Genomic DNA, 108551 nt, shown 5'->3' with positions numbered 1-108551 from the left:
GTGAGGGGCGCGCGGCGGGCGGGGGAGCGGCGGGCAACGGCCGCCAACGGCCCTTAACGGCCGCCGGGGGCTCGGGCGGCAGCCCCTTGTGCAGGGAGGGGCTCGCCGCCTTGCCCCTCTCCTCCAGAGCGCTGGGAAGGGGGTGGGAGAAGCAGAGGAGTCCGCGTGGGAGAAGCAGAGGAGTCCGGATGGGAAGCAGAGGAGTCCGTTGCGGCGCCTTGCAGCGTCGGCGGCCAGCACGGGGGCGTTGGGTGGTAGGGATGCAGCCCCGTTACCAGGTTGAGTATCGGGCTGCTCCGTCCCGGTCTCGGAAGCGGCTGCTGCCCTCGCTTTTTTCCCCAGCACGTCCTTCCAGCGCTTGGTGCTCATCTAGCTGCAAGCTGTTTGTGTTATCTGCAGTTCACTGATAGTTGAGATGTCACAGAAATGGCCTTGCAGTTGCCCTGGACAATGTTTTTACTGTTTGGGTTATGTTCTGAAACTGAGGGATGCTCGGCCTCGCTGTATTAGCTGCAGGCACTGCTCTTCGTGCATAAACCAGCGTGTTGCTAGTCCAACCCCCTTTCACTCTCTCCAGTTGCCAGTTTTCCCAGTATTCTTTCCTTATGTCACTTAGGGTTTGTCTGTACTGCAGAGTCGGTTTCAAGATGAGTGATGTGCTTGAGTTACTCTAGATAAAACCTCTGCCTTGAGTTGCTGTCCTGTAAAGAGTCGACTGTGACGAGAGGCAGCGCCTATAGCGCTGAGCCCACAGGCACCGTGCTCAGCTCCACACATCTCTCCCTGGGCGCTATGTTCCCTCTAGCCGTGCTACTTCGAAAAGTCTCCCAAGGATAGGTCATGATACAGCTAATTTGAGACCTGGCTTTACTTTCAAGTAGCTATGTTCTCTTTAAAACATGCCCTTTAACAGCTGCTTTATCACTGACCCAGCTTGGAACCCAACCAAGCTCTAAATCCAGCGTAGTGCCTGACCGTGTTGTGGGAAACGGGCTCCCTGGTGACTCTGGACGTCCAAGCCAGGCCACTGTCTGCACAGGACTCAAGATGACCAGTTCTGCCCCCAGCATCTCCTGCCTTCTTTTTCCTCCCATCCTTGAGACTGTTTCCTCTTAAACTGAGACTTCCATACTATTATCTTGTGCATAAGGACCCTCCCCTTGCTTTAGTCGGGTATCTTTGCTGGTCAATATTCATTCTGTGGTTCAGTATTTGACAAACTCACAGATGATTTTTCTCCTATTTCTGTTAGCTGGGTATCCTATCATTTCTGTAGGCTTCCTTTTTTAATGCCTGCCTTTTTCCAGACACTTCTGGACAAGGGAAACGGATAGTGATTTCTTCTCTTTCCTTTTAGGAATTCCTTTTAGCAGTGAGAGATACCAAGCTTTCATTTCAGTCTAGGGAAGGAAAAGGAGAAATGTAACAGACAAGCGTTTACCTATATTTTGTGAAATTAAGTTCCCAGTCTAGGAAGAGCATTAGAAGGTTTTCACCTTGCCCAGTCTCATCCTTTTCAGTGGAACATCTTTTGATGGATATTTGGATTTTTTTTTTAAGCAAAATGGGAGAAGCTCTGAAGCTCCACTCCCAATATCTTCCTATTTCAAGACTTTTAGTTAGGTTTAGTTAGTCCCAGATCTGCAAAAATTCTAGTCTTACCAGAACTTAAGTTGTCTAAGAACTGGTCTTAAGTTATTACCTTCTTATATGTGTAGCTTTGCAGAACAACCTGGGCTTGGGACGGTGTTTGACTTTTTTATTTTTCCTATAGGTGTCAGATATTCACATCAGTAGATTTCAGGATCCCAAGCGAGCTCCTGACTTTGAAAAATTCTGTACGGAAACAATCAATACAATTCAGCCAACGCTTGTATTAGCGACAGGTGAGCAATACAGAAGTATGAATTTCTTGCTGAATGCATTGTCAAAGGAAAAGCAAAAAAGCAAAATTCTTGGATCTCAAAGTATAATGTTAAAGATTTAATGTGTTTTAAGCAATGAAAATAGAATTACAGACAAAGATAGACTGCTATTTGACAGCATCCCCCTTCTTTCTGGTCTTTGTGGTGGTGATTCTAAGTCTGTGTCTGGAATGGGAGAAGTGAGCCTTTGCTCACCCATCAGTCATTAAGAGCCAGGTCCTCTCCAGGGATTTTGTCTCAGAACAAGCCATACTCATCTGAATAAAATCCAGCTATGAACTAATGTAAGATTCTTATGGCTGGTTTTCATTTAAATATATACCAAGACAAGTGAAATAAGCTTTGCTATTTTTTTCAACAGCTTATTTCTGCTTTTGAAATGGATTCAATTTGGTAAGCAATGTGAGAATACTTTTAGCCATTACTATAGGCAATAGTTTAGAATCTCAGACTACCCCGGGCTTTTGTTTCTACAGGTAGTTACTTCTTCTGCTTGTGTTTTTTTTTTTTTTTTAAAGTCAAGAATTGTAGTTAGTACACATCTTTTAACTAGCTATGCAAAGAGGTGTTAGATAGTATTTGGATCAAAAAAAATGAATAGATCAAATTTTAATTTAAACCTAAAAGATAGGAATGCAGAAGGTACAGAGTTTAAGAAAGCCTCTGTGACAAGAATTTTTAGGCATACCACATATGCAGTAACTTCTTTTACTTTGACCTTAGTAAAAGTGTTGCAATATCTTCATACTGCACTGATAGCTGGTTGTGCTTGTAGTAACCTCTTGTACCAGATGACTGGAATGTCTGTACTTCACACAGGAGACTTGCAGCCGCTCGCACTTAGAGGCTTGGATTGCATGCTTGCCTTGTTACAGTGTCGGTGTGAAATGTGTGGGCCTCTGGCTCTATCTCACCTATGTGCATTTGCAGGTGACTTGACAGATGCTAAGACAAGAGATAAACTGGGGTCTGAGCAGATAGAAGTAGAGTGGCAAACTTACCAGTCAATCCTGAAGAGATCCCGGGTCATGGAAAAAACCAAGTGGATAGACATCAAAGGGAATCACGGTAAGCAGGAAATGAAGCAGCCTTTCCCTTCCTTTCCTGAGATTACAGAACAGATTTAGGTTAAGTGAGAATTTTGAGGTAAAGTGTTAGTACTTATTAGAGTGTTAGCAGTGGTTATGAGTCATTAGAAGGGCTTGCCATCCAGGTGTCTGTCTTACTAAAGACACACTTTGCTTACAGGCACTGCCTAGAGAAGGAGTTTTCATTCTTTGCTGTTACCTGACAAGTCAGGGAGCAGAATGTGTCTTCATGTGCAACTCTGGAAGCTTTCTCATTTCCTTTTTCTTTCCCTTACAGATTCGTTCAACATTCCACACCTGGATAGCATTCGGAATTACTACAGGTACTTTCATAAGCCACACACACAACTGTAATATTCAAGGTCAAAATCGCCAAACAATGTTCTGTTTTTACTTGTCACATATACACTTTTCACTGACTTTTTTTATTGCCCAGGGCAATATTTACTTTTACTTTTACTTTTTTTATCTTTCCCAGTGACAGTTAGTAGAGGAGAATAGACTGAGAGAACAGAAAATTCTTTCCTCATTCTTCTGATCTCACTATCTTTTTTATAATTGCATTTAATTATAAATCTTGGTCCAGTAGACTTGGTGTAGTATAATGTCTCCGTTTTGGATCTTTTGAAATATATTGAAAAGATTTGGTATTTCTTTAGTTCAAAATCATTTTCCATCAGCCAGCAGCTTGAGTATTTCTTTCTACATCAGTGTAACTTCACTGATTGTCTTCAGATACCAGCAGTGAACACAAGGCACAATCAACTTTTTTTTCCCGGTGAAATTCTACTGTCTTGTCACCCTTCTGATTTCATCTCATGTTCTTTTCATGCTGATGGCCTGTCTTACATCTTTTTATCTCACAGATGCGCTATATATTTATCCTACACTGCTCATTATTTTATCGCTGTGGTAGGCTTTCCTAACAGCAATATTTCCATTTTATTTTGGCAGGAAATACTCTGCCTGGCGTAAGGATGGCTCTTTCCATTACATCCACACCACATCTTTTGGGAATTACTCCTTCATATGCATGGATGCTACCCTTAGCCCCGGCCCTAAGAGGCCCTACAATTTCTTTGGGATTTTGAACTCGGTATTTATAATCCTTGACATTATTTTTGCTGTCCTTTGTACTTCTGTAGTATATGGGTCTCTTTCTTTGAAGCTTTTTTTAAAATTGTTTTTATAAAGAAGTGTCTGAAAGTTTTGTGTTCCTCTAGAACTGTCTCTACATTAAGTTGTTATGCATAGTGGTGTCTGTTTAGATAAATGAATGTGTCACTTCTTAACATGTGTTATATCCAATACAAAACATCAGTTTTTGTTAAGAGCTCTGTGAAGATTTAGTTAGTTTTAGCAGTGATTTTGTGATTACATAAGTTGCTTATATCCTTCAAGTGCAATTGAAAAAATCCATTCCAATTTAATTCCTTTTTGCTTTGCTAGATGATTTATTTAGATGATTTATTGCAGATGGGAGGATTACTGTGTTACCGATACTATGTTGCAAATACTAAGGGAATAACACAAAAGATAATAGTATAAAGAAAAGCATACTTTTCTTTAGAAAAAGAGAGTTTCTGATCTTTTGAGACCATGAAATATTGTGTTTTGTTGTTGTTGTCATTGTTTCTTGTTAAGAAAACATTGATGCTGATGTTCAACTCAGATGTCATCTCTGATAATAGTAGTTTGCTTCCCTGTAATTTTCTCTGTAGTTTTTTGATCCATATTGTTTCTTCTGAAGTGCTACCCAGAGCTACTGTGTTCTGGTAAACAGATGCTCCATTCTGCCTAAGATAACAGCCTCAATGATACATAAAATGTTCTCCCTCTGATCTTCTCTAAAGGGGTACTTGGTGTTTCATTACTTGTTTGTAAAGCACTTGAAGATACTTAGATGAAGGGTGATCTTTGAGTGGCAAGTACAGTACTGTTGTTCTCACTGTTCATCATAAGCCAGACTGGGTGCAGTAGCTTTGCAGACCAATTCTCAGTGAGTTAAGAATGCACTCAGACCCAGAGCACCTCTCCTTGGCTGTGCAAATTAAGCCTTTATTTGTATATTGGTAAGGAAGCTTTACTTGCTTAGCAGCCAGTAACAAGAATCCAGACAGCATCATTTGCACTATTTTTTTTTTAACAAAAAGAATGGTAAAGAAAGGAGGTAGGCAGTAGGTATCTATAGCTTTGTTATGGATTAAAACTCTTATCAGGAGTTGCTCTTTTGTTCTCTTGTCCTGGGAGCTTCTTTGGACACTAAATAGTTGATTTTTAAAAGACTGGAAAATCAGCCACCCAAATGAAAGAAGCTTTAAATGCTGTGAAAGTGTTACTTTTGCTTAACATGTACAGCAGTGGCTGAGGAATGTTTTCAATATTCAGCAGCATAGTTCTTTCAGCTAAGTCCCTGAAGGATACAGTGCCCAGCTTCTGAGATCTGTCATGCCTACAGAAAGCCTTCTAGCAGTCCAAAAGATAAATGAGGCTAGTAATTGTTAAAATAAATGTATTTATAAAGTAGATGCAAGCATGTTTTTGAATAGGCAGTAGGAAGGACAGGAACATCATTTATAAAAATTGCTCTTTACACTACACTTACCTCTGATCAACTGAATGTGTTGAATGCAGTTTCCTTTTATTTTTCCCTAGTGTCTGTGTTTTGGGATATGGTTGCCTGTTTGGTTTGCCCGTGCACAGGCTCCTGAAGCAGTCAACAGGGCATTCTCTGTACACATACGAATAAATTTGCATTGTTAATTGTTTTCCTTTTCCTTTCTTTTTGCTATTTGTTCCACATAGCTGGAATGCTAAACAATTTTTCAAATGCCCATTTCAGAATCAAATGGAAGAGCTGTCTTTGATGGCAAAAGAAAGTCTCCACAGCAATCATACTGTCTGGTTTGGCCATTATCCCACTTCAACAATCATCTCTCCTGCGCCAGGAGTAAGAACATTAATGAGGTAAAATCTTAATTTATTTACTGCATCCTTTCAATATAAAATACATTTCTTGCTTCACTCCATAGACTTGTATGTCCTTTTTTTTTTCCTTTTTTCCTTTTTTTTTTTTTTTCCTTTTTTTTTCCCCCCAGTGGTATTTCCTTACCCAAAATGATTGTGATTCTTCTGCTCTTTTATTAGTTCTGCCACAGCCTATTTCTGTGGGCATCTCCATACACTGGGTGGGCTGATGCCCGTCTTGCACAGTCAGCACCATCATGGCACCCTGGAACTGGAGCTGGGAGACTGGATGGAAAACAGGAGGTGAGCTAAACCCTGTGTGGAAAAATTAAAATATGGAGCTCTCCAGCTTATTCTGAAATTCCCTTGTATATGCTGAAATTCCCTTTTATCCTTTTCAGAGATATTGAGAGCAGTATTAGAGCAGTCTGACTGGTTATTACTACTCATGTTTTTGCAAGCTATCTTTGAGTGTAAGTTGGGAATTCTTCCCCATGCTAGTTTTGTGCTAATAAATAACACAAAGTAATTTTTATTCATTCTAGATATTTAGATATTAAAAAAGGACATATAATAGTCCAGTTAATATGTTTAATATTCAAAATAGGTGACCTGATTGTTCAGCTAATACAGAATCAAGTACAGAACAGAGTAAATGGAAAATAAATCAGTTCTGCTTAGAAAGCCACTGTGTGTGCAGGACTTGATATCAATAAAACTATCTTGCTTTCATCTCAGGTACCGGATCTTTGCATTTGATCACGACCTCCTTAGCTTTGTAGATCTTCGCTTTGAAGAATGGCCTGCAATTCTCATCACCAATCCCAAATCCTTCCTTTATAGCAGCTCTGCTCATGAACCACTAGAAAAAATTCGTTACTCCACCCATATCAGGTACGCCGTAAAGTCTTCATTTCACCATATTTAAGTAGCTTTTCTTTTCTTTTTTTTTTTTAACCAATCAATGTACACAGGTATTCATGTGTGTGTGTTGTGTATATCTATAATATATATTTATTTTATTCATATACTTGTGTGTGTGTATATGTACTTTTGTGTGTGTGTGTGTATATATATATATATATATATATATATATAAATGTGTGTGTTGCTATTAGAATTCATTTTTCTCTTTAAAATCTTCCCGAGAGTTCACTTTATAATATCTATGATAAAAGCAGCTTATATAGCACTAAGTCATATCTGGTTTTGTCTTTTTCATTTGACCAAAGCTGGTAGAGTGTGGTCAACACCTTATCACTCTTATTAATATCACGTTTTTGCATTGCCTCCACAGATTTCTGTGTTTGTCTCTGTTTTGGGGGTATTTTCTCTTTTTGCTTCTGACTTTTCAGCAATTTGTGTTGTTCCAGTTTCTCATCCCTTGTATTATTAAAGCATCTATCCATTTCTCTATTTCCACCTTTCCTATTTATTTTTTCCCTTGGGAATTTATTTTTTTTTAAAATTATTATTTATTTAAAATAGAAGATAATATACATCCCTTCCCACTTAGCCTTTTCTTTTTTCCCTGGACATGTCCTTTCCAATATCTTGTACTTGCTATGAGACAACATGGGTAAAACAGATGCGTGTATTGAATACACAGAATTAGAAGAAGCTTGTCATAGTCCTTATTAGGAAGCAGTGCCCCTTGAGGCTACCTATTTTCCAACTTCATGTTTGTAATCTTATCTTAAACGTTCTCATGATATGTGAACTGGTAGTATAATTATATGAGACTTTTTCATAGAAGTGAAAAAACAAGTATTGCCAAAAGTGAAAGAGGTTGGCTATGTGTTATACTTAGTCCGTACTATTATCACGGTTTCTGTGAATATAAGTGCTACTAAGGGATATCACTTTTTTTTTTGTAACTCAGATCTGTAATATCAAGCTTGCATTCAATTCCATTTCTCATTAATTCAGTTACAAGGATTGAGGGGTTACACCCTGTCTAGGAAAAAGTCAAATGAAAAGAACTTTGGAAACAGACTGGCAGTTTTTAAAGAAAATGTCTATGAATGTCTATTTGATTTTTTGTGTCTGCATGTGTGCATGAAGATGCATTCTGCATGTGTTACCAAATGTTTTGACAACAAGAGTTCTCTTTGTTTTGTTTTGGAAGGGCTAAGATTATTTCTGCCAGGACCTGAGGATTCCTGCCACATATTTGCCTGTCCCACAGCCCAGTTTTCTACTCTATTCTTCTGCATATTATCATATGGAACTTCTTTTCTTAACTGTAAGAAAGAGCTACTGTGTTATCATTTGTCTACAGATATCTCAGCATTTTCGTTTCTAACCCTTTTGAATTCTTAACTAGAAGATAACATAATCTTTAGGGACTTCTCTTCAAAAATGGTGGTAGATCTGCAAGTCTATAAACAAATATGTTTATTTTCACTCCCTAGAATTCTGGCCTTCTCTCCTTCCATCATTACCTCTGTCAAAGTCCAGATAGATGGAGTTCACTTGGGGAATGCTCAGCAGGCATCCGGCCCTCTCTATGTGATGAAGTGGAGCCCACAAAACTACAGTGAAGGTTTTCATCACATAGATGTGACTGTCCAGGTGAGGTCACCGTTGCAGCTCTTTGTAGTGAGTCTTTATATTGTTGTGTCTGCTATATCAACCTGCTGCATCACATAAAGAGGGACAGAATATACATTAGCCGGCTTCATTTCATACTTGTCTGATTACAGAAATCAATGGATTTATTATATGAAAGGAGACAGACTGCCTATCAATGAGATCTTTAATAAGTATGTGGGCAAATGAAAGATTCTTGTTTTTCATGAAAAATATAGGACAGGACAGAAGAGCAAGTAATTGGTCCAAACTTAATTATCTAAAAGGTAACAATAAGCTTTACAATTTGTCTTGAAGTGCTAGTCAGGCTTGGTCAGGGAAAATAAAAAGGAACATCATGCATAATAGTTTAGAAGGCAAAGGAACCAGACCAGGTTGATTTTAGAGATGAGACCATTTCGTTAGATTGTTTGAACTACTTCTCTTGATCCCTGATAGGCGGATGGTGAACACAGTTTATGTTTTCCAGAACATTAACACTAGATTTATTGATAATAGGTTGCTTGGGTGAGAAAAGCATTTTGAACACCTCTGGTCTTGGAGCTATATTTTATTTTACTCAAATATTAGCTTATTATGTCCTGAGAGATAGGGTACATTCGTTGCACAAAAAAAAAAAAAAAAAAAAAAAAAAAACCCTAAAAGTATTCTGTTTAATAAATACGTAGAAATAGGGGTGAAAATGCACTACTTTATTCCAATTTGAAAGGACATTGTGTCAATTGTAATGTATCTAACAAATATGCCAAAAATGAGACCCTACAGAGCTTCAAAATGGTATTGTCTAGAATTGAGCTTCCAGGAAAAGTGTTGACTGTGGCCAGTAAATAGTCACTGTGTTCCACAAGTTACTGAATCTCTGAACGGGTCTCCTTCCTATGCAGCACTTTCAGATCATGCAGCGATTGCAGGTTATAGTCTAACAATCACAAAGTTACTTAAACTACAAAATTGTCATATAGTAACGCTCCATAAGCAGATGTATTTAATATAGCAGCATGCCAGCCATGAATGTACCAATCAGATCTTCTACAGAAATTGTTAGCTAGCTACTTGAAAATGACACAGAAATGTATTAATTTAGCATAACGGGAACTAATTTTGTTTTATTTATTCATTTTATTTCCATCTAGGATGCTTCAGGAAGAATTCGCACACAGAGCCATATATTTGCTATGGAAGAAAAACTCTCTCTTAGATTTGGCTTTTTGCAATCTTTTATCCTCCTTTCTGACCACTATGTTCTGGTAAGTACTGTCAGCAAAACAGCTTTCCCCAGAGACTGCAGGAGGCCTTTCCCTGATTCACAGCAGATTTGAATGCACTTTGGCTTGTTCAGGTGTTATTCCAGTGGAACTTCACAAATATTTCAAGGTTATTTTTTGCAAGCTGCTCTCCTCAAACATGAATGTTCATGCAAACAGCTGACCTGGACTTAGTCATGGCTGTCCATTTTTGGGCATAGGCAGATACATGTTTTGGCCAGGTAAGAAATGCAAAAAAGACAGCAGAAAAAAAAATAAAGAAAAATCACAGCATTTTTTTTTTTTTTTTTTTTTTTTGTAATGCATACTGGCAAATATAAGGAAAAGTTTTGCATCAGCTGCTGACCTTGTGGCTTACTCTAGCAAAGAGGAAGCAAAATTGCCATTGACCTTGCTAAGTTCCAGGCTGTCACCAAGTGTTACAGCTCCGCAGATGGGAAGAAGGCAGGTCATAATTGCAAAGTGCCTTGATGGGACATTGTGCGAGAGGCTGCAGTGGGGTAATTGACTTTAAATTGCTGCTGGTTTCCTTAATCAGTAATCAGTATTCCACACAGTGTAACTGTTAAATTATAGATCCATACAGCACTCAGTTTTGCAAGTTATTGTATATTTCCAGAATAAAGATACTTCCACTACAAAATTATTTCTGACTGAAATCAGAATTAGCATGAATTATTGTTAGTTGTATTGTCATGTACCAAGGCTTCCTGTTGCTGAAGTTGTATGCTTGTCTCTTCAGTAGGATATCACTCTGAAACTTTGAATGAATGTTTTAATTAGAAACCTTTGCAATTAGCATTCTGCCAATGTCCATAAGGCACAGAGGCAGTTGCTGCTGTTGGGCTGGCTTAGAGTTAAAAGTGTCTTTTCAGGCTCGCATGCTCTTTGGGCTGATCGTGTCCACTCAGATCGCCTTGCTCGCTGCCTTCCGATACCTCCAAAAACCAGCACTCAGAGGTATGAACCTGTGCTTCTCTAGAGGATCTGATTTCTTGCTTTTCTAGAGGATCTTATCATCTCAAGCCTATTTGTATTTATCTGCGTGTCAAAAATACAAATGTTCGCACTGTTGTTCACATTTATGCACTGTATCTAGTAAGTGTCATGGGAATGGATTTGGTTCTCAGAAATCTGAGGGCTATTTTATATTTAAGAGAGTCCATAAAACATCCAATACATCAGATAAAGTCCATTAAAAACTTAGGACTTCATTGCATATCTTTGCTTAAACAAGTACCCAATTAACTGAAGAATCATCTGATTCATTTTGATTTTTCTCACTGAAAAATCCAGCGTTTAGGGAAAGGAATATTTTATTTTGTATTAGTTCCATTTAAGTCTGCCTGTTTCATTACTGCGAGTGCAGATTTATTTTCCTTACTTTCAGCTGAGTGAGGAAACAGATTTCCTGCTACAAAAATAATTTTGTTGTTCTTTGCAAATGATACAGCAGGTTCCCAGAAATATTATTCATAGAAATAACACTTAGATCACTTCTCTCATAACTTGGTATTGTTTTCATGATAAATCTTTTAAGTGAAAATTAATTCCATTTATGCTTTAAACACCTGTTTGAACCACACCTTGCAGAAGAGATTATTCTGGAAACCACCTCCCTTCCTATTCGTGTCAGTGTAGGTGCCTTGACACCCATAGTCCCGTAGCATCCGCAGGTAATTATGACAGCTGCTTGCACGGAAGAGTCATGGATTTGCACTTGCCTTTATGGAACCCAGGAGCTGACAAATGAAAAGAACTAGACCTCCATGTTCTGCTAGGTCCCTGCAGGCCTCATCAAGCCTTTCCCAAATTAGTGAAGACGTTTGGTAGAGCTGCTGATTTCCAAATGTCCAGCTTGTGCTCTGGAACTTGATGAGAAGAGCTGCTGTGTAATAGGTCAAGTTCCAAAGGGGAGGGATATAGGAAGGCTCTCTCCTTCTCAGTCTATGAGGTGGCTCTTTTTGATTGAGAGTGGCTATCACTTGTTTTGCTGACATGACCAGCTTCTTGGCTGCTGCTGACTTAGTTGCCCAGCCTTCTTTTTATTTGAGCTTCCCTCATCAAGTACCAATCAAAGAAAAGCCATGCAATCTAGACCATGCTGACCTGAATGTTTTAGGTTTATGCATTTATTGTTCTGAATCTTATGCTTTTCATGCATTATTAACATTCTCCATATTTTTCATTCTAGCTAACTTATTTTTCTGGGTATAGAAAGATCATTGAGGTTTATTTGCATACAGTAAGTGTATTCATTTAAAATAGCAGCTTTTTCTTACTCCTCTTTTCAGCAGAGATTTGTTATATTTATCAGCTCCCTACTTTGTTATCACAGTAATAAGCAGAAATGTATTCACTTGCATTTGGGCTGTAGACACACTATATATTACTGATGAATTTCTTATTTAATAGACTAAATATTATGTAGATTTGTTTTAAAAGACCAATATTTTATATATAGCTGCTGCAACCTGAATTAAGTGCATTTTTCTTAATGTTGCCTCTATTTAGAACGGCCTGGATTACTGAGTCTGACCTCATATTCCCTTCATGTCTTCAGTAAAACAAACACCTTCTATTACTCAATTTTAATTCTGAATTTATACACCATTCTAGGTAAGTAACTTGGAATACTTGAGGACATAAATTACCTAATTTATCTGAAGCATAAATTATACTGCAGAGTCTAATTAAGAAGAAACTTGTAAAATACTGGATAAAGGAAAAAATGAAATTATAAAAATGATTTGAAAAATAAATAAGGTGACTGTTTGTTTGTAAGAGAATCTGACTTAGAATCCCTAAAATGAGTTTGATTTGAGATTCTCTTCTTATGCTTTGAACAGGATCTGGTTCTACCTTTGTATGACATCAGTGTGCAGAAGAGGCATTTCATATGACAAGTTTCTAAAACATCTTAGCCTTAATGTTACAAACTTTATTTTATTTTTCTCTGAAAATATGTAACTAGAGTCTTTCTTGGAAGTCAGGAAAACATGCATAACAGAGAGTGCATCCTGACCATTTTCACTTGCAATCTGAGCTAAGCTGAGATTGTTTATGACCTAGTCTTTCGTATGTTTTATTTTGAGGGAAAGGCCACCATTTGAAAGGTTCTTTTCACTTCTCTCACCAGGAGAACATTGTCTGTGGTATCAAATTGTCAGAGACAAAATTAGCTTAAAGCTATTCTCATTGCACAGCACACATCACTGATGGGCCGGGCCATTTGTTCATCAGGAGTGTTAATCAAATTAGTATTTGCTCAGGATCTAAACATTAGGTTTATTTACTAGACAAGTAATAGATAAGCACTTCCCCCAGTTAAGCAGCCTGTGCTCAGCCAAAGAGGATCATCTCTATATCATATTTTCTGATGGTCTCGTGTGTTTTCTTCTCTTCCAGGTCCGTGGTTTGTAGGCGAACTGGTAGATGGCCAGATGGGAGCCTGTTTTTCCTTTGGGGTGTTTGTAGGTGGTCACTTCTTACAGGGCAGTCTGACATTTGTTGTTGGGATTTTGCAGGTAAGTATTTAAATATGAACACTGACAGCTGCTTTGTTCTGGAAAACTTTTTTGAACTTTTTATAGTTTTAAAAAGAAGAGAATTGTGGAAGGTTAGAGATCGTGACAGGCCTTGCTCTTTCTCACCTTCCTTCAGATGTAGAGAGCAGGAGGGAAAGAGACTGTGCATATATTTCCAATACTTTTGTTTGACACTCTTTGCCTTGAACTGTCAGGACATCTGGATTTGAGACTGTCTCTTTCTCCCTAAATGTTTCTGCCCTTGACTTACACATAGGCTGCAGTGAATAATACAGCCTATTGCGCACTCAAAAAACCCTCAGATCACATCAGTAGGTGTCACTATTTAAGCAGCTGTGAGTCTAGCTTTTCCACCAGTCTGACCTGGCTGCCCTCTGTTCTTCCCCAACTGTCATTAGTCTGGAGGAGAGGGTGTAGTTCCCTGGTGTATAACCCAGACTAGACCCGCACTGCCCCTGTTACACTCGGGCCAGTCTAGTACTTGTCTGACACCACAGGGGGCTGGCTCAGGAAGCTAAACTGACGACAAAAAAAAAAAAAAAAAAAAAAGCCCTGTTTTTTGTGAGATAGATTTTTTTCTCAAGTTTAGTTCCCTGAACCAGTTCCACAAAGTATGAGGGTGTTACTCGCTGCAAAGGAGTAGGCAGGAGTGGTTGGACAGGGCTGGGGACAGCCCCCTTCCCCCAGCCCCCAGAATGGAACAGTGGCCCTTGCTCTCATCTGCCTGTGCTCTGGCATACATTACTCAAACGTCTGGCTTGCTTATTTTACTTATTTTACTTATTTTACCCTTGTTTTACTCTGCTCTTCTCTTTCAGCTGCTGTTCTTCAATGCGCCCTTGACGGCCTACCTGTGCTGGAGCCTGCTGCTGCGCTGCCAGGGCTGCAGCTTCCGCTCGCACGTGCAGCACGCGCGGCGTCCCGGGGCCCTGCTGGGCCACGCGGCCATGGCGCTGCTGCTGCTCTGGCACCTCTACTCCTGCTACTTCCTGCAGCGCACCTACGGCACCCTGGCTTTCGTGCTCTCCCCCATGAGGACGTGGCTGCTGCCCCTGACCTCCGCTCTCATTTATAAGACCTGGGCGCTGAACTCTTCCCAGCTCAGAACTTACATTGTGGAAATGAAAAACTGCCAGCGCTCCTGAAACAGCCCGAGTGCGCAGAGCTCTTCAAAACTGGGAAGCCACAACCTGTAGGGCTGTGTTGCTGAAATCCCGGGCACTAGCTGGCAAGATGTGAAGCTCTGCATTGATATAGAGCTGGGTAACAATATGTATTATACATTTATATTGTATTATACATATAAAGGGTGTTATACAGTAAACCACAAAAAATAATAAACCCCTATTGACTAAGCGGGGGTTTATTACGGAAAGCGGATAGTCTAGTCTGTATGGATCACAAATACAAATGTTTGATTCTTATCACTGTGAATGGAAAATGATCTTTTTAATTAATTAAATTATTGATTTTTATAATGCTGGGAAAAAATGTAGATCTTGTTAGTGAGTCCCTGGATCTGCGTCTCTTATTGAGATTTACATATATTTCTAGAAGACTAGCTATTTTTTAGGAGATGGATATCTACTCTTTATGCAGGTCTTTATAAATTAATGGTTGCTGCAAAGGTCCTGTCGTGGCTTTCACAGTTAGCACCCCGTGCTTACACTCTTTTTTTTCAGTCCCTCTTTCTATAGGCTGCCAGCTGTGCACATAGGCAGATGTACTCTGCCCCTTTTCTTTGCTTCTCTGGGAAATGAAAGGATATACTGGTGTACCACTGTAAAACTTAAAAGGCTCCAAATCTAATACCACTTTTTTTGCTGTGGTCTTACTTACATTGAGCATGAGAGTCAGATGTGCGAGTTCTACGTAGCTGATGATGTAGGGTGCTGCACGGCTGTGCAGGGTAAGCATGAAAATATAGGGGGCTTCTGAAGGCAAAAGCCTCCTTTCCCAGTCAATCATTAACAGGATAAAGAACAGAGGCACGTGGTGTGAGCAGACACAGGAGCAGATCCTGGCCATGCTGCTAACGTGCTCTACACAGTGCCAGCAGACATCAGTACCCTGTGTGCTTCTATTACAATATTCTGCAGGATACTTTGGCTTTTTTTGGTTGATTGGTTGGGGTTTTTTAATTTGCATGGAGAACTCTCCTTAAATATATTTATTTTCCATTCAAAACTACCTTAAAGTGCCATTTCAAATGATTTATTTGGAAAGAAAAAAAATTGGAGAATACTTTTCAAATTAATCATCTTCTAGAACAAGCACGTGAAACAGCTTCTCGTGCTGCTTGTTCATGGGAAAGGATTTTCCTGTTCACCAGCAAACTGCATCCTGGGGCTGGGACACATGCAGCAGAGAGAGATTCTTTCCCCTGAGTTGCCCCTGGAGCCCCGAGGGCTGACAGAGCTGGCAAAGGGGATGCCCAGGAGAGTGCCACAGCTGGACACACTTTCCAGCAATTGTCACCAGAGAAGGCCTCTGCGTGACAAAATCTTGGCATTTACTGCAGTGGAGAGTGCAGGGGAGGGAGAAAGAAGCTTTTTTTCATTCACTTTTCCCGCTATCTCTACAGCATAAATAAATAGAAAACTTCTAAGTGAGAGGGACAGCCCTCCCTGCTGGGGCTGGCACGAGAGCAGCGGCTGCGGCAGGGCACGCAGCAGAGCCGCCAAGGAAGGAGCAGCCTGATCCGGACAGGATGATCCAGGCCCCATGAAACTTCGGCACCTTCTCCCAGCCTTTTCCCCTCACAAGTTTCTCCTATCTAAAGAAATGACACCTCCCCATTCTTACATAAACACTACTGCTGTACCTTGTACTTTTAGCTTTCTTTGACTACTACTGACCTTCTCAGCCACCCTCACACCCACCCGTTCTGCTGCCACAGCAAAATTGGGATTTGCTGTCCTGAGTGTCCTTCTGGTTGCAAAACCCCAAGTTCCCATGGTGAAGCAGCCTTGACTCATTCCTGCTTCTTCCTGTGTTTTTCCAAACGAGTTCCCTGTTGCGTGTCACAGAGTGTTTCCTGGGTTTGCAGTTCATTCCAGCTGCTGTTATCCTTTCTCCTTACAGGATAATGTCATCTGGCTGTGGTTTTGTTCATCGCCTAGTGGTCTATTTATGCATTATAAACATTCCCACTTTAAAGTGAAGCCAGTGAAGGGAAAAGGCAGGGTGGCAATAGGAAACAGCCATAATAGAAGCAACAGGACTAAATCCTGCATTTGTTTCTCTACCTCTGCACTAAAACATAGACTAAAAGGATGTAGCTCTCTGCAAGGCAGCTGAGTTCCCTCTCCCCTCTTGTTACAACTGCTGTTATAAACAGCACCAGGAAACACTTTGGGAGCTGTAAACTGTTTTCTTGGTATTGCTGATTTTTTCTGTGAAATCCTGACCTTTAGCTACATGTCCTAGCTAAAAGACAGCAAGTTCTTCTGATGAGCAGGAAGGAACTAACAAGAAAAGAATCACAAGGAACTAGGAAAGAAAATAAGGAAAAGGAACCAAAAAAGAGAAGAAAGCAAAAGGGAAATGATCTCTTTGTCCAATGCCGTTTAACCATTCCTAGCATTTGCAACAAGAAATGCTTTCTGATAAAGGCTGCACAGGACAACTTTTATTACCCTATCACAGTCACCTACCTTCCGCTCTGCATTTGGAATTGCTCTCTTTCAGTTCATATCCTACACCAACCACCTCTGCAAGGTGACGCTCCAGGGTCTAATGCTCCTCACTGCTCTCCGTGGCCATCAGGGGTTTGCCATATGTCATTGTCACTTGCTGTTACGAGAGCTCCCCTCGTGTCTTAGGTGCTTGCTGTAGAGTCACAGTGTTACAATGCTAAGATAGGAAGGCAAGCTGAAAAATCTGAAAAATGATCTATGTATTAATGTACATATATACATATGTTAGTTGAAACTATTTTCTCCCTTTGGCTTTTGTTTACGATGAAGAAGTAACACGAGCTGGGATTCACCATTACAAAGGCTTTGGTGAGAGTCCCAGATGTCCCGGGTGCCAGGCTGGGGTTACTTCGGCACCAGCTTTTTTCCCACAGCCGCCTGGCTGGCGCTGGCAGAGCCTGCGCCCCACGCAGCTTAGCCAAGCGCGGCAGCTCCTGGGCTGCCCGGCTGGCAGGAAGGGTCAATACCCCAGCGTGAGCTCAGCCCGGCTGGTGCCTCACCTGTCACCTGTTCACAGGCCCATGCCCCACAGGCGCTACCGGCTGCTCTGCCAAGGTTCCTGTGGGGAAAGACAGTCCCCATTGTTCCTGGACGGCATCAGCTGCTGGGCCAGGCTGGAGCTCACCCTGGAGAGGGCTCTTAAGCAAGCCCAGCTCAGAAGCACAAAACCTGCACTTTGGACAAGCTAAAGCCACGCCAGGATATCTATGCGCCATGAGCTCACTGCAGTGTAATTACGCCTTCAGCGGGGCATCTAAAGGGATAGCAACATTTTCACCCCTTTTCAGTGGTGATTATTGCTGTAATGCCTGTCCAGCTCCCAAACCCTATTTCCACACTAGCGGCTTCTCAAGTACATCTCTCTTACCCTGACTGGTTAATAACTTACATACAATTATAATATTGCTTACTCCTCATGTCCACAATTAGGTATGCTCGGGGAAGGGTCTTCATCTGGTCGAGGGTCTTTTTGACCTATCGACATGAATTGAATTTTGGTATTAGAATGAAGACAGATCACTTAAGGAGACGTGGACCTTGGGTTTTCCTGCCAACTTTGCAATGTGTACTAAACATCTTGGTTTTAATGAGCAGTTCCATGTTGTCCTTGGTTAAAGAAGGCTGTCTGTTCTCCTGATAAGCTTCTTCCCATCCTACAGGGGATGGGAAGCTGATCTGCTTCTTCCCATCCTGCAGGATACAGGGGACATCTGTTCAATTTAGTTTAAATCATCCTTCAACAATGCTGCTGTCCTCATTTGTAAAAATACTCTTGCACTCATCAAATCTTCAGGAGCAGTAAAACTTGAGCCTTAAGTAAGATGAGATTCACTGCAGGGGCATGAAAGTTTTCCTTTATTATTCATCATATACATGAACTGGACCATTTTCTTTAGCATTCAGATATTTGCTTTAGGAATGAACTTTAAGGATCACAAGGTTTGTTTGAAAAGATTTAAGGCCAGGTTGCCTCCTGATAAATTCCCTGATAGAAAAGGAAGAGGGACAATTAAAGCACATGATGGGAGCCCAATCACTAGCAGTGAGCAGCTGATTCTGTCTGGAAATGCTGTTATTCCCATTAACTCCCTCCTCTGAGATCCTCAGCGGCTGTGAAGGGAATGCAAGTCTCAGCAGTGTTGGTGCTCAGGCCAGCGTATTCCCCCATCTACAGCTTGCCCAGTTTTCAGCCTGTTACTTTCCATGCCTTCATTTGGCTGCTGAGTTCTCATTGTTTTTATTACACAGAGCCAAACCACAGGCTTTTATCACAGTGTGACATTGTTATTTAATAGCATTTGAGTTACACTGAGGCTGGATTCACAGCCCAGCTGAAACTGAACCAGTCACTGCTTGCATAAACGGAGACTGCAAAGCTGAACATTTTATATCATCCAAAGCCATACTACACATGTCCTTTTCTTCCGCAAAAATCCGTATCAGTCACTGAAAACTGCCCTTTTTTAGACCATTAGAAAATGAAAGGAATGCTTTCTATACTGTCATAACAGTATTCAGTTAAAACAGTACAGTTACTGTTAAAACAGTATAACTGTATACAGCAAATTTGATATATCTTGTCTTACTTTCCACACTACCCAGATTCACAATGCCAAATTTCTTTCTGCCCTAGTTATTGGATTCCTGGGCCTAAGCACATTTAGAGGAGGGGTCCTCTGGACAGTTCAGCTGACCTTACCTTTGGAAATACTCCTCTTAAAAGCAAACAAATGAAAACAAAATCAATCTCTTGTAAATCAGAATGTGTCGTGAATGATCCAATTGTCTAAATTAAAATGTGTTAATGTCTCTAAAATTACATAACACTAGAATTCTCATGTCTTTAAGATAATAATCTATTTTCTTTATGTACTTAATCTTATCATTCCCTTTAGGCTGGGAATGTGCTCATCAAACACTTCATCAGTCCCGTTCCTGAGCTCAGAAATGGTGACTCATTTCTTCACGGTTCCCTGTTAGGATGGTAAGAGAGCACTGGTACACAGACAACCCTGAGCAGAAGTTAGAGAGAGACTGCAGCAAAGTCAGTTAACAGCAAAGTTACTATCTGGCCTCGGGGAGTTCTTTTGAGTCTCTCTCTCAGTCGCCCTGGGAAGGTGTAAAAAAATGGAGCAAACTAATGAAATGAAGGAGATTATCACAGAAATAAGATTCAGTAGATTTTTAAACAGAAAATATTTCTTTTTAAAGAGGTAAATCTGGAGAGTAAAGAGTCAGAAAAGAAAATGAATAAACATTTAAGCAGCAGGCTAGCCCTGAAGCCTAATCTACAGATGACAGTTCCATGCAGAGAGGAAATGGAAATGAGATTGGTTTTGAATGCTCTGAAAATAAGGTATACAATACAATGTAGAGAACTGGACAAGCTAAATGCGCTTGTTCATTGCAATGATCTGTAAAATGAGAACTTTTAGAATTCTAAGATAATTAGCCAGCTGACTTGATTGGCAGGGTAAACTTACAGTAGCCAATTAAACATTCCTAGAAAAGTTTCTGGGCCCTGAGAGAAACCAGAAACTTTTCCTGGTTCTTTTGAGTTTGCCATGGTAAGCACTGCTGTAACATCCCAGTATCATTACATTTAGAATACACAGAACAACTTCCTTGTTATGAGAGATAGGATCAAGTTCATTTTTTCCTGGAGCAATGATTTTTACTTAGAAACTGAGACAATCTGTTTTCCAATATTGCCTCCATTCATCATGGACTGGAAAGCAGCTTCAAAAGAAATAAAGAAATAAATTAGTGCCAAGTAAATGTGCCAAGTAACTTCCTTTTTAAAAAAGAATTGTAGCAGCAAAAATATTAAATGGTTTCTGATAAAGGAGATATCATGTTTTGGACTTAAACATATTTATCTTTCATGACATACTAAAAACGTTAGCCAGTGAGAAACTGCTAAGGGCAGTTTTATATAAGATTTTAAAATTTGATTTGTAAGCACCAGTTCAGCCTTGTACAGGCAATGATTACATTCGCTGCTACTGTGATTTACTACACAAATGTGAAACACAAAGGCAAGGCATGACTTGAGAGCCCCAAAACGCTGTGGATTCCACAAGTCTGTGTGAAAGGAAAAGGTTTCTATAAATATTCTGTTTTGTGCAATAAACACGGAAAGCTGATGCAAAAGATTAATCTCTGAATAAAGAAAATATGAAATATAACTACTGTATTTGATCAAATTTCTTCAAAATGCAGATGTATACCAGTAGGTAGCAACACCTTTCCAGACATAAATCCGTAAAAACTTAGCTTTTTAAATTTTTTTTTCCTTTTTTTTTTTTTTTTTTTTCTGTAATCTATGATACTAAAGGCTAAGGGGGCTAAATCATACCCTTGCCTGTATGTGAAAGGGAGGCATTTCTCTAGCATATCACAAAGCATTTCAAAGCCTGGTGAAATACAATCCCCTATTTTTTATTTTATTAAAATATTGAAAGCATGTTTTAGGCACAAGAGGAAGTTGGCCTCCTCTGTCTGATGCAGCATTTAATCAAAATCTTAGGAAATGGTGTAAAATCTTACCACCAATGTTCTCCAAGCCATCTACCACAGTCTCCCTGACCTGTCAATACAAGCAAATCCTCTTACTTGTCTTCAAACAAGATCAACATTTCTCAAAAAGGCATCTCTTTGTTACAGAAGTTACCGAAAACTAAAAAATTCTCTTGCCTCAGTACACAGTGATCTGTTGGGCCAGTTCCTTCATCAAGAGTAATTTTTTTTTTCCTTATAAACCCATAGGCAATTTAATCCTTCTGTCATAACTGAAATATCCTAACTACCAAATTTCTTATCTTGGGATGCAAACAAGAAGATGAAGTCCCAGGAGAACTAACCAAACACCTGAAGAACCATAAACATTCCTTACAGGGCACTGATGGATATAACGTATTAAATGGTGATTTATCTACCCAAAGTATTAAATGGTGATTATAAAGCTTGAAGCAAAATTTCAGACAAGATCCCCAAAAGCATTCAGGATGCTACCTAATCAGGTATTGAAAGTCCCTTAAAGCTCCCAATCCCTCGCATCCTATGTTGAAAGAAATAATTCAGCTATTAGCAAAATGTAGCTTTAAAAGCCTGTCATACTATAGCCACACGATCCTCAGCAGGTATTTTCTGAAATAGTCCCACTGTAATAAGCTTTCAAGTGCACCTTGACATTCCTAAGCAACTCTGTTCAATTCAGAGGCATGGGAAGAGAGACAGGGGGACAAAATTGAAGCTCCTGTAGTCAGGCCACCATCTGAGTAGGTAACTCAGATGTAACCAAAGGTAATCAAAGCCCATGGATTAAATGTAAAAGTTCCTACCTTCAGTTTACCTTCTCTGATCCACTGACAGAGCTGTATAACAGAAGCTTCGTGTTTGTCCATATAGTTCAACACCAAGAACCTCTCCCTGTGAAAGAAAAGAGTGAGCACTGCTTTAAAAAAAGTTGGTAAAGCATTTTGAAAGAAATTTTTTCATTAAGAACATGACATTCCTGAAACTGAAGGATTTTTAGTACTAATTACAATGAGACAGAGTGTGGAGTTTTGCAACCTTGTTGAGACAGCTCAGAGCAGCAGGAGTTTGAGATTAAATAACAAGGATCTTCGTAAAGGACTTCTGCCTGTTTCAAGAGAAGAGAGTAATAAAAATCTGTTCTGACAGAGGAATGAGCAAAGTGCCAGGGACAAAAAGGGATTTTGATTAGAGGCGGTCAATCTTGTGCAGAAGACCAGAAGTGTCCCCAGCTTCCTGAAATACCCTGACTGGCAAATCCCCTAAAACCTGGTTTCTAATCACTGCCCTAACTTCACCAGAATTAAAGATGGGAGATTCAGCAACTCCCAGAGTCATGACAAAAATCTTTTACCCGTATATATTTGTCAATACCCATTATCTAATAAAACCCAAATATTACAAAAAGAATCATGTAAAGAATATATCTGGAACCTAGTGGCAACTGTTGTAGGAGAAAAAATACCTTGTGATATTCCTTTCTTTCTGTACTTTTTCCACCTCAGGAGGCAGTGGTGGAGGATAAGGTACATCTTTGTTATACTGAGAGATCTGTCCACACAGGATTATATGGCTGTTCTGATTCATCTGTTTGAGACAGCACAAGTGAGAAAAATAACTTTCCTTGGTGTTAGGAATCACATTATCCAGAGATGTGTTAGAATATATTGTAAAACTTCCACACAGGCATCTTTATTCAAAGCCATTTTTCCCAGAAAAGTAGGAGAAAAAGTATGAGAATTGTGCGCAATCCCGATTAACCTATAAGAAAATTAAATAGATACTGTGGATCTATTTAATCCATAATCCACAATCCTCTGTGGATGTAATTGTCAAGCACTACAGAGCAGAAAAGAATGGTCACGATTAGGGGCTCCCACTGATGGCAATGCCACCAAAGCCACCCTATGAGGAGACAGACACTGAAGTTTCATATTAACAGTGAAGGGGGCTGGTAAAGGGCTTTTATGGAGGGCCAGCAGGGCCGCTCTTTCCTGAAGCCAGGAAAACAAAATTGACAAACTACAAGATTACAGACAAGATTTTTACAGTACTACCAGGTCTGCTGCCCAAAGAATCAAGAGATTAGAAGTAGAAACTGTGTTTCTATTTCCAGGCTGCCAGACTAGCCTAGCTGACAGACACTAATTTCAAAAACTTGAAGTAATTCTTCTTGGGACCTGGATCAGCACCAAGATGAGATCCACAGAAATGGAAAGTCGATTCTGCCATAGCGCAGGCTGGTCTCAGTCTGAACCAGCTCCAAGATGGGCACGAACACTTGGGAGAATGATGAAAATAAATCTGGCAGCTGGTATAATCACCTGATTTATAACTGCATCGCTGATGTCTCCACCAACATTGTCAAAGTAAACATCCACACCACCTGGGCAGAGTTCACGTAGCTGCTCTGCCACGTTCCCTTTCTTGTAATTGATAGCAGCATCAAAGCCCATTTCTGAGACCAAAATGGAGCATTTCTCATCTGTGCCTGCAATCCCCACGACTCTAGTGCAGCCCTCCAGGCGGCCAATCTACAGAAGCACAGTTAAAAAATAATGAAACAAAATACAAGAATTTAGATCATTCATCTGCCCAGGCACAAAAGGGCAATATTAATGGCTCCTGAAGATACTCTCCATTCTACTAAGTAAACCCCCCAACAATTAAGTACACTGCAAGCTTCCACCTTATGTGACGTTTCCATTAAATATCATTTTGTTATTCCCTCCCCACACACAGGGAAAAGGCAGATACCATCCAGTCTGCTCTCTTTCCAAATAACATGTAACATGAGATAACATGAGTAACATGTAACATGAGATAATGTCACCATCTGCCAAGTACCGTAACTCAGTGAATAAAGGTCAAAAAGACTGGAAAATAATTGATTTTAATGCATTCTTTATAGATTTGCTTGTACAATGTTGCTTCCTAACTCATCTTAAGATCTAAAGCTTCCTCACTACTTGTTCTATTTATATATATATATAAAATATATATGTAAATACATATAAACACACATAAACTTACCTGTACCTTTTCTGCAAAGCTGAGGAGGATAAACAAAAATACAATTTACTAAAAGATTTTAACTCTCAAAATACAAAGAATGTAGCGGGAAAAAAACACAAAGAAGAGTTTTCTACAATTTTCACTACATTCTAACACAGAAATAAAAGTTGCCATTCAATTCAAAGATTGCATCAAACAGCAGACTAATAAATAGTTAAACACTCCATACATGTATTTACACCATCTACTTATGCTAGTTACAAGTAGTCATCTCCTTGGACAGTTTTGCTCTCATGCAGTTGCAGGAAACTGAAGTTTCACACCTAAAAACTCTCTCATGAAGTTCTATCTGCTTATGTCCATAATGCTTTTACCTGTTTGTCTACTAAGGAAAATTGTCTTGACAGTGAGGGTGACAGAGCCCTGGAACAGGCCACCTAGAGAGGCTGTGGAGTCTTCTTCTCTGGCAATCTTCCAAACTCACTTGGACACAATCCTGTGCCACGTGGTCTAGGTGACCCTGCATGTGCAGAGTAGTTGGACTGGATGATCTCTAAAGGTCCCTTCCACCTTAATGATTCTATGAGAACCAGCACGTTTCAGAGGTGCCCTTTGCCCAAAGTGCCCTTTGTAGGTCGCAAGCCTACTTACCTGGCCAGCCAAAGAACCACAAGCTCCAGCTGCGCCGCTCACCACCATGGTCTGGTTGGCGCCGGCGCTCACGTGCCCCTTCTCTTTGATGCCCAGCAGGGCAGTCAGGCCTGTAAGCCCAGCGGGGCCGAGAAAGAAGGAAAGGTGCCCGTCTACAAGCTGGGGAACAAGCTGCAAGGCAGAAACATGGGGTGCTGTTCACTTCTTTTAAAGGTGGAGTTTTGCTGCTTGTTATTTGGTTAGCTGGCAATATATGGCTCTGACTCAGGGTATTCACAAGATAAAGTGCAAGCTAGTAAGGACAGGCTAGCTTTAAGCTAGCTCTACCTTAAGAACAAGTTTTTGCAAAATGAAACAAAGATGCTATTTCTATATTCTTGAAAACATTTCTAAACGAGGTCACTCTCAAGAACTAAAATTATGAACATGTCAAAAAGTGGTTGAAAGAGAATTCATTTCCAACAGAGCTGAACTACTCCTATGCCAATATAAAGGACAAAATAGAACCACTACCAAACACTGGTATTGTGGATCAGTTATACAGAGAGCCCTAAAGCAAATTTCTTGAGAACCATATATCCTCAAACTCCAGTAATTTTCTGTGTCACATGAGGATGACAAATACATATACCTAATGATGAGAAATGTACCTAATGTACTGTTGGGTCTCTCTGGAAATACTTGATGTTGATTACCCTTTCTTTTATGATTGGAAAATGTCAAGTACCAACTTTCACTAGCATGTCCTTTCTGAATTACATATATCTAAAGCACTTTATGTCTTAGGCCTACACTCCCATGGATTGATACTTCTATCTAGAATTGAGATAATAGATACTAACAGAAGCAGCTAGAGGGAAATTTATCAACAGTTTTACAAGTGAAATAACACTGACACGTCTGATCACTATCAAAGGCATCTTAATTTCTCTTCCTTAAAAATAAATAGAGAGAAATTGATACGTATTTTGCCACATGTGAGTTGACCTGCCTTTTGAGAACTGTTTGCTTCAATAAAACACAGAGCTAGGACAATCTGAGGCTCGGGGGTTTGCATGCACATTACCTTTTGAAGCAAGCTTCCATCTAGAACAGCCACTGTCTGCCAGGGCCATTTGAAGGAAGTTACAAAATCTCCTTTAGCAAAGTTGTTGTGCTTGCTCTCCTCCACCACGCCAATGCCCCCACCATCAGCAGCCTCAGACAGCTGCCAGGGCAGCAGGTAGTCTGAGCCTGTATCTTCATTCATTCGGCAGCGCTGAAAGATAAAGCCTTAGTGAGAAAGTTCTTGTGGAACACACTGTTTTTAAGGTCAAGTAAATCTTGAGATGAGATCAGTTCAAAACATGAAACACAGAGGGCTACACAAAAACCTGGCCAGTGAGCACCAAATATTCATTTTCTTAGATCGCTTTTTCCCCACTCACTCATTCAATAGAAAGTGAGAATAATTTTAATCCCCTTCAGCAGAGTTACCAAAGCCAATGCATCCAACAGACACTGCTTCAAAAGCACACTAACTGAAGAAGATTGGCTTGAGTCTGAAGAGAATCCTATCAATGCCATTCTTTAATCAGGCAAATCATGGAAACATGGGGTTGAAACCAACAGCTAGAAGTCATCTAGTCCTTCCACATACAATGAAGAAGAGTCAAAGATACTTAGATTATTCCTAAGAGATGTCTGTCTAATTAAACATTTTGAATTTTTTTTTATCTTCCCATGTAGCCTGAATTAGTATTCCAATATTCTTATACTTTGCATTAATGTTCAAGATAAATCTACTTTCCTGGAAGTAAGACTATTCCTTTTCTTTCTTTTCTTTCATCTATATCAATATGCAGAACAAATGATTATCATTTTCTTTATAGCAAACTTTTGTATACTAGCAGACTGGTCTGTCTGTTCTCCTTTGCTCTTTACAATCTTTAGTTCCTTTTCAATCCACGGCTTCCACAGTTTTCATAGGATCAGTGCTGGTGATACATATACATATACATATATATAAAAAATAAAACACACACATGTATACATACATATGTATATACATATATGCCATATATTAATGCCAAATTCCTTCCCAATATAATTTCATCAGAAGGAACTGATATACTGATTTATACCAGAGAGACATTTGTCTCTACACCTGATAATGTTAATATTAAACACGGTGGCAGGTACAAAGGTAGAAACATTTTTTTAAAAAGGATTCTCCTAGCTTAACTATTATATCCATCACCTACCATGTAGGGATCCACAGAGAGATAAAGGGTTCTAACACGGACTTGTCCCTCTTGAACTGTATCTGGTATTGTACTTTGCTCTAGTCGGAAGTTTTCAGCCACCGGCACTCCATTTTTACCTAGAATTATTTTAAAATTAAACAAATAAATCAGGATAGAGCTTCCTTAAAAACAAATGAACAAATGTCTTTTCCTTTTGATTAAGGATAGCCCTTTCTTTTCAATAAGTAAGCTTTTTATTTTAACCAGTTTATATCTACTCAGTAACTTTCAAATTTTGTATCACAAAGTAAACTTAGACAGGAGCAGCACCAAACTGAAGACCTCCAACACAAACTAACCAGGAGCTCTTGGGGAGCTTCTTTATGCTTTGAACGTGATGCTGCCTGCTGCTGGGAAGAGTTCTGGGCCATGGGGATCTCACCGGACACCAGGACTCTGCCGGCTCGGCACGGGCTGCCCAGGCCTGCTGGGGAGATGTGGGCGCAGCTTGCTTGCTGCGAGGGGCACTGGCCCAGCAGCCAGCGACCCTGCCCTTCAGTTCTGCTCTCCTCTCCTCAGCAGCACAAAGCACCCTGACTTCTTGTTGGTCAAACAAAAACTGCAGGGATTAGTGACTCGTTACCTAGAAATCTGAAGTGGACTAATGACATGTAAATATCTCCTTGGGTTCATAACATATTACCAAATTACTTACAAGTCATATTGCATATTCTGTACCCACAGATGTATACTCAAATGCAGCTGTGCTCTGAAACACATATCCTTGCCGTAACTAGAACTATTCAGATTTGCAAGAGACCTTTTGATCTAGTTCTAGTGCACTTTATTGATGAATGTATTTTAACATCTACAAACCTATCTTGATCCACTTAAAAACAACCCGTTGCTTTTGCTGATCAGTCAAAATTGGGGTCAGACCTGTATAAAGCACCTGTGCTGGCTGACAGCTTCCCTGCTGAACTCACTATTCCAAAAACTGGGCTGGTATCCAGCACACAACAAGTGTGCGAGTGAGGAAGTTAACAAAATCCTCAACAGCATAAATTTCAAAAGCACTTTGAAACATGTGAGGAAAAAAGGATTCAACATTTACTAAAAGGAAACAATAAAAAAGAGCAGTAAAAAATTCTTTTGGTCTTTTCTCAAAAGTGAATACAAAAAAAAAACAGAACTACAAGGAAATGTTTGATATTGCTGCTTCACTTAAGAGCCTCTAACCTTAGGGATACTATAAATTAATCTTCTTTGTCCTCACCCATGTGTTTAGAAGTCTGCATATGCAGAATGATTCTTTGTTTTGATACAACTTTGTTTATTGCTGCACACAAAAACTAAATAAATTAATTTCTGTCTTCAACCTTATCATTTTGGATTATCATGCAACCATAACAAGCACATTGTTCCTTTATCCCAGAAAAATACATACCAGGGCGCGAGTTCAGCACTACTCTTTGTATAATCATTCCTGTTCTTGCAGCAATTTTACCCTGGGCCCCTAAAAAGGAAACATGGTTTGAAGAACCAAGACACACACAATTTCTTGAGAGAGAGCACAGGCCAAAGTACTTGGTAATTTAGAAATGGGGAAGAGGGCAGAACAGGGAATTGGGACATTTCAACACCACTAACAAATCCAGTGGGAAAGATAATATCCAAGTGTCTCCTAAACACTGATAACAGGCAGTGGCAACATCATTCTCCAAAAGGTAAGTGCTGCCTGGTGCCCGGGCTGCTCTCCAGCTACACTGCTGGCAAGTGCTGCAACAACAAGTTGCTTGCAAACCCCAACGTGACAGGATAAGAAACATCTGACAAATGTAGGCAAACACAAATAGGTCATCCAAGAGGAGCTACAACTGTTTTTAAGGTGAACTGCAGACCTTGTCCCCTTTCATTGGTGATGCAAGTGAAATCCTGTCCTTAATAATAAGCAGATACACTTCCACAGAGCCAGAATTTCACTTGTTCTTTGAGGCTTCTGTAGAAGTCCATGTTTCACAGATATCTGTCTCTGCCACAAGGCACAGGGGATTTTGAATATTTTAGATGATTTGATATGTATTGATATCCTCTGAAAACCACTGGTAAGCTGAATCCATAGGCTGACATCACTGACGATTTAAAAAGAGTGGGCCTCACCTACTTCAGTACTCATTCCAGGAATCATATGAAACAACATCAAATGAAAATAAACAAGCAACCATGAATAAAGCATTTCCTGCTTACCTTGTGAAAGGTGTTTCTTTATATAACGTCACAGTAGCGTCTTCTGGAAAGATTGAAAAACAAAATTAATGCTGCGAACATCATGTCTGCAAATATATTACATCTCTAATCCCATCAAGCTTCTTTTCAAATACTGAGAATCAAAAGATAAAGAAGAAATAGAAGTTTAATATTAAAGTATACTATTTTTAGTCTTCAAAGTTTTGCTTTACATTTAAGTATTTCTTTACAGTATTGACAACCCAAATTCAAGTAGAAATGTACTGATGCATGGAAACAAAATATAAAATGGATTGGTTTACTTTCAGTAGTAGAGACTAATTAGGAAAAGAAGAAAGGAAAAAAAGAGGAAAGGAAGATAATGCTTCAGTTTAGAAACATATGCTACAATTCACTTCATGGGTAACACATGTTACTGGACAGTAAAATACAGAAGTTAATAATTAGAGAGATAAATAAAAATCCATTAACATATCCACATAGATGATAGAATATCCAGAATAAATACATTCATGAGACTGCCTAAGAGGAACATAAACTTTGGGAAATATTAGGTTCAGCATCCTGTTCTGCTACAGATTTCCTCTGTGACCCTGGGCATGTCACTTTGTGCACTTTTTGTAAAATATTTTTCAAAACAAAATTACAGACTTCCATGAGGCCAGGTCTATGCTCACAAGGGCCCCTTCTGACTTCATAAATGTCAACTTGCACATTTTAATTTTATATTCCATGTCATTCCCAAATGAACTAGAGTGTAAACAGCTCAATTTTGAATTGCTGAGTACCTGAATCTTCCTGAAATAGCTAGACGGACAATATTAATGCAAACATTGCATCCAAGTAGTATGGTTGTCATCCACAGAGCAACTATCTTAGCACCTGGAAAATTGTGCTAATCTATACATTGTCAGATGTACCTAGTGCAGTTTAAAAGAATAACCATACTGGAGTAAGTTGCTTACGTATAGGACTTGGGTTAAGTGCACAGCCATTAATGAAATGGCTTTACGGAGAAAGAAGGAGCTAAGGATGCAGTGAATATAAACCAATCTGATTATTTACAATCAGCACATCATTCCTTTAGAAAGTATTAACACTCAGTAAAAATCACTCATGGTACTGAGATTGGTGACTAAAGTGTCACTCATTCTATGGCAGGTGTCACAGTAAAATACAATGCTAGAGATGGACTTTTACTTCTAAATATAACTGTCACTGCTCTGCAGCAAAAGATGACATTACATGAGCAAATGTACACACAATGTCATAATATAAAATGAAACAACCAAACTTTCCTCACGTTAAAAACAATAAATAAGGAAAATAATTAGATGTTCTATCCTTTAGTACTGTTTACACAGGAAAGCTTTTGAAGCAAACATTTTTCAAAGTGAAATAAATTGGATCGTATACATGATCCTTTTAATACACGTTTAATGCCTGCGTGAAGGACACTTTTGAAAGTTAAAATACCAGCAGCAAGCAACATACATTACCATTTACATTTTTTCTAACCAAAAATAGTTTCACTTTATTTTTCTCTTAAAATTAAATGGACTAGATAGTAATTGCAAGTTTAAAAACTGGCATTTACGCAAGTACCCTCCGACCTACTCTACGAGTGCAGCAGCAGTGTCTCCAGCTGAGCCTCAGGTATGTTTTATAGCCTAGTTTTATGCATTTCACCTTTCCCCTTCTTTCCTCATTTTTGCAAGCAGACACATGACAACTCCTTTTAAAAGATTTACGTAAGCTCCTCAGCACTAAAATGCTGCAGTTTATTTGTCCTGGGTTTGCTTCCTAAAAATGCCTGTTGCTGATATTGCCTGTAAGGCCCTTTTCTCAGTTGCTTATATTTTTGCCAAAATGATTCAGCTGCTTCCAAGCTGTTACAGGCCAGGCCAGGTCCAATCTTGCAAAGAAGGCAAGAGCAGGCAGTTTATCCCTCCTGCACCAGGCCCAGGCAGTGTGGGGGGTGACTGTAATTAATCCAAACACCAAACAGAAAAATAAGTCTGAAGATTGGACTTGCAGATTCTCAGAGGAAACAAAAATGATCAGAGAAGAATGATTTGAAAGCAGATAGGAAAGAGAAGGCCTGGCATTAAGGAAGAGAAAATTGGCAGAAATACCAACTTAAAGGCTAGCAGAGCAGGAGGAAAGAAGTAGAGAAGTGGAGAAACTGAGAATGATGGTGGAGATGGTAATACAGAAGATGGGAATAACTGGTCAAGAGCCTAGGATTGGGTAAAATATTGGTAACTACCTGGCAATGTGAGGAGAATGGAAATCAAAAAAGTAACCTGACATTATTAGCTGTAATAATAATGTCAAGTTAGCCCTATCTAGGGAATTAGATGAATGTTAATTAAGGGGCAAATTCAAACCTTCAAAAAAATGAGGAAAAGCCAGATTTAATATTGTCTGTGTCAACAAGGAATTTAAATGAACAGCCTAAGAAAAAGCAGTGTTTTCATGAACTGAACTAATGGATTCAGTTTTCCTAGCATTTTACATTTCATCACTGGGTTCTCTGGGGCTATTGAAGTTCCTCCTGTACCATTTTCTCCAACGTGTTTTCTCTGACACCCAATATGAAGTGAGGTCAGGTTACACTATATCCCTTCAAGAAAGGAGTAGGTGAGGGAGGGGGACCAGTAGCAGTTTAATCTTGATCCAGCCTTTTTTTTTTTTTCTTCTCTCTTTTCCCCCTTCTCTCTCTTGATACCCCTAGAAACCTAGATCAGGACTTCTAGCAGTGATAGATGTTTGTATCTACATGTCAGAGGATCGTATGAACTTTGCTTTTTGGGATCTGGTGCCAAACTCCAAAAGCTCTCTGCAATCTCTTTACAAATGTATATTTTCAAACTGCATTGTGTTGAAATTGCTTAAAACTTATTTAAAAACACCAACTCACATGACTGATTTCATGCGAGCAGCGTTCCAAGCCAGGAACGCACACAGGGGTGCAGACTGCTCCCAGGGCGCAAAAATATCTCCGTTTTTTCCTGAAAGGAAGCCAGGGGCACCGCGCACTGCCTCCCAACCGAGCGCAATCCCAGCAGCGCCGCCATCCAACTTCCTAAGGGCGACCGAAGGTCAGGCCAGGAATCGCCACTGTCAGGTGTCACTGGCCACCCGCAGATGACTCAAAAATCAAGAGTTTCGGGAAGCGAAGATGGAACAACGTAGAGGAAGCGACCCGCGGCGAGAGGCAACCCGGGGTGTTCAGCAGGTAGGCGCAAAGCAGCAGCCCTTGCCAGGTGCCCAGGACGAATCCCAGGAGAAGGGGACCACCCACGCAGCCCCGGCCACGCGTGCTCAGGAAGATCGATCGCACACTCCGATTTTGGGGGGGATGAGTTTATCTAATCCTGACGTTCTCTAAACCGCCCCGCTCCGTTACGGGCAGCGCAGCCGCGGGGCGCCCCCACTCACCCCAACCGCCGTTGCGCCGCCGGCCCCGCCCCACTCACCCCAACCGCCGTTGCGCCGCCGGCCCCGCCCCAACCGCCGCCTCCCTCCTGCGCACGCGCACGTGCCCGCCCCACGCGAGGAAATGGCGGAGGCCGCCGTTTGTGGGGATTTATTGTTTGTTTTTTTCCTTCTCTTTTTGGAGCGTTTTGTTCTTTGCTCTTACCTTGGAGGCACCTCAACGAGCAGGCAGGCTGATGGTTCCCTCCTGGGACGGCCTCGGACAGGAGGAAGGAAAAAAGTTAGTGACGGGACTTGCTCTCTCCCCCCTCCCCCCCCCAACCCCAGACACACATTTGCCTTTTTACTATATTTCATTTATTTTTAGGACTACAGGAAATAGCTACAAACTGAAGCATCAAAAGTTCCACAGGAACTTAAGGAAAAATTTCTTGACAGGGTGACAGCCCTGGAACAGGCTGCCAAGAATGGTTATGGAGTCTCCTGCTCCGGAGATCTTCAAAACCTGCCTAGATACAACCCTGTGCCACGTGCTCTAGGTGACCCAGCGTGTGCAGGCAGGTTGGACTGGATGGTCCCTAAAGGTCCCTGTAAGATCCCTTCCAACCTTAACCATTCTGTGTATTTTCCCCAACAAATTTGGTTGTTGTAATGTAGAATCTTGCTGTGATGCCCATGAATGAAGCTTCTTGGGCTGAGGTGTCTCTAGGTTTGACCAGGTGTATCTGTTGGGTGGAAAGCTTGTGTTCAAGTGGGTAAATGCTGACTTGCCTCGTGCTTATGCAACAAAAGAGCAGCACAATTATTACGGATATAATTATTTCGGAAATCAATTTTATGTGTCACTACATGAGCAAACAGGAAAAGATGGCTGAGTCTATTAATAGGGTACTCCCTGTTAATTGGGAAGTGGTGTATCTTAATGGCTAGTAGTAATTGAAGTGAAAATGGGGAAAAGGTGCACTATGCATGGACAAATTTGAAGTCATGCATAAAAAAAAATACCAAATACCACCTTAGATTTATATATATATGTGTGTGCGTGCATACAATTACAAAGCAAAAGGCTTGGTAAAGGCTGCCAAGGTCTCTGTGCATCCCCACTCTCTCTTGCCTGGCATGCATTGGCTCTTCATCTTCCACAAACAAGGTCATCCTGAAGCATGGTTACAGCAGTCATGTACCATATACTGCTTTTTTGGCCCTCATGCTCTCCTTCAGGCACTATTTTCTCTTTTGTTAAGTCCTGCCTACTTGGAAGTGAAGCTATTGTGAAATAAATGTTGTGAAATTTGAAGGTGTGAATTAAAAAGGCAGTAGCCATTCTGCACTGCCTTGCCTCATGGATGCACGTGCAACACCAGCGGTGCCTTTCTGTGATGTAGTGCAACCAAGCTAAACGAAACCACAGAGATCAATCCCTCAATGTGGAATAATGCAGTCCATGCAAGCAAGCCATTGTGGAGCGATTATTACGTAACATATTGTGGGTTATTACGATATATAAACAAGGCTACGTCAAGCTGGATGTCATCGCTTTGAATTCAATCAGCGAAGGGGCAGAGCTGAAATGGGGCAAGTGATGATGCTGGAAGGTGTCTGTGGTCACCGTCGAGCTGTTGCTGTGCACCCAAACAGGGAATGCCATTCGGTTGAGTGCAGGCCCTTGCTGGGCTCAACCGATACTTCCCTAGATGAGGGTTTTCTCTGAGATATCTAAGTCTGGAGACTTACTATAATTTTAGAAAGATTGACTTACTGTTTCCCTGTCAACAAATCTTCTTTTGTCCCTTGTTATTCAAATAATGAACCTTACATATAGCACATATACTGTAAGGCTTAAATGCTTTAAAAAAAAAAAAAAAAAAGTAATTCTGTTCCTTTTCCAAACTTTTCTGGGTTTATGGATCATATTAGAGTATAATACCAGTTTACTTTTTTACACATTTCCTTCTTTATATGTATCTCATAATCTTAACAGATGTGTTCCTTTTATTATTTTTACTTAATATATCTGGCAAATAAGTCTTTCTAAATCTGTAAAGATTAACAGTACAGGTGTTGGTTATATAATTAAAGTGCAGCAATGTTTGGCCATCAAAGAAAGGGAAAGGTTGCTGCACCCTTGGGTATGAAGGGCCCGTAGAGGCCAGGAAGAGGTGGGCTCCCTGTAGAGCACTTAGGCACAGTTTACTAGCCCTGTTATTTTTGTGGCTCTTTACTTGTAAAATACAGTTACCTGAAGCACTGTTGGATAAAATCCCCCAAAACTGACTGAGGACATTTTGCTTCATCACTGAATTCTTGTTTTCAAGCTTTCTGTTCCAGGATTTTCCTGGGCTTATGGAGACTCTGCAAAGTCCCTTTGGGAAGTCAGTACTTAACCTCACTGGAAAGATTTGTGCTTCTAGATTCTCATGCAAGACATCAGAGCTTTAAATCTTGAGGAGAAAACAAACAAATAAATTACTAGTGAGAGCATAGAGTTTTTTTTTTTTTTTTTTTTTTTTTTTTGAGTGCTTTTGGGGCTTCACACATTGCTTGCTTCAGAGCTGCTGGTTAAGACTTTCATCTCTTGCCTCCTAGAGCCTTCCAGCACATAGGGGTGAGCAGCAGCCAGCTATGAACCACTCTGATTCAAGCAGATCAGCTGTTGGGCTCTGCAGGAGTGGAAATGCAGAGAGACAAAGACTTTCACCTGTTTATCCTAAGGAGAAGAAGAGTGATCGGTAAGCACAGCTGGTCTGACTTTGTTCTAGGAAATTCTGCTTGTTTTCTATTATTGTGGGTGGTAAAAGGCTTTATTGGGCATATGAAACTTGGAAAATGACTGCTCTGCCTCTTAGGGAGCAGCTGCAGGGAAGGGGCAGGTTTGGGGAATGACTGGCAGTGGGTACCTGGCAGGTGGGAGGCACTGAGGCAGGACCTGCTCCAGGTGGTAGCTGTGGCCCCTGCACTGCTTGGCGGCTCCTGCCTGGTGTTCCCGCAAAGAGGTCACTTCAGGGATGCCCTTCTCTATGTGTGTATGTATATATGTATGCATATACACACACATGGATATATGTGTGTGTGTATGCATAAAAGAAATAATGAATATGGCTCCAAATCCTCCAGATACTTTTATACCATGTAACTTTATTATTTTATTAGTATTTATATCAATAAGACTAATAATCTACTTGCTTTTTTGGCACATAGAATTGTTATATTTAGCTGGTGGCATTAGAAATTCATCATCTATACTTGAGCTTCATTTTTTTTTTCTGTGCAATAAATAATTTAAATATTTTTTAAAAAAGCGCTGCTATTTATAATGATGCTGATAACAGAAATGACTTTTTTATAACATAATGTAGTCCGATACGTAGGTTACTTTTTTCAGTAGAAGACAGTGGAAATTCTAAATGTGCAATTTGCAAATGCATTTTAAATTTTATAATTTGCAGCAGGATTGCATTTTCGATGATGTATTTGGAAGAACAGAAATACCATGGACTCTTAAAGCAGAGCTGCATTTCCGTTTACACTAGGCCATCGGAAAGCAGTTCTTGCAGAGATACTCTTAACAGAAAACTTCAGGATTGTTGTTCTATATCGGTTGCTGTTAGTGCTAGTTCTAGACAATTGTTATGACATAAATCTTAAAACATTCTTCCTCTGATATGACAGTTTCTGTTAATGGGCTGGGTAGTATAGACGGCCCTTTTCCTGCAATAGTGATGATCAGTCTTGAATGTTGATTTCATTTTCCATATGAAAGAAAGGAGATACAAAGAGCTCTGCCTTAATATTGGTGTGTGTGTGAGGAGTGTAATGTACGTGAAGGAGAAAAGCAAGTTAAACCAAAGCACAACAGGGTATTAAAAGATACTAATCATAACTATTACATGTTTCAATAATAAATTTGTCTACTCAGACTGTTAAAGAAACAAGATAGATTATCGTCCCTAAAAATCCCTGCTGTCATGGAAGGTGCATGTTATATATAAAGAAAGAAAAACTATTCCAGCTAATTAAATTCCTGTATTTATACCTTAGCTACTACACTGAATTCAGTTGAGCTGTGACTATTGCTGTGTACTGGCTGCTCTCACTGTTTCTTGTTGTGGGTTTGTTGTTGTTGGGGGCCTAAGCTCATCCTTCCTGCCTCGGAGAGTTGTGTTCCCTGGGTTCAGGGCCATATTAAACATGGTACAGCTGGTGGCCTTGGGAATAAAGGGGAGGAGATGCCTCAGTGGAATCTACCTCCAAAACCGACCTTCTGAGAGCATCTGCTGCGTTTGTCTGGGAGCCTCTTTGAGCTGTGACTCTTGTTCCGGGCCTGGCACCGAGGTGCAGCCGCATTGCCTGGCCCTGGGCCCTGCTGCCTCTGACCCTCAGCGTTCACTGAGAAACCAACATCAAGCTGGAGACTGTAGCTACGTAAGGGGTTTTGAAAGCACTTCAACAAATTTCAAATCCCCAAGGTTTGAGCAATTATATATAGAATTTATACATATATGTATACATATATATGTATAAAACAAATCCAACTGCATGCAAGATGCAGTTGTTGCTATCTTGAATTCTGCTCTCCAGTTCTTGATTTTCTTTCACAGTTTTTTCCTCCTTTTTTTTTTTTTTTTCCTCTAATATTAATTCTACTGTTTGGAGTTTTCCTGATCTGGTGGAGAGCTTCTAATCCACATACTTTTTCCAAGGTATGCCTATATAATAATAGTTCACAGAGTTAATAAATGTCTAGTGCTTTATATTTTCAGAATGCTGGGTATACTCATTATTTCCTGTCCTGACATTTGCTCTCATATAGTAAGAAATATCATCTATGCTATATCCATGTAAGTAACAATGAAAGGGTTTTTTTTTTTTTTTTTTTTTTTTTAAGTTATTTCAGATGTCTTCATTTTATAAATCATCCTGCTTAAGGCAACTTGGACCTAATTTTTAGAAGGATCCATGCTGATGTTCAGTCAGGTTGAGCAAAAGGAAATATTTGGTGTCCTGTAGCTACCCACATAGATTAGTGGCCCTCGGGTGAGAGGACATACTGTGTTCTAGTAGAATTTGTAGGCTGAGCTCCTGGAATACAGTAAAAGCCAAACTTGACAGATGAATTTACATATGGACTTGAGTGTTCGGACCTAATCCAAGCTCAGCTATTTGACCCCCTGTGTGGCCTTCAGCAAATTACTTGATTTCTCCAAATGTTGGTTTTTTTTCCTCAATTGTAAATAGTGAATAATATTATCACAAATTATTATTTGCAAAACAAACAAATAAAAAACAGGATTCTGGGAAAAGTGATAGGAAATGTAGAAAGAACCGCAAAGTGTGTTCAAGGCTACACAAGCTCTCAAAATTAGAAAGAAATCCCCCATGGTTCTGATTTCCAGTATGCTACATAATTGTGTACCGCCTAAGGTCTTAAAGTATCTTTTTCCTGATGGGTTCTGATTTTTTCAGTAGTGTTTAAACACTGTGATTTTTTAAAAAATGTGGTTTCTTCTCTAAACCACTGTGTCCCTCCCTTTCTGTTATGTAACAAGGTCTCAAGGTCTCATCATGGTTCTGAAAGGAGCCAGTTCATGACATTTCTAATGTATGTGTATATATTCTCTATAAATAAACACGTATTTCCATAAACTGATCGAAGAAGTTGATTCCAGTTCAAGTTAGCAAAGCAAGCTTAATGTTTTAATTTTAAACTCTGAGATATGAAGAGTAAAATGCAAGACTTTTTTTTTGCCAATGCTTTTAAAAAAATCAAAACATCTAAACATGTGGTCTATCTGACTACATCAAGTTTCCAAAGAAAGGTTGTACTGTAGACAATTTCAAATGTAACCTCTTGAGTGGTTGGTTTTATTTCTGACAAAGATAGGAGAAAGGTATTTATACTGGGGAAATTCAGCTTTCTCTATAATAAGGATTAATTCATCTTGTTTGAAACCACTATTTTATGAGCATTTTCTCTGGTAAATGGTAGCTGAATAATGCTGACCAAGATATTTGTTTTCGTGTCTATGCTGAGACTCTTTTAAACTCACACCCTCAAAACTAAGAACCAGCCTACCTGAGCTAGAGGGCAATCACTCGTATTTTGTATTTTTTTCCAAGCATTTTACTATCCTTTCATTAAACCTCTTCTTGTTTGAGTTTAGTGATTTAAAGGGAATGCTTCTTGATCATTCATGCTAGAAGGGACTTGCCTCTGCTTGGATTTGCTGGAAAGAGTGCCACCTATTGAAAGCAGGTCCCAGGTTTGCAAAGCACAAGTACAAGTCTTTAACCCAAATTGTGACTCAGCTCAATCTAGTTTATTAGTGATAAGAGGTGATGTTGTTACAGTACAAGGTGTGTCTATATAAGCCAGGGAAGTTTAAAGATTTTATATGATCATATCCAGGAAATCTTATTAGCTTGAATGTAGTAACAGGGTGTATATGCATATCGGATTGTGTTTGGAAGCACAGCTTGAATGGAGGCTCCATATATCTTGAAGAAAAAGAAAGAAAGGCATAAGCAAAATTAAGCAAAATAAAGCAAAAGCTGTTATGGTAAGGAAGAAAACTATTAGAGCTAGTCTGGAGAAGATGTTACAAGGGTTGTGTAATATGAGGATTAGAGAAATAATAGAAAAATGCGTAACAGCAAAATCTTTACAAAGTGTTTCATAAGGCAGTTCTGGCTAAGACAAACATCAATATATATAGTTGTACAAATATTCCTCATGTTGTGAGGTCTTTGAAGTAAGCTTCTTCTATTTCAGATCTTTAAACTGACTTGTGTGCCTGCAGTTTTTTTTCCTATGTCTAGTTCCTATGTCTAGGAAGAAGCATCATCTTTTCCTAAAGATTTTGCATCCTATGGTGTTTTTCAGCTTTGAGCTTGAAAGTTTACTGTGTTGTCTTTGGAAGAGGAAAGAATGGATTCCTAGCAGCCTTCCTCTTGCATTATGCAGGACACAAAGTATCGTCAAAATTTGCCAATGGTCACGTTTTCCCACGACATGGGTAGGAAATGCGCTTCCTGGTCCCCACAGGGTGAGCATCTGTAGCCCGATTTCACTCCTTGTCTGCTACAGGTACATGTTGTGAAACACGGGGCTCTGCTCATCATTTCACCTTGCAAGTTTTAGACAGATGAAGTACAACACACATTTGGTCAGGCTACACCTTACTGCTGCTACAACATGATTTACAGGCATAGCATACTGATGGGTGTATATATATATATATTTTCCCCCAGTAGAAGTTGAGATAAGCAGTTTGAACCTTAGCAACAGCTAATGTGCTTCATGGAAAACACCACTTGCCTTACATCTTGTAATGGAGAAGGAAAAAGTCCAGATTAAAGAATTTGTCTTTTTTTTTCCAATTATTAAATAGGACAAATTAAACAAAATGCATCGTATCCCTTGAATGTCTGTCTTAGTCATCCTATTTTCAATTACTTATATTTGTTTACATATTAGGTAACTTGTGAGCAGCTGTGAGTGTTCCTTCCCACCTACTGTTTCCATCTGTTCAGGTAAAGCCTGTAGAGATATTAATGGTAGTATCAAAGAGCCTTCTTTGGCTCAATAGGATATTTGATGTTGCATCAAATGTTGCATTTGGTTGTGAAAGACACAAAAAAACAGCTGCAGCAAAACAAAAGCAAAAGGCTGCTTTATTTTCGGAGAGGAAATGCAGTAATGCGGTGCTGACTCAAGAAATTACAGCTGCTGCCCTGGCTTCCCTGAAGGGAATCCGACTCTTCCCTTGCCATGTCACGAAGTTCAGGGTTTTAGCCTTTGCTTTGGCGCAGGAAACAGCTTCTTGTTAAGAAATGTTATCAGAGGTACCTGTGGCTGCTGTTTTACTCGTCACCTCTGTCTGTCCCTGTCCCTCTCTGCACCGTGGCAGGAAGAGGCCAGTGCACTAACTGGGACTGCTTGTCCTGAACCCCTGCCAGGGGTGCTTTGGAGGCCCGGCCAGGCCCTTCCTTGGGCTCCTGCTTCCACGTGTTCTGGCTGCCAGAACTCTGGGAAAAAGTGCCGGACAGAGGACACAGCGTGGGAGCCGCCGCAGGCAGCGCTCTGCCGGGAGCCACGTTGCTTCCTGCTCCGAAGGGCACTGAGCCGCACAGCCCTCGCGTGGAGCCGCCTGGCTTGCAGTCCTGGGTGAGGGTGCCGGGCCGTGACAGCCCCTAAGCGCCGTGTTCCAGCAGGAAGTTTTGCTGGGAAGGGCTGGGAAGGGCCTCAGTGTCCGCCCGCTCTGCCCTTTCCCGTCTCAGCCCCAGCGAGAGGAGTCCGCATTGCAGCACGTTCGGAAACCTCAGCAGTATTCCTTCAGCTTTGAAAGAAGGGGTTTTCCTCCGGAAAAGAAAAATAAATAAAGTCAATCAAATTCAGGCGTTTGGTGGAACAGCCACCAGATGCCGTCTGAGGGCTTGCACTAGGTACGAAAGGCTCCCCTGGTTTCCCGCTCTCACCCTAAAGGATCTGTGGTGAAGGGGGAAAAAGAAAAAAAAAAATAGGATAAAGAGGAGGGGACGGAAAGCGTGCTTCCCTGTGCCACAAGTGGCTGCTTTAAAAAACAAAACAAAACAAAAAAATCCCGGGAGCGGGGGAGCCCGCGCGAGGGGCCGGGAGCGGCGGCGGGGGGCGGAGGAGGAAGGCGGAGGAGGAGGAGCAGCCGAGGAGCCCGCGCCCGGGAGCCTCCCCGCTTACCGCACTAGGAAGTGACGCTTTCCCTGAGTCCCGGAGAGAAAGAAACAAAGTTTTTTTCTTTTTCTTTTCTTTTTTTTTTCCTCCCCCCGGATTTTTTTTCTTCCTGTTTCCCTCCTGCTCTGCTCGCTGCCGCGTCGCCTCCGCACCTCCAGGTGAGCAACCCTCCGCGCCCCCCCCCATTTGCTTCCCGCAGTTTAAATATTTTTTTCGCTCGATTTGCTTCCGTTTTCCTGCCATTTTGGCGGTGTGTGTGTGGGGGGGAGGAATCCTGGGGGGAAAAGGCGTTGGGGGACTGTGAGCGCTTTGTTTGGGGGTGCAGGGGAGGCTCGGCGGGCGCCTTGAGGCTGGCGCGGGGGCGCGCTGCCCGTCGCGGGCTCTATGCGTGCGCGAGGTTTGCTCGTCTTCCTCTTCTCTTTTTTAAAATGTATTTTTTATTTTATTTTATTTTATTTTTTATTTTATTTTTTATTTTTTTTAATTTATTTTTTAATTCCCATCCCTCGGCCGTGTTTCTGCGGAGCCGGGGCTCGCGGAGCAAGGCGGGAGCCGCAGCCTGTGCGAGGGTTTGCGCGGCGTTTGCTGCAGCGCGGCGCGATCCCCCGGCGCTTCCCGCCGCGGGCCCCGCGCTCGTGACACCCCCGTGGGAGCGGCCGCCAGCAGGGCACGCTGGCAACGCACCCACGCGCGGCTCGCTGCCCCTTATATAATATCTGGGGCTTTAATGGGCACTGCGAGGTGCCTTTCGGCTCGTAAAGCCTCGCGCGGTCGCGGCGTGCAGGACCGCAGCGCTCGGCATTGAGATCCGCCCGGCGCTCTCCTCAAACAGCGTGGGTTTTGTTTGCTGCTGCCTAAAATAATCGGATTCCCTCCTGCCCTCATGCTTGGGGCGCCGTGGAAGGGCCCGTCTTGGAGCAAACTGCACAGCCAAGGGAGGGGAAGAGAGTGAGAGAAGTGTCCTAATGCAGAGACTGATATTAGGTTGTTTGGAGGGCGAGACTGCAGTTCCAAGCAGCAACAGCAGCAGCTTTATGACTGTGTGTAATTACAGCGTGATTGCATAGGGCAGCGTTGTTGGGACGGATACGTATATGCGGGCTGTTGTGCAAGAGCCCGCTGCTGAACAAAACGCAGATTTGCATTGCAAATGCTAAAAAGGGAATGTGTTCTGCATTGGACTGCCCAGTTCCTTTTTGGCTTCACACGAAAATTACAAAAGGGGTGAGGAGAAGTGAAGCTGGTGGTAGAAGCTCTAGGTTTGCAACGTGCAGCTGAAACCACCTGCGTTACCTGAAATCACAGAAGATTTTGAAGGCCTGAGAAGTCTGCGGATTTGTGTTCCAATGTACTTATGCAGAGAGTGGAAAGCAGTCGCGTTTGCTCAGAGTCCTGCAGGTTTCTCTCAATTCCCGCTCCGGTCTAATTTCTTGCATGGTGGTGCAGAGAAAATCGACTCCGTTAAACTGAGCAACTGCGGTTCAGCAGCGTTGTTTGGAAACAGGAAAGCAACAGGGAGAATTTCTGTGTTAGACCACCAAAAATAACAGGTTGAAAGGGAGGTTAGTCGAGATATGAGTTTTGAACCCCCTGTGTTCAGCTTTACAGATTTTTTTCTCCTTTTTTAGTAAGATCACTGAGCAGGGAATATGTAACTCACAGGCAGTGCTGGCTGATGGATAGGGCACGGCATTGGGAGTGTGCCACTGGCATGCTTTGTGAGCAACTCCTCCAGTTAAGGCATTGGAAAGACCATCAAAAATAAGTTCTTATGGATGCAAAGTAAGGTACCAAAGATTTTTTTTTTTTTTTGAGGTGCTTATTACCTCTAATTTTCACCAATTTCCTTTTGTTTTGGAAATACCTGGAATTCATTAAACAACAGATCCAAAAGATTTCAGATCTGGTGTTCAGCAACTGGCCTTTCCAAGGCTAGAGGCAACTTTCTAAAAATGCTGTCTTTGACCGTTGTTGCTGATTTCCTAATTAACGAAGCTGTGAGGCTTGTTTTGAGAACCATCTGGTGAAAGGTACTGTAATAATGAGATATTCTATCATTTTAGCACTGTACTTTCCTTTGGTTGCTAACCAGACACTTTATGTAAATTATAGGTGTCTTGATGAAGAACATAGAGATTTGCAGGTTTTCTTCTAAGCCCATTAGCTGCAACACTCGGCCTATCACTTGACCAGCTAACCTTCACAGAGCCTTCTGTAAGCTTGTGGCATCATTTGATTTTAACACAAAATAAGTGAGGATATTTTAAGCTGTGTATTACTATGTTGCTACATACCTATGCATTTTTCTTTGTCCTGTTCTTCCTGACTGACTGACCTATGTCATGCTCTTTTTTTTCTTTTTTAATATATATATCAAAATTACTTTCTGGGGAAAGACAGAAATAATGCTTAGAAAGAGCTTTTCAAGTGCTTACGTCCTTGACTTATTGCAGGTAGTAATGCAGTATATTCATTCCTTATGTTAAATCTTCATGACCTACCTGGCAGGAGAGAAAAAAAATACCAACAAGTTTCAGGTCAGGGTTCCTAGGACTTGCACACAAAGGAGCGGATGACTTTGATGCGTGTGAGTAAAGCTGTGGCCCACGGAGGAGCTGGGCTGGCCGTGCCGTGCATGCAAGGGGCCCAGGACAGGACCCCCACACCATCGGGGCACATGGGAGCAGCGGTGAGGGCCGCGGCGCGGGCACGAGCGGCCTCCCCAGAGCTCCCACGCTCCTTCCAGGCATCACTTTGTGCTCTTTGCTCTTACTGTCAGCTGCACGCGGCGGCTCCAGAGCCCCAGAAGGTCTTTTTTTTTTTTCCTGTTCTGCTGCCTTTCCTCCCTCCGGTGACATTATCCTTGCGAGCTGCCAGGCACTCCTCTAAGCTGACACTGGGAATAAGAGTATAAAACCAGGACGCGCTTACATTATGCTTCCAAATTTCTCATCATGTTCAGCTTGGGGATTTTCTGAGCTGCGTGAGGTTTCTCTATATGTTTAGCAACTCTTGATGAGTTTCTCCTCAAAAGGCCTGTATAGTCTTCCCTTGAGCTGTGGCCAGTGTTCAGCTGCTGCTTTTTTGACTTACCAATCATAGCATGAAATGAGGATACAAAAAGCGCTTATAGTAGCGATAAAAGCTGATAAACTTTTTGCTGTTTGCCTGATTTAAAAAAAAAAGTTTTTTTTCTTCTTGCCTTTTTAAGGCATTGCATGGATCATATTCAATTGCAATTAATGCTAAAATGAAAGACAAGAAATGTGCATATTGTCTCCGGTGCAGTCAGTTCTGTTCTAGGTGATGAAAGGAGAGGAAAAAACCCTTCTCTGAGCACTCATTCCAGCAAGCCTGCGGGAACCAGGCAAGCAGTGGCTGGAGTTTTGCAACGCGTGTCCGCAAAGTTAGCAAATTCTGGCACTGGCAAGCCACGGCTAGTGAGTCAGCTCCAAATGGAAGACTCGTCACCGAGCAATTTGTAAATAGGAGGGATGCGCGGCTAATTCAAGGAAACATGGTCCGTAGCACCTCCCCTGGTAATCGGCGCAGCGCGGCACGGAGCCGACTGTCACAGGGGAGTTGTTCCTGCTTTGAATCACAGCTCCCTCACGCACGCGTTGCAACCCAGAGCTCCTTTGGCTGTGCTGTGTGGTGCATATGGGCCCTACAGGAGGCCGTGGTCTCCATCGGGATGTTTGGAGTGCGTGGCCAGCAGCCGGTGTGGGGATGGCAGCGCTCCTGCATGAGGCCGCTCGCGATGAGTTGCACAAAGTCCAGACGGGCCCCACTGCAGCCCTGCTACGCTGCTTCACATGAAAAGCATGTGAATTCCTGTGGGGGAAACTATGTTCTTCACACTAGGGTAAAATATATGTGTGTGTGTGTGTGTGTATATATATATATTTTTTTTCCTTGAGTTTTCAGGAGCATGTGATCACATGGGGAGACTGAGATAAATCTTGCGAAAACTGCCGGCTTTTTTTGGTAATGGTTGTGCTTTTTGTTGTTCTTGGTTTAAGTCCTGGCTACTTTGTCACCAGGCCTAGATCCGTGTAATCCCTTAGTTATTCTCTGTGTAGTCTGGAAATTGGATGGATGTGCTTCGAAGTTTCCATTTCTTGAACATGGAGGCAGCTGGAGTTTTTACATGCTGCTGAATTGCATCAGTGCCAATGGTTGCTTTGACAGCTGCAAAGTGATTAGTGCTTAAAAATACACATATCCATATGAAGCCCTTTTGCAGGATCTCGGGCAAAACATAGAATAGCACTTTATCTTGTAGTGTTCAGTTCTTGAAAGTTAATTTCAAAGCTGTCCTGTATTAAGTTTGACCTAACTATTGCTGAAGATTGGAACAAACTTAAATACTCCCAATGGCTGAGGCAACAAACTGAGAAGTGGTTCTGAGAAGGATCCTGACATATGTATGTTTTACCAAATTTATCCCTGATATTCAGTGTTGGGACATACAGAGATAGCAAGTGGAATCATGGCAGTATTCCGGTTTCATTCCTTCTTTGCTGTATATTATCTTCCCCCATGAAAACCAGTTCCTGAGCTCTGAGGAGCTCTCCAGGCTGCCTTGTTAGGGAATAGCTGATGGGGTCTGTTTGGTTGCCAGGTAGCTGAGTAGATATGTGGTTTGAAATGCAACTTAGGGCTGCATGGATGTGCACACGAGTATCTGCTGACCCTGTGCACGTCTCTATCTCCTTGAGCTTCCCCTTCAGGGTGCCTGAACCTATTATGTCCTATTTGTAATCTGTCCTAAATTGCGTGGTTATTCAGACTTGTATGGCAGTGCAAGGCAGCTATCCCATGCCGTTTCCCAGTGCATTTAATGGTCCAGGTTCTTGACTGTGAATTAGCACCTTTAGACCATTGGAAAATAAGTTAAAATGAAGTGCCATATGTTAAAAATGCTTATGGACCGTTTCCAGAGTCTTACCTCATCGTTTGCCATTAGACTATCTTTATTTTCAGGCTTTACTCCTTCCTCCACAGCATATTGTTCCTCCTTTCAAGCACTTCCTGAAAGGAGAGTTTGCTGTGTTTGTGGGAAATTACTGCACTAGGGGAGGGAAGAATTTCATAAAGTATTTTCCTGTTTCAAACTTTTTTTTAACCATTTCAGAACACAATCCCAGCCCTGCCAAATTCCTGGTGCAAAGAGAAAAGTCTGAGTCCAGGAGCATTCTGACCCCTCTAGGCAATTCTGCCCCTAGGGTAGAGCTCAGTTTTGTGATTTAGCAAATCCCTAGTTAAATTAATGTCTTAGGATTTTTATTTTTTTTTTGACTATGTCTATATGTTACCCTTTATGAGATATGGTAGATACTTAGATTTACATTGAATTCAAAGTATACATTTACTTGGAAACTATTTTACCATAGCACGAATGAGTTGTGCAGCCTGTCTGTGGGAGTAGCAAGGGGATTATTGGATTTTGAGAGGAAATACAGAGGAAGTATTGAGGTATTAAAACCTAGGAAGCTTGGAAAACCTGATAATGTGCTTAGGTTGTACACCTGTAAACAGTGAATAATGGGGTGCCTCACAACAGGTTTAATTTAAATCAGTGCTGATATTTATTCTTTTAAAATGAGCAAAGCCTTTTCCAATAAGGTTTTTCATTTCCAGTACAAATAAGCCTGGTTATCTTACCTTGACCTGCAGAGGAAATTAAGATGTGATGGCCTCTATGGATAAGAGAAATAAGATACAGATTGAATCCTCGATCTGTGAAGTTTTCTCCCATGACTAAATTAACTTTTTTTATACATATATATTTATTAAATAATAATTATTGTTAATAAACTGCTGATTGGAAAGTCCTTTTTCTACATTCAGGTGATCTCTCCTGGCATTTTCAAGTGCAAGTCTGCCCACGTCCATGTGTGTTATGGGAGGCAGTTTTTCCAATTGGAGTGACCTAAGCACGTATTGGTGCAGTCGCTGGAACGGGAAGCAGGGAGAGGCGGGAGACTGTCGGGCAGCAGGGCCTTCCCTGCACTTCAGCTTGTGCTGCCGCTTTCTAAAGAGCTCCTGGACTGCTCCACAAGGCCCTTTGGCAGGGCTGTCATTAGGCAAGTATGAGACCAAAGGCAGTGGCCCAAATACTTGACCACCACAATTACTGACCGGGTGTACGAGGCTATTTGCTTAAAGGGACAATGCGTTTAATATATGAAGTTTGCTCTGAAAACAGAGCCGTGCCCACAAGATCCTGTCTGCCTGGCACTTGCGTGGTAACGATGCAGCTGGGTTTGTGTCACGAAGATTTGGAGTTCAGGGTTTTTGTTCGTTTGTTTTTAAACAGAGGTGGTGTTTTCAGCGGTGACAGATCTAAACCAATAGTCTGTTCCATTCTTGTAGAACAATATTTGATATTATAGAATTATGGAGTTATTGTTGGGGTTTGTGGAAGGCTGAGTGCCGGACTGCAAAGCAACCCCAAAACAAACACATGTGCTTATGCAAGCACAAAATGCAAGGACTTCAGATATTTAATATTTTTTATGTCTCCCTGATGGAAGATAGCAATATTGAAGCTATCCCTAGAGCAGAGGCCCTAACTGTAAGCTAACTTTGGTCCATCTACTGTGCCAAGAGGAAACAAGAAAACCCGGTAGGCCAGCTGGTTTGGTCTGCCATGGAGCTGAGATGGCTGTGGTTTGCAGCAGCACATGGGTGTCAGGCACAGAAAAAGCGATTTCTTCAGAAAGTAAAGTTCAGGTTTGCTTCATTTGGAAGACAGAAAACACGATGAATTTAGAGGGGAAATGTTTACTTTAAATATAAGTTGGGCTAAGCCACTTGTTTCTGTAGTGGCTCATCAGAAATCTAGGCAGAAATCTACTAAAGAGGATACTGAAGTGTGAGAGTTGACCTGGTCTGCATTAGCTTGGAAATGCTCTGCACAAGGTAGCTATTCATATAATGAGAGCTACTGGAAAGCGATGAAGCTGCTCTATAGCATGGTGTAGCTAAGCCTGCGTTAAATCATTTCTTCCCTAATTCCGGGTTTTGAGCTAGTACGGTTTTATTGAGGCTGTTTAGAGTTTCGTTTTGAGTAATATGGAGCTAAGGTTTGGACTCCATACAGACCTTTGAGGACTTATAGGTGTCCCTTTTGTCAAAGGCAGATTGTGGGATCTGATCGGATAGGGAAGGGTGCAATGCTGTACCGGGGCTATACGAGCACTTCTTAAGGAGGTCTGTCTGCAGGAAATTGAAGGGAGGGGTGTTTCCTAATGTGTTTATTGGGTTAAAATACCCAAAATATTGTTTTGCCTTTAAAAATCTTAAGTAAATCTTATTCTTGAGCTCCTATTTAACTGGTGAAAGGTGCTGAAATGTTTTATGAGCCCTTTCATAGGGGATTTACCCTTCATTTCAAACTTCTGATGCAAAATGGTTCTTTCATGGTTTTCCGTTCTTCTAATATAGGTTTTACAGTTTCAGACTTGGACATTAGTCCCATGTTAATATTTCTGTGGCGGGAGAAAAAGTTTGCTTTTTATCCGTTTGTAGCTGCAACAAGCTGCTCATACTGAAATTAAAGCAATCCTTGACAACAAATAGCATGTACCTAGAATTTAAAGGTAGTTGTGCCCTTTGTCCTGAGCCAGAGGGCCACTAGGCTGCTCTGGTTTGCAGTGATGGGATTTGTTGGCTCTAGCAGGAGATTATACTTCTATTTGCAAATATTAGACGACTCTGGGAAAAGAAAAACAGCCTTAAAAGAGAAGTCAAAAGAAAGAAAAACCAAACCCACAGGGCAGGAAGGAAGCGTTGTCTGCTGCGGACGACCAGGAGGCCAGATTGGTTCCAGCTTTTCCCCTTCCTTGCAGTGCCACTGCTGACAAGCAATTTATATTCTCTGCGCCTATCTCGCAGGTCTCCCAGCGGGGAGACCAGACCAGTGCTGTGACCTAACCTGCCGGGCAGAGCGTGAGAGGAGGTGGGGGGCTGCCCCCCTGAAGGCAGCCCACAGCCCAGTGACACGGTCCCTGCAGGGCAAGGCAGGACCCACAGCTCTAAATTCCCATCTCCTGTGTCTGGAGTCTGGTCCTCTGACGAGGTGGGTCTGAGTTCACATCTCCCATGTCTGCCGTTCTGTCTGGAGGTCACAGCTGTGTTTGAGGAGGGGGAGTCAGTTTTGTTGTTCAGAACTGGGTCCTGGTCCCTTCCTGCAAAGGAAGAGTGCGTGCTGGGAGTCTCCACCAGGTAGAGGCACCTGAGACAGAGCAAGAACGTTTCTCTTTGAGATGCCTGTGATGTGCATCCTCACCGAGTCCCTCGGACTGGCTATTTCCTGACCTCCTGTCCCACAGGCCTTCAGGATTCCCTGAGGGATGTTTAATCTCTCTGTGTTAGTTGCAGGAATCTGAGATGTGGAACTGAGGCTTCTGGATCCTGCTGTAGACACTGGGCACCAAATTTCTGTGTGGAGCAGGAGGATAGAGCATCCCTAGCCAGGCTGCTTATTCAGCCTTGAATTGGGTTAACGGAGAACAAAATATCGATTCCTGGTGCTGTGCACTTAGGTGATTTGGTCTAGTTTAGCACCAATGCAAAAGCATGGAATACCTCCACTGTGGAATTTTGGCCGCCTTCCCAGGAAGGCCAGGGATGAAGTAAACCAGAGAGTTCAACTTCCTCCCTTGGAGCGTGGCTGGGACCCCTTTCCCAGGTTATCACACGCCTGTCAGCTGCCGTGCTGCTTTTCCTTGCTCTGAAAATGATGGGAATTTTAACTTCTCCCTGTCACTTCTGCCCTGTGCTGAAAGGTATTTCACAAAAACAGTTCCTTCTAAGTGGCTTGATTTACAAGAGCAACGCGCGGGTTGGAGGTGGAGGGAAATTCTGTGCGAAGTGACAGCTGAAGTGGAGCTACTGTAAATGCCAGAATTTGCCAGGGAAAGTGCTCTGGAGTCAGTGCAGACTGCCTCGCTGTTGGTAAGGAGCCCTCCAAGGCCTGCGGTTGGGATGTGTGGAGGGAATGTGAAAAGCTATTGACATCTTCAGTTACTCAACTGGTTTATTTTTGGGAGCTGATGAATTGGCAGGACATGTTGAGCCCGTGCAAAGGGGAGAAGTCAGACTTCGAATGCAGAAAACTTAGTGAATGTTTTGCTGTTTCTTTGTGACGACTGTAATAGAGATTCTTAAACCTTTGCTTTCCTGACAAACCTATTTGCCTATTTTTGATACGTTCAGTGAGCTATCCAGTCAAAAGAAATTGCTTAATGCATAATAAAACAGATTTAAAGGATTCGAGATTTCCCTGTTAAAAATGGAGATAAAAAACAGCTATTTTGGTTGTGCACGGCTAGTTGGTATCTCCGGATAAGGCTACACCTTCCCCTGGGAATAGCTCAGCAGGCGTTGGGAGTTTTCCCAGGGCATAAACTGCTGCTGCGATGGGTGCTGCATTGCCTGTGACTAAAGCTGGATGGCAAACAAGCGAGGAAAGAGCTAGTGGGGCCGGAGCTCGGCGTCCCTGCAGAATCACCGCTGTGTTTGGCAGGAGGCCGGTGCTGCTTCTGCGTCCCGCCGCCGGGCAGGCCGGGGCGAACGGCACCCAGAACTGACAGCAGCAACTGCAACGTCCTGCAGCAGCGCTGCCTTTCCTGTTGTGAATTCTCTGCGTGGCACCAGCCTGCACAACACTGAACCGCTTCGCCGAGTGGGTGAGAAAGGGTAAGAACACGGGTTTCTCCCTGTAGCTTCTGCCACGGTGCTGGTATGGAGATCTGATATGAGGTTGCACTGGGAAGCTGGGAATTCGCTCTGGAAGAAAGTTGGATCTCTTCAGTGTCTAATCCTCTGCGCTCGCACGCTGGCAGTTCTCAACAATATCATCCGTTTAGGCAGAAGCTGCTTTAGGGTTGAACTAAGTTACTCTGTGAAGTGTTTTACTTAGTGTTATTTATAGGAGTCTTTCTGAAAGGTTTGAGCTGGTTTAATCACTCCTAATCACTCCGTATTCCTTTATTTGTATAATTCACCTGTATTCTCTCACCTGTAGATGCAGAATTTCATCTAAATCTGAATTCTGAAGCACAGATGACTTAGGTGTCACTTTGGGGGAAGAGTCATTGATTTGAGATTGTGTATATCCTACAGGCAAATTTAAAAAAAAAACCAAAAAATCTCGACAGATGTAGAAATAACCCCCAAATTAATACTTGGCATTCAGACTGGACTCCTGCAGTATATCTTGCTTTAAAGATGATTTTTAAAAAGTGGGGGAAGAGGGAATAGGACTCTCTCTTTTCTAATAAAGAGAATCTGTGAAGTTCCCGCTGTGTGTGCGTGGGATGATGTCATGTGTCAGCTTAGCTGTTCTGCGGCAGCCCCGTGCTATTATTAAATACAGTTGCTGGAAAACTGTCTTGGGCCTCGCATCTTAAGCGAAGGCAGGGGAATTAGCTTTTCATAACCAGAGCTTCTCTGATGTGTGTATTGAATAGTAGTTTCAAGCGATGTAGTGATAGGCGCTTTCTTCATTTTACTAACCTCAACTGCTAATTTTCAACTTAATTGGGATAAATCTATCATGTCTGCTGTTTTAGATTAGCTGTTTCTACTATTAAGAATAAAAGCTTCCGCTGTTACAGTTACTTCTTTAAATTACAATATTTCCATTTGAAACCTTTTAAAAAACAGGTTTCTCATCCTTTTAGATGTCCTTAAAATAGTGTTTACAGTGTATACAGTTTAGCCTCACAAGTAGCTAGCTACTGAAACGCACACACAAAAAAGTTACACACATAGTTGCTTAATAGCAAACATTTAATTTTTAGAGATGAAAAACATCAAGTCCTTGATGATCTTACAAGAGCTTCTTGAAAGCAAAATCACTGTTTTCATTTGAGAACTTAAACAGAGGAGGGTTATTTACAGTTGCGTCATGACTGCAAAGACATTATGAATAATCTGTAGCCTTCGTAATTTAATCTGTTTGTGGGGTGGTGCTTTGTTTGGTGAAAGTGATGGAGCATCTTTGTAGAAGTACATTCAAGTAAACTACTTGTTGTGAGAGTCTTCTGGTATTTAAAATGGTTCTTACCTGTGGTGTATGTAGTCGTGTAAGTGTATATACACATACGGTACAGGTGTAGTATATAGTTGGGATAAACTACAGCTGCTTGGTGATCACAAGTGTTGCCTGCGGCTGTGGCTTCAAAGAAAATGTGCTCTGCCAAGAGCATCTCCCTCTCCTTTCTAAACAAAAAGAGACAATTAGTGCAAGAAATACTTGTGTAGAGGGGAGCACACCAGCTTTGCTGTGGCTGAAAGCGTGTGATGGCCTTAATTTCACTGAAAGCACTGGAATATGAAGATGAAAGCAGTTGGGAGAGGTGCTTACAGTTTTAGGGTTTGTGGAGGGCCGTGGGGAGCACTCATTTGTTTTCTTTAAAAACAAGAAAAGTCTCTGTATTGTGATGGAAATAGGCTCCTCTAACCAATTCATGCTTCTAGGGACTAGCTTCCCTTCTAGGAAAGGGGGAAGAAGTTGAAGAGAAGCTGCACTCTCCACAGAACAAGTGGCAGGAATAAGGAAGGGGCTGCATGTCAGGGGCTGCAGCTGCCCGGCGTGGAGCGGGGGCCACACTTTGTGGGAGCCCCGAGCCCAGCTGCAAGGGGGACACGGACCCTTTGAGGGATCGGGTTTCCCCAGGGTTGCTGCAGAGCAGCTGATGCTCTTCCCTATGAAGAGGGGGCTGCTGACTCCAACTGGCTTGGGAGCAGCTGCACTGCACCTAGGTACATGGAGCCCTCTGCAAGGGGAAGCAGCTTCTCCACCATATGTACGTGCACAGGTGGATTGTAATCGTACCAGGGCTAGTGTTTGCCAGACAAGAGAAGTACCCCTCCTAACAGAGAGCTACAAATGGAAATCTGTGCTTACGCTAACTTCTCGCAGCAGCAGTTTGTGAATGCTGCTCCTTAAGATGCCAGGAGGTTGGCAAAGGCATCTTCAGGCATCTGAAAAACTGCAGAGGTGAAGTGACAAATTCTTCATCCCGAGGCTCCTGAAACCGCTTTTGGAGGGAGATCCCTCTCCTTGCCTGGTTGCTGGTGTGGGGCTTTGTGCAAACTCCGGGATCAGCCCGTTTACATCCTCCAGGATGTGGGCTCGAAGGTGCCCACGAGAGCGTGGAAACCTTGTTGGCTTAGGAAAAAAAAAAAAAAAAAAAAAAAATCTTTCCCCCCACTTTGGCAGTCTCAACAATTTTGAAAAAAAAAAAAAAAAAAAAAAAAGCTCAGAAATGATTTCAGTATTACAAGCTTAACCTGCCATATGCAGGAACTGTGTAAATGTAGGTGCTCTTCTTTTGTCTGCAGCTTTTCCTGATGCTCTTACCTGTAGGTAGCTACGATTGAGAGTGGGTGTGAATTTTCTTCTGCTGTTTTCTTTGTTCTGTCACTGATAGTGCTTTGGTGGCTCTGACTCGGCAGATTTCATGAGTAAGGCAATCCTTCATGTTGACTGTTTGGATTGTAAGCAAGGAAGAAAATGTAACATCTAAATCATAAACTGAGGAGCAGAAGATTTAGAACAGCACTGACATAATCTGCTGTCATAGATGAATTTCATCACAGTTCTTGCTGTGATTGTTGCTTTTCTTTTTAAGTTACGCTGTGACTTAGCATTCCTCACACACAGCTCTCAAGGCTTACTTTTCTCTAAGAGGCTGCTATAAATACCCATCTTTTTATGGAAAGGAGAAAAACAAAATGTGCAAGACTTTCCTTTGTAGCCTTTATGCTTATATTGTTGCCCCTTTTTCCATGATGCTTCCGGAGCTTTCCCAAGAGCAGTGTGTGGAAGCCGTGGGTCTGCTCACTTGTCTTACGTGCCCTGAGTGGTGGCCTCCACCCGAGTGGGATTTTTGGGAGCTGCAGCACCTGTGGAGAGAGGATGAGATGGAACATGTGGTTAGTCCAGCAGGAGGATGTTTCGCACCAAAAGGCTTATTTGGAAACCGCACAACTCAAACCCATCGGTTTCTTCTGCGTCTGGAAGCTGCTGCTGCTGCCGCTTTTCTGGTGCTGCAGTTGGGGAAAAGAAAATTTCCTTTTCGCAAGGGGCAGTGGTTGGGAAGGATGTTGTGAAGACTGAAGGAATATACATATATGTCATATGTCACGATCATATATCATGAGGATGGCCAGAAGCGCTGTCTTGCAGTATTTAAGAGCTCCCCTTCCCTTTTTGTTTCTCTGATTTCAAAGGGTTCTTCCCTAGATGAAAATGCCTATCAAAACTAACTAGTTATAGCTCTACGTAGATTCCTTTTCTTCTTTGTTCATTTTAACTTGTAATTGTGCGTCAGTAGGGATTTGATGAGGTTCTTTAGCACAGTTACCTAGTCCCTAGGCAAAATTAAGAGCACGGCCTCGTTTGCTGGCTCTACCTCATGTTCCTGATTTGCTGTGTCTGTGTCTGGGCCCGACGACAACCCAAGCTCCCCTTTCAGTTACGCCTCATGGGTGACAACCCTGCTAAGAGCCAGAAAAAGATTTTCAGATCTGTAACAAGCCTTTGTCCCCATCAGGGATATAGGGCTAAGAGTAATTTCTGTCCTTGTGCAAGCACACTCTGTACAATCTATGTGCATGAAATGGATGCAACGGGGCGTTAGCTACCTGTTGCAAACCAAGTCACTTTGTCCATTTTTAATTTACCTATTAAAAATAGCGAATACTGCTCATTACATGTGGTGTATGAGTGCTAATATATTAGGTTAAACTTTATAAAGTGTTACTTAAGTGATAGGTAATGCAGTAAGATGAAGTTTGCTGTCAAGCAAGTTCTTTCTGTAGCTTTCTGCAAACTGGATTTGTCTTTGGCGTTGCAGCTAGCAATGTGCTTTCCTGCCTGGCTTGGTTTGGAGACCTCAAATGTTTTTACAAAGGAGTGTGTACTGAATGTCAGCCTGGTGGCAGCAGGCTGGCCTTTCTCCGTTGTTGGTTGGACTTCCCTTAAAAATAGTGCATAAGACATCAGGAGCTGTGAGGTATAAGGGGAACTAATAAATAGTGCAAAATAGAGGTTTTTTTTTTTTTTTTTTTCCGGTGAGTGGAGAAATGAGGTATGGTAAATGTAACTGTAAAGGAGCATTAGTCTGCTGAACTTCTTCAGGATGAGGGGATCAGGTTGAGGGAAGACTGCACCTTAGTGGGTGATTCCTTCATTAGCCTTTTGTTCTGAGAGTGAAAATGATGCTATGTAAAGGTTTCTTTCATTTTCGTTTTTTGTGCTTAGCAATTTCTTTTGGAAGTTGTTTAGTGTTTATCATTGATCCTCTTATCAGTTCTTCCAGTAAGTTGCTGTGTGACTTTCCAGTCATTTCTGCCCTGTTTTTTTCAGAAGGGCTTACTGCTCCTGGTATTTTTAATAATAATTATGTTGTTTGCATCTTCAACAAATACAGCAATTCAAAGTGCAGTGTGGGTTTAGTGACCTAAAGTGTTACGACTTTAATAAGAATATGTTTATATTCCTCCAGGATGCTTAATGAACTAGTGCAAAAGTGTAGAAGGAAATGTCATAGCACGTTGCGCTTAGGGTTTGCTTAACTCTTGCAGAATCCCAGGGGGATAAATGTGGAGGCTTCAGCTTTTCGGGTAGAATTGAATTGACTGCTGTAGCCTTGATTCGTACATCTTTAGGAAGGGAGTCTTTTGCCCAGTTTAAAGCAGCTTTGCAAGGGTTCCCGGTAGAGTATATTTTGCCTCATGCTGTTGTGGAAAGGCTTTTTCCTTATTTGCTGCAAAGCGCGGGAGAGGCTTTGTTGGCTTCGGGTACAATGGGCAGGCCGAACCTTTCAGGAAGCTTCTGACTTGGCCGTGCACGAGTTTGAGGCTGATGTCATTCGTGCCCAACTGCGGGAGTGTTTCACAATGCCGTTTGGTAAGGATACGAACGAGCCTCCACAGGAATGGAAGCCGCCGCCTCTGCATTTGCTCCTGAACTGGTGCCAGCCACCTGCTCTTTCCTTTCTCCTGTGAAATCCTGCCCTGCAGAAGGAGCCCTCTGGCTTTGGCGGGAGCTCCCATCCTTTCAGCTTCCGTGGCTTCCACCATGTGATGGTCATGCTCACTCCACGGCTTCCCCTCTTCCTCCCACCGGGATCAACTTGCACGTGCTTACTTAGCTGCATTGCCCTGATGCTGCTGAGCCCTGTCACGGGTGAGGAGTTGACTCTGTCATGCAGCAGCTCAACAAAAAGACCCTTTCATGTTCAGCAGTTCTAAACACAGGTTTTGTAAAGACAGAAGGTGTATTTTGAATACCCTTTTTAAGAGTTCCTGCTATAGTCCTGCCTGCACTGTTGAAGGCTCACTGCCTGCTTCAGGAGTTTCATAACACGTTCCTTGAGTCAACACTGACATCTGTCTGGCTGCAAGTGTAGATGTGGGCAGTGCTTCAGCTTAAAAACTGCTGGAAAGGACAAAGGTGTTTCTGGGCAGGGAAGGACAGGGATGAGCATGTGGAAGAAGAGCTCCTGCATGGGGTAACTCGTGCAACCTTTCCTGCATGGCTTTGGCCCTTGCCCTCTCCTTTGTTTTTTGCTGCCCTGTTGCATTGAGTCTCAAACCAGGCTTTCAGTTCTTCAGGGAAGAATCCCTGTCAGACGTGTACACTGTTGAAGATAATACCACTTCCGTAACCTCTGAGTACTTCAGAAATACCTCTGCTTGGGGTTTCAGGTATTATGCTCAGTTTACAAACTGATTCAAAGTGGCTCACTGAGGATGCATGCTGGTAGCACAGCTGGGAATGGATCCCCGCTGAAAGCTAAAGTCAAGGCATTATGTGCGCTGGTGTCCCTCATAAAGAAACCTCAGGCACTGGAAAGCATCGTGTCTGTGACCTTCCCTCTCCTTCCCCCCCCCTCCTTTGTAGCCATCTGCCTCTTACAAAGCCTTGAATGACTCTGCAAAGCATCCAAGCTGTGGGGCTGCACATGCTGGGCTCCCACGCACGCCTCACTCCGTGCTGGGAGTGCTGTGTAGCTCAGGATGCCAGCGACTGGACGTGCAGCAGCCTTCCCTTCCTCCCTCCATCCTTCCTTCCCTGCTGCAGTGCAGCACGCGTGGAGAGGCTTCCTTCCTTCCTGCCCCGGACCGGCACGTGGGGACTCGCTCGATGCCCGCGACATCCCCGTGCAGCCAGTGCGTGCGTGCCTGGTGGCTGTGCCAGCTGTGCGAGCAGTAGCCAGGGAGACACTTGGGCTGCTCTCGGCCGTTGGGGTTTTGGAACCTTCTGCAGCTCCTGCGTGTCGGAGCGCGCTCGCCCCGCTGTTGCTAGCAACCGCCTTCCCTGACAGCTCCCAACAACAAAGCTCGAAATAGCTATCTAACCACTTGCAATTAGAAGGACTGTTTATCTAGTTCCAGAGGGAAAGAATAGCGCGCACACATGTAACTTTCCAAAGCTTGGAAACAGTGTTTTGTATTCTTTAATTGCTGTACTCTTCCTGAACTGTGAGGCTGCTCAAGTTTTTTCAGCTCATGGTATCTATCATGATGACAGATCATAATAATTCCTATTCTTAACTTTGCCACAGTTTATAAGAACTAACCAATTTAAGAAATATACCGTGTACCTATTTTGTTAAAGTGTAATCCTGCACCATGTTGTAGAGCCATTTATACACATGGGCTTTCCCCTAGATTTGCTTGCAGTCTGCTTTACATAGCTGTCTTTTTCTCAAAGTTCAGACTAAGACCACAAGAGTGAGACAAAAATAAGAGTCTGGTCCAAATCATGATTAGGTTATGAGACCTAGGCAAAATTTCAGTTATTTTGGAAGCATCGTTCAAAGTTTTACTTGAGGATAAATTAAACCGAGGATCTGGCTTGCATTCACTGCAATAACTTTTCAGCAGTTGCTAGATACAACATTGTCAGACCATTACAAAATAAATAAATTATTAAGTTTAAAGTTCCAATCTGTTTCTTTAACAGCTTGTTTACTTCATCTATGCTGATTTTGTTCGGGAGCTGTTTGGGCAGGGAAGGCTTTGCCCTGCTGCTGTCTGTAGGAAAAGCTCAATGATCAGCACTTTACGGATATTTTCTTTGTAATCACTTTTGTGGCTTTCCCATCCTTTGAAAACAAAGCAAAAGGGGAAATCCCAGGCACATTCTGGAAGAAAAGCCTCCAGTATTTGTCCTGAGTTTACTTGAATTGGAGGGTGGCGAGGAAGCCCTAGGAGTTATTTTTGGTGTGTTCCTTGAGCGTACAGAGCTCCTTCTCCGTAGGCCTGTTACCTGAAAATTTCCTTTGAGGGCTGCTTCAGATCTCGGCTGCTTTCAGATCATTCAAAAAAAAGTCTCTTTATAATCCAGCCCTTACTAGAGGACCTCTGTGTGTTTAGCTGCAGTGTGGACAGTTGTGATGATGATAAGGGACAAATAAAAAAATATCCGTGAATATAAATAGTAAGCACTTGGAAGGCAGGCGTGGGTGACTATTTTAAGACTGTGCAAACAGAAAAGCAAGCCGAACAGGTTGATAACATCTGTGGGAGCTAATTTGCACGGCTACCCCCCCCCCCAACCCCCCCAAATCTGCACCATCCTTTATGGTAGTAGATCCAAATATTTTACCAAAGTAGGAAGGATTTCTTTTTTTCTCGGGTTTGGCTCAGTTCATGAGGTGAAGGTGACATGTTCTTCTTGGGTGTGTATATTTTTCCCCAGTGATAATTCCACATTCAGTATTGCCTTGCTTACTTGAGGTGGTTGCCTGCACGCCAGGAATGGGCTAGACAGCGGTGGCCGTTTGTCGCGTTGGGCGGTGCCGTACGAGACCCTGCTGGCACTTAATGCTCAGTGTGGCAATTCCTCTGCCCTGCTCCCCTCCCAGAGCTCCTGAGTTTTGGAGTTTCTGGTTAGCATGGTGGTTTATCGGGGTGCTCTCAAGGCACAGCCTCTCAGGACAGGGATGAGGGTGGTAGGAAGGTCACCTCCCCTGGGCCGCGGGGCTCTCCCGATCCCCGGGGGGCTGTGGCTTCCGTCCCGGCCTGCACAGGAAGGGACTGCCCGCATGGAGAGCGGCGTAGCCCTGCGAGCTCCCAACGAATGCTACTTATTCAACGAATGCCATTTATTTAGGTATGTGCTCGCTGTCCCAGGGAGCAGGCATCTTCAGGCAGCGGCAGGAGATGCCAGCCTTGCCAGATGTCACTTTTTCCCTTTTGTTGCTGTCTGTCTGTCCGCAAATGGTTCCCTGCGGTTCCGCTCCTCAACCATGGACATGCCCCAGAGAGGTCCTTTGGTTCAAACAATACTTCTCTGTTTCCTAGGCCTTTAAAACATCTCTATTAATTTCTCGGCCTCTCATGGGACACAGTTCCCTAGCTTAGTCTCCCACCCATGGATGGCTGATAGGTGTCTATAGTCTTTTCCAATGGGCTTCCTTTGGACTGGAGCCTGCTCAGTTTGTTCTGCTTGTTCACTGGGGTTCTAGGTGCCATTCTCTGTGGTGCCCTGGAGCTTCCCCCTTCCTCACGTCCTTTGCTTTGCCGTGTGTGACCCATGAGCACAGCGCATTTTGTGCTTTCCCCGGTGGCTCTCGGTGCAGGCGGGCTCTGCTGCTCCCCCTTCCTCTCCAAGGCGGCCAAGGGTGGCGTGTGGGACATTTGCCAACAGTCCACAGGAGCCACAGCGGTGCCGACTATCTGCAGGAAAACGTGACAGGTCCCGTGCGTGGGAGAGGCTCTGCACAGGGAGGGGGAAGCTGCTTCCCTAAGCAGGACCGTCGGGAGATGCAGAAGCTGTGCAGAAAGCTTGGCAAATCCTGGACCAGACCCTAAAGCTGTCCCACGTGTGTGTTGCTTTGCTGGCTCTTACCAGCATCTGTTGCAGTAGGTGAGGGTTTCACAGGGGCACGTTTCTGTTAGCTGTTTCCTTATTTGTGAGGCACTGCAAATCTCCAGGGAGATAATTAAAAATATATATTGAACTAACTCCATCCTGCTATTGCCCTGGAGGCATTAAATTTAATCTATCCTTTCTGTATTAAAGGAAATAGCATATACTCCTTGTGCAGTCTTCCTTGCAGCTAGTAGAACAGAATTGTTTGAGTAAGAATCTCAATTTTTTCACCCTCTTTCACCGCAACTTCAATATTTACATTTTGCATGTAGATTTAAACAGTATTTTCTTGTAGATTGGGGTGGGACTTGTAGCTAGCATCCTACGTGCTGTTCTTGGTGCTGCCCCAGGTTGTTATGCAATCTGAGACATTATCTGAGTTCTGTTTTGTTCTTCGTCTAATAAAATGTGGATCACGATTTTTTCCATGCTTCGTAAATGCTAGGGGACCTAAATTAGCAAGTTGGAGAAGGAGTTAGAGAGCTCTAGCTAAGACAGACAGGCACTCGCTAGCCTGCTCCATTTGACTTAAATGTAAAAATTGTTTCTGGAATCTCCACTGTAGCTGACAGGGACTGAAGTGAAAGGAGAGAGCAGCAATTTGAGTTGCTGGCTGCAGCATTTAGTGGGAAGCGGTTCCCATTGCTCTGATTTCATGGAGCTCCTGCAAGGACCTGACCGTGCTGCTGTGGGTAAGGCTGAGAAGGTACCTTAGCTAGGACCCCTCGACACTGCTTATTTAGCACATGGAAGAACTTGTAAAATGATTTAAAAATAATTACAAAATGCAAAACTAATTATAAGCTAGTATTGAAGTGGTAGAATGGAGAATTTACTGCTGTTTATTATAATTTTCTGTGTGGCTCAACTTTGCCAAGGTCTGAGGAGAAGTCAGGGTCTTTCTGGAATAATTTCTGTCGCTTATGTCAGAGGGAAATGCACACAGCCGGTCCCAAAGGAGATGGGGAATGTGCAGAATTTAAACTCATCTTGCTAAATATAGGTGGTGCAGCAGATGAGCTAAGGAAAGCACAGGACTGCAGGAGGCTCTCGACAGATGGGCCCAAGAGTAGAGTTTAATGTTACTACAGAATGCGAGGGCATGAACTTGGCATGTGAAATAGTATAAATATGTGCATACTTGATGGAAAACAGTATTTAAAGAAACAGAGTAATGATGAGTTAGTAAATATCAAGGCAAAATATCTTAAAAGGAATGGAGATGAGGAAGGTCTTTTAATGTGTGAAAGAATGATTGGAATAATTTAAATTTTTCTTCTTTAAATCAAGTAAGCTTTGAACCAGATGTACTGGAGAAATCACAGCTGAAAATGTAAACTCTAAGTTCATTTAGAGAGTTCCTTAATGTTATTTCATCCCGGAAAATACTGCATTCTGTATATGCCTATCACATTTGATGCCCTTTTAAAGCCTGGAATTAAAAGTCTTGCAACAAGAAAAAGATCATAGAAATCTGAGAATATTTCTGATATTAAAGGAGGTGGCAATGCATTCTGTATGCCTCTGAGGAAAGGCTGAAGTGTTTTTATGTGGTCAGAGCCCCTGCAAATGAGAGTAGCTGGTGCTGGTGCCAGCCAGATCTTGGAGCCGTTAGAGCAAGACACGCTGCTGTTGGGTTCAGCTTTTCCCTGCGCCTGTGGAAGCAGCGCCCAGCACCTCCGTGCGTGTGGGGACGAGGCGCGGGGTCTGCCGGCAGTGGGGGCACGAGCTGCCTCCGTGCTCCGCTCGGAGCCGGCGAGAAGCGGCCCACGCAGGCGAGCGAGCTGCAGCCGGGGCGGACACTGCTGTTCTGCCGGGCTGCTTCCGGCTGAGTGTATTCCTGCTGAAATTAAAGCAGGAAACCCCAGAGCTGGTAGGTGATGGTCAAAGGTAGCGATGCGGGGAGGGGAGGCTGGCCGGGGCGGCCGCTAGCGCCGTGCCCTGCGGGGCTGTTGCTGCAGTGCTGCTTTCGCCACCGCGCTGAACGCCCTGGACCTTAGTTTCCAAGAGTTCTCTTACTTACAGTTTCTTATTTTCACATGTAATTGGGTGTTCAGTGAGTGTGTTTTGTTCAAAGTATCTTGAAATCTTTCTCCCCTAATATTGCCATTTTCAGTACCTTGTTTCTTGTGCCATTGTAACTAGTTGTTCTTCAGTCACTATGCTCTTCTGAAGTGAGACGTAGCTTCCATCATAGGCGCAGAATATATTTAAGGCCTCTTTATGCAACAGACAAACCCCCATTCTTTTCCCTCTTTGTGGGTTATCTCTGCGCTTTTGTAAACCTTAATCACTTCTTTCCCAGATAGGTGCACCTGTAACCAGGCTGAGCCGAGCCCTGTGTGCTTGAGGTTTCTTATCTAGTAATGGAAAGAGTGGAGCCAAATCCACCCAAGGGGGAGCTTGGAGCGCTGCGCTAATGCAACGCTTTCCAGCTAATCTGGGAGCCCTCTTTTTCAAAGGCTATGGGTGGTAGTTGCAAACCTCAGCTGCCTTTAGCAAGAACAGCAGCTGCTTTGTTTTGGAGGGTAAAAATAGAAGAAAAAGAAGAAAAAGGAAAAAAAAAAAAAGCTCTATTCCAGCGTTTGAGCTTGTGTGCTTCTTTTCTTTGTGTTCTTCAACATGTAGAAAATCTGCTTCTAAAGGCTGTCTTGCTGGTTAAAATTGGTCTAGTAGTAATGTCTTATGACTTGCAGGAGAACTTGGTTCTTTTTACTGGAATTAGTTGAGGGACTGATACGAAAGCAGACAGGAGCATCAGTGGAGAAGCGTTAAGAGGTTGCCTGTTTTGTGGCGAAAAATAGCTCACAGTGATTTCAGAAAGTAAAGGTATTAGAAAGCCACTGTGAGTAGTGTTACCTGGGGTGAAGCTGTTAGCTTTGTTGAACTGGTAGCAGTGCTGCAAAAAGCAGAGAGGGAGGATGGTATCAGCCCTCTCGAGAGGCTCCATAAGCTCCCTTTGCTTCACTTTTGCGGTGTCTGCATGTGGGATCTTTTTCCCCTCTCCTGGTGAGGTTTTGCAATAGGATTTCAGCAGAAAAGTTCTGCTTGTTTGTGTCCTAGCTGCAGTTCAAGAGCTTTTTCCACCTCACGTGTCCCTGGTTTCTCCTGGAGTTATTTTAAAGCCATTGAAGCAGGCCTGGAAAGGCAGTGTGCGCTCGGAGGAGGCAGGCAGGCCCTGGCGCTGCCGCGGGACGGGGCGGTCGCTGCCAGTGGAGGAGGAGGGAGCCGGGAGCAGCTCTGTACCCAGCGGAGGAAGTGAGTGAGTCACCCCCTCCGCTCCCGGAGACTCCCCCGGCGCCGGCCCCGCTTGGCCGCCCAGCTGCGAGTTGCATAAGTTTGAACTCGCTGCCTTTGCTTCCTACTCCTCCTGGTGCTTCCAGCCCGGGATTGAAGTCCGCACTGCACCACGTCCGGCTGCGGGAACGCTGGGAAGCAGGACCCTGCTGCGCTTTAATAGCTCTTCATCATATAAAGAGCTAGAAGGTTTTGCAGGAATATGTGTGCTGGCCTTGAAGGCTTACCTGATTGCACAGACTCGTGCAATCCTATACGAAACAGCCTCGTTGATGCTTGGGAATTCCCTGTTGCACCTATAGTGCAAAGGGGAAAGCTGCTGTCTTTCTCTAAAAGGAGGAGAGATTTCTTTTGATTCCTCAGCTGAATGTTTGTTTCTGAAACACTTTGTGACTCTGGGATGAAAGTTCTGTTTTAGTAATAGATGTTAGTGAGGCTGCAAATCCGCCTTCACTTCATCAGAGAGGAAACACGGGTCCCTTGTTTTCAAGTCTTGCTGGAGCCTGAGATTCTACCACCTTTGGGCCTGTACCTACAACTCGTCACCTATCTGGAGGTCCTGCCATAGGTCCTGTAGCTCTAGTTCCCCAGAGTTTGGGGGGTCAGTTATGCCCAATTCCTGACGGGGCACATGGTGGGAAGTGTTGCTCCAAAGCCACAGAGGTGACCTGCACCCTTCGAGAGAGGCTTCACTTTAAGGAAAAGATAAGAAATAATAAGCAGATTTTTAACAATCTATCTCACGTCTTTCTGGAATACCTTGGCACAACGTGACTCAGGGTAGAGCAGGATGCGGGTTGAAGGCGGGTAGCGATAGAGGCTTGTGCCTTATCCTGCAGTTTGGAAAGTTTATGAGGTTGCCCGTGGATGCACAGCCGTAACAGTGGGGCGGAAGGAGGAGGAAAAGCTGCCGCCCCCACTGCCCTCCGGAGTGTTGGAAGGAATGTTGCAGGAAGGGGAGCCTCTTCCTGCACGCTGGTCTGCAGCCTTGGCGGGCAGCTGTGTGTGCTTTAAATGTCCCTGGGAGACGAGGCGCGGCACGATTTGTCTTCTCAGCAAGCTGTGAGGGGGGTTTGTTGTTGTTTTGTGTTTGGATAAAAAAGAGATTATTCTGGTTACAGCAAGATGCAGAAATAATCAGCCAGATGAGAGAGGTTAGCAGGAAAGCCTTGAGAATGCGCCCAGGTGCTTAGTCAGAACTTTGTGTGCAATTGTGGTTCACATTGTGCAAATAGTCTGATATCTGTTCTGTAAAAGCAAGACATTTTACGCTCTCCTAGCAGGTCAAACCTATGTTATTGGTTATCTGTGTAATTCTGGTGCCCATTTCCATGGGAAATGGGGGAGCCCTGCTTGCTAGTTGCAGCTTACTCAGCGGAGGTGTTTGTGCCAGAGATGCCTGCTGCTGACTCATAGCAATTGCTTCTCTATTTCAGGCCCTGTAGCCGAGCGGACCCTACTGACCTCTGAACCACAAAGGATAAGAGTGAAAACAAGTAGGAGAAGCACACGAAGAAAAAGGAAGTGGGTGCACTTTCATCCGACTGTCTTTCCTGCCCTTTCTTACTGACTCTGAATGGAAAAGAGAGACGTCTGTGCCTTTCCTCCCCCAACCTCGGGGATGGGTGGACTGTGAGTACGATTTGTGTAGCTGGGAGAAGAGCCTGAATCATGAACCTTCAGGCACAGCAAAAGTCCTCGAGCAAAAGGGCTGGGAAACGAGTTGCCTATTTTAATGAGCAGGAAATAGCTGTGTCATCAAAAGAACCACAGCAGCAACTTAAGGAAGGACAGTATTATGGGCATGGAGGGAATATACCGGTCTCCCAAACTATGGAGATTTCCCATGCAGGAGGATTAACAAGTGGCCCCAACAACGTTGCTTTGATGAACTCTGTTTACAGTCAAGAGCGAGGAGAGTCGATGATGATGCCCCAGCAAGTGGCAGCGGTCAAGTGGCAGAATCCACTCATGGGAAACCGGCTACCTGAGCGGGGTGACTCCCACTGGCAGTCTCCTCCTAGCATGTGGAACCACGGAATGGTTTTTGGGGGCAACCCAAAAGGGGTCCATTCCAACGCTGGTGCTCCTGGCTTCTATGGCCACCCAGAAGCCCTTAAAAGAAACCAAGAGAAAGGAGTGTTTGTGTCACAGCTGGACCTGTATGAAGATGCTGTGCAACAGATGATGTCTCAGAAGGCTCAGCTCGAACAGCAAGCCCTCGTTAGACAGCAGGCCCAGATGAATTCTTTCCACCAGATGCAGAAGCAGCAGCAGCAGAATCAAAGTCTACCACTACAGCCTTTCCAGCTTGCATTTGGTCACCAAGGCCAGAAGCAAGGTCTTCCTGAATTGTTACATGTCTTTCAAGAAGCCCCAGCTTCTTCCAATCCAGCGTTTACTGCTCCACAGAAACAACAAGCTCTTCCCCAGCTGCAGCTGTTTGAAAATTTCTATCCCCAGCAGCAGCAGCAGCAGCAGCAGCAACAGGCTGCCACCCAAGCCTACAGCCTCCAGCAGGCCGCGTCCATCGCGCAGCCCCACGTGGCGGCCGCAGCTCCCCAGCACCACATGATGGCACACCAGTTCCAGCAAGCCGAGAGGAACCAGGAACTGCTCAAGGCTCTAACGGAGCAGAACCAACAGACTGTGCTACCTCAGACCCAGATTCCCTTTCCAAGGAGGTCACGGAGACGCTCCAAAGAAGGTGTCCTGCTTGCCTCTGTGGGAGAAGGGTTGCCTTCCAAGCAGGCAGAAGAACAATCCAGCAATTTGTTTTTGCACCACTGGCAAGCGCATCAGCAAGAGGTGCCGCTGCAGCAGCCCCCTGAGGCGCTGGCCCCCCACAAGAGCAGCTACTCGCACACCAAGAGGGTGGACGTGGGGCAGAAGGACACGGTGGGGAGCAGCGAGCTGCAGCTGCGCCAGGCGGACGCGGACAGGCAAGGCACAGCCCAGAACGGCAGGGACGGGGAGAAGACCGCGGTGGCGGGCGAGGAGAACCCGCAGAGAGGCAGTGACTTCGTGGGGGTGCGAGGGGGCGTCATCCAGAGCACGCGGAGGAGACGCCGCGTATCGCAAGAAGCCAACCTGCTGACCCTGGCCCAGAAAGCCGTTGAGCTGGCTTCCCTGCAGAATGTCAAGGTAAGATGTCCATCCGAACCAGAATAGCACGAGGAACAACTCTCCCCTACCCATCAGGGCTGCAATGCAGTGGATTTATGTGTGTGTGCATGCAGGTAAGGAGGGGGCCTGATGGAAAGGGTGCTGTGCTACAATGGGGGCAGATCTGGAGCAGTGAGAGACTCAACTGCTGAAATGTCAGAGAACAGAGATCTCTTAGTGCAGTGAAACTGCCCAAGGGCAGTGGCTTTTAGTTCACTAACACAGGATGAGATTTAGCCTGGGACTTCCAAATATGGGTATTTCCTCCTCAGGCCTCAAGCTGCTCATAAATTTAGAGTGACAAGTAAAATCTGTTCACTTGATTTCTTTTGGCCTATTTAATGTTCTCCTCCTTTTATGTTAAAGACTGCTTATGTGCTGCTTTTTCGGTTTTAGAGGTTGAAGTATTTCAAGATTGTGCTCTCTTAGACACTTGATGTAATGGACTTCAGCTCCGTTACCCGGGCTCAGAGCCCGAGGAAGCCCAACCATGCAGCTCCTGCAGAACCCGACACAGCAGTTCAGCCCTGGCTGGGCTGGCGTGCGTTACCTTCTCATCTTCGTTGTGCCCCATCACTATGAACCTATCATTAGAGCAGGGTATATGCTATAGATCCTGCTTTTTGGTGTCCCATCAGTAAGGCAGAATGTATGCTATATGGCAGGATGAGAAAATAAAAGATTCAAATTACTCAGCATAGGGGAGACCTGTGATTTGTTTTTTTGGGTTGTGGTTTGGCTCGTCTTTGAGTGCCTCCCATGAGAAGCGCCGAGATGCTTTTCTTCGGAAGCTTTGTTGCTAGAGGGTGATAAAATACAGTTGTTAGAACATGAGCTGTTTTTACCTGCAGCATTTGGCCTCTTGAGGGAGAAAATGAGAGTCAGAAAATGAGAGGAAAGGGGGTTTTTTTTCTTCTTTTTTGACTCCTCAGTCTTTTTTTTGCCCCAGTCCGCCTGCATGCTTTTCTGATCTCTTCCTTAGACGATTGTGCTTCTTGTCTAAAAGACCTGAACTAACAAAGCGTAGGACACGCGTTCACAGTCCACTCCATCCTTTGCACTGAAAGCAGCAGCAGCGACCAGGGATACTGTCTTCAGCCCTTTTTGCTCTGACTCTGATTAAGCAAGCTGACTACCAGTGGATTTGATAGCAAACTGAGAAGTAATTAGCAGTGTGAACCATTTCCTCCCAATCACCAACAATGACAAGAGGAAACTGAAAAATCATCTAGGAAAAGAGCCTGACAGTTGAAACGATAAATTGCTCATGTGAAGGCATTTCTGCTTGTACCTTGTTTCATAATATGAGGACAAAACAGAGAAATGTTTTTGACATTGCTCATTTGTTCTTTGCAATTACGTGAACAGCTGGCTTGCTTCCATGATGGCACCAGCAGCAGAAGTCTTTATAGATCTCTTCAGGCCCTCAGGATGAGGTTTTCCTAGAGAGGTTAAAATTCTTATGCAGGGTGCATCTTTGTTGCACTGTATCCAGCTCGGCGTACTTGTAATTGCTGGGATATTGCTCCCTAGCTACACACTCCTCCTGCAGATTTTTCACTCCTCTCTCATTCTCCCCTCCTCCCACCCTCCTCCTACTGTTTCCACAGTGATAGGAAGACAAAGATGCTGAAAACTGCCAAGCAAATAGATGAGGCTGACCAGAGATTAAAGACATATGAGAATTTAAGAGCAAAAGTGTAGGCTTTGTCTTGCTGCATTGTCCAAAATGGAAAAATAACAACAACAAAAACAAACAAACAAAAGCCCACAAACAAACACGCTCTAGGATAACCGGGCGTTAGAAATACTTTAAAGGAGTATAAGGGACTTTCCCTGTGCCTAGAGGTCCTTCACTGGTGCTTTGCTGGTGAAGCAAAAAAGAAAAGAACTCCTTTTTCTCAAAGACTGTAGCCATATGTGTCCCTTGCCTGCATGTCCATGGGCAATTTCAGGTCGAAAAGGTTGTTACTCAGTTCACAAAACCAGCACATTTTGCTTCAGGGCAGGCGTGTTTTCCTCTTTAAGAAATCATGTCTTGCACAAGACCCCACTGTCGGGTGACCGTGGTAGGATTTCAGATGCTGGAATGTGGAGACATTTGACCCTTGCGCATTGCTGAAAGATGGACCTTAGGGTCCCCCACACCCAACCTCTGCAGCAGTGAGACTCTGCAGTACTGAAGCCTGACAAACTGGGCTAGCAATTTCAGCCATGGAAAGGTCCTATTTTTGCACCTGAAAGTTAAGTGGACAAGATATATCATCCTTCTTAGCAACTGTTAAGAGAGCCCTTGGAACAAAAAGCTTGCAGTATTCTGTTGTGTGTGTGGCAGACCTTTGGAGTTGCATTTCTGGACTCCCTTCTTTCCTAGAGGAGCTTCAGCTTGATTTCAGAGAGAAGTTGCCTTTCTAGAAGGGATCAGATTGAGAAAACTGTTTATGGATCTGAAACAAACTGCTTGATTCCCAAATTGATCGTGTTACCTCTCAACAGACCTTGCAAGGAGCTGTAGATCTGTGTGATCTTTCATTGCTCTCAACCACAGCATCTTTGAGGCTGTCTCGACTTTCTGTGCTACGTTTCCCTTGGTGTCCTTTCTCAGCGTTCCCCACTCTTCCCTCGAGAAGTCCTAGTCTCTTCCTCATAGAGATTGAGAGTCCTTGGCAGGTTGTTTGTCAGCCTTGGAAGTAAAAAGAATGTGGTTAATCCACTGTACAGCAAAGAAATGGGACTGCTTTTGTGTAACTAGCTCCTGCAGTTTCCTACTTGCAATCAGGAAATTAGTTCATGTCTCTGAGTGACCGCTGGAGAACTGTGCTTGCACACAGGAAGTGTCTGAGATTTGTAGATAGGTCAGAATTGACCTATCCCAGCTAGTCCCAGCTTTGACTTTGTTCCCTGGTGGATATTTTTGGGTGCTTAGCAGGTCTTGCAATAGTATTAGCCACGTCAGGGGGAAAAATCACCTGAGAAAAGCAAGACTTTTACTCTGCACTTGCTATATCTGTTCTAGGATGTGGTCTGAATGCCGACACACGGAGACCTCTGTGAACACCGGTGCAGAAGTATCTCCCTCAAACTTTATTGTCACACGCTGCTCCATAGGAGGACGCCAGATGCTTATTACTACTTCAGTAATAGGGTGGTGTGATGGCAAGGAGAGGTCTCCCTGATGAATGGAGGCAGTGTAGTATAGCATAGTAGAGCAGCATGGAGCAGTATGCAAGGCGATGCCCAGGTGCAGGGTGCAGGCAGGACTAGTGGGAGAACCTGTTTCATGTAGGCGACCCATTTCTGGGTCTGAAACGGCATCTTTGTGACTTTTCCTTTTCTGAAGTGGTGGACCATCTGCTAAAAGCATTTGCAAGGGCTGCTTGCTATCCAGAGAGGTGTTCCCCAGTGACCTCTTTGTCAGCCTGATGGACAGTGTCCAGATCTAAAGTTAGAGATCTCGTGGGAAAGCAGAGGCACGTAGCAGCATCCTGGGCTGAAGGCAGGTCCTCCGAGCCCGTGAGTTCCTCCCGAGCGCCGTCTGGGGTGCAGCTGGTGGCCCCTGTGGCGGTTCAGCTCTGCGTGTCTTTGCTGCATACGGGGGGAGTGGCATCTCCAGCTTCAAACTCCTAAATTACATATGGGAAAACGTTTCAGTGCATGCTTAGCCTAACTCTAATGAAAGATTTTGAAAGAAGGGAGTCTGAGGCCTTCTTGCTACGATCAACTTTGCTTCGCACTTACGTGTTTGGAAGGCTTTAGTGTCTCAGAGTGGACCTGTTTGCCCTAAAAGAAAAAAAATAATAATAAAAAAAAAAGCCCCCCCGCCAAAATCTCATGTTTGTAGAGAAAACAGAGCCCTAACTCTAAGCTCTGACTGACGCATCTTGTGACAAAGAAGTCATACTTGTCTCAGCTGAAGTATAGTATCAAAGTGGGATTTCAGTATTTATGTGATGTGTGCTCGTATTTGTCAGTGGAGCTGGCTCTCTTGATCTTTGTAAAATACCAGGAATGTCTGAATCCCCAAAGCAGAACCCATGTGGGTTCATTTTCTGTCAGGTCTGGATGTCCTTAAGGAAACCCAGTAAATTATTTCAGAAGACTTTGAAGTAAATTTTTGTGAAATTTGGGGATTCCAGGTTGGCAATCTCTTCCCATCCCTGAGAGATGATGCCTCTTGGCTTTCACTTTGCAAAGCACAGAGCTGCTTAGGTGGCATCCTCAGTGATTTGTGACTCCGGCTGGGCTTGCATACCCAAGTCCATCCAAAGGCTTTTGAAACAAAGCTCTTATATGAGGCTTCCAAAATAGTGAGAGTTTTCTACAGCTTCTAGATTATACTTCACAAGAGCTCCAAGAGCGCTTTTTATATGCCTAAAATGAGGTGTTTTCAGAAGTTGTCCTTTGATAACTGACCTGGAGGTGAGCTGGCAACTGCTTTGAAGTTGATCTTAGAGTGAGATGAACATGTGGATGATCTTTTAACTGAGGAAACTGTGACTGTTTATCTCACAATACTTGCAGTTATTTTGTATAACAGCATCCATGTGTTTATTGAGTAACTCACGCTTCACTCCTGTCTCTTAAGAGAACCATGTACCATGAGTGGAAGAAACCAGAGACATGGAAGATATGCTGTAACATTTGCACAAAGATGCTATATTGAGCAAAAGTTATTTCAATAAGAAGTTAGTGAACCTCCAAGATTCCAGTTACAATAAGGAAAGCAGGTTCTGTCATCTGAATTGGGGAAAAATGCAGGAAAAAAAACTTAACTTTTTTTTGTGTGTGCGAGAGATTTCATTAACTTTATCATGGTTCAACTCTTCTTGGAAAAGAAATTTGATCTTTGATATTTAAAATAACTTTAAGCTATGAGTAACGTTACTGGAACTGAAGACCTTCTGTAGAAGTTATAAGCAAGGTGTAGATTGCTCTCAAAAGTAAAATGTCAAACCATAGGTGGTGAAATGAAGCTAAGGGTGGTTTATATAAGTTTTCTAGCAAACTTTAGACAGTCCGAAAGCAATTCTTATAAATTCTGTTAGTGCTTTTGTCAAGGAACCTTTTTCCTCCAGTGCCACGTTTTGAATACCTTTCAGCTTGCAAATTGCATTATATTACTTCATTTACACTCAAAGTGAGAAGTCATCTGATTGTTATTTAAGTACTAAAGAAGTTTTAAGGAATCTTTTTTTCATGCTTCTCAGGAATCAGATGCTTCAGAGGAGAAGAAGAGCGTGCTTGTAGCAGCTCCGGCACCTACAGCTGCTAAAAGCGTCGTGGAATTTGCCAGTTCTTCACCTGCTCCTAAAAGAGCCCGGGAAGATAACAGCCTCGTGCCTCTTATCATTCCTGTGTCTGTGCCAGTGAGGAAAATCGACTTGCAGAGCCTTGGGAAGGAGAAGTGTGAAGATGGGAAGCTCCAGAGAGGCCAAGCAAATGATCGTGCTCCGTGCGAGCGCAAGCCCTCTGTGATCGTCACTCGCAGGAGATCTAATCGTAACACCAACATGGAGACCTCAAATCAGGTATGGACAAGCTCAGGAACCAAACATGAGTCAGATCCAGTTGCATAGTTCTTTATCCATAAGCTTTTCTGTTGAGATAGTTTGATCTCAAGGCTTATGCTTGCAATGGATGTACCGTGGGGACCTTGCTTATGTGTTGTTTTTATTTTTCTTCCTTATCATTACTCTGTTGTGTTTAATACTTAGGTATCACTGGCTTTTCCTGACCTATGCTAATACAACAAGGAGTGCCCCACTGCTATGCAGTAGAGTAAATAAAGGCTGATAGTCACTAGAGTAAATAAGCCACGAGAGCAAACAGTGTGTCTGCATGATGTGTTTGAGTAGAGAGTGTGTTCTCAGTGCCTACCCACATACCACTACATCGTGGGGAGTGCTTCTTTCTGTGTGTATGAGTGAAATTCCGACTGGAGATTCATGGAACTGAAATCTCTTGCTGAGGTTCTGAAGGTTGCTATTTTAGTGTTCCCCTTCAGAGGGCTCTTGAATGAATGAGTTTATTTTATTTTTATCTAGGTTGGGTTTTTGTTGTTGTTTTCTGTTTGTTTATTTAAGCTTTTGTGTCTCCCCTAGTGAGGAATACAGTAGAATATTCTGATATCCACAGAAGTGACAGTGTCAGGTGTCCAAGGAGGCTTTTCTGCATTTGAATGCGTGACTGTCTGAACAAGTATCATTGTACTTGTGTTATTTCTCTTATTACTATCTGGTGTCACTCTTTATTAGTTCTGCTATAATTATAGATGTTCTCTTTTAAAGTTAACATGAGATCATTGTTATCTGGTCCAAAAATGGGACCAGATGTGTGTGTGGATATTGTAAAACAGAGCTTTGTAAGTACTCGGGTAACGTTCCTGCCTGATCAGTCTTGAGCCCTTTCGCCATCATCATCTTCTCTCTTTTCCCTTGTGGTAATTGTTGAGACTCCCCAGCAGTCCAGTCCAGATGTTGGGCTGCTGTGAACACATGTTGCCGTCTCACTGAAATTTTCGAGTGGCGTGAGGTTTTAAACTGAAATCAAATGTGTAACATTTTTCTTCCCCATAGCATGAAGATGCAGTTCCAAAGGATGAAGCAGAGGGCTTTGCCCGGAAACCAAAGCAGCGTCCAAGGCCGGAGCCACTTTTCATTCCCCCAAAAGCTGGCACGTTCATTGCACCACCCGTTTATTCCAACATTACCCCCTATCAGAGCCACTTACGGTCGCCCGTCCGTCTGGCAGATCATCCTTCCGATAGGAACTTCGAGCTACCTCCTTACACTCCTCCACCGATCCTTAGCCCAGTGAGAGAAGGATCTGGGCTGTACTTCAACGCCATCCTCTCCTCCGGTGGCCATGCAGCTGCTGCACCTCCAATGACTCCTAAAAGTGCGCACAGAACTCTACTTAGATCCAGTAAGTCCATTTTTTGTGTGTGTGTTTTCCCATTCCCCTCCTGAAGCAATAGGAGGAGGATGGCGATGACTTTAGGAAGTGCTGGTATATGGAACCTGGGCTTGTTGCTGATAAGTTCTGATCAGCTGGGATGGAGGAAATGGAAAGTTGCTCCCATCTGGGGCTGTATTCACAAGTATTCTACAACACCCCCTAGTGACATCCTCTGGAATAGAATTAATTCTGGAGGTGTTACTTCCTCCTCTATTGCTTGCATTAGATAGTTTTTACTAAGATGAAAATGGTGACAGAAAGGTAAGTTCTCAGTGGACATCTCAAATGGCTTTAGCAGATGACCACCAGCTTGGAGAGATGGGGAGCTCCCATGCGTTCTGCATGCGACCGATAAATCTATCCCAGATCTGAGCATGGGTTCTGGCTGAGCCATTGTTTTCTTTGCCTTGCAGATAGCTCCGAAGTTACCCCTCCTGTTCTTTCAGTGATGGGGGAAGCCACCCCAGTCAGCATTGAGCCGTAAGTACTCACTAGCCTGGTAGTAAACACGGGTCCCTTCCTGCTCCTAAATCCCCAAGCTGCTCCCTGGGTGGTGATGCATCTCTTAGAAACACTTGAACTCTTCCTGTCAGTGACTCAAAGCATAAAGTGCCTTTATTTAAAAAATGACTGCACACTTGAGGTAACACTTATTTTAAGCAAGTGTATCTCATAATTCTGGTGATGTAACCACTTTCTATGACTATGGATCTGTCTCTGGGGTGAAAAAGTGTTAGCTAAGGTAATTCACCTTATATAAAGGTGAATGTATCCTCTTCTGCTGTATATGGATACTTCTTTGTATACTGTATATTTGCTTTAGAGTGGGGAAAGAATGCCTCCTTAGAGGAAGGGCAAAGCCCTCGGGCTGATAGTCCAGCTGCAGGTTATCCACGAGGTGCCTGTTGGCTTTGGCACTGCTGCGGACACAACCCTGCTGCTCCGGGGCTAGCCCAGGCCGGCACAGCCGCTCTCAGGAGACATGAGCTTGGGTTGGCACCAGTCCTGCCAGCCTGGCAGGGAAAGCAGAGAGGCCAAGTGCAAAGGAAAAGGAGAGTGCACAGCCCCTGCAACCCCCTTGGGGGGATATTGCTGGAGTGAAGTGCTGCACAACTGCAGCGACTCAGATCCAGTGCAGGGTTATAGCAGGTTAATGAGCTCCTGCAAAATCAAGTTGTGGGGAAGCATGACATGAAGCCACTCACGTGGCGTGAGGAGGCCCGGGTGGCTCTGCACAGCCAGGAGGCTCTGCTCCAGCTCTGGAGCACATCCTGCAGCATTTGAGATTTTAGCTTCCTGCACTATCCCCAGATAACAAAGAACAAATTGCTGTTCTGGTTCACCTGGAATGGATTGTATTTTAAAAATTAACCAGAGCATTTTTTTTTTTGCATTTTTGACAGCATGCTGTCACACAAGCCAGCGTTGAAAACAGTTCAGTTGCAATTGCAGATGAGCTTGAAGCATTCTTGTCACTTTTGAAAATTTCTTCTGTCTTGGTTCTGCTGCCTTGTGCATGAGGAGCAACTTTGCCACAAGATTAATTTGTGTGGCAGCCTCTCAAAAAGCGGTTATTATTGAAAACTAACTGGCCTTTTAGGAAAACCTAATTTAAGCACAATTCCAAACATTATTGATAGTGAAAACTGTGAATAGACTCTCACCTTTTCAGTGGCATTTAGTGATTTAATGTAAATGTCTGAAATTGCTCTTGCTGTCTGCAGGAGCCTGCTGCATTTTGGTGTCTTCATAGCGCAGGCCTTAGCAGAGAGGGAGGCTTTGAGTGTTGCAACGAGGCCCTGACCATGGCTTGTTATTCCTGCAGGCGAATCAATGTAGGAACCCGCTTTCAGGCCGAAATCCCCTTGCTCCAAGACAGATCCCTGGCCGCAGGTGACGAGCACAAAGCGGAGCTCGTGTGGCGGCCCTGGGGTGACCTGGAAACCAACAGAGCCACCCAGCAGAGCGGTAAGGCTGGGGATGGCTGCTTCCTGGCACTGGTGCCATAGCAGGGGTAGCTACCTTGGAAGGCTGCGTGCAGTCGGCTTCATTCCAAGGGATGTTTAGACATAAGAACATTTGGGGAAAATCAAGTTGTAGATGGAAATCAGGAAGAAGAAGCAGGAGTTGTGGTGGTTTGTTGGCATATTGGAAAATTGTCTGAGTGCATCTGGGCTGTAGCATGGACATATCCTGAAGGGAAGAGGAAGAGGGGAGGCTTAGAGATATCTCTGATAGAAGACAGTATTGTGAAATGGAAACTTTTTTTTTTAAATAAAAAAATTTTAAAAAATTTAAAAAATCACAGATTAGTACAAGGGGAGTGCAGGAAATCTCTTAAGTAGAGGAAGGAGAAGAGAAGGTTTGCAAGAACCTCCAGGTGTGAACAGTGCAGCACTCGGAGTGCCACTGTGTCACCTTGCAGTCTAATGGGTTCTTGTGTCCAAATTTGACCCAGATTCATTTGCAAGGAGTCTCAGCGTCTCTGAATTTTACCTTCTGTTATGTCTAGTTCTGCCTCAAAAGAGCTAATTAATGGTGTGACTCATGTAGAAGCTGCATTTTAATCTTCTTGTCTGGCTTTATTTGGTACCCCGATGGAAACAGTGGAAAATCTGCTAGCTGCTGCGTGTTCAAGCATTTTTCCTGGGGCTGGAACGAACCAGGAGCTGGCGCTGCACTTCCTGCACGAAGCCAAGGGAAGCATTCTGGTGAGTGTGCCTGGTATTCCACATCCTGCAGCAACAGGCTGTAGTGAGGCCTGTCCCCTCAGAGAAGGACGGTCTGGCAAACCTCCTCCTGTGCATCCAGCTCCCACTCCTCAGTGTCCCTTGGTGGGGCTGTGGAACCCCCCCCGGAGGGGGTTCTGCCCAAGGATCAGTGCCACATTCGCCTGCTCTCTTGCACCTCTCCAACTGGGACGTGGAGGTTTTTAGCAAATGGACTGTCCATCTGCCAGCGTGAGTGAGTCAAGGCTGCTACATGAGCGGCAATATTGTCTTGCTGGAAGGGAAAACAAGGGCCTGGGGCCGCAGCTGAGACTTGCAAGTGCAGAGTTTTGTTCCTCTTACTCTGGGTAGATCCACTTAACTCCCCCGGGCCCAGCTGTGAAGTGGTTCTAGCTGCTAATTTGGCATCGCTATCGTAAGATAAGCTGTACTTTGGTACTTTGGTAGGGTGCCTTTGACATCCCTGGGAGGTGCCACTGAGGTGCAGAGCCCAGCGCACTGCACAGGGCCACCTCTGCAGGGCCACCAGTGCCCCAGTAACTGAAATGTAAAGTAAAAAGCAGCCTGAGAGGGGTGGTTTTTTTTTTTTTTTTTTTTTTCCCCTTTTGTCTAGAATCCTTTACTGAAATGACTGTTCTGGTTCTGTTTTATTTTGAAATATTGTTTACTTAAGTGAGTTAAGATCACCATGACTTAGGTGTTTGAAAAAAAAGAGTCTTCATTCGGGCAGGTTTCTGGAAGAGGGCACATTACCTAGGCCTTCAATAAACAAGAGGAACCTGCTGTATTATTCCTGTCCTTGGGATTAGGTATCTCCCAGCGCTCTCGTGGCTGGGAGGAAGGTGTTGAATCACAGGCTCCTGCAGACTCTTTATTTTAAATTCCAGGGGGCTTTGACCAAACTGCTGCTGAAGAGGCCAGTGCGATCTGCGACCCACCCTCTGGCAGATTATCACTACACAGGTTTGCAAAGCCCAGAGCTCCGGGCTGCCTCTCTCTCACGGGGGGCTCTCCTCCTTTTCTACCCTTCTGGGCAATTCTGCAATGTGCACTAAAACCTGCTCTTCTCTCTGGTAAATCAGAGGGTGGCTGGCTAGGAGTTTTGCATATGCAAAGCACCAAGTTTGTGGTACCATGTGAAAAATCACTGCAGGTGTCGGCATGCCTACAGAAATGTCTGTATTTGTGTATATATGTGTCTTTGGATCCCCTTTGTGGGGAAAGGGGCATCTGGCCACTTATACTAAGCCCCAGAGAATGCAGAAGGGCAGATAATAGGTAGAGAAGGGCATGGATTTCCAGGGTGGAGCAAAGTGGGAATCCTACAGGAGAAGGCTCTGAGCTTGCAGGAGAAAGCTGGAACCTGCAGAGTGCAGCAGCTCTCACCGTTGTTTTCACAAAATAGAAATGTTCTGAAGTGCCTCTGTGGCGCTTGTATCCAGGGAGGGTTTGCTGACCTCAGCAACCTGGAGCGACCCATGGCACCTGGGAGACCTAATGCAGCCTGATGGCTCCTGCCACAAAGTTGAATATGACATTTCTGTGTTCCCCTCTTCTGCCTTTGCTGGGGAAGCACCTGCAAGGTAGGGGGAGATCCAGGAATGTGTTTGTCATTAGAAGCGAGGGTGCTGAGGTACTTGCAGTGCAATAAATTTTCAGTTACATGTGGTCTGGTGTAACTGTGGCTTGCTGTTGAAAGAGAAGATCCTTCCCTCCTATCAAATTGATTTCCCTCCTATCGAATTTACTGGCTGGGCAGCCACAAAGCATTTATTCAGCCTGCCGGCTTTCTGCAAAACCTCGTACTACTTCTAATGGGCTGGTTTTAGCGAGATGAGCTGAGTTACTGTGTGGTAACAAGAGTGCCAGATCAGGCAGGAGGGCTCCGGGGGAGCAGCTGGGGAGGGTTTAAGAGCAGCCTGCAGTTAAGCTGGCTTAGGTGTAATGGGAGCCTGCACCCTTGCATGTGCCTGCGGGTTTTGTTTGGAGGTAGCTCAAAAGTACACAGAAAAGTAACCACCTGAAATTGCCAGGGCTTCAGTGTCAACTTCTTTGTCCACAGGATCAGACAAGTGGAAAGTTGCTGAAAAGAAGCTCTTCAACAAAGGCATTGCGATCTACAAGAAAGACTTTTTCTTGGTCCAAAAACTTGTAAGTTCCACTTTATTTTTTTTTTACCATAGCAACTCTAACTGCTCATATACTTGTTGAGCATTTAATACGGTTCACTCCTGCTTTTTCGGAAACCTGAGTGAGGTTGAGTCCTGCACGCAGCAGGTTTCAGCACTGCATGGAGCTCTGCAGGTAGCAAGGAAGGCAGCATGTGCTCTGCTGCTGTTGTTTGCAGTATGTGCTCTGCTGTTGTTGTTTACCCCTCTTCTTACTGCCTGACTTCCATTAGTCCACACAGTGCAGATGTCACTTAAACAAGGTTTATTTATAGAGTGCTGGTAATGTTCCAGTAGTGCTTAAATAGCCTGCTTATAAAACTCGATAGAAACACATCCTTGCAACTGATGTAAAGGAGCAGAGAGGGATATGTGATCCTTTAATATCCTTATTTCCAGCCTTCTGTGAAGATTAAAGTAAGGGTGATCATTTAATTAATATCTCACATCTGTTTTCGTGAGGTGTGACCCTTTGGGGTGGGAAGGAAGGATTGCTAGAGCACGAGAGCAGAATTTATTTACATATTTCCTCCTAATAAATACCCCAAAGGCATTTACATTTTAAAGCCCAGAAGCTAAGAATATCTTCCCAAACTTTCAAGATATCATTGAAGAAAATACGTAAATGGTCATAGGACTGTACTGATAATTATCTGCTGCCGTGTGTGTGTGAATTGCATGTGTCCAAAAGGGGAAGCGCCGCAAACCTCCCTTTCCATTTTTGGACCGGTATTCTGGTCTGGTTGCCTCCGAAGCGCTGCTGGAAAATAAAGCTCTCCCATAAAACTGAAAGGCTCTGGGGCTCGACAGCGCAGTGGGAACATGCCAGAAGTGAAGGGGTGCGTCAGGCTCACAACGTGCCAGGTTCTGTCCCCTTTACATTGGCCAGTTTTCCTTTGGAAAGTCTGCCCTGCAGTGAATAACAGGGAACAGCACTGGAAGCAGGGGCTGGACTATGGGATGGGGCCTCCAGAGGACCATCACGTGAAGGAGAAGGTTTTAATGGCAGTCACGGTGAAATGGAGACTTCAAGGGGAAAAAATGCATCTCTAATGCATCATTGTGTGTATGTGTTGCACCTTGAGTAGATAGATTATTTATAAGCCTTTATAAACTTATGCAATCTACTGGATGAATGTGTTTTTCGAAACGCCAGATAAAAACCAAGACTGTGGCTCAGTGCGTGGAATTCTACTACACGTATAAGAAACAAGTGAAAATTGGTCGGAATGGGACCTTGATCTTTGGGGACATTGACGTCACTAATGAGAAGTCTATGAAAGATGAAGCTGAAGTTGACATCAAGGTAATTCCCTAAAATTGCAGGCAGTGCCAGGTCTGACTGTGTGTTGCCCCATTTTCTGGTAAAGTATCAGCAGAAACAATCTGGCCTCTGTAGAGGCGTCCAACTCGCAGCCTTGTCTCCCATGTCACATACTGACATTTACTTTCATGCAAGAAAATTAACAGTTCCTTTATCTTCTGGTGAAGAGTTCCCATAGGTTTGCCCGTGTTCTTCCTCTCAGAAGGGACATTTTCAGTGAGGAACAAGGGCACATGGAGGAGGAAGAGGAAGAGGAGGCAGAGGAAGGGCTGGATAACAGAAAGAAGAGCACAGTTCCCCTCAAAGATGCGCAGACACTACAGACTGATGAAATAGTAAGTGTTGCTTTGGGCATGATGTTCTTTCTACAGTAGCTTCATCCTCCAACTGGTTTAGAAAATGGACAGTTGTCACGTGTAAGAAGTTCTCACCTCTGGCTTTCCTGATGCATGAGCCTGGGCTGGGGTAGATCAGAGTGTTATTAGCCACCAAACTGTGTGCTGTTCTGGGAGAACTGTGATGAACGAGGGGAGGAAAGCCAAGATAATTCTTAGTGGTCGGTACACAAGATGGGACTGTCATGAGAAGTGGCCAGAAAACACTTCGGTGAATTCATCATTCATAAAACCTTGTTTGGGGGCAGCTGGCCTGCAGGGGCTCAGCCACTGCTCCCCTGCTGATGGAGACTGAGTTTCAGCTTGACCTCACCTTTCTCCCCTCTCATCCCCCTGCGAAGGCCAATGACGATGATGACGATGAGGACGCAAGGAGCGCAGAGGCAGCCGTGCCGGGCAGGGCTGCGCGGCGGCCACGCGAGGCAGGAGCGAGGCCTCGGAAGCCTGTGAGCGCGCCGGGCCAGAGGAGGCGGCGCAAGCAGAAGGTGAAAACAGAGGCTGCCAATAAGGCTTCGAACACAGAAAACACGTTTCCCTGTAAAAAATGTGGCAGGTAAGAGGAATTCAGCTGCCTGCGACAGTCACAGAGTGGCTGTAGGGCTGCTTCTGTGGAAGCCTCTGCTCAAATGAGCAGTTGAGCTTTCCTTCTGCCTGTTTAGGTGGGGAAGAATGGCAGTATAATGACTTATTAACCTGTCAATACTTGCAGATTAGTGCCTTTTGGTTTGGGGTTTGTTTTTTTTTGTTTGTTTGTTTATTTATTTTGCATGCAGAGAGGTGCACAGTCTGTCCCCTCAGAGGTTTATTGATGTTAAAGTGCTGGATGCCCTGTACTTGGACAGTAACTCTCTGTGGACCTGTTTCTTCATATGAAATGAGACCCCTCCTATATTTTCAACTGTCTGGAGTAGCTGGTTCTAAGTTGCACTTGCAAAAGACTGCTCGATTCCCCCTCTGCAGTGTTTGCATTTCTGTCCTGAGTAATTTCTGTAGATTTGCTTAATCCCATGTTGGCAGTTTTACTGACGAATGATGCTGTAGAAGCACAGGCCATTGCCCTAGCAAGAGCAGCAGGCTTTGGGCTGGGGAGTGCCCAGTGCATCTGGGTGCCCCTGCAGCAGCTTTCGGTGCCTGTCAAGTGTATTGGACTTTCCTCACGTGGCTCGAGTGCTGTTTGTAGGTTTGTCACCAGCAGATTCATAAATGCCAACAAAGTTTAGCTCCCTACATAAATAGCTCTCAGAATAATGAGTTCTGTAATAGCAGAGGTTGTCCCTGGCACCGAGCTAGGGGACAGCCAGGAAATGAGGTCTCAATTCAGTGAAATCCCACACGTGCTGACGTTCTGCCGCTGTGGAAAGGCTTTTTAGCGGTGTCCAAACTTGTCGTGTGACATTCGTTGCTAAATCAAAACAGTTAATGGGCAGGGAGTGAAGGGGGAGAGCACAGAGGTACCGAGTGAGAAGCCCAGGCGTTCTGCCCTGTGTGGATGGGGCCGGAGTGCCTGTTGGCTGCTCCCTGCCCGTTTGTTGTATTTTTGCAGCAAAGGGGAAGTAACAAAAGAAATGGGGCCCTGTTGTGTGTAAGCAGCATGTGCCTGTGTCAGGCACCAGCACTTCCCCCCCAAATTTAAGAGCTCAAAGAAACGCAGAGGAAGCAGCGGCGTTACGAAACGAACGTGGTGGGTTGAGGGCGCCGGGTTTCCCCGCGGGCGCCGGCCCTGAGCGCCGGCCACGCGCCCGGCCGGGAGCAGCCCGCGGTGCTCGAGGGGCAGAGCTGCCCTAGGGACCCATGTGGGACCCTGGGCTGCGGCTCCGGGCCGAGCCCGTGTGCGGGATGAGCACTGAGGCGCACGCGGGTCTCCTCCGCAGGGTCTTCTCCAAGGTGAAGAGCCGCAGCGCGCACATGAAGAGCCACGCGGAGCAGGAGAAGAAGGCGGCCGCGCTGCGGCAGCAGGAGCGGGAGGCGGCGGCGGCCGCGCACAGCCAGGCCCGGCGGGACGAGAGCAGCGAGGGCGCCAGCAGCGCCAGCGGCGGCGGCGGCAGCTCCGAGGAGGACGGGGAAATGTAGCAGCGAGCCGGGAGCCGGGAGCGGGGCGACAGCCAGGCCGGCCCCGGCCCCTCGTGGTGGCGCTTCCTTGTCCGCTCCGTCCCTGCCCCGAGCCGCTCTGCAGCGGCGCTCGGTGCCGGCGCCGCCGCCTGCCACGTGTTCCACTTCGCCTTGCCAGTACTGACCAAGCCGGAACGGCGGATGAAAAGATTTGTTTCAACTTGGATTTTTTTTTTTTTAATTATTTTTAACAGACGAGATTTCTACTTTATTTATAATGCTCTCTGAGGTACCTACCAGAACAATGTCACCCACAGTGGAAGCAAGTTCTCTCTCAGGTCAGCCAGACCTTCCCTTTGGCGCTTGTCAGGAGACGTGAGAACAGCCTCCTGCATGTAAAGGTTTCCAGACGCTCCGCTCTGAGCTACCTGTACCCAGTTGCTGTGACACCACTGATTTCTAGGTATTTCTTCGCTCAGCAAGTTCTCCTTCCTATTAGATACTCCTCTGTCTTTCTTTCTGAGAGCTTATTTGGGCTGCTGACAAGTCTTATGGAAAGATGATGGGCACTTCTGGCCTCTGCTTGACAAAAATGAGAAGTGGGATGAGCAAGAACCCTTCTTCCTTGTGGGATGAAGTTTGATTTTTCTGAGGGAAGCCCGAGGTGTTTTTTTCTTTCTTTTATTGTGATACTAAGAATGCAGAAATTGATATCCAATATCCAGTGGGCTTAGAGCAGCCGCAGCGCACGCGCAGGTTGGGTCTCGTCATGGAACACAAGAGTCGGCCCTTGATTCACTTCTTGGAAGGTAGCCTGGGCTTCACAAGTGCAATTTGAAACGAAAACCGATGATTTGATTTTGCGTAAACGGGAGCAAGTTTGTGTAGTGAAAATGAACCAAAACCTTGTGTGTGCTGCACTGTGTGTGCCTTGGAGATGGGAGGAAGGGACTCGTAGGTGTGTTGGGCTCCTTGCCTCTCCCGGGAACGGCTCTTCCCTCTCGACACACTGGTTTCTCCTGGCAGCCCTCGCTTATTTCCTGAAGCGGGCGTTGTGGGGAGCCGGTGCTGGCGGGCCGGGGCTCCTGCCCCCTTCCCGGCAGGCCGCCGTGCCTGTGTGCGCTCGGGAGCTTCGGTGCCCTCGGCACACGCGGTGGGCAGCGCGGCCGCCTGCGCCGCGGCCCTTTCCCGCACAGCCCACACGGGCTGACAGCCGGAGCGCCAGGAAGCCAGGGCACTGGGGCGTCTGTTGGAGCTGCTCAGGGTTTCCGTAGAGCCGCTCTTACGGCTCTTCCCTGAGAAACAGTCGCGCTGTTTCCGCACCCTTCGCGGCTGGGGGGTCCCAGCGCAGGCCCCGGGCTCCCGACGCCTTCCCCGCCACCAGGGTGTCCCACAACGCGCCCGCCGCTCCGGGGCCATCCCATCCTGCCTCTCAGAGCAGGATGCCCTTCCTGCCTGGCTGGTGGCTCAACCCCAACCCGCCAAGCTGCTGGGAAGATCCCGGGAAGTCAGTGGAAGGTGGATGTGCCGGCAGCAGGTTTTCGCTCTCAGCCTGGGAGGCTCTGGGGATCTTCTCCCGTCTCCTGTAAAACACACGCTCTGGCAGAGACTCTTCTTCCTTCATATCAGCAACAATAATTGTTCTTACAGTAAGTTGGAGTGTTATTGAGGACTGCACTTTTTTAAAAAGAATTGTCACTTTTGCCTGTAAATGTTCTATTTTCTGCCAACACTGTATTTTTTTTCATTCCTAACAAAAACAGTTTTATATCAATTTAGAGAAGGAAAGACCAAATTCCAGTTGAGGCCTTTCTGTGCGGTTATCTAAAGCCTCATCCCTTTCAGCATCTGAATGACAGTTTTCACATCCCTGCATGAATTGGGAGCTTGTTGTCCAGGCTCTGCAAGTAGATGGCACGTTACTAACTGTTAAAATGCATTAGAAAACTGTAAAGAGCTGAAAGTTACTAATCTTTAAACAGAAGCTTAACCAAATCAGTCTTCGTCTTTTCTTTTTCTTGCATATGGACATATTGAAGGAAATGTTTTTTCTGCCCAGGTTCCTTACAGAGCTTTAACACAGAGTGCCGGCATGGCCAGTAGGTGAAGCAGCCTTATGGGCTGCTTATTAGTAACCAGGGTTAATTCCAGGAAAAACCAATGATACCATTAAATTCCAAGGTCTCAGGTTTATGTTTCTGGGAGGTTGGCAGAAGTTGCCAAATCTTGAGAGCTGCAGGGTTTCAGAGGAAAGGCGAGTGGGACAAGAGAGTGTATTGCCCAAATGAAGAGGCTTTGGTGATGGGGTCGATGTTGCAGTGGTGTCGTAGCGAGCCTGAGAACTACAGTGAGGTTAATCAATCAATCTAATCTGTCATTGCTAAAACAGGACAAAATCCTTTGGGGGAAAAAACAGAGCCTGGTCATACTGGGTCAAACCAAAGATCTCTCCAGCTCCATGTCCTCTTTCTAAAAGTTCTAAAAGTCTGGAGAAAAGTCTTAGGGAAAAAACACATGAACAGAGGAAGCAGAGAGTATTTTAGCAGAAGCAAGATGCTAAACTAGAAGGAATTAGTTTTGTTCTGCAGTAAGGCAAAGCTGCTGTTGGGTCTGTCCTTAGCTGTGCTGGCCCCGCGTGGCCAAACACGCGCGTGTTTCTTTGCTCCTCGCTCCGTGTGTCCTCCCGCTGCCCTTTGCGCTCTGTAGTGTCAGGGTGGGCCCGGGTGTGATGGGCAACGAGCCCCGACCCCGGGGGTCCCTGCGCGTAGCGGCAGCCGGAGGCGGCCACGCTGCCGATGGGGCAGGCCCCAGGGAGGAGGTGCCGGGCGCGGAGCAAACCCCGGGAGTGCCCTGAGGCCTGGGCGCTCGCTACCGGGGCGGGTAGGCTCTGCTCTAGGCTTCCCAAGGGCCCGGTCTTTCGCTGATGTTCCCTATTTTAGGAAGTGGGTAGAAGGGTTGTTTGTCTCTTTATCAAGGTTTAGTCGTGCAGGTGCTGGTAAGAACAAATCACATTTATATATATATATATGTATATATATATATATATTTAATTGCACAAACAGGTGTATTTGTTGCGCACGGACGACTCCAGTCCTGGCTGTTTCTCGCCCCCGCGCGCAGGAGGAGCCGGCGCAGGAAAGGGCTCTTCTGAGGCGGCCTCCAAGCACGGGCGGTTGGCAGTTATGGGCTGAGGGCTCCTAGTGGCTTAAATGCTGCTTCTGGCATTGAGAAAAGGTGCATTTTTGTTTCTAAGCACTGTGGCGAATACTTTGAACGGAATTAGCCCGATCCGGAGTGAACTCTGGTTCACCTGCTGGCAAGGAACCCCCCTGAGTGCCTCTTGAGCGCCGCGCAGTGCTAGCTGAAGACTCTCTCGTCCTGGTTAGGATTTAGATAGGACCGTGCTGCTCTTTTGGTCTGCCCATTTTCAAGTCCTTTGCTCGTTATATTCCAACATTTAACAGCACGTTTGCTGATCTCCCTTGAGTGAGGGGGCTTGCAGCGCATTTAGAACAGGGCACGGGGCCCTCCTTGGTTAAGCCGGGTCCGAGACGGCGCCCGTCGATGCCTGTGACGGAGCTGCCCGGCGTGCTGAGCTGGGGCCCGCGCGGCCGCCTCTCGGAGCCGTCGCGCACGCGAGTCCTGGGGCTGCCCCCACGGGCGGGCTCGAGGCCGAGCGGGGGTGATGCCGGCGCTGCCCTTGGGCGCGTGCGAGCCGAGCTGTGCGCGCCGCGCCTCCCGTATGCGGCGTGCGGGAGCGCGTGCCTCGGCGCCCACGGCAGCCCGTAGCCGGCTGCTGCATGCACGCGCTGCTGCTGCACAGGGCTGCAGGAACGGCTCTGCGCGTAACTTACGCGGCGTTATCCCATTTAAAGGCACGAGAGGGCTGGCTTGACAGTTAACACTAACCCAAGACACGGTGGTTGCGTTGGAAGCCTGCAGAACTCCAACAGAGCCCCAACTCCGGCGCTTTAGCAGCGGGGGCCAGGCAAGGCTAGAGAGCTCCCCGCGGCGTCCTGGGCGCGTGGCCAAGCCTGGAAGAAGGGAGTCCCTTTAAAGAAGGGAAGCAGAAGTGTCCAGAAGTGACGTGGGGCTTTTGTGTGTGGGGCGGGTCCCGTGCAAGCTGCTCGCCGGGGCTCAGCTGCTGTGTTCACCCACCGCCTCCTCTGCGCCGCGTTGGGCCCACACAAGCTTTGCAGCCTCAGCCGTCTGATAGTTGCTTTCGGAAACTTGGATTCCATGGACAGCTGAGCCTGGCAAATCCTCAATTTCTCAAGATTAGAAGACAACATATATTTTTATAGAAATGTAATTCTATATTTTAAAAAACCTGTTTCCTGCAGCTTCTCCACATTTATTTTCCCCCTTCTAGTTGAGGTTTGATATAGCCTTTTTTTTTTTTTTTTTTTTTTTGGTTTTTTTTTTTTTTTTTTTTTTTTTTTAATTTTGTAGTGTGCTCTTCCGATCACTGTACAGGAGCAGTCAGCCTTTGTAATTACTGTATAAATGCTTTATTATAAAGTATATTACTTTTATTTTAACAAGTGAGCAGACACTTCCTTTTGTGTGTTTGCTGCCTAGGGCACCTTTTACATGACTGTTACATATTACAAATGTACATATATAAATATAAAAATATTTACCTGTTGCTGTACAGTTGTGATAGACTGGACTGAATTTATTTTTTGTGTGCTTTTTTTTATAAAAATATTAATACACTAAAGGAAATCTTGCTGATGTGATTGTAATGTACTATGTAACTTATTTACTTAATATCCTCTATATCTCTTAAAAACCTTTTATTAAATGAGATTTAAAAATAATTTTTGAGCTTTTTTTTCCTGCTTGTCATTCACGCAAGCGAGCGGCCAAAACCACCCCGTGGGCAGCGGCGGGACCTGGTGCTCCAGGGGCCTCTGGCACTTCTCAGTCCCAGATGGCTGCAGGTGGGATGAAAGGTAGGGAGCGTGAAGTAAAGCCAGGAAGAAATTTACATTATTTTCCTACCGCATTGGAGACGTAGCTGTGGGATGCAGAATGATGGTTCCAGTAAATCATATTGCATTGTATTTTTGTTAGTAGAAATTAAAAAGATTTGTTTTTTGGTGAAGAGTTTCGTAATTTAGCATCTCGATCTGAGATTTTTATACTTTTGGTTTCTAAGAAATATTTCCATGCCCCGGGGGCTGGCAGAGCTGGCCGATGGGATTTAGGCCACGGTGTTAAAACTCGTTCAGTTAGTTCAGCTCGGTTCAGGCAGCCTGGCTTTGACTCGCTGCTGCAGACGTGGCTGTTCATCAGAAACAGCGTTCGGGGAACTAAGCGGTGTTGCGCTCAGCAGGCCAAAGCGGGACTGCAGAAGCCTTCCCGTGGGATAGCGGCGGGATAGCAGTGGGATAGCAGCGGGAATAGCAGCGGGAATAGCTCCCTGGGAAGGGCTGCGAGGGAGCTGTTGTTGTCGGGCTGCCTCCTGTCAGCAGCGCAACCCAGAGCTCCACGTGGCGTTCGCCTTGGCATTTCGCTTGACTTTTTTCAAGTGTTTCCAAGCGCAAATAGAGCTTTTCCAGAGGTTATTTCAATTCTGGAAAGAGAAGCCTTTAGAGGTGATAGGAACCTTAAATGCATTTTGAGTTGGCAGCCTTGGGGCCGCCTGTCCCGCCTTATTGAAACTGGTTGTATATTGCGATGAACAGAAGTCAACAGGAATTAGGAATTTTCTATTAAAATAAGAACAAGCCTTTATTTATCATGTGTTGTTTTTGTTTTGTTTCCACCCATGAAAGGAACAGATTTGTTTCTTAGGACGTAGGAACAAAGTCTTTACAATGTCTTACTTAAAATATTGAAAAATATTTATGTCAGATGACACCAATCACAATATATTGACGTTTTTAAAGCCTAAGTCATTTTCTATCCTAAAATACAGGGGCAAAAGGAACAGTATTTACGTACCATAAACACGTTGCTCCCTGAGCAGCTAAGAAAGTTTAATGAGAACAAAATTGAATTTCTGAAAGCTGCCCACAAGCGGAGCTATTTTGTTACACAACAGCCAAACATTTTTGTATAAAATAACACTATTATTTTTAAACACATTTCACTGAATAACATTTATAAACATAGGCCTAAATAACTTAAACACAGCAAATTAAACAGCTTGGTCATGCTACAAATCACCGCATAGAAAAGATAGTCAAAGTAGATGTTAAAAATGCTCTCTTGCTTGAGGCGTTTTCTAGACGAGGCTACTTGTGGTGTAACCCGCGTGACCTACAAACAGTCGGGGAGAGCTGCTGCTCTCAGCTGCCTTCTTACCTTTTGCCTTTTGCTTACCTTACAGTTTTCCAGTTCTCAATATACTCGATCCACGCGTCAGCTCTTTAAAAACATCAATGTGCTAGCAAGCAAAATATCTATTTCTCTATCGATAATTTTATTGTAGGAAATTTTCCTAAGGAATAAAGTGGCTGCTAATCCTCCATAATTCTCGTGGAAAAGCAGTACTCCACATGGCTTGAGTGTTTTACATGGGTGTTCTTCTCATCCATGAATAAAAATGTGCTCACTATTTTAATGGATGTGGTGAGATACCTGCCATCGGAGCGCTGCAGACAGACAGGTCTTTAACTCAGGCAGCCCCCAATCTTAGCTTGTAAATGACAGGTATCAGCACATAACTCAGTTGCTTTATCCTTATTTCTGTGCATACCTTCTACCACAGCCACTGCATAATTTTAAAGTGCAAATCTTAAAAATGTATGAAAAAGTATTGACTTTGGAAGAGAAAAGGGGGGGGGGGGGCTTGATTTGGTCATGAAAGGAACCATGATTCATCAGGCAAAGCAAAATCAAGCTGAAATTCCACCCAGCTCCAAGCTGGAGTCTCTCCATCTGAGCTCCACCGTCTGTTTTTTTTATTATTATTATTCTATCTTTTTCTTACCATACTATTTCTATTGAGACTGATATTTTTTATCAGAAGGGGTTAGGTTTTATACTGGAATTTATCACTGAATGACGGGCGAAAGGGAGCAGGACTGTACTCAAAAGCACCTTGCAGGACTGTACTCAAAAGCACCTTGCTGCTGTTGCAACGAGATTCCTAGCTGTGAATTCCTTCAGTTGTGAACTTCTGAGGTATTTATAATGCAGCCCTGAAGAAGAGCTAGAGAATTTGTGCTGTTGATCTGTGAGAAGAGCTGATGCCAACTGGCCACCGAATGAAGACAACTTTATGAACCACCTCTTGCCAAAACTCTTCTGGGCACAATGGATACACTGCATTAGTCACCCGCCAGAGCCAGGAGCTGCTCTTAGCTTTCGAGTCTCATCACTGGAACCCAAGGTTTGTTCAAAGTACACAACACAATCCCAAATTCATATTCTGTTCTCAGAAAGTCACAAAATAGCCAAAAATATAATACTTGAAGTACCTAACTCTGCCTTTGTAAACGGACATTATTAGATCGTATTTAGCTCTATAAAAAGCCTTGCTGGAGGATTCACCACGGCACTGGCCTGCCCCTCGTCCCCGCTGCCCTGTTCAGGTGAACAGGAGCCGAGCTGAACCCGCTCTTGCCTGCGCCAACTTCCTGAGCCCTCCTCTTCTCTGCCCGACTGCCGCGATCTCCACCACCCTGTGACACCTCCACCAACCGCATCACTCGAAGCCGAGTTCTGCCTCCATCCCTTCTGCATCCTTCTGGAACCAGCAAATAGACTCATTGCCATTACAATGTAAACAAAGATGGTACCAAGAGAAAGAAGAAAAGCTTAAAAAAAAGTGGCAGAAAAACGTTTATAGGTCATCTGCTCTCTAAAGGGAAGAAAAATAGTCACTATTGGCCCCCAGCAGTGCAATCAGATATATGTCTTCATCAGTACTTATTGCTTTTTGCTGCAAATCAGTTACTTGCCACATATGGGGGCTTTACAAATCTATTTTCCCTGCATTTCAGCACATTTAACACTTCAGTATTTATTTCCCAGTGCCTACTTCCCACCTCTTCTCTCGTTCCCCACTAACCACATAAGCCTTTCACACACTGCCTCCATCTGTGCTTCAGAAGGGAGGCAGGGGTCCTGCAACCCAAGAGGCTCAAAGCCAGGTCTCTCGTTCCCTGTTTGCTTGTGATTAGTAGCCTGCCTTGTTTATGAAAGCTCCAGAGTCAAGAAGGATTGTCCCCACATCAACCAAAAAGAAACTCTGAGCCAGCTGCAAACAGACTAAATATTCCAATCTAAAATACTGTCTTATAAGTATTAAAGTATCTAAAGTACTGCCTTATAAGAAACAAATAATTAAAAAAAAAGTAAATAGTTTTAGTCTCACCTGAAACTGTGTAAAAAGGTGCTACTGCTTCTTTCAAATAAATAAATACATACAAAATGATAGATGGCTTTCTAAGCAATGAAGTTAATCGCTGAATGCAAGAAAACCAATTCAAGACTTAGGGCCAGCAGCAAGAGATCATCAGACCAACACCTTTTCTTCTGTGCACAGGTCCACCACTACTGAGCCTTTTTGGCATAACAGTTTAGGAGCAGAAAAGGCAAACTCATGTATTGCCAATATTAAGGGATTCCCATGACAAAATTAAACTGAACAAAGCCTGTAAAGTCTCTCTAAAACACAGTGCTGTGCCCTTGGCCTCAGGGTTTCAAATGATAACGTTGGCCAGCTGCACTTAAGCTGAAATTGCTATAACCCAAGAGTGAACAATAAGCATCACTAATCGGGGATTTAAAAGAGTTAGGAACTATTTTAGGTGACGATCTCTTGTTAGTTAGATAAACTCAGCTCCACTGGTCTCCTCAGAAGGTGACATGAGATTGACAAATTTGTGTGCCCAGATTTTGGAAAACAATTCAAGTGAGAGACCATGGAGATAAGCTAGTCTTTTAAAAGTCGCCCAAAGGTTTTCTTCAAAACAGAGATTTATATAAAAGTTCTATGTGCTGAGCCATTCTGGATACTTAAATAATTAAATACCCAACAAGAAAGCTTTATCAGTTTCCTCCTTCTTCCTCATCTTCTTGTTTTATAACTAGGATGCCTAAAAGAGAAAGAGAGAGAAGAACAACGTATCTGTAAAGATTTCCATACAGATTATACACAGTAAGGCAGCTGATACTGATACACCTGAAAACTTATTTAGACTCTCAGACCGAACAAAATGTTGCACAACTATTTGCTGCCACTGCTTCTGACTGTAGACACCAACTTGTTTCATAACTGAATGTCTCAACTAGAGAGATCTTCTCTGGGATGCTTTTCTAACTTCTTAAGTAGCAAAAAGATACTGAAAGTAAAGAAGTATTAAAGCATGACCCACAAAGTTCAGCCTAACCTGGTCACTGGGATATTCAGCGTGATGTTCCAGTTCTAGCATCCAACAAGCTCCTCGTTGTATATATATGCATATTATATATACATGTATATATATATGTATGTATATATTGCATATATACAATACTTTGTACTGCCACTTTCACGTCATAATGCACAGGCTACATCCCCAAAGATGCTGAACTAGGATACTACAAAATATAGCACCAAACACTGAATTCTAGTGAGCACCCAAGAAGCTCCATGGTTGCACCTTCTGGGCGCTACCTTAGGTGTCATGAACTAAAGCTGCATTGCACAGTATGGACATACCCTATATAAGCTATGAATACCACACAACCCAAGTCCAGGCTGAGGATACCACCTCCCAGTGATGTGCTCGAGAACAAGCTGCAGGGGGCTAACAGCCCCCAAACCCCCGAGAGCATCAAACTGCACATTTTCTCCATGCTGGCAAGATTCAATGGTACAGGCGAGTTCCCAGCACACTGAAGTAGCACAGTAAAGTACATGCCTAAATAAACAGGGGGCATATTTGGGAACCTGGGTGAAGTTTTGAAAATTTGTCCTTGCACCAGAAGCAAAACAGAGAAAAAAAAAAAATATATATATATATATATATATGTGTGTGTGTGTGTGTGTGTGTGTGTGTATGTATATTTATATATCCCCATTCCTCCATATCACCATCTTTATCTGGAAAAACTGTAACTCGACTTGGTCACAAAACCTCTAATTCCACTTAAGGGCAGATGAAACCCTTGTTTATTTATTTAATGCTAAACATATAAGTATAAAACTACACAATGTGGAGTTTAATGTGTGAACTCCACAAGTGAACTTCAAACTGGTATTAAAAATAAACATACATATGTTTTAGTTCCTTAAATGGTGCTGGAAATGGACAACTTCAAGGACCAAGTCCAGCTGCAGAGATTTAACACTGTGAAATCTCTCAGACCCTTTCAGAAGATCCTGAGGCCAGGGCTGCAAAACTCAGCTGTCAAAAGCTACTCTACTTCTGAATAAAAATTCAGTGAGAGGAAGGAGGAATATTACATATTCACACATATATTTTGGAGGCTATGATTTATTTCACTTTTCCATATTAAGCTACTAATTTACCAGCTGCCTCATGCCCCAAACTCACCATCTAGCTTTTTCAGCTTGGGCACTCGTTTGGTTGCCTCTTCAATCCAGCTGTTCTTCTGATCGGAGGCGTACTTCTCTTGTAGCGGATTGCCTACAAACACCAGATCCTCCAGCAAGGGCAGCTCTGCCAGCCTCACAAACTCTGCTGCAACCACAAATGTGAGAACACCAACCAAATTGTGGGACATGGAAAGTACATCCGCAGCAAAGCTTTCTTTCACAGTCGACACAAACACAAATAGTATGGGACACAAGAGGATGGGGACTGTCTGAGCAAACATGGGCATTAAGTTAAAGAGCAGGCATGCATTTTAAAATAAGAGAAAGATAGTTCAAGGCAAAATCTATGGGGCTCAGAAATTAATTTCAAATTTTCAGCTATTTTCTAACTATTTCAATCTCTTGCATGCACAAAAATATAGGAATTCTGTGCATCTCTGTAGGGTTGTCAGTAGAAGTTAGTCCCTAGAGCAAACAGAACTATTTTCCACTTACTGATTTAACCTACATGTTCTTCATAAGAGTGTAAGAAGTTACAGAAGAAACAGGCCTGGCTTACCCCAGTCTTTCACCAAATTATTTGACATATAGAGAACCTTCAGCTTCTTCATTACACGGATCCCCCTTAGCTTCTCGATGAAGTTGTACGAGATCCACAGCTCCTCCAAAGTGTCTGCAACTGCCTCCTGAAAAACGACAGGCGGACTCAGGTAAGTGAAGAGAAGTCTCCCCTATTCTTCAGCTTCTCTCTTCTTCACACTGTCCAAATCATCTCAGGTAATAAAATACTAATGTATATTGGTCCTCATATCCTTCCAAGCAGGTCCCTAATTATGACAGATACCCGTGTGAATTAAGTGCAAAGAATCTAAAAACATGTTCAGGAGGAAAGAAGTCACAATAGTAGAATAATACAAGGAACAGCTGACTGGAGCAGTTGTTCCTAAGGTATGGGCTCAGAGGAGACTAATTTGACTGTTTGTGTACTGTAATCGCAATTCAACAGCCACTTTAGAGGGATTTTTATACAGTATGAGGGACTGAATATATTCAGGTGCATGTATGTTTTCATCTGTAGGCCAGAAACTGCTTTCATAATTCCCTTGAAAACAGAGGTATTCTTTTAAACCAACAATCACACTTTGACTGTACATTTCATATTTAAGAGATATGGCATCTCTGAAGGCAGGAACAGCGCTGAGGGGAGACATTCTGGAGGAGAAACATGAAACCAGCTTTGAGGAAGAAAACATACATCCCATATTTTTCTATATTCGTTAGGCTAAACTGATCAGATGATAAAAAATAATTCTTCTGCCATTAATACAAATGTAAGAAAATTGATACAAAATTGTTTTTCCCCAACAATCTCTTCTCTGCTTCACAGTCAGTCACCATCTGCCCCCCCAAAGCCACAATGCTCTGAGTGCCAGTTACCTGTAAAAAGTAGCACTCATGAGCCATGGGTTTACTACAAATATTGGCAGTCATGTGATGACCCATATTCCAAGTATCTTCTGGAAGAAAATTCCATATTCCAAATGTTAGCACAAAATATTTTCATGTAAAGCTAGTTGAATTTAAAGTGCCTTACCAACCTGAACCGTTTTAAAATAAAAGCTCTGCTTTTCATCATCAAAAATAAAATTTTCCCCCTTGTAGTAACCTTTTAAGCAGTAAATTATATCCCTGGAAAATCTCCAAACTGGAAGAGAGTACAGAAGAAAAAAAAAAGGAAAAAAAAAAGGAAGAGAATTAGAAAATTCAGAAGCAGAATGAGAGAGGGTGAAAAGATAAAAGATCATAGTGAAAGGAGAAAAAGAAAGGAATGGTCAGTGGTCAGGCAATAAGGGGAGCTCAGTGATTCAAATTCAAGAGCACACCCCATTTTGTTAGTGAATATTAGTTAATGCTAAAAAGCACATACCAATCCATTCAAGTTCTTTATGTTATTTCTCCCCAAAGACAGAATTCTCAAATTTTCTGCAAGAGATGAAACACCTTATTAATAAAATTATTTTCCAGTTGCAAGAAGATACTTTAAGTCTCATTAAAAAAAAAAAAAAAAAAACACTTTCTACTTCTAAAAATATTTGCATTCTGAGCAAGCTGCATTAAAACAGAATGACATAAGAGAAGCAAAAACTCTCTATATCCACAGATCACCAGGAATGTCTGCTCCATGGTGGACAGCTCAGAAACACACAGATGAACCCGGGCCTACTGCAAGGTGTAAAGCTGTTTTCTTCATGGATTTTGTGTTACTGCTAAACTTGCACTGGGCAACTGCCAAGACTAGTGCACATGGATACATGCTTTAATACACCATTACTGCTAGACATGCATTGTCCAGTAATAGAAATTTTAAAAATCACGTGTCATTTTCTAAGGTAAAGGAATGAATAAGGATAAGACTTGTCCTTATGTCCAATCCAAGCAGCTAGAAATGGAATGCAGGCAGCCACTGGCTTGTCACTTACTGAGGCTGTTCAAGTTGGCGATTCTTTCAATGCAGTTTGTGGACAGTGACAGCTTCCTTTAGAAACAAGAATAATCAATCACTTTTATGCTGACAGTCTAAGAGGGATCACTTGATCAGAAGACTTCCACTTACAAACACCACTGCATAGGAATAAATTACAATTTATTTCTCTCCCATTAGACAGTAAACCAACTAAACATGTGAACAGACTTATAATATCCTCAAGCCATCAATATTTCTGCAACTTTATTTAGCTTCTAGCAAACTATCACCAGTAATTTACATTAAATCTTTTTGTCTAGCCTTAAAAAGGGAGCTGCCATTTCCTTCTGGAAAGGTAGGAATTTCTCTCTGAAAATCCTAGTTAGGTTTATTTTTCTCTCACTTCCCATTTCAAACATAGATATTATTAAAGCAATCTGGGCAGTTAAACAGCAACCATGTTGCTCTGCTACTCAGAGACACAGAGATATCTCTGCAAGGAGCTGCACTTGTTGTCAGTGAGGACAGAAAGAGCCCAAGTGGAGGCGGTATCACGGACTCTGGTTTAGAATGCCAAAGAAAAATAAATAAAGGTATTGTAAGTGTGTCTGCTAGTTGGTAGAGTCCAGACTTAGACCCCTATCCTAGTGAACAACCTGCTAATTTTCTAAGGACAAATATTAACACATAATCTTCTCTAAACATATTTAAGTAACAAGAATTGTAGGGGAAACCTCAAATAAGCAAGAACTGCGTGTGGAAGGAAAACATAAGGGAAATGGTAGAAAATAAAGAAAGGAAGAAAGGGAGAAAAGGACAAGAAAACAAAGGTGCTGCTTTGAAGGACACATTTAAATACAGTAGATACACGTTTGCATATCAGGAGGAGGTAGGAGTAGGATATGGGACCACAGAACAACTGAAAATTAATACAAAGGAAAGAAAACATTTGTTTTTAACAGAACTTACTCGCAGTTAACAAGTGTGGAGAGAGATTCATCCATCCTCTCCACAGGAGGAATCTGGCCATAGAGTTTCACCTCCTTTGCCTCTGAAGCCTTCTGTCCTGTCTTTTCTTCCTAAAGAAAAGAGAAGGCAAAGAATATACTCATTGGTACATGCAGTTATTATAGATTAATTATTACAGATTAATGCTGATATATTGCTATAAGCTAGTTGTGAAACAAGAAAGCATTTTGATTATTCATATTAACATACGATGTGTGTTGCTTTTCTGAATGACACCTCAGCCCCAACAACCCAATTTCAATCACAGATATAGTCTGGAATTTTTTTTTTTTTTAAAGGGGTCAGGTGAAGGCAAGTAAAGAGGAGAAGGCTTGCTTATTTCCAAGGTACTAAACCACTTGTACATTGCATACACTTTCTTTATTTTAAAGAAGACTTTCTTTATTTTAAAGAGAGTGCTACACTTGAGCAACTAGATTCAGTTATACTCTGCTAAAATGAAATGGAGACTGGCTTAGCTAGAGGTTTGCAATGCTGACTCAAAACACTTCCATGGAGACTAAACCAAGGCCAATCCGTCACAGAAGCAGATACCTAAAAACTCCTCCAGAGAAACCACCTTTCCAATTCATCCAGAAAACTCATTGGCAAAAATTCAGGGCTAAGCTACTCATTCTGCTTCCTCACAGTTACAGCTGCCCAGCACAGCTTAAACTGCTGAAAACTCAACTGCATTTTCCCAAGTCTTTTCATGGTTTTAACCATTTGGGACCATTCCCAGATGCTCCTCAGGAACATCATGTTGTGACTCCTTCTCCAGCTTTGGTGGTAGTTTGAAGTCACGCTCATGAGGTCAGCATGAGCTGACATGGTAATTCCTTGCAGGCAGCTATACTTCCTAAGCAACACATGCATTAAAAGACAAACAGTTTACACTCTTACCAAATAAAGAAAAATAAAATATAGAGCAAAGAGGAGAGAATTCTGAAGCTAGATTGATTAAATTTCGTTTATGGATTATCAAATGCTGGTTAGAAATAATTAAGAGAGCTAAAAAAAAAGTCATTTAAGAAAAGGAGAAGATTTCATGTTTTAGGGAATAAAGCAAACGGCAAATTTCCTAGTTATAATTTAGGTTGATAGTTTTCTAGAGAACGAAATACTTTGGTAAGTTCAGAGCTTCAGAAAATGATCCTAACTTCATCATTTAGGTGTGTTTACCTAAAAGCTGCATAGATTTTAAAATTCTGAACTGATGGTGATTATTGAGAAACACTTGCAACAAGAACTTATTTAGGGGAAACACCAGTTTTGACAGCTGTTTCCTCGGCAGAACAAAGAGCATTTTGTCAGTTCACGCAGTGTTCAGTGGGAAGACTGGGGGTCCATTAACACAGGAGAAATCTATTAGAAAGACAGTATTCTTTTTTCAGATTATTATTCTCAGATAATTTAAAAGAGAGAAAGCTGAGATCGAGCTTATTTTATAGGTCTGCTTTAGAATAAAATGAGTTGCATCCAAGAAGTATTCCATAATCTCATAGTGTAAGATGAGGCATTGACTCTATACCTCAATAACCATACGTAATACTCCATATGATTGTTCAAAATAATTGAAATGCAAAATAAGTTTTGCATTATATCTTATATGTCCCAAGCACTTCAGGTGGCTTGCTCCACACATTCACACTGTTCAAAAGGAGTGTGATGATCTTTTACTCACCACTAACACTTCACAAAATAGGAAGCATATCAGATGTTATTCTAGAATATGGTGAAAAAAAGTCCTATTTCCCTTTCTAAGAAGACAGATAATACTATATTTATTTGCATTTATACTCAATTTATAATCTATCTGTCTATACCAATCAATGAAATGATTTGTTTCTTAAAAACATGAAAGGGAAGGAGCTCCCAACACAGACTGTAGCCAGGAGTGAGCACCTGCAGAAGAAAATTTATCCCAACTCCGACTCAGTTCAGGAAAAAAAAAGAAGGTTGGATGAAGCACCCCAACAACAATCCACAGGAAAAAAAAAAAAGAAAGAAAAAAAAAAGAAAGAAAATCAGAAGAACAGACATTTTAGAAGGATTCCTGATTGCCAAGTTAAAGATTTTTTAAGTTAACTAACTTCATCCTGACTTGAAGCAGGGCATAAGCAGACTCTTATGCTGAGGGGAAGAAAAATATCTGGAATGCAGCTGAACATCAGATCCATCAGATCCAATTTTACAAGTCAAATGGATTCAGATTAGGAGCAGGAAAATGAAGAGTTAAAACTCTACCAAAACAGCATGGACAGGAAAGCAAATTCAGCACTTCCTACTTAATAAAAACTCACTGGAATTATTTTATTTTCTTTACAAAACATATGATGGAAGAGCAGATGTAAAATATTTAATTAGGGACAGGGAGTTATGGTTCTGGAGAGAAGAAAATAGAAAAATAGCTTTTTTTTTTTCCTTTTTTTTAAACAATTCACATCTCTAATAACGCTAGTTTCCACAAAATGTTGCATTTTGCCTCTTAGGACAGGAGTGAACCTTGTGGGATATATCAGTGCACCTTGCAAAAGAAAAAAAATACTGAAGGTACTAAACAATGATAAGACACAAAAAGGAAGAAATCTTCAATTATAGTGCGGTGCCTTAAGCTGGTGGCAAGGACCTTCTGGCTTTCAACTGGACTTGCCCACACTACGTCATATAAAGACCTTTTGGAGACCAGAACTGTTTGTGCTGTTGCTCTAACAGCTGGACAGAGCTAGAAGGGCCCATCTATGTGCTAGCCTGAAATTCACTGAGACTGGGGGGAAATTCTCACCAACGCCAGTGAACTGTGACCCTGACCGCAAAGGCATCCTATACCACATCCAAAAGGACACGGCCTCCCCAAACACCAGCTTTTTAGAAGGCTACAGGACCAGCTCAGTCACACCCAGTGACTGGAATAACGGTGTGCTTGAAGGGGAAAGGCAGGAAACTCATTCTGAGCTATGCTTTGCACAGTGGACAATACGAGAGACCTGTGTATCCTTGCTGCAGAAGAACATCGACATACCAGAGCAAAACTTACTCTACACCACTAATTAAACATGCAACTGTTACATGTTGATGTGAAGCCACTAGAAGTTGTTTTTTCCTCTCTCCACCCATTTGAGCACTGACACAAGGCAATGGCAGATGCCCCACTGACTGCACCAGAGTCAGCGTTTCATACCTCTCTATTCCGTGGGAGGGAAGAGGAATATACTCAGGTAAACTGAACGGAGCATCATTAAAATACAAGAGATCCCAAATTGATATCCTGGCTCTCTTTGTAGCTTCAGGCCTTCTGTCAATGCATATTCAGCAGAACAAGGCAAGACAGCAAAACTGACTTATCTTTACCAGCCATATAGTTAAAAAGAACACAAAGAAATGTTAACAGAATTAACTGTACATTCATATTAGTAATAAAAATTTTACTTTGTGATATTTATGATAGCAGCAGCTGTGTCAAATAAACATACTTGTTACAAAAGTTTGTACTTTTGTACTAGCACTTACCCATTTGGCTAGAGCTTCTTTGATAGTTGTTGCTTTTGCCTAAAAATAAATGAAATTAAAATTAACATTCACAGCATTTTTGTTTCACTGCAAACAAGTTTCCTCTCCCGTTTCACTCCTTCTCATGCTTGTCCACCCCTTTCTCCCACTTCCCTCCATTACCTTCCCACAGCTGTTTCTAACAAGTAGGAATGTGCACCACTCCTTAGTGCTTCTTATTTTCTGGGGTGGGTTGACTTCATATAAGCACATTATCCTTGTGATCTTATTCTCTACCTGGGATGCAGAATGGGTTAGGGACACTGCTTGTTACTTTTGCTGATGAAATCCACATCAGTTAGAAGTAACTATACTAAAAATATGACCTCCTTCTCTTAAGAACATGCTTTCTATCACTATGTGTTATGCAACTTCCTGCCCTGTCTTGAAAGTCAGTGAAGAGGCATTAAGATAAAGGCTGTTACGATTCACTGAGGAAAATGAGGCTCATCTCGGCAAATCTCAAGGGCAGTCTGGAATGTTTATATTCACTTCTCTTTATTTTACGTCCAGTCACATTATGTTATTGAAAAACATACACTACACAGTTAAAAAATATCTAAGAGCGACTCTACAAGGTTTTTTTTTACAGATCAATCTGCTGGCCAACTTTCTATTGTCGCTGACTCTTTGGGATCACACTGGGAGTTTCACCAAAGCCAAATGACTATCCCCATCCCTAACCACTAGCACAGAGTAACTCTGGCATATGCTAAACTTTAAGAATGTTCTGAGAGGTTTTTTGAATGAAAATGTTTCCACCGAGACTGGTCATTCATAGCAGCTGCTCAACAGTATCTTTCCTATTAAATCATGAAGACTCTAGCTTGAAAACCTCTACTGCTCTTCAGCACAGCTCTACAAAATGTGGATTGAGGCAGTTTTTCAGGTAATCAAATAGAGAAAAAAAAAAAAAAAAAAGACAAGACTGTGTAGGTTAAAATCAATGAACTGACTTCCACCCAAAACCTTTTGGGTAATTCCTTCACCTCGCAGAACTATGAAGTTACTGCTCCAAAACCCTGGAAATTCTGGAGCCAGTGATAAAAAGGCAACAGTTGTGCTAGTCCTTTGCTGTGGCAGCTGGGTGTGAGATCACAGCCACCCACCGTTAAACACAATCTTGTATATGGGTACAGAGCCTGCATCTGTTCCAAAGTGACGCCAGAACCAGACTGAATTTTGAAGCTAGTGATCCACGTGAACACAAGCAGCAGTTTCTTCTCCTCAGCTCTATAGACTTGCCTTTCCACTCATAATACCTGATCAGTATTATAAGAAAGTACGTAGGAAATGCAAAGATCAGCAGAAGTGGCTTATCAATACATGTGCTGGGGATTTTGCTCAGCTCCTTGAAAGGTTTTTGAAATATTTTTGGACCAATCACACTATCTTCTGCCAAAGGACCTTGCTTGACAAAAACCTCTGAAGAGCCTATTTTCAGGTGCCTGCTACCTGCACCTTGAACGCTCTCCTACCGGGAGTTAGGTTAAAATACATTCCAAGCATTGGGATCTCCAAATGATCATAAGCTGAAGTGACAACCCTGCATGGCCACCCCCACACTGCAGGGAGCAGACAGGCAGCACCTGAAGCAGGGGAGAGGAGAAGGCACCCAGAAATCACAACCAAATAAATCTATTCCCCTACCCTCCCCAAACAGAAAGACAGCTTTTGGACGCGGGATGTTTTGACACAGAACATCGACAGAATTCAGATCCCATGAAGAAGCAAAACAGGGACACTCTGCCTTCATTTGCACACATTTATTCACGTATTTAAGTGAAGCAAATCAGAATTTCGCAGCAACTGAAACCAGGCCGGTTAGCGCAGGAATCGTAGGTGCCGCAGCCGCAGAAGCTGCGGCAGCTTTTTCTTTTTCTTTTTTTTTTTTTTTTCCCTGCTTTTTTAAGCATTCCCCCCGAGCGCCAACAGCCGCCGAGGGGAAGGCACTACCGCCGCCACTCCGATGGGCCCCGGTCCCTCCCCGAGGACGGAGGGACGGAGGGACGCGAGCCCCGGCCCCACACTCGGGGAGGCCGCCGCGGAGCCGGGCGCCCGCGCCCGCCGGGCCCCATCCTCCCCAGCGCGCCTCGCCCGGCGCAGCTCCCGCCCGCGGGCCGCCCCGCGCCTCCCTGGGCTGCCCGCACGCACCATTGCCGTTGCTACCGTTAACGCTCCGGTTGCTATGGCGCGGCGGCCTCGCGCGCATGCGCGGCGCCGGCGGGAGGGGCGGGCGCGCAGGCGACCGCACCTGGCGACCATAGAGTCGCACCGCCCGCAGCGAGGCCCCTCCCGGAAGGGGCGCGAGGCGCATTGTGGGACGGGGAGGGGCGGGGCGGGACCGCCCTCCTGCACCCGCCTCCCCCCAGCGACAAGAGGCAGACACGGCCCTGGCGGCGTTAGACGCGTTTTATTGAAATCAATCCGTGAAAAACAGCGTTTCCAGGCGCGGCAGCGACCCCTCACGCCACAGAGCGTCTCTGCGGCTCCGAGCCACACGAGATGCAGCCCACTTCAGCAAGCGAAGCTGAGTAGCGTTCTCCGCAAAACGCTGGGGAGCTTGGCCACTGTAAAGCGTGTGAAACGGCGTAAAAAATAATGCCTTCAACTGAGGCCACGTCACCCCTTTTAACATGCACTAAAAATATCCCTGGTGCTCTCCATTCAGGAAACAGATCATCCGCAGAGCGTCCACGATGCATCTTTGGTCTCCAAGTGGCAGTGTAAACATACAGAACACCAGTGCCAAAGCAGGGCACGTTTCGCTGGGCCTTCCTGCAAATAATCTCGGCCACGAGCGTCCTGCCCTGCTCCTAATGGTATTTCCACAGTGAAGTTACATTCCTTGAATTTTTCTTCCTTGTTTAAAAAATATATTGCTCTCCTTTCCAAACATAATCATTCATAAACAAAACATTTTGAATTCTTACATAGCCTTGCATTTTAATAAAGGAGGTGTTAGTTCTTTTAAATCGCATAGACCTGTTGGTAGCTACTACAGCTTGTGTTAGAGGTTTGTGTTTAGGGATTAGTCTCGGGATTCTCAGGCTACCTGGGTTTTGTTGCGAATACAAGGTAACACTTGCTTCCTGCCTCTGGAGCTTCTGCTCATGTATTACTTGGATATCCTGTGGGCATCAGCACCGGGCGGCAACAAAGCGGAGGCGCCGCTCAGCTAGAGCTCCGCTTGCTTGACACCCACACGCTGAAGTCGGGCAGTGCAAAGAGAAAAAGGGAAACCTCTGGACACACAGGATGAGGGCGGGCAGTGCAAAGGAAAACCTCCAGACACACCTTCCTTTGAGGCTGGGACCTGGAGTGGCTTTGGCAAAAAGGCAGGGCACGAAGCCCGGGCAACACCAATCTGCACAGCACGGCGGGCTGCCATCCTGCACTTGGTGGCAGCCAGTTTTAGTGCGGGTTCAAGTGCCAGAAATGACCCTGGCAAGGCCTCCTCAGCCAAAACGTGTAGAGAGGCAGGTTGTGATGAAGTTTGGGGTGGAGTGAGCACAGTTGGGTTTATTTTGTAAGGAGTGAATAGCTGAACTCTTCAGTTGGAAATGATGGTGTGTGATGAGCACGTGACTTGCACTCAGATAATAAGGAGTAGTACTGAGCTGCAGAACAAAGCTAACAGACCTGAGCATGATGACAGTTAACTGGAGAGAAGAGCAACCCAAAACTATAAATGGTCTGAAAAGAAATGATGAATTTGGATTAACTAATCCAAAATTTAGTGTCTGGTGTTACTATTAAAAAAGTAATGAAGATAGGAGCAAGAGTTTCACGTGACATTTAGCCATGCAGTCCAGCAGGACTTTCATAACCCTGAGTGTCAGTTGCTGGTCCAAGATATGATAGCAGCATCTATCTGATGAATGAGTCCCTGCTCATTTCATCTAGTTCAAGGTAGTGCTGGCACTGCCATTCTCCCTAGAGGACAGTAAAAGTTCTCTTCATTTTCTTACTTTTTTTTTTTTTTTTTTGAAAAGAAGCATTGATTAATTTGGCAGAAGACCAATGAAGGTAAAAGAGACTCATTAGAAATAAATATCCCTGGCTTCATAAAGATAGAAGAGATTGCAAAAACATAAATTGGCTGTAAATTGGAGACTTGCGGGCTGAAGTAGCTCAATTCACACCCAAAGCCTGAATCATTTTTCATTTTGATGTCTAAGTTTATCATCCATAGGTTGCCATCATTCCACCTTCTTGGGAACCAGTCTGCCATTTCTGACTGTGCAGATGGAGTTGGTAAATTCTTTAAGGCAAAAATGCTACAGGCAAGAAAGTACCTACCTCTCTCTTCCAAAACCTGTTTCTTGATACCAACACTAATTCAGGCTTGCAAATTTGTACTAAAATGCAGCTTGTCATCATCGTTTCCACTCTCCTCCTCCCATTCTGTTTGTTATTTTGCATGTAACCGAGTTGTCATTTGGTAATTTCACATTTCAGACCTCTTCTCAGTCAGTCCCTCCAATTTCCTAGTCATTTTGGTGGCTTGAGCTCAGTCCTCTGTGACTCAGCAGCAGCTTTCTGGTACCGAAGCGTTCACCTCAAATGGAGGCGCAGAAACTCCTGAATCTTTCCCCAGGAGTGTTCCTGTGCACGGGCATGTGCTTTGCTCTCCCCACCTCCCATGACAGGGACGCCCAGAACACGATCCACAGCTACCTGGCAAAATGGAGTGGAAGGAGGATCGATTCGGTGGCCGGCTCCCGGGTAACTCAAGAGCTCAAAGTTTTCTTTCCCGTGCTGGCGCAGACGCCCAATTGCCAGCTCAGCGTATAAGGAGCTCTTCCACACACGATCGTCTTCTCCTACCACTAAGAGGAAGTGACCTTCAGCTTTCTCTACAGGAATCGTGCAGGGGGAATTAGCAGGATTCATTGGGTCATCCAGAGCTTCAAAAGTGTCAAATACACCAGTGTCAGAAACATTGACCTTATTCATATCAAAGCGCAGCCCAGGCAGAGTCATGTCACCATAATGAAGGTCTGCAACCGTGTTGGAGCTGCAGCCGGAGATGCAGACAGCAGCCACCACTTCTGGCAGGAAGGTGATCATGGAGAGCGCTAATTCTGCCCCTTTCCCAGTCCCAATCACTCCAACTCCTGGCCCCTTCACCTTCAGGTAAGTCAGCGGGGGAGGGAACAGAGGGAGAAAGGAATACAGAAAGTATGCATTACAATAGGATTAGCCATTAAATACCTTTGGAGTCGATTAATGAAAAGGTTAGGTTAATCATTGATATGGAACGCTACAGCCTGGAACCAGGCTCCTTCCTCTCCAAGTGTCTTATTTTTCAAGGACAGCAGATGTTAAATCCATTAAAAACCAGGCACGGTATTTATGCTAGGTACAGAAAACACCATCGCCTGGCCCTCACCTAGTTCCAACTGTGTATTTTGATCCAGCTATTTTCTCTCTCTTCCCCGCCCTCACCCCCTTCAGAACAGGTAGCAGGAAAGTACAGTCTATTTCTATATACATCTCAGGCAAGTAATTTTACAAATGACATGTTGAGAATCAGGTGAGTAGTATTTAATCTCATCTTTTTCCAAACTGAAAAGTAAAACTAAAAGCAACTTCCTAAGTCCTCAAAACCATTCCCTTGCTGATTATTAAGCACTTTTCTGCCATCTTTTTGTAAGTTAATTACTTTCCATTTTTAAAGTTGTATATCTTTATAATCATTGCTCCTGTTTAGAGGCAGTTCTAGCACTTCATTGTTCTAATGATCAGGAATCTTCTAGTTTCCAGCAGAAATTTAACGGCTAGTTCTACATCTGCTTATGTAGAAGAAGGAAATTCACTCTCTGCAATCATGCACGTGTCAAACCTATGCTTTTTCCATTACTGTGCCAAAACCTGCTCAAAAGAAACTGACACCTGAATGAAATCACTGCTGCTACTGGGGCACAACTGCTGAATCCTCTCCAGGTTCTTGTTCAGGAAACCTCATGTTACACTCACCTTCGGGTGACGCTGTAGAAATCTCGCTGCCTCCTCAAAGTACTCAAGCTTGAATTCTTTCATGACTTTTGGCAGATCTTCAAAGTCAAAGTAAGGCAGAGAAAGAGCAGCAAAACCTCGGGTGGCCAGGAGGCTGGATCTGAATTCAACTAATCCTCCTTCATCACCGTACATGTCAATCACTCCCGGGAAGGGGCCATCCCCTATATTAAATCAAGAGGTAGAGAGGACAATGAAGTTATCAACCAGGACACTGCAAAGTACCTCATGAAGCATGAACGAGAAAATACAGTAGGCATAACACACTTTATTATTACTCATTGCTTTTCTACTTCTACAGTGCAGAATACAGAATTAGTTCTGCAACTTAACTTTTTTAAACCAGGAATAGCTCTTTACCTTTTGCTAAAGCATGGAAACATTAACAAACATTTTTAATGTTTGTTATATTAATGTATGTTCTATAAATATATTTTAATATGTTTTTAAGAATCCTAACTTTCCATCCTAAAACCAATCATACTCCAAGTCAGATGTTTCCCCACAAGCAATTCATACTTTAATTAGCAAAGTGCAAGCACATTACTAAAGAAGCAATTACATTGAACCCACAGAAATAAATTCTACAAGACTTGCACAAACTCTGGAAATAAAATGCTTTTAGAAAAGCAAAACAAAGAGCCACTTGGGTGAAAAGAGCTCAATTTGCTTGTTCTGGCTCAGCAACAACACTGCAACAGTTGGCAGCAGAACTGCTGCCACAGGTGTGAAGAGTCAGAGAGCAATGCTGAACGCTGTGTCTGTGCAGTTGTGTGTGCTTGATATACACACATGTACAGATACACACTACATATATATGAATGACCCCACTGAGCTGCAGAAATAATCAAGCCACAGCTTTTAGTGGACATGTGTTTGTAGCCAGAGTCTTGCTGGAATATTACCATTTGACACTGGCAAATTTGAGCTAACAAGCTCAGGATTCTATCCTGACAACTATAAATAATCCATTTGTTGCCCCCCACCACCCTCCATTTCTTTTTTTTGTTTGTTTGATTGGCCACCAGATGTCACCACCGAATCATTCAGGGCCATATCACTACAGCTATCTAACGGAGAATAGATCCACTCTAAAACAAAAGTGCATTGACACTCCTGAGGTACCTATGAGTACCTGGCATTTCCCGATACTTTAACAAAAATATTTTGGACAAGCCACACTAGATAGTGGAAACCTCATAACTTCACTGGACTCCCTGAAAGGACAAATACAGTTCTGCTTTGCATATCTCCAGATTCCCACTGAGCTTTGAGAAGCTCTGCCCATTCTCTAAGGCAGAATTCACCAGATCAACGGGATCTCCACACTGGCGGATCCAGAATGCTGACCACACTTTTGATCCAAAATACAAAGTTCAATCTCCACTGTTTTTGTTGTTTTTCCTTAGGTGGACTTTGGATTAATGACTAAATGAATAAGATCACTGGTTTGGAAACTATTTGCTTGAAAGACTTAGGTACATACAAGCTGTGCTTACATGTTTTGCTGAACCAAGTTATTATAAATAAGAGGGGAGTTACGGTAGGATAACACTCAGAAGTCATGGCTTGACAATTTAAGCACCACAACACAGCATAACGTTTCCTTCTTCACCAGAGTCAACCTGAGTATTGCACCTGGTGGAGCGTGACCATTGCACAGGTGTCACAGGCAGAACTTCCCTACAAAACATATTTTGTATTTACAAAACCAGTGAGCAACCAGAGTAACAACACTTACCTGAGCTCTTTGGCTCTAGCATAACAGAGAGGGGTGACAAACGTGTGTTTCCTGTGACCTTCCACTGCTCCATACATTAGCATGCATTTCACAGGGAGGAAAAAAAATTTTTTTAAAGTGGGTCCTACTCGGCATGAAAAGCTGCAGGAGAACTTTGCACAAGCTCCTATGAGGGAAGCGCATTAGCTTTTCTGAAGTAAACTATTGCAACAGCAATACCCACAACATAACCACATCGCCAGAGAGCCCTGGGTGGGGGGAAGGACGTGCTAAGGCCGCTAAGGCCCGTTCCTCGGCAGCAGCAGGGCCAGCAGCGCTCTCCCCTCGGTACGACCCGGCAGGGCCCCCCGCCAAGCCAGAATATGGGGTTCCTGAGCGCAGCGCGGCACTCACCGGGCGGCAGGAAGAGGGAACCCCGCACGCCTCCCTCCTTGAGGCGGATCCGCCGCACGCCGGGCGCCGTGAACCAGCGCTCCACCTGCGCCTTGGCCATGACGGGCCCGGGCATGGCGCCGCGCCGGCTGTGGCCCTCATGCACCAGCATCTCCACCTTCATGGGGGCGCCGGTGCTGCGGGGCAGGAGACGCTGGTAGGGCCGCTCCATGCCGGCGGGCGCGAGGCTCCAGAAGAGCCCCATGGGCTCCACGCCGGTGTAGTCGCCGCCGTGCGAGGCGTCCGTGCCCAAGTGCAGCTCGCCGCGGCCGTCGGCCTGGTAGTGCGCGCACGACTGGAAGAGGCAGCCGCGCTCGTCCGCCGCCACCGCCCGCAGCGTCACCGCCTGCCCCGGGCCCAGCCCGGCCACCCGCGTCTCCACGCGCTCGTCCGCCAGCCCGGCGGCCGGGCTCACGGCCACGCTCACGGCCCGCCGC

At 43.8% G+C, this 108551-nt stretch overlaps 5 protein-coding genes across 6 annotated transcripts; 2 read left to right on the top strand and 3 right to left on the bottom strand.

The window, feature by feature from the left end:
- The first annotated feature begins 1756 nt into the window (after positions 1–1756).
- Positions 1757–14747, top strand: TMEM62 (transmembrane protein 62). Of its 2 annotated transcripts, XM_026033420.1 has the most exons (13): positions 1757–1886; positions 2856–2993; positions 3291–3336; positions 3968–4109; positions 5856–5980; positions 6161–6283; positions 6719–6874; positions 8395–8554; positions 9706–9819; positions 10713–10797; positions 12352–12456; positions 13246–13364; positions 14204–14747. In XM_026033420.1, the coding sequence occupies exons 2-13, from the start codon at positions 2954–2956 to the stop codon at positions 14528–14530; spliced, it is 1542 nt and encodes a 513-aa protein (XP_025889205.1). In that variant the 5' UTR covers positions 1757–1886; positions 2856–2953; the 3' UTR covers positions 14531–14747. The 2 variants fall into 2 exon arrangements, with proteins under 2 accessions (XP_025889205.1, XP_025889206.1); XM_026033421.1 differs by lacking the exons at positions 3291–3336; positions 3968–4109 and having other exon boundaries at positions 1779–1886; positions 5856–5971; positions 6225–6283.
- Positions 14748–18728: 3981 nt separating this feature from the next.
- Positions 18729–32754, bottom strand: PTGR2 (prostaglandin reductase 2). The gene is made up of 11 exons (XM_026033445.1): positions 32742–32754; positions 29260–29302; positions 28460–28528; positions 27031–27149; positions 25854–26045; positions 24788–24958; positions 23446–23655; positions 22587–22708; positions 21928–22015; positions 21134–21173; positions 18729–20323 (listed from the first exon to the last, which is right to left on the bottom strand). The coding sequence occupies exons 3-11, from the start codon at positions 28494–28496 to the stop codon at positions 20259–20261; spliced, it is 1044 nt and encodes a 347-aa protein (XP_025889230.1). The 5' UTR covers positions 28497–28528; positions 29260–29302; positions 32742–32754; the 3' UTR covers positions 18729–20258.
- Positions 32755–35300: 2546 nt separating this feature from the next.
- ELMSAN1 (ELM2 and Myb/SANT domain containing 1) lies at positions 35301–82419 on the top strand. Its single transcript, XM_026033460.1, has 13 exons — positions 35301–35429; positions 65048–66755; positions 71984–72304; positions 73352–73700; positions 74147–74213; positions 75559–75701; positions 76341–76444; positions 77350–77425; positions 78525–78613; positions 79787–79936; positions 80122–80289; positions 80691–80902; positions 82221–82419. The coding sequence occupies exons 2-13, from the start codon at positions 65283–65285 to the stop codon at positions 82417–82419; spliced, it is 3351 nt and encodes a 1116-aa protein (XP_025889245.1). The 5' UTR covers positions 35301–35429; positions 65048–65282.
- Positions 82420–89788: 7369 nt separating this feature from the next.
- Positions 89789–102100, bottom strand: DNAL1 (dynein axonemal light chain 1). The gene is made up of 8 exons (XM_026033471.1): positions 102075–102100; positions 99882–99920; positions 96333–96442; positions 95380–95435; positions 94827–94882; positions 93459–93585; positions 92898–93044; positions 89789–91454 (listed from the first exon to the last, which is right to left on the bottom strand). The coding sequence occupies exons 1-8, from the start codon at positions 102075–102077 to the stop codon at positions 91408–91410; spliced, it is 585 nt and encodes a 194-aa protein (XP_025889256.1). The 5' UTR covers positions 102078–102100; the 3' UTR covers positions 89789–91407.
- A 474-nt stretch (positions 102101–102574) lies between these two features.
- LOC112942463 (acyl-coenzyme A amino acid N-acyltransferase 2-like) lies at positions 102575–108547 on the bottom strand (the record flags this gene model as incomplete). Its single annotated transcript, XM_026033405.1, has 3 exons — positions 102575–105053; positions 105903–106105; positions 108076–108547. Coding segments are annotated over 3 exons (1251 nt in total), but the record flags the coding sequence as incomplete, so codon positions are not given.
- Between the last annotated feature and the right edge of the window lie 4 nt (positions 108548–108551).

Source organism: Nothoprocta perdicaria, unplaced genomic scaffold (genome assembly GCF_003342845.1).
Source record: "Nothoprocta perdicaria isolate Ctin4 unplaced genomic scaffold, notPer1 scaffold_129, whole genome shotgun sequence".
NCBI classification, from domain to species: domain Eukaryota; kingdom Metazoa; phylum Chordata; class Aves; order Tinamiformes; family Tinamidae; genus Nothoprocta; species Nothoprocta perdicaria.
This window is presented reverse-complemented; position numbering and strand designations above follow the sequence as displayed.

Bases quoted from the DNA above. Each gene is read 5' to 3' on its own strand.
- TMEM62 (XM_026033420.1), top strand. From the start codon at position 2,954: ATGGAAAAAACCAAGTGGATAGACATCAAAGGGAATCACG. The intron at 3,337-3,967 runs GTACTTTCATAA...TTATTTTGGCAG, and splicing joins AGCATTCGGAATTACTACAG to GAAATACTCTGCCTGGCGTA. The intron at 10,798-12,351 runs GTATGAACCTGT...GCCTCTATTTAG, and splicing joins CCAAAAACCAGCACTCAGAG to AACGGCCTGGATTACTGAGT.
- PTGR2 (XM_026033445.1), bottom strand. From the start codon at position 28,496: ATGATTATACAAAGAGTAGTGCTGAACTCGCGCCCTG. The intron at 27,150-28,459 runs GTATGTATTTTT...AAATAATTCTAG, and splicing joins AGTGCTGAACTCGCGCCCTG to GTAAAAATGGAGTGCCGGTG. The intron at 22,016-22,586 runs GTATTTTTTCTC...TTTCTTTCACAG, and splicing joins AAAGAAAGGAATATCACAAG to GGAGAGGTTCTTGGTGTTGA.
- ELMSAN1 (XM_026033460.1), top strand. From the start codon at position 65,283: ATGAACCTTCAGGCACAGCAAAAGTCCTCGAGCAAAAGGGCTGGGAAA. The intron at 75,702-76,340 runs GTAAGGCTGGGG...CGATGGAAACAG, and splicing joins CAGAGCCACCCAGCAGAGCG to TGGAAAATCTGCTAGCTGCT. The intron at 77,426-78,524 runs GTTTGCAAAGCC...CTTTGTCCACAG, and splicing joins GGCAGATTATCACTACACAG to GATCAGACAAGTGGAAAGTT.
- DNAL1 (XM_026033471.1), bottom strand. The intron at 96,443-99,881 runs GTAAGTGCTAGT...TCTTTTCTTTAG, and splicing joins AAGAAGCTCTAGCCAAATGG to GAAGAAAAGACAGGACAGAA. The intron at 91,455-92,897 runs GTGAGTTTGGGG...TTTCTCTTTTAG, and splicing joins CAAGCTGAAAAAGCTAGATG to GCATCCTAGTTATAAAACAA.